Source organism: Coffea arabica, chromosome 5c, assembly GCF_036785885.1.
Source record: "Coffea arabica cultivar ET-39 chromosome 5c, Coffea Arabica ET-39 HiFi, whole genome shotgun sequence".
Classification (NCBI taxonomy): Eukaryota; Viridiplantae; Streptophyta; class Magnoliopsida; order Gentianales; family Rubiaceae; genus Coffea; species Coffea arabica.
In genome coordinates, this window is record NC_092319.1 from 40,602,593 (window position 1) to 40,746,771 (window position 144,179).

General features: G+C 34.1%; 2 protein-coding genes and 1 pseudogene across 2 annotated transcripts; 1 reads left to right on the top strand and 2 right to left on the bottom strand.

The window, feature by feature from the left end:
- The first annotated feature begins 2,827 nt into the window (after positions 1–2,827).
- LOC113689457 (probable caffeine synthase MTL3) lies at positions 2,828–117,601 on the top strand (annotated as a pseudogene).
- A 955-nt stretch (positions 117,602–118,556) lies between these two features.
- LOC113723281 (aspartic proteinase CDR1) lies at positions 118,557–120,114 on the bottom strand. Its single transcript, XM_027246447.2, has one exon. It carries the CDS (start codon positions 120,048–120,050, stop codon positions 118,686–118,688), a length of 1,365 nt encoding a protein of 454 aa, XP_027102248.2. The 5' UTR covers positions 120,051–120,114; the 3' UTR covers positions 118,557–118,685.
- Positions 120,115–126,324: 6,210 nt separating this feature from the next.
- LOC140007348 (aspartic proteinase CDR1-like) lies at positions 126,325–127,701 on the bottom strand. The gene has a single exon (XM_072050084.1). The coding sequence runs from the start codon at positions 127,699–127,701 to the stop codon at positions 126,325–126,327; it is 1,377 nt and encodes a 458-aa protein (XP_071906185.1).
- Positions 127,702–144,179: the final 16,478 nt, after the last annotated feature.

Sequence of the window (144,179 nt, forward strand, 5' to 3'; positions counted from 1 at the left end):
TGGAGAAGAGATAACCCATGTCATTTGAGCTTCAACTCCTCCTTCTTCATCTCCATCTTCATTCTAATCTAGCTAACATTCAAGAATGAATGAACTATACTAGTCTACACTAATGCTAACCTAACACTCAGAAGAAGAAAGAGCTACATTTCTGCACTCTCCAAGTTCTCCCGTATGTCTCTCTATTCCCTTTTCAATATTTGCTAGCTAGAGAGAATTTGCTATCAGAAAATCTGGCTACGTATGGATGTCCAGACGTCTCCCAATGTCTCTGCATAAAAACTGCTCAAGAGCTCTATTTTTCCAAGTCAAATTTCACCTTTTGATTCTCAAATCTTAGATTTGTTAAAATAGTCAATAACCAAGGTTTTTGACTTGAAAATAAGCCATATTGTCTGCCCTTTTGTCTTCTGAACCATGTGCATTGAATTCCCTTGCAACTTATAGCTGGAAAGTAGTCTGAACACAAGAGAAATGGCTGAGAAAATTGCAGAATTTCGGCTACAAAACGCGCCTACACAAAACGCGTCTTGGAGTCGCGTTTTGTCAACTAGCGTTTTCAACTTGGCCTTGTTTCAACTGTGATTTTATCTATGATGAAGGCCGAACTAGATTTTGTCCAAAACACAAAAGTTGTAGGCCTTTGAGTCAGCTTTACAATGCTTCAAGAATCATCCAAATCGGAGTTTTGTAACCTAAGATATGGTCGAAATACTATCACCTGGTCAAACCCCTGTTTCGATTTTCGACCACAGAATGCAGCTTCTGTATTCCGACTTTTTGTCCATGAAAACAGCAGAATTGGATTTCGATGTCTCATGACAATTGTAGGTCTCTTTCTTAGCTTTAAAATGGTATAAAGATCACCTCAATCCGATAAGTGTAGCTCCAGATATAGTCAAAATACCGAAAAGTGTTAAAACCGTCTTGAATTGCATTTCCTCACTTTGAACGTTTTTCACTTCATTTCTCTTTTAACCACTTGAATTCATCACCAATTATCTATTTTTCACCTCACTTGACATCCTTTGGTGATTGAATCATTAGACCTGCATAAAAATGAAGTTTTTATCACTAAAATCAATAGCAATGCAATAATAGCCACTTTTACCAAACAATGTATATTTTTACCAAAACCTATTTATTTTAGTTATAAAACTAAATAATCAAACCAAAATCAACTAATAAAATGCACTTAAAAATACGTAAAATAAACCCTTATCACAAGTACTTTGAAATCGACCATTCAAACATTTTATGTGATAACATGGAAATGAAAGCGATGAATATATTGCAGGTGCAGGGTCGGTTCTTCCTCCCTTATAACTTCTCACACTAATTTACATATTATCATAAACTTTTGCCATGAATCTTGCTTCCATTTAGCTTTCATCTTAACCTAATTATAACCAAGGTTTTAAAAATGTGGAGACATTGAGTGGAGCATTTTTAATTATTATGTCGAGGCAAAAGCCCTAAGGTGTGAGGATCAATCCCATGAATTTCAATTTTTAATGATTTAAAAATTAACAAGATGATAGAAATATGTAATTTGTTATATAAATAAGATCATTTTATTAAATTATTTGAAAATAGTCGCATAATGGCTTCCCTCCTAATCCTAAGGAGCTACAAGCATAACATACTTAATGTGAAATCTAAATGGACACTCTGCATCTGGCATTCTCAAGATTGATGGTAGCGCAATGTTAAGAGTCCTGTCGAGTTTCAACTGTTTTGCTAGTAGTCCTTCTGCCTTCTAGACTTCTTTGAAACAACCTAGATATTTTTTGATCATCCTCATGTTTATTGTCTTTATTGCTTCCTTGGTCACCTGCAAAGTTGGTTTCACCAGAAATTTTGTTAAATTTGGACTCAAAAGACTCTTGAAAATCCTTAAAAAATTGTATCATCTTTTCTCAATCACCCGTCTCATAGATATGACTATTTTGCGATTTGAAGTGTTTAATTTTGTTGCCGGGGTGCGCCAATATTAGAGGCTAACAAACTTTATTAGTTTAGACTTGTTTTTATTTTTGTTAAATTTTCTTTAATATATATCAAGTGGTTTGGTATGAATTTTCGAAGTTAATATATATAGTGCATGCATAGAACTTTAAAAGTTGTTGTTCCTTTTGATCCAACACGGCAAATTTTTTGGTTAGTCCTCAAACTATTAAGTTAGTACACTTTTAGCCCTCTAACTTTTATTTATTTATTTTTAGCCTTCCAACTCCTGAAAGTGTATATTTCTTGTCCTTTCATCTATTTGAGTCGTTAAAACTAACGGGAACTGCACCATGGACAATATACAAGCACAGATCTACTTATAACTAGCAAGATTCATAGAAATTTGAGTTCAGGTTTAGAATCTAAAAAGACAGAGTCTATTATATAATTTCGTCTAAATTTGACAACACTAAATGACTAGAATAGTGGTCAACTATTGGTCAACAATAATCAATGGCTATTGATTAGCAACTCATAGTTGCAAGGGTGATTGTACATGATTGGAGGATTAAAGATGTACAAAATTATGTCATTTTGAAGTGGATTCCATTAGGAATAGTGATTGAAATTTATAGAAGAACTTGAAATATATGCTTTTAGAAGTAAGAGGACTAAAAGAATACCAATAATAGTTGAAAGGTTAAAAGTGTACAAGATTAATATTTCGAGGACCGACTAGATTTTTTGCCCTATAAACAAATAGTCAAAAACGAAGATGCGCATATGGTTGGAATTTCCGAACTTTCTTGTATATAACATAGCAACACAATCAATAAATAAAGGATATGCTCAAATTCTTTCGCCAATAACAGGAAAGATGGATGTTAGAACAGTTCTTCACATGAAAGAAGGGGAAGACAATGCAAGCTATGCCATGAATTCATCAATTCAGGTAAGTGTCCAAGCGGGAGATTATTTCTCTACTCTACATCTGGTATGAATCGAAGTCTCTAATTTCTCCAAAATTCAATCTTTCAGAGTCTAGTATCAAAGAAGGCAAAGCATGCACTTGAAAAAAGCATACAACAGTTTTGTCGACTGAATTTGCCCTCAAAAGAGTGCATAATAGTAGGAGATTTGGGATGTGCATCAGGGCCAAATACTTTGGCTTCCGTCAAGGAGATTATAGAGCTCATTGACAGTGAATCCCGTAAAATGAATTATGGGCTACCCTACATTCAAGTTTTCTTGAATGATCTCGAGTCCAATGATTTCAACTCTATTTTCAAGTCATTGCCACTGTTTTATGATAATCTTGAGAAATATGGGCGTTAATCAGGATCATGCTTCATTGCTGCTATGCCTGGCTCCTTCTATGGTAGACTTTTTCCAGACCATTCCATCCATTTTATACATTCATCTTTTAGTCTCCACTGGCTCTCTCAGGTGCGTAGTTTTCAAACTTCAGGACTCAATTTTTATACAGCTATAATAAAAAAGTGCAGTATTAACATAAAGGTTATGTATATAATTAAACTGGCACACATAATTGGAATACTTTTGCAATTTTATTTTGAGGATAGTCGATAAAATTTAAAAAAAAAGATTCCTATCTTATACAATCTTTAGAAATTGTACCCTCTACAGAAAGTTGATCCTCTACAGTTTGTGTTTACATGTCATGCAGTCCTAGTAGATATTGATATCTGTCGACTTTGTAATACTGGCTTAGAATGATAAAAAGTACTTGCGACCAATATTTTGGAAACCTGCTCTGTGAGTGGACTGGTTAACCATTAACCCGATAAATAGGTTGATTGGTTCAGCCAGTTGGACCGCTTGGGTTAACTAGTTTTCTTTCGTTTTTTTTTTGTTAGTTTAAAAAATTTTCAAAGTTGAACACTCATACAAAGGGTTAATTGCAAAATACCCCCTCAACTATTATTAGTTTATGACTTGCCTCGTATACAATTGAGTTTTAGCATTTGACCACCTTAATGGATCAAGTTTTGGCACCTTACTCTAATCAAATATAAGCCAACATAAAAAAATGTTGTGATGACATTTTTATCCTGCTAGGAACTGTTTAAAACCCAAAATTCCATCTTATTTTCTTTCATATTTTGTCTCTCCTCTCTCCACTAGTTTTCTCAAATCCTATTTCTACAAATTTCATCAATCCCCAAATTCCCATATCAAATGCACTGTCGCAATTTTCTCTTTATTCCTTTTGCCCCCTTCATCAGAAATTACCAAGTGTCTAGAAAATTAAAACATCTTATCTTTCCTTTATCCTCTTGGCTTCTTAACAAGTTGATAAGTCAAAACAAGAGTTTACGTTCATCAAATTTTAACTAACCAGCGGGACTAGAATGGAGTCGCAGATCGCCCATTGGAGCTAGAACTTGAGGAGAGCATCCATGTGGCTGTAATGTTCTCTCAACCCTTTATCAACAGATCCTTCTATTCCTCATTTTCTTTCATGCAATGCCTTATTTTTTTAGATGTTTTATTTTTTTCTCCAGGAAAAAAATTGGAATTTGTGTGACTATTGCTGATACTTTTTTCCAAAGGGAAAACTAAATAGAAAAAGGTTTCTTACAGTAGCTGTTCTTTTTGAGAGAAAAAAGAGGAATAAAAGAAAAGTGATGCAAATTGGCAGCAAGTAAAAGACTGATAAACATAAACCATAGTTTTGACTTTAGGATGCAACTTACACATTAAAGATAGTTCAAGGGTACATTTTGCCATTAACCCTTTTTCAATATATCACAAGTATTATTCTGATTTCACCCACAAAAAGAACTCAAAACGAGCAAAATGAATCCAAACCCGGTCCTACTCAACCGTCTAGCCTGTCCAGAATTGTAGCATTGGTTGACTTGAGTTTGAACCAGATTGAAACGTTAGAAGTTTCCCATCGACAATCAATAACATTCCTGGTAGGAGACCTCCCATGGTATAGGGGCATTGGAAGTTGCAAAATGATTAAAGCATTAATAATCAGAAGAAAATGAGATAAAACTAAGTCATTGTTATTGGATAAAGCATGGACGACAGAAAATGGTTATCTCTACAATTAACCAAGAACAATAAAAGCTGAACAGTGCAAGGCTGATGATTATAAAAAGGGTAAAATGCACTTTTCATCCCTAATGTTTAAGGTGTTAACCAATTTCATCTCTAAAATTTCATGCAAAACACATTTCATTCTTATAATTTTATAATTTTGATTAATTTCATGTTTAAAGTTTTATGCAAACACATATCATCCTCATAGTTTCATAAATTTGGTTAATTGAGGACAATTGGTAGATTGTCAAATAATTTGAACGAAATAGCGTCACTTGACCATGGCATGCCTATTAGTTAAAAAAAAATTTATTGGATCAACAAAAACTCAAAAATCTTTTCTTAATTCACTTTCTCATTTTCGTACAAAAAAGACTAAGAAATTTTTAGCCACCATTACTCCTTTCTTAATCACAATCAAACTTGAAGATCCAAAAAAAATGAAATCAGTGGAAAAGAAACAACCCCTGCTATAGCCAATTGGAGAAAAATGTCAAAGAAACCCATTCCAACTAATTGGAGAAAAATATTACTGCGAAAGAACAAATGGTTTGGATTGTCATTTATTTGCAAAATTTTGTTTGTTGTATCATATACATGTTTTTCAATCATCTATTTATCTTTCAATCTATTTATTTTGTCTCAAATACATCATATCACAATTTAAAAGGAAAAAAAAAAGAGATAGTCTCCTATCCAAAAACACTTGTTGTTATTTCTATAATTTAATCAATAATTGAATTAAGTATCCATAATACAATTATTAATAGGACATGTAACGTTATTATGTCTAAATTGGTTAACAATCATTTAATTGTCCTTAATTGGTAGGAATTATAAAATTATGAGGATGAAATTGTTATATACAAACTTTAGACAAAATTGGTCAAAATTACAAAATAATGAGGATGAAATATGTTTTGCATGAAACTTTAGGGACGAAATTGATTAACACCTTAAACATTGGGGATGAAATGTGTATTTTTCCCTCATAGAAAAGCATCTAGATTCACAGGGTTTTTGATATGCAAATCAAGGCTTCTCCAAAATAGGTTTGTCTCATAAGCTATTCGTTAGAATGACTCAAACTTTAATTGGTTTTCAATTTGTCGACTGCAAAAATTGCTTGAGCAGATGTGCAGGAAAAAGAATTCTCTCTCTCTCTCTCTATTGAAGGATCATATATGGTGAATTTCTACTTGCTCATTTGATGACTTAAATCAACAAATTCAGAACTTATAGATCCAAGTAATTTATTGACTAAATTGCATTGCATACCAGAATTAGTATGTACTATTGAGGACCCATTGGTAAGGGGAGGAGTTTTCCCCACTATCAGGTTCACGCTTCGAATCTTAAATCTGAGTTGAGAGTAAGAAGAGTGTGAGAAAAGGAGGGAGGGACAAAAAAGAAAAGAAAAGAAATAGTAGGCATTATCAAGGTTAGTGTTAATGCTATAGAAAATGATGTAGAACATAGTACACCAGCCCAGGACTAGTAATAAGCTGTGAAAAAGATAGTTAAGAATGAACTGTATTTACATAAGAAAACAACTCCTCTTGTTGTCCTGCTCACATAAGATACAATTATATATACAGAAAGACATGAACCCCTCACAATTAATACCAACTAACAACTAAATGGCATTAGTAAACCAAAAGATAATTCTAGACTCTACAAAAAAGTAACAGTGGTAAATGACAAACTAATTGCTCTTTATTAGTCTAAAAAAAATCAACTTTAATATTCAACACTCCCTCTTAAAGTGATTTTTTGGAAACTAATCCAAGTTTGGCCTTAAGCACCTCAAAAGCTGCCCTAGAAAGTGCCTTCGTTAAAATATTTGCAACATTCTTATCACTTTGTATGTGTAGAACTTTGATAATACCATCAAGAATTTTCTCTCCAATGAAATGGTGCTTTAATTCAATATGTTTGGTTCTTGCACGACAAACTAGTTTGGAAGCAAGCTTGATAGCACTTTGATTGTCACCAAAAACTTTAGTGGGTCCAGAAATAGGAAGATAAATATCTTTAACAAGCCTTCTAGGCCATACACATTCTTTAGCAGCAAGAGCAGCGGCTTTGTATTCCGTCCTTGTTGTTGATAGCGAAATAGAATCTTGTTTCCTACTACATCATGACACTGCTATTGAACCACACAGATATACATATGCTGAAGTAGAATTACGATCATCCAAACGTCCTTCCAAATCAACATTTGTGTATCTATGTAGTGAAAAATCAGCTCCACTCTTGTACAGTAATCCCATATCAAATATGGTGCTTATATACTTCAAAATTTTCCTTGCCGTTTCTAAATGTAGCTTCCGTGGTGGTTGCATGAACTAACTTATAAAGTTGACTGAAAACATGATATTTGGCTTTGATATAGTCAAATAAAGAAGATTTCCAACCAATGCACGAAAAGGACGCGGATCCAAAAGAAGTGAGCCCTTCTTGCTCTTAATCTTTGCATTTGCATCAAGATAGGTAGAAAATTTCTTGCTAGTCTTCATTCCAAATCTGTCAACAAGCTTCTTAGCAGATTTCAAATCTTGTTGAAAGTTTAGCTCTTAGATTTGCAACTTCTTTTCCATCATTTCCTGTTATTATCATGCCATCCACATACAACAATACCACTATATGCAGATCTCCAGAATTTTAAATAAATAAACTAGAATCAGAATGGCTAGCAATATAACCATAAAAATGCAAATATTCAACAATCTTTCTATACTAGGCTCTTAGAGTTTGTTTTAGTCCGTAAAATGCCTTGTTGATTTTGCAAACAAAGTCAAAATAGGTCTTAGAGATGTAATCTGTTGGTTGTTCCATGTAAATGTGTTTATCTAGCTCACCATATAGAAATGCATTTTTCACATCAAGTTGCCATAGTTTCCTCCCTTGAGATGTTGCCAAGGAGATTAGAAGTCGAAATGATGTCATTTTTGCCATAGGACTAAAGGTTTCTTCAAAATCTTCACCGTGTTTTTGAGAAAAGCCACGAGCAACCAGCCTTGCTTTGAACCTGTCTATGCTGCCATCTGCTCTCCTTTTCAGCTTATAAACCCATTTACATATGATAGGGTGTACATTTCCAGTCCTTGGGACAAGATCCCAAGTTTCGTTTTTCATTAATGCTTTCATTTCTTCATCCATAGCAAGCTCCCTATCCTTTGAATCGTTGGCCTCTTCATTGCCTGATGGTTCATCTTTATCCATTGGTCCTACAAAATAACACGAGTAAGTAGTAATTAAGTTTTCATCTTGATAACGGGCTGGTTTAATGATACTTCTCCTTGGCCTTTGATTTACTAATTATGATGATTGCTTTGAAGAAGCATCTTGAAGAGATTGCTCAGTCTCATTTTAATAACTTATGCTCCCCCTTTCACATGACATGGAACCTTGAAAACTATAATAACCATTTGAAGCTTCAACTAACATAGGCTGGATAGTTGTATCTGGTACATGAAGATTCTAATTTGAAGTGGTCCCTTTTAGAGTGTAGTAGCTCGATATCTCATCAAACACAACATCTATGGAAACGGTAAACTTGTGATTTTTAGGATCTATGCATTTCCAACCTTTCTTTCTATCATCATACCCTATAAAAATGCACTTCTTTGTTTTGGAATCAAGTTTGCTCCTTTTGGAATCTAGAACATGAACATAGCAGATTGAACCAAACATTTGAAAGTGTTTGATGCTAGGCTTCTCTCCGTATATCAACTCATATTGGTTGGACTGAGAGGCATGATTAATGACATATGTTGCACATATCATACCTTTGGTCCATAAAAATTTCGGCAAATTCTTAGCATGTAACCAGTTCTTGCAAGTCTTAGTAATATGTTGAATTTTTCTTTCAATGACCCCATTTTGTTAGGGGGTTTCTACACAAGAGAGCTACCTTCTTATTCCAAGTTGCCGACAGAAAGAAAGAAATCATTAGAAGTGAATTCTATACCATTGTTAGTTCTCCAACTCTTCCAAAGATGGTTGCTGTGCCCATCCTTGAATAGATGTAATAAAAGGAGTGTATTTGGTTTCAAGCCTCGAACAATGTGGCGTTTTAACCGTGCTTCAGAGATCGGCTCATCTGGATCTAGTAATGATATCTCTGAACACAGGTTTTTTATCTTGACAAAGAACTGAGAAATTGAGACTTCACCTTGTGTTGCATTTGCCAACTCATTCTTTAGCATTTGCAGCTGATTTACATCCTTTTTGTTGTATAGCTGATTGAGAGTTTCCCAAATCTCTTTTGCAGACTTGCCCTTGATAATATACTCAAAGAGACCACGAGAGTTAGATCTTTTTAGAGCAAACTCAGCCTTGCCATTCAAACTTCTCCATTTCTTAATCGCTTCAACATTTTGTTCATTAGATTCTGGTGGCTTAGTTTTATCACCACCAACCACATCCCACATATCTTCACCAACCAAATAGGATTCCATGCAAGACCTCTATATCTTGTAATTGAATTGATTCAGCAACTCCATTCCCAGTCCATTAAAACGTCATGTAGAGTCCATCGTCCCAGCTGATCTTCTTCACCAAGGGACAAGACAGAGATAGCAATCACCCTTGAAGCTCTGATACCATGTAGAAAATGATGTAGAACAAAGTACACTAGCCCAGGGCCAGTAATAAGCTGTGAAAAAGATAGTTTAGAATGAACTGTATTCACACAAGAAAACAACTCCTCTTATTGTCTTACTCATATCAGATACGATTATGTGTACACAAGAATAGGAACCTCTCATAATTAATATCAACTAACAACTAAATGACATCAATAAACTAAAAGATAATTCTAGACTCTACAAGAAAGTAACAATGATAAATGATAAACTAATTGCTCTTCATTAGTCTCAAAAAAATCAACTTTAATATTCAACAAATGCCATTGCCACAATCTTATTTACGCAACAATTTTTTGATAACATATTGTTAGGTCTAATCCTAGAAAATTGACCAAGGAGAATTAGTAAGGTTCTTGGTAACTCAATAATGACAATAGCAAAACAAATAAATCAAACAGAGACACCAAAAATTTTACGTGGTTTGGTCAAATTGACCTATGTCCACGGGCGAAGGGGTAATAGATTTACTATAACAAAAAAAAAGTATAAAAGAGAAAGTACAAAATCTTTGGAAATAATTGCTAGACCCAAAAGGCACCTAAAACTGAAAATACAAAAGAGTCTAAATAATACTAAATGTTTAATGGCCCAAAGAGCCATGACTTGCTCTTTTAATTTGATGCCAAACCAAAACCACTCTTAGACTGGGGTGTGGGCCTTCTAAAACTCTCTTGGACTGGTGCATATGGCACTTAGGCTGATACCCTTAGCACAATTAAACTCACTTAAGTCCATGATAGTGAGACAATTGTGCATTTTATTTGATGGTATTTGGTCTCAATTTTGACCACTTATTATGCAAAGTAATAGGCTTCTACTCATAATTGGTATTTGTGTTAGTTGTAGGCGGTTGGTATCAAAAGTAGTGAAAAGAGGCCAAATTCCATAAGACTATTCATTCCAGAGCGTGCCCATGTCAAAGACCGCAGAGTTACGTCCAAAAAGACGGACGCCAGACTTATCCCTGGTAGCCGCCACTATTTTTGGGAGATGTGTTTTGAAGTTGCATGGAATTAGGAAACATCTTCAGAGAATCCTTTTGGCACCAACTCAAGGAGAACAAAAAGGGAAGCTATCATTTATAGAAACAAACACTCGATTGGCTAAAAGGAGGGCGGCGGAGAAACATTAAGAGAAGACAGCAATAGACTAGTGACGGGTATTTTACATACGTACAAGTTAAAAAACCGAATTACACCCGTTCACTGCAAGTATACAGGTCAACTGGTAGTTTAGGGTATATATCGGGTCGATCCCACAGGGAAGAGTGAACAATTACCGGTATTACTAAAGCTTCTCTATTATTTAGACTATCAATGAATTATAAGAAATTTAACCTACTGAAATTATACAAAATAACAAATAAAAGCTCCTTAGGTTGTGGTATCCCTAACTACTCATGCAAGTGCTACATTTGGATCATTGAATACTACATTTAGGCTAATTATGGTGTAATTTCCTTAAACATGTGAAACCTACTTTCGTAGTGAATCAACTATACTCATAACTAATCCATACCTATTTTCATGGTTATGAAATTAGCTACAAGTTCATTTCTTCAATGAAATTACATGATATGAATCACTAAAAACCACATAAGTGCACCTCTACTTTCGTGAGTGTACTCCCTATGTTTAGCACTTCTTGAACTAGTGTTAAATCTCAATATTCATTGCAGAAACAACACCTTAGATAATCACAATTAATGGTACCAGATTAATCATGATTTAAGAAGCCAAAGTGCTAAATAACTTGCTCAAATCATAGCAATCAAATAACCAAATAATAAACACTAACAATCATAGAAAGTTCAACCAAACCCAAGGTATAAACTTTAAAAACACATATTAAACACAAAATCCAGAACTTGTATATTAACTAAACTTGGAATCAAATACAAAAGATAAAGAGTTTGGAAGGAATACAACCCTTGTCACATGAGCTTTCTTCCTTGCCTTCTTCATCCTCCATCTTCATCCTAATCTAGATAATAAACAAGAATGGATGAACTATACTACTCTATACTAAGCTAAACTAATACTAGGAAGATGAAAGAGCTACATTTCTGCAGACTCCAAGCTTCTCCCGTATGTCTCTCTATCTCTTACTCTATCATCCCCTTTTTTTGCTCTATCTCCTCTCTCTCTCTTTTGCAATGAATTTGGCTCTTTTTATGATGAAAGATTGGTCAAGAAATGAGGATTACATCTCCCTTTTACAGCTGGGAATGTTTCTCACATGTATAGCATCCCATGTGAGTTGGTGGAGGTGAAATTGAGTTTTCCGCGTAAAAAGCAGACTTCTCTGACCACAATCCGGCCAGGAATCCGGCCACAAATCCGGCCAAATTCCGGCCGGATTGCTACAGTAAATCTGGGCTGCTACAGTGATCCGAGCTGCTACAGTACCTCGGATCCGTATGGATCCGAGCTCGGATCCACTAACCCAGAAACAGCCGAGGGTTCGGATGAATAGTGGATCCGAGTGTGGATCACTTGCTCTGTTTTTGGCTCAACTTCAACCGATCTTTTCTTGATGTTAGAGGCTGAACCAGCTCATGTCTAAAACATGAAAGTTGTAGCCTTTTGAGTTATCTTTCCAATGCATCAAGAATCACCTCATTTGGATCTGTGTAGGCTGAGATATGACCGAAATACCCTTGCCTGCTCCATGCCTTGTTCTAGTTTCGACCAATAGCAATTGACTCTGTACTTCGGCTTTTTGACCTGGAAAACCTTCAAACTGGATTCAGATGTCTTCACCAAAGTTGTAGATCTATCTCTTATCTTCAAATGGGTTCAAGAATCATCCCAATCCGATCATTGTAGCTCAAGTTATAGCCGAAATATGAAAATGTGTCAAAACTGTCAAAATACACAAAATCCAAGTAAAAAGTGATATAAACCTCATTTAATTGAACAAAAGCATTTTATACCAATTATAGCCAAAATGAATCATTTTCTTCCAATAATATACCCAAAGTGACTAAAAATAATATAAAATGTCATACAATTATTACGTAAATTAGTCACTTATCAAACTCCCCCACACTTAAATCATTGCTTGTCCTCAAGCAATTCACACATAATCAGATGCAATGATTCAAGAGGTGAAACAATATATGCACTTTGTCCAATTTAATTCCTCAAGACTTGGAAAATAATCATTATACAATTATTCAATTTACACTAAATACTCATAATATCAAGTAAAGGAAAGATAATTATACCCTAAATTCAACAAGTTAAACTTAATCTCTTACCCTAACTTAATTTTACAAATAAGCAAATCACATAATCAATTTATAGCTTTCCTCCTCCTATAATCATCTTTTTCTCAACATTCTATAACTAAGAGGGATTTATTCACACAAATTTTACTTAAATAGTGAGAATGCCTTTTTACGCGAAAATCGACACTTTTAGGTGAAGATCCCCGGTTATTCAACATTTCACTTATTCAAGTTGCTAATGCATACTCTTAATTCAAGTACCTTTTTACGCGAATGTCGACATTTGTAGATGCCAACCCCCGGTTACTTGGTACGAGAATCATTGGAGTAGAACAATTTTTATTTACTTTCTTTTCTTCTTTTTTTTTATTTTTATTATTTTTTTTTATTTTTCCCTCATAAAAAAATATATATATAGGAATAATCAAAGGAGGAGTATAACCTTTATCGACTATATCAATCACTTACTTGCAAAATTAAGTAAAGAGAAGAAATCTCATTAAACATGTAAAATTATAGGCATAATTTTCCTCACTTTACCAAATATACTTTCTAAAATGTAAAAATTCTAATTGCGTAATAAACATTTCCAAGTTAAATGAGGACTAAACCTTCCAAAATACATATAACATTTCAACAATTGGAAGAATAAGGTTGGAACAATTAGCCCTTTTTGAATGAAAATGCAAGAATTTGAAGAACTTTTGGGCCATAGTGAAATATTGGAAAAGATTTTAGAAAAAATTTTACAGAGTTTCTCCTTATAAATGGATGAAAACTCCCTGCCAACAAACCCAATTTCAAGCAAATTATCCACATGGCAAACATTTCAAACACAATTCCAACATTTCTAAGCATTTAAATCCACAAAATATCATCACATAGGCTTAAAATGCAAGTTCAAATATTTCCTCCCCCACACTTAAACTTCACATTGTCCTCAATGTGAGAAAAGGAAAATAAATAAAGAGTAAAAGAAAATACTGCTCAATTGAACTTGCGTAATCAGAATCCATGGCCAAGTGACGAATTTCCAACCGTATTTGAGAAAGAATGGAGAGTTCACTTATTGCACCCTGAAAAAGACAAAATCAAAACAAATAAATTTCTTAAAAATAAAAGGTTGCAATCAACAAAAAGAAAACATGCAAGTCAAGGAAAAAGGAAAGATGATCAACCATGTGGAACCATACAATGTTCAAGGGATAAAAACATGAAATGAGCTAATCCTTGCTAATCAAATATATGCATTAGTATCCAAAGCAAAGGGAAGCTAATTTCACACAAAAAATCCACAATCATGAACAAAATAAGTTCCATTTATACATTTTGTCATCAATGATCAAATCCCCACAAGTACAAAAGCAATCTCAAAATGGAGACAAACACACCAAGCCAAAATATAAATGACCTTCTTGAGAATTCATGAAATACTAAAAACCATTGAACCACAAGGATTATAAGTGCATTTATGAATTTCAACAATTAAGGCCATTTTCTCTTCTTTTAGAATTACCTAAGAATTCAAGAAATTATTCAACCAAGCACCTTTTCATTCATTAGGTAATCTAAATTACTCACATGAATATCATAAACTCCCACAAAACTAATTAAAATGCTACATTGGCCACTTAATATGCAACTTGGTCATCAAGCCAAATTAAGCATAAAACTAGCAAGAATTCACCAAATAAGTACAATAAATGCAAATCACAAAATATAGTTATCACTAACAATCACCAATAGCATCAATAAGCTCAAATAAATGCACCTAACTTCACATATTAAAAATTGCCTAAAAATAGAAAATATTCATTCATGGCAAAATTCAAATAACAAAGTTAGGTGAAGAATTGTTACCTCAAGGTAGTTTGGTGATGTTTAGAGATGAATATGATGTGAAAACCCCCAAGAAACTTACTCCAATTTGACCTCAATTGAGTGATTTCAAGAAGGTAGAACCCTAACTAATGGTAAGCTTGAAACCACTTTAGAGTTGTTTTTGAAAGAATATGAACTATGAAATTCACTCTAGAGGATGGGAGAAAGTGATTTGGTGAAGGTTATTTGAAGACTAAATGGTGAAAAATGGTGTTTTAGTGAGTGGTGTGTGTTTGAGGTGTTAGTGTGTGAGTTGGGTTGAAGAAGAAGGGAGAAAAATTGTGAGAAATCCGTGAAACGGATTCATCTTACACTGGTTACTGTTCACAATCCGGCCAGAAATTGGAGGGATTCGTGGAGGGATTCTGGGCAGAATTTTTTTTTTTTTTTGTTTTTTTTTTTTACAATCCGGCCAGTTTTTGGCCGGATTTCAGGCCGGATTCTATCCAGAATGGTCGAAAAAATTTTCTTTTCTCCCCTGACTATCCGGCCTTCAATCCGGCCAACATTTGGCCGGATTTATGGCCGGATTTGCTGCAGAAAAAGCTGTTTTCTGCAGTTTTTCCTCCAAATTTGCTTGGCCAACCTTCCACATTCAACCTACTTCATGTTCTTTGAATAAAATTCAAATTTAACATGATCATGCATGAATATAACTTAAACATGAAACACTTTAAATGCATGAAATGCAGCAATTGAACATGAAAACTCCCTTTTTGCCTTAATATAAACACCTTTACAATTGAGATCATTTGCATGAACTCTTGCCATTGCCACCTACAAAACACACAAAAATATTAATCGAACAACTAAAACTTACTAAAAACAAGCCAACATGAAGAAAAGTGGAGTTGAAAAGTGATCCAAGCCTTCGTTTTTAAAAGGATCCGAGGTCGTTTTTGAAAGGATCCGAGGTCGGATCATGATGATTGAGCTCGGATCAAGAAACTCGAATTTTTTCTGATTGCAGAAGTGGATCCGAGGTCTTGGATCCATATGGATCCGAGCTTGGATCCAGAAGCTCGAAGTTTTCTCTGATTGCAGAAGTGGATCCGAGGCCTTGGATCCATTGAATCTGCACTTATTGCAGAATTTTTGCAATTTTCAGTTTGACCTCAATTCTTCAAAATACACCCTGGATCATTTCTATGTCAAAATAAATCGTTCACGCACATGTAAAATGATCTAAACATGCATTCTAAACCTCTTTAATGCATCAAAAACCATAATTACTGAATTTGAGGTATTGAGATTTTTGATCAAACTTCGTCTTTTCACCTCATTTGGTCACTTTTGTATCTTTTTCCAAAACCTACAAATGAAAAACAACAAAATTACTCAAACTTATACTTTAAACATAAAATCACTCCAAAGTAACACCAACTTAAACAAGCATTGGGTTGCCTCCCAATAAGCGCTTCTTTAAAGTCAATAGCTTGACTATTTCACCTCATTTTTCAAGGAGGCTTAGTTAACGAATAATCCACCATTTTAGGCCTTGGTGGATCATTGTAAGGTGACTTAATAGAAAAAGCCACATGATCTAATGATCTGAGAGATGGAAGTGACTTACATATTCCAAGTGTTTCATAGATATTACCTTGAATATACACCACTTGAGAACTTATCAAAGGAGATGCAATGAGAGTATCTTGGGCAGGAATACCTTTAGAACCTATACTTTCAATGCACTCCTCAAGAGGGGTGAAAAATGAGTTATTAAAACTCACCTCTTGAGGCTCAAAGTTAGTTCCAAAGATATTATCATGTGAAATGGATATTTGCTCATTAAAACACTCTTGAGATTCATCATTTTCATCAAAATGCAACCCATTTTCACATACAACATTCCCACCATTCATACTAGGATCATTTTGCTCATTATTAGAGGAAATAACTTCACACAATGCACTCAATTGCTCATGTATTCTACCAAAGTGAGAAGCTAATTCATCTATTCTTTCCTCAATCCTGTCAAAACGGTCAGAAGTTGCATTAGCTAATTTTTCTAAAGCTAACTCCCAAGATGGCTTAGAATCATTAGCTACCATTTTAATTGCCAACTCCCAAGATGATTTTGATTCATATTGGACATATTCAGGTTGGTAATCGTTAAAATATGAGGAATTATTATAAGTACATTGATTATCCCAACCATAAGAAGGAGAATTGCTCCAATTAGCACTATATTGATCAAAACAAGGATTGTAATGCTCTAATTCATCATAATAATCCACATTTTGTGCTTGCATACATGTATTAGTAGCATGATAACCTCCACACAAGTCACAAATCACATGATAAGAATTAAAAGTATTAACATTCCTCCCTTGCTCAATTTCATGCATAATTGTGTCCATTTGAACTTGTAACATCATAACATCAAATTTAGCCTTTAAGCACCTTAAACCATCTTCAAAAGACATACATTCAGTAAATTCTTGGTTACCTCTATTGAAGGAACTTTGCACTTGGTAACCATCCATTTCCAATCTTTCACTTCTCAAGCATTGTCCTCCAAATTGACCTACCCTTCTCATTACCTAAAATTGCTTTTAAACAACCTCAAAAGCAAAATTAGTAAGAAAAATAGGTAATGAAACACATACACATAAAATACAAAAATAACAGAAAATAACATTCACATTATAACTAATATTATGTCTAAACTAATAAAGTTGCTCTTCACACCGATATTGCCAAATCTTCCCCGGCAACGACGCCAAAAACTTGACGGGTATTTTACATACGTACAAGTTAAAAAACCGAATTACACCCGTTCACTGCAAGTATACAGGTCAACTGGTAGTTTAGGGTATATATCGGGTCGATCCCACAGGAAAGAGTGAACAATTACCGGTATTACTAAAGCTTCTCTATTATTTAGACTATCAATGAATTATAAGAAATTTAACCTACTGAAATTATACAAAATAACAAATAAAAGCTCCTTAGGTTGTGGTATCCCTACTCATGCAAGTGCTACATTTGGATCATTGAATACTACATTTAGGCTAATTATGGTGTAATTTCCTTAAACATGTGAAACCTACTTTCGTAGTGAATCAACTATACTCATAACTAATCCATACCTATTTTCATGGTTATGAAATTAGCTACAAGTTCATTTCTTCAATGAAATTACATGATATGAATCACTAAAAATCACATAAGTGCACCTCTACTTTCGTGAGTGTACTCCCTATGTTTAGCACTTCTTGAACTAGTGTTAAATCTCAATATTCATTGCAGAAACAACACCTTAGATAATCACAATTAATGGTACCAGATTAATCATGATTTAAGAAGCCAAAGTGCTAAATAACTTGCTCAAATCATAGCAATCAAATAACCAAATAATAAACACTAACAATCATAGAAAGTTCAACCAAACCCAAGGTATAAACTTTAAAAACACATATTAAACACAAAATCCAGAACTTGTATATTAACTAAACTTGGAATCAAATACAAAAGATAAAGAGTTTGGAAGGAATACAACCCTTGTCACATGAGCTTTCTTCCTTGCCTTCTTCATCCTCCATCTTCATCCTAATCTAGATAATAAACAAGAATGGATGAACTATACTACTCTATACTAAGCTAAACTAATACTAGGAAGATGAAAGAGCTACATTTCTGCAGACTCCAAGCTTCTCCCGTATGTCTCTCTATCTCTTACTCTATCATCCCCTTTTTTTGCTCTATCTCCTCTCTCTCTCTTTTGCAATGAATTTGGCTCTTTTTATGATGAAAGGTTGGTCAAGAAATGAGGATTACATCTCCCTTTTACAGCTGGGAATGTTTCTCACATGTATAGCATCCCATGTGAGTTGGTGGAGGTGAAATTGAGTTTTTCGCGTAAAAAGCAGACTTCTCTGACCACAATCCGGCCAGGAATCCGGCCACAAATCCGGCCAAATTCCGGCCGGATTGCTACAGTAAATCTGGGCTGCTACAGTGATCCGAGCTGCTACAGTACCTCGGATCCGTATGGATCCGAGCTCGGATCCACTAACCCAGAAACAGCCGAGGGTTCGGATGAATAGTGGATCCGAGTGTGGATCACTTGCTCTGTTTTTGGCTCAACTTCAACCGATCTTTTCTTGATGTTAGAGGCTGAACCAGCTCATGTCTAAAACATGAAAGTTGTAGCCTTTTGAGTTATCTTTCCAATGCATCAAGAATCACCTCATTTGGATCTGTGTAGGCTGAGATATGACCGAAATACCCTTGCCTGCTCCATGCCTTGTTCTAGTTTCGACCAATAGCAATTGACTCTGTACTTCGGCTTTTTGACCTGGAAAACCTTCAAACTGGATTCAGATGTCTTCACCAAAGTTGTAGATCTATCTCTTATCTTCAAATGGGTTCAAGAATCATCCCAATCCGATCATTGTAGCTCAAGTTATAGCCGAAATACGAAAATGTGTCAAAACTGTCAAAATACACAAAATCCAAGTAAAAAGTGATATAAACCTCATTTAATTGAACAAAAGCATTTTATACCAATTATAGCCAAAATGAATCATTTTCTTCAAATAATATACCCAAAGTGACTAAAAATAATATAAAATGTCATACAATTATTACGTAAATTAGTCACTTATCAAACTCCCCCACACTTAAATCATTGCTTGTCCTCAAGCAATTCACACATAATCAGATGCAATGATTCAAGAGGTGAAACAATATATGCACTTTGTCCAATTTAATTCCTCAAGACTTGGAAAATAATCATTATACAATTATTCAATTTACACTAAATACTCATAATATCAAGTAAAGGAAAGATAATTATACCCTAAATTCAACAAGTTAAACTTAATCTCTTACCCTAACTTAATTTTACAAATAAGCAAATCACATAATCAATTTATAGCTTTCCTCCTCCTATAATCATCTTTTTCTCAACATTCTATAACTAAGAGGGATTTATTCACACAAATTTTACTTAAATAGTGAGAATGCCTTTTTACGCGAAAATCGACACTTTTAGGTGAAGATCCCCGGTTATTCAACATTTCACTTATTCAAGTTGCTAATGCATACTCTTAATTCAAGTACCTTTTTACGCGAATGTCGACATTTGTAGATGCCAACCCCCGGTTACTTGGTACGAGAATCATTGGAGTAGAACAATTTTTATTTACTTTCTTTTCTTCTTTTTTTTTATTTTTATTATTTTTTTTTATTTTTCCCTCATAAAAAAATATATATATAGGAATAATCAAAGGAGGAGTATAACCTTTATCGACTATATCAATCACTTACTTGCAAAATTAAGTAAAGAGAAGAAATCTCATTAAACATGTAAAATTATAGGCATAATTTTCCTCACTTTACCAAATATACTTTCTAAAATGTAAAAATTCTAATTGCGTAATAAACATTTCCAAGTTAAATGAGGACTAAACCTTCCAAAATACATATAACATTTCAACAATTGGAAGAATAAGGTTGGAACAATTAGCCCTTTTTGAATGAAAATGCAAGAATTTGAAGAACTTTTGGGCCATAGTGAAATATTGGAAAAGATTTTAGAAAAAATTTTACAGAGTTTCTCCTTATAAATGGATGAAAACTCCCTGCCAACAAACCCAATTTCAAGCAAATTATCCACATGGCAAACATTTCAAACACAATTCCAACATTTCTAAGCATTTAAATCCACAAAATATCATCACATAGGCTTAAAATGCAAGTTCAAATATTTCCTCCCCCACACTTAAACTTCACATTGTCCTCAATGTGAGAAAAGGAAAATAAATAAAGAGTAAAAGAAAATACTGCTCAATTGAACTTGCGTAATCAGAATCCATGGCCAAGTGACGAATTTCCAACCGTATTTGAGAAAGAATGGAGAGTTCACTTATTGCACCCTGAAAAAGACAAAATCAAAACAAATAAATTTCTTAAAAATAAAAGGTTGCAATCAACAAAAAGAAAACATGCAAGTCAAGGAAAAAGGAAAGATGATCAACCATGTGGAACCATACAATGTTCAAGGGATAAAAACATGAAATGAGCTAATCCTTGCTAATCAAATATATGCATTAGTATCCAAAGCAAAGGGAAGCTAATTTCACACAAAAAATCCACAATCATGAACAAAATAAGTTCCATTTATACATTTTGTCATCAATGATCAAATCCCCACAAGTACAAAAGCAATCTCAAAATGGAGACAAACACACCAAGCCAAAATATAAATGACCTTCTTGAGAATTCATGAAATACTAAAAACCATTGAACCACAAGGATTATAAGTGCATTTATGAATTTCAACAATTAAGGCCATTTTCTCTTCTTTTAGAATTACCTAAGAATTCAAGAAATTATTCAACCAAGCACCTTTTCATTCATTAGGTAATCTAAATTACTCACATGAATATCATAAACTCCCACAAAGCTAATTAAAATGCTACATTGGCCACTTAATATGCAACTTGGTCATCAAGCCAAATTAAGCATAAAACTAGCAAGAATTCACCAAATAAGTACAATAAATGCAAATCACAAAATATAGTTATCACTAACAATCACCAATAGCATCAATAAGCTCAAATAAATGCACCTAACTTCACATATTAAAAATTGCCTAAAAATAGAAAATATTCATTCATGGCAAAATTCAAATAACAAAGTTAGGTGAAGAATTGTTACCTCAAGGTAGTTTGGTGATGTTTAGAGATGAATATGATGTGAAAACCCCCAAGAAACTTACTCCAATTTGACCTCAATTGAGTGATTTCAAGAAGGTAGAACCCTAACTAATGGTAAGCTTGAAACCACTTTAGAGTTGTTTTTGAAAGAATATGAACTATGAAATTCACTCTAGAGGATGGGAGAAAGTGATTTGGTGAAGGTTATTTGAAGACTAAATGGTGAAAAATGGTGTTTTAGTGAGTGGTGTGTGTTTGAGGTGTTAGTGTGTGAGTTGGGTTGAAGAAGAAGGGAGAAAAATTGTGAGAAATCCGTGAAACGGATTCATCTTACACTGGTTACTGTTCACAATCCGGCCAGAAATTGGAGGGATTCGTGGAGGGATTCTGGGCAGAATTTTTTTTTTTTTTTGTTTTTTTTTTTTACAATCCGGCCAGTTTTTGGCCGGATTTCAGGCCGGATTCTATCCAGAATGGTCGAAAAAATTTTCTTTTCTCCCCTGACTATCCGGCCTTCAATCCGGCCAACATTTGGCCGGATTTATGGCCGGATTTGCTGCAGAAAAAGCTGTTTTCTGCAGTTTTTCCTCCAAATTTGCTTGGCCAACCTTCCACATTCAACCTACTTCATGTTCTTTGAATAAAATTCAAATTTAACATGATCATGCATGAATATAACTTAAACATGAAACACTTTAAATGCATGAAATGCAGCAATTGAACATGAAAACTCCCTTTTTGCCTTAATATAAACACCTTTACAATTGAGATCATTTGCATGAACTCTTGCCATTGCCACCTACAAAACACACAAAAATATTAATCGAACAACTAAAACTTACTAAAAACAAGCCAGCATGAAGAAAAGTGGAGTTGAAAAGTGATCCAAGCCTTCGTTTTTAAAAGGATCCGAGGTCGTTTTTGAAAGGATCCGAGGTCGGATCATGATGATTGAGCTCGGATCAAGAAACTCGAATTTTTTCTGATTGCAGAAGTGGATCCGAGGTCTTGGATCCATATGGATCCGAGCTTGGATCCAGAAGCTCGAAGTTTTCTCTGATTGCAGAAGTGGATCCGAGGCCTTGGATCCATTGAATCTGCACTTATTGCAGAATTTTTGCAATTTTCAGTTTGACCTCAATTCTTCAAAATACACCCTGGATCATTTCTATGTCAAAATAAATCGTTCACGCACATGTAAAATGATCTAAACATGCATTCTAAACCTCTTTAATGCATCAAAAACCATAATTACTGAATTTGAGGTATTGAGATTTTTGATCAAACTTCGTCTTTTCACCTCATTTGGTCACTTTTGTATCTTTTTCCAAAACCTACAAATGAAAAACAACAAAATTACTCAAACTTATACTTTAAACATAAAATCACTCCAAAGTAACACCAACTTAAACAAGCATTGGGTTGCCTCCCAATAAGCGCTTCTTTAAAGTCAATAGCTTGACTATTTCACCTCATTTTTCAAGGAGGCTTAGTTAACGAATAATCCACCATTTTAGGCCTTGGTGGATCATTGTAAGGTGACTTAATAGAAAAAGCCACATGATCTAATGATCTGAGAGATGGAAGTGACTTACATATTCCAAGTGTTTCATAGATATTACCTTGAATATACACCACTTGAGAACTTATCAAAGGAGATGCAATGAGAGTATCTTGGGCAGGAATACCTTTAGAACCTATACTTTCAATGCACTCCTCAAGAGGGGTGAAAAATGAGTTATTAAAACTCACCTCTTGAGGCTCAAAGTTAGTTCCAAAGATATTATCATGTGAAATGGATATTTGCTCATTAAAACACTCTTGAGATTCATCATTTTCATCAAAATGCAACCCATTTTCACATACAACATTCCCACCATTCATACTAGGATCATTTTGCTCATTATTAGAGGAAATAACTTCACACAATGCACTCAATTGCTCATGTATTCTACCAAAGTGAGAAGCTAATTCATCTATTCTTTCCTCAATCCTGTCAAAACGGTCAGAAGTTGCATTAGCTAATTTTTCTAAAGCTAACTCCCAAGATGGCTTAGAATCATTAGCTACCATTTTAATTGCCAACTCCCAAGATGATTTTGATTCATATTGGACATATTCAGGTTGGTAATCGTTAAAATATGAGGAATTATTATAAGTACATTGATTATCCCAACCATAAGAAGGAGAATTGCTCCAATTAGCACTATATTGATCAAAACAAGGATTGTAATGCTCTAATTCATCATAATAATCCACATTTTGTGCTTGCATACATGTATTAGTAGCATGATAACCTCCACACAAGTCACAAATCACATGATAAGAATTAAAAGTATTAACATTCCTCCCTTGCTCAATTTCATGCATAATTGTGTCCATTTGAACTTGTAACATCATAACATCAAATTTAGCCTTTAAGCACCTTAAACCATCTTCAAAAGACATACATTCAGTAAATTCTTGGTTACCTCTATTGAAGGAACTTTGCACTTGGTAACCATCCATTTCCAATCTTTCACTTCTCAAGCATTGTCCTCCAAATTGACCTACCCTTCTCATTACCTAAAATTGCTTTTAAACAACCTCAAAAGCAAAATTAGTAAGAAAAATAGGTAATGAAACACATACACATAAAATACAAAAATAACAGAAAATAACATTCACATTATAACTAATATTATGTCTAAACTAATAAAGTTGCTCTTCACACCGATATTGCCAAATCTTCCCCGGCAACGGCGCCAAAAACTTGACGGGTATTTTACATACGTACAAGTTAAAAAACCGAATTACACCCGTTCACTGCAAGTATACAGGTCAACTGGTAGTTTAGGGTATATATCGGGTCGATCCCACAGGAAAGAGTGAACAATTACCGGTATTACTAAAGCTTCTCTATTATTTAGACTATCAATGAATTATAAGAAATTTAACCTACTGAAATTATACAAAATAACAAATAAAAGCTCCTTAGGTTGTGGTATCCCTACTCATGCAAGTGCTACATTTGGATCATTGAATACTACATTTAGGCTAATTATGGTGTAATTTCCTTAAACATGTGAAACCTACTTTCGTAGTGAATCAACTATACTCATAACTAATCCATACCTATTTTCATGGTTATGAAATTAGCTACAAGTTCATTTCTTCAATGAAATTACATGATATGAATCACTAAAAATCACATAAGTGCACCTCTACTTTCGTGAGTGTACTCCCTATGTTTAGCACTTCTTGAACTAGTGTTAAATCTCAATATTCATTGCAGAAACAACACCTTAGATAATCACAATTAATGGTACCAGATTAATCATGATTTAAGAAGCCAAAGTGCTAAATAACTTGCTCAAATCATAGCAATCAAATAACCAAATAATAAACACTAACAATCATAGAAAGTTCAACCAAACCCAAGGTATAAACTTTAAAAACACATATTAAACACAAAATCCAGAACTTGTATATTAACTAAACTTGGAATCAAATACAAAAGATAAAGAGTTTGGAAGGAATACAACCCTTGTCACATGAGCTTTCTTCCTTGCCTTCTTCATCCTCCATCTTCATCCTAATCTAGATAATAAACAAGAATGGATGAACTATACTACTCTATACTAAGCTAAACTAATACTAGGAAGATGAAAGAGCTACATTTCTGCAGACTCCAAGCTTCTCCCGTATGTCTCTCTATCTCTTACTCTATCATCCCCTTTTTTTGCTCTATCTCCTCTCTCTCTCTTTTGCAATGAATTTGGCTCTTTTTATGATGAAAGGTTGGTCAAGAAATGAGGATTACATCTCCCTTTTACAGCTGGGAATGTTTCTCACATGTATAGCATCCCATGTGAGTTGGTGGAGGTGAAATTGAGTTTTTCGCGTAAAAAGCAGACTTCTCTGACCACAATCCGGCCAGGAATCCGGCCACAAATCCGGCCAAATTCCGGCCGGATTGCTACAGTAAATCTGGGCTGCTACAGTGATCCGAGCTGCTACAGTACCTCGGATCCGTATGGATCCGAGCTCGGATCCACTAACCCAGAAACAGCCGAGGGTTCGGATGAATAGTGGATCCGAGTGTGGATCACTTGCTCTGTTTTTGGCTCAACTTCAACCGATCTTTTCTTGATGTTAGAGGCTGAACCAGCTCATGTCTAAAACATGAAAGTTGTAGCCTTTTGAGTTATCTTTCCAATGCATCAAGAATCACCTCATTTGGATCTGTGTAGGCTGAGATATGACCGAAATACCCTTGCCTGCTCCATGCCTTGTTCTAGTTTCGACCAATAGCAATTGACTCTGTACTTCGGCTTTTTGACCTGGAAAACCTTCAAACTGGATTCAGATGTCTTCACCAAAGTTGTAGATCTATCTCTTATCTTCAAATGGGTTCAAGAATCATCCCAATCCGATCATTGTAGCTCAAGTTATAGCCGAAATACGAAAATGTGTCAAAACTGTCAAAATACACAAAATCCAAGTAAAAAGTGATATAAACCTCATTTAATTGAACAAAAGCATTTTATACCAATTATAGCCAAAATGAATCATTTTCTTCCAATAATATACCCAAAGTGACTAAAAATAATATAAAATGTCATACAATTATTACGTAAATTAGTCACTTATCAAACTCCCCCACACTTAAATCATTGCTTGTCCTCAAGCAATTCACACATAATCAGATGCAATGATTCAAGAGGTGAAACAATATATGCACTTTGTCCAATTTAATTCCTCAAGACTTGGAAAATAATCATTATACAATTATTCAATTTACACTAAATACTCATAATATCAAGTAAAGGAAAGATAATTATACCCTAAATTCAACAAGTTAAACTTAATCTCTTACCCTAACTTAATTTTACAAATAAGCAAATCACATAATCAATTTATAGCTTTCCTCCTCCTATAATCATCTTTTTCTCAACATTCTATAACTAAGAGGGATTTATTCACACAAATTTTACTTAAATAGTGAGAATGCCTTTTTACGCGAAAATCGACACTTTTAGGTGAAGATCCCCGGTTATTCAACATTTCACTTATTCAAGTTGCTAATGCATACTCTTAATTCAAGTACCTTTTTACGCGAATGTCGACATTTGTAGATGCCAACCCCCGGTTACTTGGTACGAGAATCATTGGAGTAGAACAATTTTTATTTACTTTCTTTTCTTCTTTTTTTTTATTTTTATTATTTTTTTTTATTTTTCCCTCATAAAAAAATATATATATAGGAATAATCAAAGGAGGAGTATAACCTTTATCGACTATATCAATCACTTACTTGCAAAATTAAGTAAAGAGAAGAAATCTCATTAAACATGTAAAATTATAGGCATAATTTTCCTCACTTTACCAAATATACTTTCTAAAATGTAAAAATTCTAATTGCGTAATAAACATTTCCAAGTTAAATGAGGACTAAACCTTCCAAAATACATATAACATTTCAACAATTGGAAGAATAAGGTTGGAACAATTAGCCCTTTTTGAATGAAAATGCAAGAATTTGAAGAACTTTTGGGCCATAGTGAAATATTGGAAAAGATTTTAGAAAAAATTTTACAGAGTTTCTCCTTATAAATGGATGAAAACTCCCTGCCAACAAACCCAATTTCAAGCAAATTATCCACATGGCAAACATTTCAAACACAATTCCAACATTTCTAAGCATTTAAATCCACAAAATATCATCACATAGGCTTAAAATGCAAGTTCAAATATTTCCTCCCCCACACTTAAACTTCACATTGTCCTCAATGTGAGAAAAGGAAAATAAATAAAGAGTAAAAGAAAATACTGCTCAATTGAACTTGCGTAATCAGAATCCATGGCCAAGTGACGAATTTCCAACCGTATTTGAGAAAGAATGGAGAGTTCACTTATTGCACCCTGAAAAAGACAAAATCAAAACAAATAAATTTCTTAAAAATAAAAGGTTGCAATCAACAAAAAGAAAACATGCAAGTCAAGGAAAAAGGAAAGATGATCAACCATGTGGAACCATACAATGTTCAAGGGATAAAAACATGAAATGAGCTAATCCTTGCTAATCAAATATATGCATTAGTATCCAAAGCAAAGGGAAGCTAATTTCACACAAAAAATCCACAATCATGAACAAAATAAGTTCCATTTATACATTTTGTCATCAATGATCAAATCCCCACAAGTACAAAAGCAATCTCAAAATGGAGACAAACACACCAAGCCAAAATATAAATGACCTTCTTGAGAATTCATGAAATACTAAAAACCATTGAACCACAAGGATTATAAGTGCATTTATGAATTTCAACAATTAAGGCCATTTTCTCTTCTTTTAGAATTACCTAAGAATTCAAGAAATTATTCAACCAAGCACCTTTTCATTCATTAGGTAATCTAAATTACTCACATGAATATCATAAACTCCCACAAAGCTAATTAAAATGCTACATTGGCCACTTAATATGCAACTTGGTCATCAAGCCAAATTAAGCATAAAACTAGCAAGAATTCACCAAATAAGTACAATAAATGCAAATCACAAAATATAGTTATCACTAACAATCACCAATAGCATCAATAAGCTCAAATAAATGCACCTAACTTCACATATTAAAAATTGCCTAAAAATAGAAAATATTCATTCATGGCAAAATTCAAATAACAAAGTTAGGTGAAGAATTGTTACCTCAAGGTAGTTTGGTGATGTTTAGAGATGAATATGATGTGAAAACCCCCAAGAAACTTACTCCAATTTGACCTCAATTGAGTGATTTCAAGAAGGTAGAACCCTAACTAATGGTAAGCTTGAAACCACTTTAGAGTTGTTTTTGAAAGAATATGAACTATGAAATTCACTCTAGAGGATGGGAGAAAGTGATTTGGTGAAGGTTATTTGAAGACTAAATGGTGAAAAATGGTGTTTTAGTGAGTGGTGTGTGTTTGAGGTGTTAGTGTGTGAGTTGGGTTGAAGAAGAAGGGAGAAAAATTGTGAGAAATCCGTGAAACGGATTCATCTTACACTGGTTACTGTTCACAATCCGGCCAGAAATTGGAGGGATTCGTGGAGGGATTCTGGGCAGAATTTTTTTTTTTTTTTGTTTTTTTTTTTTACAATCCGGCCAGTTTTTGGCCGGATTTCAGGCCGGATTCTATCCAGAATGGTCGAAAAAATTTTCTTTTCTCCCCTGACTATCCGGCCTTCAATCCGGCCAACATTTGGCCGGATTTATGGCCGGATTTGCTGCAGAAAAAGCTGTTTTCTGCAGTTTTTCCTCCAAATTTGCTTGGCCAACCTTCCACATTCAACCTACTTCATGTTCTTTGAATAAAATTCAAATTTAACATGATCATGCATGAATATAACTTAAACATGAAACACTTTAAATGCATGAAATGCAGCAATTGAACATGAAAACTCCCTTTTTGCCTTAATATAAACACCTTTACAATTGAGATCATTTGCATGAACTCTTGCCATTGCCACCTACAAAACACACAAAAATATTAATCGAACAACTAAAACTTACTAAAAACAAGCCAACATGAAGAAAAGTGGAGTTGAAAAGTGATCCAAGCCTTCGTTTTTAAAAGGATCCGAGGTCGTTTTTGAAAGGATCCGAGGTCGGATCATGATGATTGAGCTCGGATCAAGAAACTCGAATTTTTTCTGATTGCAGAAGTGGATCCGAGGTCTTGGATCCATATGGATCCGAGCTTGGATCCAGAAGCTCGAAGTTTTCTCTGATTGCAGAAGTGGATCCGAGGCCTTGGATCCATTGAATCTGCACTTATTGCAGAATTTTTGCAATTTTCAGTTTGACCTCAATTCTTCAAAATACACCCTGGATCATTTCTATGTCAAAATAAATCGTTCACGCACATGTAAAATGATCTAAACATGCATTCTAAACCTCTTTAATGCATCAAAAACCATAATTACTGAATTTGAGGTATTGAGATCTTTGATCAAACTTCGTCTTTTCACCTCATTTGGTCACTTTTGTATCTTTTTCCAAAACCTACAAATGAAAAACAACAAAATTACTCAAACTTATACTTTAAACATAAAATCACTCCAAAGTAACACCAACTTAAACAAGCATTGGGTTGCCTCCCAATAAGCGCTTCTTTAAAGTCAATAGCTTGACTATTTCACCTCATTTTTCAAGGAGGCTTAGTTAACGAATAATCCACCATTTTAGGCCTTGGTGGATCATTGTAAGGTGACTCAATAGAAAAAGCCACATGATCTAATGATCTGAGAGATGGAAGTGACTTACATATTCCAAGTGTTTCATAGATATTACCTTGAATATACACCACTTGAGAACTTATCAAAGGAGATGCAATGAGAGTATCTTGGGCAGGAATACCTTTAGAACCTATACTTTCAATGCACTCCTCAAGAGGGGTGAAAAATGAGTTATTAAAACTCACCTCTTGAGGCTCAAAGTTAGTTCCAAAGATATTATCATGTGAAATGGATATTTGCTCATTAAAACACTCTTGAGATTCATCATTTTCATCAAAATGCAACCCATTTTCACATACAACATTCCCACCATTCATACTAGGATCATTTTGCTCATTATTAGAGGAAATAACTTCACACAATGCACTCAATTGCTCATGTATTCTACCAAAGTGAGAAGCTAATTCATCTATTCTTTCCTCAATCCTGTCAAAACGGTCAGAAGTTGCATTAGCTAATTTTTCTAAAGCTAACTCCCAAGATGGCTTAGAATCATTAGCTACCATTTTAATTGCCAACTCCCAAGATGATTTTGATTCATATTGGACATATTCAGGTTGGTAATCGTTAAAATATGAGGAATTATTATAAGTACATTGATTATCCCAACCATAAGAAGGAGAATTGCTCCAATTAGCACTATATTGATCAAAACAAGGATTGTAATGCTCTAATTCATCATAATAATCCACATTTTGTGCTTGCATACATGTATTAGTAGCATGATAACCTCCACACAAGTCACAAATCACATGATAAGAATTAAAAGTATTAACATTCCTCCCTTGCTCAATTTCATGCATAATTGTGTCCATTTGAACTTGTAACATCATAACATCAAATTTAGCCTTTAAGCACCTTAAACCATCTTCAAAAGACATACATTCAGTAAATTCTTGGTTACCTCTATTGAAGGAACTTTGCACTTGGTAACCATCCATTTCCAATCTTTCACTTCTCAAGCATTGTCCTCCAAATTGACCTACCCTTCTCATTACCTAAAATTGCTTTTAAACAACCTCAAAAGCAAAATTAGTAAGAAAAATAGGTAATGAAACACATACACATAAAATACAAAAATAACAGAAAATAACATTCACATTATAACTAATATTATGTCTAAACTAATAAAGTTGCTCTTCACACCGATATTGCCAAATCTTCCCCGGCAACGGCGCCAAAAACTTGACGGGTATTTTACATACGTACAAGTTAAAAAACCGAATTACACCCGTTCACTGCAAGTATACAGGTCAACTGGTAGTTTAGGGTATATATCGGGTCGATCCCACAGGAAAGAGTGAACAATTACCGGTATTACTAAAGCTTCTCTATTATTTAGACTATCAATGAATTATAAGAAATTTAACCTACTGAAATTATACAAAATAACAAATAAAAGCTCCTTAGGTTGTGGTATCCCTACTCATGCAAGTGCTACATTTGGATCATTGAATACTACATTTAGGCTAATTATGGTGTAATTTCCTTAAACATGTGAAACCTACTTTCGTAGTGAATCAACTATACTCATAACTAATCCATACCTATTTTCATGGTTATGAAATTAGATACAAGTTCATTTCTTCAATGAAATTACATGATATGAATCACTAAAAATCACATAAGTGCACCTCTACTTTCGTGAGTGTACTCCCTATGTTTAGCACTTCTTGAACTAGTGTTAAATCTCAATATTCATTGCAGAAACAACACCTTAGATAATCACAATTAATGGTACCAGATTAATCATGATTTAAGAAGCCAAAGTGCTAAATAACTTGCTCAAATCATAGCAATCAAATAACCAAATAATAAACACTAACAATCATAGAAAGTTCAACCAAACCCAAGGTATAAACTTTAAAAACACATATTAAACACAAAATCCAGAACTTGTATATTAACTAAACTTGGAATCAAATACAAAAGATAAAGAGTTTGGAAGGAATACAACCCTTGTCACATGAGCTTTCTTCCTTGCCTTCTTCATCCTCCATCTTCATCCTAATCTAGATAATAAACAAGAATGGATGAACTATACTACTCTATACTAAGCTAAACTAATACTAGGAAGATGAAAGAGCTACATTTCTGCAGACTCCAAGCTTCTCCCGTATGTCTCTCTATCTCTTACTCTATCATCCCCTTTTTTTGCTCTATCTCCTCTCTCTCTCTTTTGCAATGAATTTGGCTCTTTTTATGATGAAAGGTTGGTCAAGAAATGAGGATTACATCTCCCTTTTACAGCTGGGAATGTTTCTCACATGTATAGCATCCCATGTGAGTTGGTGGAGGTGAAATTGAGTTTTTCGCGTAAAAAGCAGACTTCTCTGACCACAATCCGGCCAGGAATCCGGCCACAAATCCGGCCAAATTCCGGCCGGATTGCTACAGTAAATCTGGGCTGCTACAGTGATCCGAGCTGCTACAGTACCTCGGATCCGTATGGATCCGAGCTCGGATCCACTAACCCAGAAACAGCCGAGGGTTCGGATGAATAGTGGATCCGAGTGTGGATCACTTGCTCTGTTTTTGGCTCAACTTCAACCGATCTTTTCTTGATGTTAGAGGCTGAACCAGCTCATGTCTAAAACATGAAAGTTGTAGCCTTTTGAGTTATCTTTCCAATGCATCAAGAATCACCTCATTTGGATCTGTGTAGGCTGAGATATGACCGAAATACCCTTGCCTGCTCCATGCCTTGTTCTAGTTTCGACCAATAGCAATTGACTCTGTACTTCGGCTTTTTGACCTGGAAAACCTTCAAACTGGATTCAGATGTCTTCACCAAAGTTGTAGATCTATCTCTTATCTTCAAATGGGTTCAAGAATCATCCCAATCCGATCATTGTAGCTCAAGTTATAGCCGAAATACGAAAATGTGTCAAAACTGTCAAAATACACAAAATCCAAGTAAAAAGTGATATAAACCTCATTTAATTGAACAAAAGCATTTTATACCAATTATAGCCAAAATGAATCATTTTCTTCCAATAATATACCCAAAGTGACTAAAAATAATATAAAATGTCATACAATTATTACGTAAATTAGTCACTTATCAAACTCCCCCACACTTAAATCATTGCTTGTCCTCAAGCAATTCACACATAATCAGATGCAATGATTCAAGAGGTGAAACAATATATGCACTTTGTCCAATTTAATTCCTCAAGACTTGGAAAATAATCATTATACAATTATTCAATTTACACTAAATACTCATAATATCAAGTAAAGGAAAGATAATTATACCCTAAATTCAACAAGTTAAACTTAATCTCTTACCCTAACTTAATTTTACAAATAAGCAAATCACATAATCAATTTATAGCTTTCCTCCTCCTATAATCATCTTTTTCTCAACATTCTATAACTAAGAGGGATTTATTCACACAAATTTTACTTAAATAGTGAGAATGCCTTTTTACGCGAAAATCGACACTTTTAGGTGAAGATCCCCGGTTATTCAACATTTCACTTATTCAAGTTGCTAATGCATACTCTTAATTCAAGTACCTTTTTACGCGAATGTCGACATTTGTAGATGCCAACCCCCGGTTACTTGGTACGAGAATCATTGGAGTAGAACAATTTTTATTTACTTTCTTTTCTTCTTTTTTTTTATTTTTATTATTTTTTTTTATTTTTCCCTCATAAAAAAATATATATATAGGAATAATCAAAGGAGGAGTATAACCTTTATCGACTATATCAATCACTTACTTGCAAAATTAAGTAAAGAGAAGAAATCTCATTAAACATGTAAAATTATAGGCATAATTTTCCTCACTTTACCAAATATACTTTCTAAAATGTAAAAATTCTAATTGCGTAATAAACATTTCCAAGTTAAATGAGGACTAAACCTTCCAAAATACATATAACATTTCAACAATTGGAAGAATAAGGTTGGAACAATTAGCCCTTTTTGAATGAAAATGCAAGAATTTGAAGAACTTTTGGGCCATAGTGAAATATTGGAAAAGATTTTAGAAAAAATTTTACAGAGTTTCTCCTTATAAATGGATGAAAACTCCCTGCCAACAAACCCAATTTCAAGCAAATTATCCACATGGCAAACATTTCAAACACAATTCCAACATTTCTAAGCATTTAAATCCACAAAATATCATCACATAGGCTTAAAATGCAAGTTCAAATATTTCCTCCCCCACACTTAAACTTCACATTGTCCTCAATGTGAGAAAAGGAAAATAAATAAAGAGTAAAAGAAAATACTGCTCAATTGAACTTGCGTAATCAGAATCCATGGCCAAGTGACGAATTTCCAACCGTATTTGAGAAAGAATGGAGAGTTCACTTATTGCACCCTGAAAAAGACAAAATCAAAACAAATAAATTTCTTAAAAATAAAAGGTTGCAATCAACAAAAAGAAAACATGCAAGTCAAGGAAAAAGGAAAGATGATCAACCATGTGGAACCATACAATGTTCAAGGGATAAAAACATGAAATGAGCTAATCCTTGCTAATCAAATATATGCATTAGTATCCAAAGCAAAGGGAAGCTAATTTCACACAAAAAATCCACAATCATGAACAAAATAAGTTCCATTTATACATTTTGTCATCAATGATCAAATCCCCACAAGTACAAAAGCAATCTCAAAATGGAGACAAACACACCAAGCCAAAATATAAATGACCTTCTTGAGAATTCATGAAATACTAAAAACCATTGAACCACAAGGATTATAAGTGCATTTATGAATTTCAACAATTAAGGCCATTTTCTCTTCTTTTAGAATTACCTAAGAATTCAAGAAATTATTCAACCAAGCACCTTTTCATTCATTAGGTAATCTAAATTACTCACATGAATATCATAAACTCCCACAAAGCTAATTAAAATGCTACATTGGCCACTTAATATGCAACTTGGTCATCAAGCCAAATTAAGCATAAAACTAGCAAGAATTCACCAAATAAGTACAATAAATGCAAATCACAAAATATAGTTATCACTAACAATCACCAATAGCATCAATAAGCTCAAATAAATGCACCTAACTTCACATATTAAAAATTGCCTAAAAATAGAAAATATTCATTCATGGCAAAATTCAAATAACAAAGTTAGGTGAAGAATTGTTACCTCAAGGTAGTTTGGTGATGTTTAGAGATGAATATGATGTGAAAACCCCCAAGAAACTTACTCCAATTTGACCTCAATTGAGTGATTTCAAGAAGGTAGAACCCTAACTAATGGTAAGCTTGAAACCACTTTAGAGTTGTTTTTGAAAGAATATGAACTATGAAATTCACTCTAGAGGATGGGAGAAAGTGATTTGGTGAAGGTTATTTGAAGACTAAATGGTGAAAAATGGTGTTTTAGTGAGTGGTGTGTGTTTGAGGTGTTAGTGTGTGAGTTGGGTTGAAGAAGAAGGGAGAAAAATTGTGAGAAATCCGTGAAACGGATTCATCTTACACTGGTTACTGTTCACAATCCGGCCAGAAATTGGAGGGATTCGTGGAGGGATTCTGGGCAGAATTTTTTTTTTTTTTTGTTTTTTTTTTTTACAATCCGGCCAGTTTTTGGCCGGATTTCAGGCCGGATTCTATCCAGAATGGTCGAAAAAATTTTCTTTTCTCCCCTGACTATCCGGCCTTCAATCCGGCCAACATTTGGCCGGATTTATGGCCGGATTTGCTGCAGAAAAAGCTGTTTTCTGCAGTTTTTCCTCCAAATTTGCTTGGCCAACCTTCCACATTCAACCTACTTCATGTTCTTTGAATAAAATTCAAATTTAACATGATCATGCATGAATATAACTTAAACATGAAACACTTTAAATGCATGAAATGCAGCAATTGAACATGAAAACTCCCTTTTTGCCTTAATATAAACACCTTTACAATTGAGATCATTTGCATGAACTCTTGCCATTGCCACCTACAAAACACACAAAAATATTAATCGAACAACTAAAACTTACTAAAAACAAGCCAACATGAAGAAAAGTGGAGTTGAAAAGTGATCCAAGCCTTCGTTTTTAAAAGGATCCGAGGTCGTTTTTGAAAGGATCCGAGGTCGGATCATGATGATTGAGCTCGGATCAAGAAACTCGAATTTTTTCTGATTGCAGAAGTGGATCCGAGGTCTTGGATCCATATGGATCCGAGCTTGGATCCAGAAGCTCGAAGTTTTCTCTGATTGCAGAAGTGGATCCGAGGCCTTGGATCCATTGAATCTGCACTTATTGCAGAATTTTTGCAATTTTCAGTTTGACCTCAATTCTTCAAAATACACCCTGGATCATTTCTATGTCAAAATAAATCGTTCACGCACATGTAAAATGATCTAAACATGCATTCTAAACCTCTTTAATGCATCAAAAACCATAATTACTGAATTTGAGGTATTGAGATCTTTGATCAAACTTCGTCTTTTCACCTCATTTGGTCACTTTTGTATCTTTTTCCAAAACCTACAAATGAAAAACAACAAAATTACTCAAACTTATACTTTAAACATAAAATCACTCCAAAGTAACACCAACTTAAACAAGCATTGGGTTGCCTCCCAATAAGCGCTTCTTTAAAGTCAATAGCTTGACTATTTCACCTCATTTTTCAAGGAGGCTTAGTTAACGAATAATCCACCATTTTAGGCCTTGGTGGATCATTGTAAGGTGACTTAATAGAAAAAGCCACATGATCTAATGATCTGAGAGATGGAAGTGACTTACATATTCCAAGTGTTTCATAGATATTACCTTGAATATACACCACTTGAGAACTTATCAAAGGAGATGCAATGAGAGTATCTTGGGCAGGAATACCTTTAGAACCTATACTTTCAATGCACTCCTCAAGAGGGGTGAAAAATGAGTTATTAAAACTCACCTCTTGAGGCTCAAAGTTAGTTCCAAAGATATTATCATGTGAAATGGATATTTGCTCATTAAAACACTCTTGAGATTCATCATTTTCATCAAAATGCAACCCATTTTCACATACAACATTCCCACCATTCATACTAGGATCATTTTGCTCATTATTAGAGGAAATAACTTCACACAATGCACTCAATTGCTCATGTATTCTACCAAAGTGAGAAGCTAATTCATCTATTCTTTCCTCAATCCTGTCAAAACGGTCAGAAGTTGCATTAGCTAATTTTTCTAAAGCTAACTCCCAAGATGGCTTAGAATCATTAGCTACCATTTTAATTGCCAACTCCCAAGATGATTTTGATTCATATTGGACATATTCAGGTTGGTAATCGTTAAAATATGAGGAATTATTATAAGTACATTGATTATCCCAACCATAAGAAGGAGAATTGCTCCAATTAGCACTATATTGATCAAAACAAGGATTGTAATGCTCTAATTCATCATAATAATCCACATTTTGTGCTTGCATACATGTATTAGTAGCATGATAACCTCCACACAAGTCACAAATCACATGATAAGAATTAAAAGTATTAACATTCCTCCCTTGCTCAATTTCATGCATAATTGTGTCCATTTGAACTTGTAACATCATAACATCAAATTTAGCCTTTAAGCACCTTAAACCATCTTCAAAAGACATACATTCAGTAAATTCTTGGTTACCTCTATTGAAGGAACTTTGCACTTGGTAACCATCCATTTCCAATCTTTCACTTCTCAAGCATTGTCCTCCAAATTGACCTACCCTTCTCATTACCTAAAATTGCTTTTAAACAACCTCAAAAGCAAAATTAGTAAGAAAAATAGGTAATGAAACACATACACATAAAATACAAAAATAACAGAAAATAACATTCACATTATAACTAATATTATGTCTAAACTAATAAAGTTGCTCTTCACACCGATATTGCCAAATCTTCCCCGGCAACGGCGCCAAAAACTTGACGGGTATTTTACATACGTACAAGTTAAAAAACCGAATTACACCCGTTCACTGCAAGTATACAGGTCAACTGGTAGTTTAGGGTATATATCGGGTCGATCCCACAGGAAAGAGTGAACAATTACCGGTATTACTAAAGCTTCTCTATTATTTAGACTATCAATGAATTATAAGAAATTTAACCTACTGAAATTATACAAAATAACAAATAAAAGCTCCTTAGGTTGTGGTATCCCTACTCATGCAAGTGCTACATTTGGATCATTGAATACTACATTTAGGCTAATTATGGTGTAATTTCCTTAAACATGTGAAACCTACTTTCGTAGTGAATCAACTATACTCATAACTAATCCATACCTATTTTCATGGTTATGAAATTAGCTACAAGTTCATTTCTTCAATGAAATTACATGATATGAATCACTAAAAATCACATAAGTGCACCTCTACTTTCGTGAGTGTACTCCCTATGTTTAGCACTTCTTGAACTAGTGTTAAATCTCAATATTCATTGCAGAAACAACACCTTAGATAATCACAATTAATGGTACCAGATTAATCATGATTTAAGAAGCCAAAGTGCTAAATAACTTGCTCAAATCATAGCAATCAAATAACCAAATAATAAACACTAACAATCATAGAAAGTTCAACCAAACCCAAGGTATAAACTTTAAAAACACATATTAAACACAAAATCCAGAACTTGTATATTAACTAAACTTGGAATCAAATACAAAAGATAAAGAGTTTGGAAGGAATACAACCCTTGTCACATGAGCTTTCTTCCTTGCCTTCTTCATCCTCCATCTTCATCCTAATCTAGATAATAAACAAGAATGGATGAACTATACTACTCTATACTAAGCTAAACTAATACTAGGAAGATGAAAGAGCTACATTTCTGCAGACTCCAAGCTTCTCCCGTATGTCTCTCTATCTCTTACTCTATCATCCCCTTTTTTTGCTCTATCTCCTCTCTCTCTCTTTTGCAATGAATTTGGCTCTTTTTATGATGAAAGGTTGGTCAAGAAATGAGGATTACATCTCCCTTTTACAGCTGGGAATGTTTCTCACATGTATAGCATCCCATGTGAGTTGGTGGAGGTGAAATTGAGTTTTTCGCGTAAAAAGCAGACTTCTCTGACCACAATCCGGCCAGGAATCCGGCCACAAATCCGGCCAAATTCCGGCCGGATTGCTACAGTAAATCTGGGCTGCTACAGTGATCCGAGCTGCTACAGTACCTCGGATCCGTATGGATCCGAGCTCGGATCCACTAACCCAGAAACAGCCGAGGGTTCGGATGAATAGTGGATCCGAGTGTGGATCACTTGCTCTGTTTTTGGCTCAACTTCAACCGATCTTTTCTTGATGTTAGAGGCTGAACCAGCTCATGTCTAAAACATGAAAGTTGTAGCCTTTTGAGTTATCTTTCCAATGCATCAAGAATCACCTCATTTGGATCTGTGTAGGCTGAGATATGACCGAAATACCCTTGCCTGCTCCATGCCTTGTTCTAGTTTCGACCAATAGCAATTGACTCTGTACTTCGGCTTTTTGACCTGGAAAACCTTCAAACTGGATTCAGATGTCTTCACCAAAGTTGTAGATCTATCTCTTATCTTCAAATGGGTTCAAGAATCATCCCAATCCGATCATTGTAGCTCAAGTTATAGCCGAAATACGAAAATGTGTCAAAACTGTCAAAATACACAAAATCCAAGTAAAAAGTGATATAAACCTCATTTAATTGAACAAAAGCATTTTATACCAATTATAGCCAAAATGAATCATTTTCTTCCAATAATATACCCAAAGTGACTAAAAATAATATAAAATGTCATACAATTATTACGTAAATTAGTCACTTATCAAACTCCCCCACACTTAAATCATTGCTTGTCCTCAAGCAATTCACACATAATCAGATGCAATGATTCAAGAGGTGAAACAATATATGCACTTTGTCCAATTTAATTCCTCAAGACTTGGAAAATAATCATTATACAATTATTCAATTTACACTAAATACTCATAATATCAAGTAAAGGAAAGATAATTATACCCTAAATTCAACAAGTTAAACTTAATCTCTTACCCTAACTTAATTTTACAAATAAGCAAATCACATAATCAATTTATAGCTTTCCTCCTCCTATAATCATCTTTTTCTCAACATTCTATAACTAAGAGGGATTTATTCACACAAATTTTACTTAAATAGTGAGAATGCCTTTTTACGCGAAAATCGACACTTTTAGGTGAAGATCCCCGGTTATTCAACATTTCACTTATTCAAGTTGCTAATGCATACTCTTAATTCAAGTACCTTTTTACGCGAATGTCGACATTTGTAGATGCCAACCCCCGGTTACTTGGTACGAGAATCATTGGAGTAGAACAATTTTTATTTACTTTCTTTTCTTCTTTTTTTTTATTTTTATTATTTTTTTTTATTTTTCCCTCATAAAAAAATATATATATAGGAATAATCAAAGGAGGAGTATAACCTTTATCGACTATATCAATCACTTACTTGCAAAATTAAGTAAAGAGAAGAAATCTCATTAAACATGTAAAATTATAGGCATAATTTTCCTCACTTTACCAAATATACTTTCTAAAATGTAAAAATTCTAATTGCGTAATAAACATTTCCAAGTTAAATGAGGACTAAACCTTCCAAAATACATATAACATTTCAACAATTGGAAGAATAAGGTTGGAACAATTAGCCCTTTTTGAATGAAAATGCAAGAATTTGAAGAACTTTTGGGCCATAGTGAAATATTGGAAAAGATTTTAGAAAAAATTTTACAGAGTTTCTCCTTATAAATGGATGAAAACTCCCTGCCAACAAACCCAATTTCAAGCAAATTATCCACATGGCAAACATTTCAAACACAATTCCAACATTTCTAAGCATTTAAATCCACAAAATATCATCACATAGGCTTAAAATGCAAGTTCAAATATTTCCTCCCCCACACTTAAACTTCACATTGTCCTCAATGTGAGAAAAGGAAAATAAATAAAGAGTAAAAGAAAATACTGCTCAATTGAACTTGCGTAATCAGAATCCATGGCCAAGTGACGAATTTCCAACCGTATTTGAGAAAGAATGGAGAGTTCACTTATTGCACCCTGAAAAAGACAAAATCAAAACAAATAAATTTCTTAAAAATAAAAGGTTGCAATCAACAAAAAGAAAACATGCAAGTCAAGGAAAAAGGAAAGATGATCAACCATGTGGAACCATACAATGTTCAAGGGATAAAAACATGAAATGAGCTAATCCTTGCTAATCAAATATATGCATTAGTATCCAAAGCAAAGGGAAGCTAATTTCACACAAAAAATCCACAATCATGAACAAAATAAGTTCCATTTATACATTTTGTCATCAATGATCAAATCCCCACAAGTACAAAAGCAATCTCAAAATGGAGACAAACACACCAAGCCAAAATATAAATGACCTTCTTGAGAATTCATGAAATACTAAAAACCATTGAACCACAAGGATTATAAGTGCATTTATGAATTTCAACAATTAAGGCCATTTTCTCTTCTTTTAGAATTACCTAAGAATTCAAGAAATTATTCAACCAAGCACCTTTTCATTCATTAGGTAATCTAAATTACTCACATGAATATCATAAACTCCCACAAAGCTAATTAAAATGCTACATTGGCCACTTAATATGCAACTTGGTCATCAAGCCAAATTAAGCATAAAACTAGCAAGAATTCACCAAATAAGTACAATAAATGCAAATCACAAAATATAGTTATCACTAACAATCACCAATAGCATCAATAAGCTCAAATAAATGCACCTAACTTCACATATTAAAAATTGCCTAAAAATAGAAAATATTCATTCATGGCAAAATTCAAATAACAAAGTTAGGTGAAGAATTGTTACCTCAAGGTAGTTTGGTGATGTTTAGAGATGAATATGATGTGAAAACCCCCAAGAAACTTACTCCAATTTGACCTCAATTGAGTGATTTCAAGAAGGTAGAACCCTAACTAATGGTAAGCTTGAAACCACTTTAGAGTTGTTTTTGAAAGAATATGAACTATGAAATTCACTCTAGAGGATGGGAGAAAGTGATTTGGTGAAGGTTATTTGAAGACTAAATGGTGAAAAATGGTGTTTTAGTGAGTGGTGTGTGTTTGAGGTGTTAGTGTGTGAGTTGGGTTGAAGAAGAAGGGAGAAAAATTGTGAGAAATCCGTGAAACGGATTCATCTTACACTGGTTACTGTTCACAATCCGGCCAGAAATTGGAGGGATTCGTGGAGGGATTCTGGGCAGAATTTTTTTTTTTTTTTGTTTTTTTTTTTTACAATCCGGCCAGTTTTTGGCCGGATTTCAGGCCGGATTCTATCCAGAATGGTCGAAAAAATTTTCTTTTCTCCCCTGACTATCCGGCCTTCAATCCGGCCAACATTTGGCCGGATTTATGGCCGGATTTGCTGCAGAAAAAGCTGTTTTCTGCAGTTTTTCCTCCAAATTTGCTTGGCCAACCTTCCACATTCAACCTACTTCATGTTCTTTGAATAAAATTCAAATTTAACATGATCATGCATGAATATAACTTAAACATGAAACACTTTAAATGCATGAAATGCAGCAATTGAACATGAAAACTCCCTTTTTGCCTTAATATAAACACCTTTACAATTGAGATCATTTGCATGAACTCTTGCCATTGCCACCTACAAAACACACAAAAATATTAATCGAACAACTAAAACTTACTAAAAACAAGCCAACATGAAGAAAAGTGGAGTTGAAAAGTGATCCAAGCCTTCGTTTTTAAAAGGATCCGAGGTCGTTTTTGAAAGGATCCGAGGTCGGATCATGATGATTGAGCTCGGATCAAGAAACTCGAATTTTTTCTGATTGCAGAAGTGGATCCGAGGTCTTGGATCCATATGGATCCGAGCTTGGATCCAGAAGCTCGAAGTTTTCTCTGATTGCAGAAGTGGATCCGAGGCCTTGGATCCATTGAATCTGCACTTATTGCAGAATTTTTGCAATTTTCAGTTTGACCTCAATTCTTCAAAATACACCCTGGATCATTTCTATGTCAAAATAAATCGTTCACGCACATGTAAAATGATCTAAACATGCATTCTAAACCTCTTTAATGCATCAAAAACCATAATTACTGAATTTGAGGTATTGAGATCTTTGATCAAACTTCGTCTTTTCACCTCATTTGGTCACTTTTGTATCTTTTTCCAAAACCTACAAATGAAAAACAACAAAATTACTCAAACTTATACTTTAAACATAAAATCACTCCAAAGTAACACCAACTTAAACAAGCATTGGGTTGCCTCCCAATAAGCGCTTCTTTAAAGTCAATAGCTTGACTATTTCACCTCATTTTTCAAGGAGGCTTAGTTAACGAATAATCCACCATTTTAGGCCTTGGTGGATCATTGTAAGGTGACTTAATAGAAAAAGCCACATGATCTAATGATCTGAGAGATGGAAGTGACTTACATATTCCAAGTGTTTCATAGATATTACCTTGAATATACACCACTTGAGAACTTATCAAAGGAGATGCAATGAGAGTATCTTGGGCAGGAATACCTTTAGAACCTATACTTTCAATGCACTCCTCAAGAGGGGTGAAAAATGAGTTATTAAAACTCACCTCTTGAGGCTCAAAGTTAGTTCCAAAGATATTATCATGTGAAATGGATATTTGCTCATTAAAACACTCTTGAGATTCATCATTTTCATCAAAATGCAACCCATTTTCACATACAACATTCCCACCATTCATACTAGGATCATTTTGCTCATTATTAGAGGAAATAACTTCACACAATGCACTCAATTGCTCATGTATTCTACCAAAGTGAGAAGCTAATTCATCTATTCTTTCCTCAATCCTGTCAAAACGGTCAGAAGTTGCATTAGCTAATTTTTCTAAAGCTAACTCCCAAGATGGCTTAGAATCATTAGCTACCATTTTAATTGCCAACTCCCAAGATGATTTTGATTCATATTGGACATATTCAGGTTGGTAATCGTTAAAATATGAGGAATTATTATAAGTACATTGATTATCCCAACCATAAGAAGGAGAATTGCTCCAATTAGCACTATATTGATCAAAACAAGGATTGTAATGCTCTAATTCATCATAATAATCCACATTTTGTGCTTGCATACATGTATTAGTAGCATGATAACCTCCACACAAGTCACAAATCACATGATAAGAATTAAAAGTATTAACATTCCTCCCTTGCTCAATTTCATGCATAATTGTGTCCATTTGAACTTGTAACATCATAACATCAAATTTAGCCTTTAAGCACCTTAAACCATCTTCAAAAGACATACATTCAGTAAATTCTTGGTTACCTCTATTGAAGGAACTTTGCACTTGGTAACCATCCATTTCCAATCTTTCACTTCTCAAGCATTGTCCTCCAAATTGACCTACCCTTCTCATTACCTAAAATTGCTTTTAAACAACCTCAAAAGCAAAATTAGTAAGAAAAATAGGTAATGAAACACATACACATAAAATACAAAAATAACAGAAAATAACATTCACATTATAACTAATATTATGTCTAAACTAATAAAGTTGCTCTTCACACCGATATTGCCAAATCTTCCCCGGCAACGGCGCCAAAAACTTGACGGGTATTTTACATACGTACAAGTTAAAAAACCGAATTACACCCGTTCACTGCAAGTATACAGGTCAACTGGTAGTTTAGGGTATATATCGGGTCGATCCCACAGGAAAGAGTGAACAATTACCGGTATTACTAAAGCTTCTCTATTATTTAGACTATCAATGAATTATAAGAAATTTAACCTACTGAAATTATACAAAATAACAAATAAAAGCTCCTTAGGTTGTGGTATCCCTACTCATGCAAGTGCTACATTTGGATCATTGAATACTACATTTAGGCTAATTATGGTGTAATTTCCTTAAACATGTGAAACCTACTTTCGTAGTGAATCAACTATACTCATAACTAATCCATACCTATTTTCATGGTTATGAAATTAGATACAAGTTCATTTCTTCAATGAAATTACATGATATGAATCACTAAAAATCACATAAGTGCACCTCTACTTTCGTGAGTGTACTCCCTATGTTTAGCACTTCTTGAACTAGTGTTAAATCTCAATATTCATTGCAGAAACAACACCTTAGATAATCACAATTAATGGTACCAGATTAATCATGATTTAAGAAGCCAAAGTGCTAAATAACTTGCTCAAATCATAGCAATCAAATAACCAAATAATAAACACTAACAATCATAGAAAGTTCAACCAAACCCAAGGTATAAACTTTAAAAACACATATTAAACACAAAATCCAGAACTTGTATATTAACTAAACTTGGAATCAAATACAAAAGATAAAGAGTTTGGAAGGAATACAACCCTTGTCACATGAGCTTTCTTCCTTGCCTTCTTCATCCTCCATCTTCATCCTAATCTAGATAATAAACAAGAATGGATGAACTATACTACTCTATACTAAGCTAAACTAATACTAGGAAGATGAAAGAGCTACATTTCTGCAGACTCCAAGCTTCTCCCGTATGTCTCTCTATCTCTTACTCTATCATCCCCTTTTTTTGCTCTATCTCCTCTCTCTCTCTTTTGCAATGAATTTGGCTCTTTTTATGATGAAAGGTTGGTCAAGAAATGAGGATTACATCTCCCTTTTACAGCTGGGAATGTTTCTCACATGTATAGCATCCCATGTGAGTTGGTGGAGGTGAAATTGAGTTTTTCGCGTAAAAAGCAGACTTCTCTGACCACAATCCGGCCAGGAATCCGGCCACAAATCCGGCCAAATTCCGGCCGGATTGCTACAGTAAATCTGGGCTGCTACAGTGATCCGAGCTGCTACAGTACCTCGGATCCGTATGGATCCGAGCTCGGATCCACTAACCCAGAAACAGCCGAGGGTTCGGATGAATAGTGGATCCGAGTGTGGATCACTTGCTCTGTTTTTGGCTCAACTTCAACCGATCTTTTCTTGATGTTAGAGGCTGAACCAGCTCATGTCTAAAACATGAAAGTTGTAGCCTTTTGAGTTATCTTTCCAATGCATCAAGAATCACCTCATTTGGATCTGTGTAGGCTGAGATATGACCGAAATACCCTTGCCTGCTCCATGCCTTGTTCTAGTTTCGACCAATAGCAATTGACTCTGTACTTCGGCTTTTTGACCTGGAAAACCTTCAAACTGGATTCAGATGTCTTCACCAAAGTTGTAGATCTATCTCTTATCTTCAAATGGGTTCAAGAATCATCCCAATCCGATCATTGTAGCTCAAGTTATAGCCGAAATACGAAAATGTGTCAAAACTGTCAAAATACACAAAATCCAAGTAAAAAGTGATATAAACCTCATTTAATTGAACAAAAGCATTTTATACCAATTATAGCCAAAATGAATCATTTTCTTCCAATAATATACCCAAAGTGACTAAAAATAATATAAAATGTCATACAATTATTACGTAAATTAGTCACTTATCAAACTCCCCCACACTTAAATCATTGCTTGTCCTCAAGCAATTCACACATAATCAGATGCAATGATTCAAGAGGTGAAACAATATATGCACTTTGTCCAATTTAATTCCTCAAGACTTGGAAAATAATCATTATACAATTATTCAATTTACACTAAATACTCATAATATCAAGTAAAGGAAAGATAATTATACCCTAAATTCAACAAGTTAAACTTAATCTCTTACCCTAACTTAATTTTACAAATAAGCAAATCACATAATCAATTTATAGCTTTCCTCCTCCTATAATCATCTTTTTCTCAACATTCTATAACTAAGAGGGATTTATTCACACAAATTTTACTTAAATAGTGAGAATGCCTTTTTACGCGAAAATCGACACTTTTAGGTGAAGATCCCCGGTTATTCAACATTTCACTTATTCAAGTTGCTAATGCATACTCTTAATTCAAGTACCTTTTTACGCGAATGTCGACATTTGTAGATGCCAACCCCCGGTTACTTGGTACGAGAATCATTGGAGTAGAACAATTTTTATTTACTTTCTTTTCTTCTTTTTTTTTATTTTTATTATTTTTTTTTATTTTTCCCTCATAAAAAAATATATATATAGGAATAATCAAAGGAGGAGTATAACCTTTATCGACTATATCAATCACTTACTTGCAAAATTAAGTAAAGAGAAGAAATCTCATTAAACATGTAAAATTATAGGCATAATTTTCCTCACTTTACCAAATATACTTTCTAAAATGTAAAAATTCTAATTGCGTAATAAACATTTCCAAGTTAAATGAGGACTAAACCTTCCAAAATACATATAACATTTCAACAATTGGAAGAATAAGGTTGGAACAATTAGCCCTTTTTGAATGAAAATGCAAGAATTTGAAGAACTTTTGGGCCATAGTGAAATATTGGAAAAGATTTTAGAAAAAATTTTACAGAGTTTCTCCTTATAAATGGATGAAAACTCCCTGCCAACAAACCCAATTTCAAGCAAATTATCCACATGGCAAACATTTCAAACACAATTCCAACATTTCTAAGCATTTAAATCCACAAAATATCATCACATAGGCTTAAAATGCAAGTTCAAATATTTCCTCCCCCACACTTAAACTTCACATTGTCCTCAATGTGAGAAAAGGAAAATAAATAAAGAGTAAAAGAAAATACTGCTCAATTGAACTTGCGTAATCAGAATCCATGGCCAAGTGACGAATTTCCAACCGTATTTGAGAAAGAATGGAGAGTTCACTTATTGCACCCTGAAAAAGACAAAATCAAAACAAATAAATTTCTTAAAAATAAAAGGTTGCAATCAACAAAAAGAAAACATGCAAGTCAAGGAAAAAGGAAAGATGATCAACCATGTGGAACCATACAATGTTCAAGGGATAAAAACATGAAATGAGCTAATCCTTGCTAATCAAATATATGCATTAGTATCCAAAGCAAAGGGAAGCTAATTTCACACAAAAAATCCACAATCATGAACAAAATAAGTTCCATTTATACATTTTGTCATCAATGATCAAATCCCCACAAGTACAAAAGCAATCTCAAAATGGAGACAAACACACCAAGCCAAAATATAAATGACCTTCTTGAGAATTCATGAAATACTAAAAACCATTGAACCACAAGGATTATAAGTGCATTTATGAATTTCAACAATTAAGGCCATTTTCTCTTCTTTTAGAATTACCTAAGAATTCAAGAAATTATTCAACCAAGCACCTTTTCATTCATTAGGTAATCTAAATTACTCACATGAATATCATAAACTCCCACAAAGCTAATTAAAATGCTACATTGGCCACTTAATATGCAACTTGGTCATCAAGCCAAATTAAGCATAAAACTAGCAAGAATTCACCAAATAAGTACAATAAATGCAAATCACAAAATATAGTTATCACTAACAATCACCAATAGCATCAATAAGCTCAAATAAATGCACCTAACTTCACATATTAAAAATTGCCTAAAAATAGAAAATATTCATTCATGGCAAAATTCAAATAACAAAGTTAGGTGAAGAATTGTTACCTCAAGGTAGTTTGGTGATGTTTAGAGATGAATATGATGTGAAAACCCCCAAGAAACTTACTCCAATTTGACCTCAATTGAGTGATTTCAAGAAGGTAGAACCCTAACTAATGGTAAGCTTGAAACCACTTTAGAGTTGTTTTTGAAAGAATATGAACTATGAAATTCACTCTAGAGGATGGGAGAAAGTGATTTGGTGAAGGTTATTTGAAGACTAAATGGTGAAAAATGGTGTTTTAGTGAGTGGTGTGTGTTTGAGGTGTTAGTGTGTGAGTTGGGTTGAAGAAGAAGGGAGAAAAATTGTGAGAAATCCGTGAAACGGATTCATCTTACACTGGTTACTGTTCACAATCCGGCCAGAAATTGGAGGGATTCGTGGAGGGATTCTGGGCAGAATTTTTTTTTTTTTTTGTTTTTTTTTTTTACAATCCGGCCAGTTTTTGGCCGGATTTCAGGCCGGATTCTATCCAGAATGGTCGAAAAAATTTTCTTTTCTCCCCTGACTATCCGGCCTTCAATCCGGCCAACATTTGGCCGGATTTATGGCCGGATTTGCTGCAGAAAAAGCTGTTTTCTGCAGTTTTTCCTCCAAATTTGCTTGGCCAACCTTCCACATTCAACCTACTTCATGTTCTTTGAATAAAATTCAAATTTAACATGATCATGCATGAATATAACTTAAACATGAAACACTTTAAATGCATGAAATGCAGCAATTGAACATGAAAACTCCCTTTTTGCCTTAATATAAACACCTTTACAATTGAGATCATTTGCATGAACTCTTGCCATTGCCACCTACAAAACACACAAAAATATTAATCGAACAACTAAAACTTACTAAAAACAAGCCAACATGAAGAAAAGTGGAGTTGAAAAGTGATCCAAGCCTTCGTTTTTAAAAGGATCCGAGGTCGTTTTTGAAAGGATCCGAGGTCGGATCATGATGATTGAGCTCGGATCAAGAAACTCGAATTTTTTCTGATTGCAGAAGTGGATCCGAGGTCTTGGATCCATATGGATCCGAGCTTGGATCCAGAAGCTCGAAGTTTTCTCTGATTGCAGAAGTGGATCCGAGGCCTTGGATCCATTGAATCTGCACTTATTGCAGAATTTTTGCAATTTTCAGTTTGACCTCAATTCTTCAAAATACACCCTGGATCATTTCTATGTCAAAATAAATCGTTCACGCACATGTAAAATGATCTAAACATGCATTCTAAACCTCTTTAATGCATCAAAAACCATAATTACTGAATTTGAGGTATTGAGATCTTTGATCAAACTTCGTCTTTTCACCTCATTTGGTCACTTTTGTATCTTTTTCCAAAACCTACAAATGAAAAACAACAAAATTACTCAAACTTATACTTTAAACATAAAATCACTCCAAAGTAACACCAACTTAAACAAGCATTGGGTTGCCTCCCAATAAGCGCTTCTTTAAAGTCAATAGCTTGACTATTTCACCTCATTTTTCAAGGAGGCTTAGTTAACGAATAATCCACCATTTTAGGCCTTGGTGGATCATTGTAAGGTGACTTAATAGAAAAAGCCACATGATCTAATGATCTGAGAGATGGAAGTGACTTACATATTCCAAGTGTTTCATAGATATTACCTTGAATATACACCACTTGAGAACTTATCAAAGGAGATGCAATGAGAGTATCTTGGGCAGGAATACCTTTAGAACCTATACTTTCAATGCACTCCTCAAGAGGGGTGAAAAATGAGTTATTAAAACTCACCTCTTGAGGCTCAAAGTTAGTTCCAAAGATATTATCATGTGAAATGGATATTTGCTCATTAAAACACTCTTGAGATTCATCATTTTCATCAAAATGCAACCCATTTTCACATACAACATTCCCACCATTCATACTAGGATCATTTTGCTCATTATTAGAGGAAATAACTTCACACAATGCACTCAATTGCTCATGTATTCTACCAAAGTGAGAAGCTAATTCATCTATTCTTTCCTCAATCCTGTCAAAACGGTCAGAAGTTGCATTAGCTAATTTTTCTAAAGCTAACTCCCAAGATGGCTTAGAATCATTAGCTACCATTTTAATTGCCAACTCCCAAGATGATTTTGATTCATATTGGACATATTCAGGTTGGTAATCGTTAAAATATGAGGAATTATTATAAGTACATTGATTATCCCAACCATAAGAAGGAGAATTGCTCCAATTAGCACTATATTGATCAAAACAAGGATTGTAATGCTCTAATTCATCATAATAATCCACATTTTGTGCTTGCATACATGTATTAGTAGCATGATAACCTCCACACAAGTCACAAATCACATGATAAGAATTAAAAGTATTAACATTCCTCCCTTGCTCAATTTCATGCATAATTGTGTCCATTTGAACTTGTAACATCATAACATCAAATTTAGCCTTTAAGCACCTTAAACCATCTTCAAAAGACATACATTCAGTAAATTCTTGGTTACCTCTATTGAAGGAACTTTGCACTTGGTAACCATCCATTTCCAATCTTTCACTTCTCAAGCATTGTCCTCCAAATTGACCTACCCTTCTCATTACCTAAAATTGCTTTTAAACAACCTCAAAAGCAAAATTAGTAAGAAAAATAGGTAATGAAACACATACACATAAAATACAAAAATAACAGAAAATAACATTCACATTATAACTAATATTATGTCTAAACTAATAAAGTTGCTCTTCACACCGATATTGCCAAATCTTCCCCGGCAACGGCGCCAAAAACTTGACGGGTATTTTACATACGTACAAGTTAAAAAACCGAATTACACCCGTTCACTGCAAGTATACAGGTCAACTGGTAGTTTAGGGTATATATCGGGTCGATCCCACAGGAAAGAGTGAACAATTACCGGTATTACTAAAGCTTCTCTATTATTTAGACTATCAATGAATTATAAGAAATTTAACCTACTGAAATTATACAAAATAACAAATAAAAGCTCCTTAGGTTGTGGTATCCCTACTCATGCAAGTGCTACATTTGGATCATTGAATACTACATTTAGGCTAATTATGGTGTAATTTCCTTAAACATGTGAAACCTACTTTCGTAGTGAATCAACTATACTCATAACTAATCCATACCTATTTTCATGGTTATGAAATTAGCTACAAGTTCATTTCTTCAATGAAATTACATGATATGAATCACTAAAAATCACATAAGTGCACCTCTACTTTCGTGAGTGTACTCCCTATGTTTAGCACTTCTTGAACTAGTGTTAAATCTCAATATTCATTGCAGAAACAACACCTTAGATAATCACAATTAATGGTACCAGATTAATCATGATTTAAGAAGCCAAAGTGCTAAATAACTTGCTCAAATCATAGCAATCAAATAACCAAATAATAAACACTAACAATCATAGAAAGTTCAACCAAACCCAAGGTATAAACTTTAAAAACACATATTAAACACAAAATCCAGAACTTGTATATTAACTAAACTTGGAATCAAATACAAAAGATAAAGAGTTTGGAAGGAATACAACCCTTGTCACATGAGCTTTCTTCCTTGCCTTCTTCATCCTCCATCTTCATCCTAATCTAGATAATAAACAAGAATGGATGAACTATACTACTCTATACTAAGCTAAACTAATACTAGGAAGATGAAAGAGCTACATTTCTGCAGACTCCAAGCTTCTCCCGTATGTCTCTCTATCTCTTACTCTATCATCCCCTTTTTTTGCTCTATCTCCTCTCTCTCTCTTTTGCAATGAATTTGGCTCTTTTTATGATGAAAGGTTGGTCAAGAAATGAGGATTACATCTCCCTTTTACAGCTGGGAATGTTTCTCACATGTATAGCATCCCATGTGAGTTGGTGGAGGTGAAATTGAGTTTTCCGCGTAAAAAGCAGACTTCTCTGACCACAATCCGGCCAGGAATCCGGCCACAAATCCGGCCAAATTCCGGCCGGATTGCTACAGTAAATCTGGGCTGCTACAGTGATCCGAGCTGCTACAGTACCTCGGATCCGTATGGATCCGAGCTCGGATCCACTAACCCAGAAACAGCCGAGGGTTCGGATGAATAGTGGATCCGAGTGTGGATCACTTGCTCTGTTTTTGGCTCAACTTCAACCGATCTTTTCTTGATGTTAGAGGCTGAACCAGCTCATGTCTAAAACATGAAAGTTGTAGCCTTTTGAGTTATCTTTCCAATGCATCAAGAATCACCTCATTTGGATCTGTGTAGGCTGAGATATGACCGAAATACCCTTGCCTGCTCCATGCCTTGTTCTAGTTTCGACCAATAGCAATTGACTCTGTACTTCGGCTTTTTGACCTGGAAAACCTTCAAACTGGATTCAGATGTCTTCACCAAAGTTGTAGATCTATCTCTTATCTTCAAATGGGTTCAAGAATCATCCCAATTCGATCATTGTAGCTCAAGTTATAGCCGAAATACGAAAATGTGTCAAAACTGTCAAAATACACAAAATCCAAGTAAAAAGTGATATAAACCTCATTTAATTGAACAAAAGCATTTTATACCAATTATAGCCAAAATGAATCATTTTCTTCCAATAATATACCCAAAGTGACTAAAAATAATATAAAATGTCATACAATTATTACGTAAATTAGTCACTTATCAAACTCCCCCACACTTAAATCATTGCTTGTCCTCAAGCAATTCACACATAATCAGATGCAATGATTCAAGAGGTGAAACAATATATGCACTTTGTCCAATTTAATTCCTCAAGACTTGGAAAATAATCATTATACAATTATTCAATTTACACTAAATACTCATAATATCAAGTAAAGGAAAGATAATTATACCCTAAATTCAACAAGTTAAACTTAATCTCTTACCCTAACTTAATTTTACAAATAAGCAAATCACATAATCAATTTATAGCTTTCCTCCTCCTATAATCATCTTTTTCTCAACATTCTATAACTAAGAGGGATTTATTCACACAAATTTTACTTAAATAGTGAGAATGCCTTTTTACGCGAAAATCGACACTTTTAGGTGAAGATCCCCGGTTATTCAACATTTCACTTATTCAAGTTGCTAATGCATACTCTTAATTCAAGTACCTTTTTACGCGAATGTCGACATTTGTAGATGCCAACCCCCGGTTACTTGGTACGAGAATCATTGGAGTAGAACAATTTTTATTTACTTTCTTTTCTTCTTTTTTTTTATTTTTATTATTTTTTTTTATTTTTCCCTCATAAAAAAATATATATATAGGAATAATCAAAGGAGGAGTATAACCTTTATCGACTATATCAATCACTTACTTGCAAAATTAAGTAAAGAGAAGAAATCTCATTAAACATGTAAAATTATAGGCATAATTTTCCTCACTTTACCAAATATACTTTCTAAAATGTAAAAATTCTAATTGCGTAATAAACATTTCCAAGTTAAATGAGGACTAAACCTTCCAAAATACATATAACATTTCAACAATTGGAAGAATAAGGTTGGAACAATTAGCCCTTTTTGAATGAAAATGCAAGAATTTGAAGAACTTTTGGGCCATAGTGAAATATTGGAAAAGATTTTAGAAAAAATTTTACAGAGTTTCTCCTTATAAATGGATGAAAACTCCCTGCCAACAAACCCAATTTCAAGCAAATTATCCACATGGCAAACATTTCAAACACAATTCCAACATTTCTAAGCATTTAAATCCACAAAATATCATCACATAGGCTTAAAATGCAAGTTCAAATATTTCCTCCCCCACACTTAAACTTCACATTGTCCTCAATGTGAGAAAAGGAAAATAAATAAAGAGTAAAAGAAAATACTGCTCAATTGAACTTGCGTAATCAGAATCCATGGCCAAGTGACGAATTTCCAACCGTATTTGAGAAAGAATGGAGAGTTCACTTATTGCACCCTGAAAAAGACAAAATCAAAACAAATAAATTTCTTAAAAATAAAAGGTTGCAATCAACAAAAAGAAAACATGCAAGTCAAGGAAAAAGGAAAGATGATCAACCATGTGGAACCATACAATGTTCAAGGGATAAAAACATGAAATGAGCTAATCCTTGCTAATCAAATATATGCATTAGTATCCAAAGCAAAGGGAAGCTAATTTCACACAAAAAATCCACAATCATGAACAAAATAAGTTCCATTTATACATTTTGTCATCAATGATCAAATCCCCACAAGTACAAAAGCAATCTCAAAATGGAGACAAACACACCAAGCCAAAATATAAATGACCTTCTTGAGAATTCATGAAATACTAAAAACCATTGAACCACAAGGATTATAAGTGCATTTATGAATTTCAACAATTAAGGCCATTTTCTCTTCTTTTAGAATTACCTAAGAATTCAAGAAATTATTCAACCAAGCACCTTTTCATTCATTAGGTAATCTAAATTACTCACATGAATATCATAAACTCCCACAAAGCTAATTAAAATGCTACATTGGCCACTTAATATGCAACTTGGTCATCAAGCCAAATTAAGCATAAAACTAGCAAGAATTCACCAAATAAGTACAATAAATGCAAATCACAAAATATAGTTATCACTAACAATCACCAATAGCATCAATAAGCTCAAATAAATGCACCTAACTTCACATATTAAAAATTGCCTAAAAATAGAAAATATTCATTCATGGCAAAATTCAAATAACAAAGTTAGGTGAAGAATTGTTACCTCAAGGTAGTTTGGTGATGTTTAGAGATGAATATGATGTGAAAACCCCCAAGAAACTTACTCCAATTTGACCTCAATTGAGTGATTTCAAGAAGGTAGAACCCTAACTAATGGTAAGCTTGAAACCACTTTAGAGTTGTTTTTGAAAGAATATGAACTATGAAATTCACTCTAGAGGATGGGAGAAAGTGATTTGGTGAAGGTTATTTGAAGACTAAATGGTGAAAAATGGTGTTTTAGTGAGTGGTGTGTGTTTGAGGTGTTAGTGTGTGAGTTGGGTTGAAGAAGAAGGGAGAAAAATTGTGAGAAATCCGTGAAACGGATTCATCTTACACTGGTTACTGTTCACAATCCGGCCAGAAATTGGAGGGATTCTGGGCAGAATTTTTTTTTTTTTTTGTTTTTTTTTTTTACAATCCGGCCAGTTTTTGGCCGGATTTCAGGCCGGATTCTATCCAGAATGGTCGAAAAAATTTTCTTTTCTCCCCTGACTATCCGGCCTTCAATCCGGCCAACATTTGGCCGGATTTATGGCCGGATTTGCTGCAGAAAAAGCTGTTTTCTGCAGTTTTTCCTCCAAATTTGCTTGGCCAACCTTCCACATTCAACCTACTTCATGTTCTTTGAATAAAATTCAAATTTAACATGATCATGCATGAATATAACTTAAACATGAAACACTTTAAATGCATGAAATGCAGCAATTGAACATGAAAACTCCCTTTTTGCCTTAATATAAACACCTTTACAATTGAGATCATTTGCATGAACTCTTGCCATTGCCACCTACAAAACACACAAAAATATTAATCGAACAACTAAAACTTACTAAAAACAAGCCAACATGAAGAAAAGTGGAGTTGAAAAGTGATCCAAGCCTTCGTTTTTAAAAGGATCCGAGGTCGTTTTTGAAAGGATCCGAGGTCGGATCATGATGATTGAGCTCGGATCAAGAAACTCGAATTTTTTCTGATTGCAGAAGTGGATCCGAGGTCTTGGATCCATATGGATCCGAGCTTGGATCCAGAAGCTCGAAGTTTTCTCTGATTGCAGAAGTGGATCCGAGGCCTTGGATCCATTGAATCTGCACTTATTGCAGAATTTTTGCAATTTTCAGTTTGACCTCAATTCTTCAAAATACACCCTGGATCATTTCTATGTCAAAATAAATCGTTCACGCACATGTAAAATGATCTAAACATGCATTCTAAACCTCTTTAATGCATCAAAAACCATAATTACTGAATTTGAGGTATTGAGATCTTTGATCAAACTTCGTCTTTTCACCTCATTTGGTCACTTTTGTATCTTTTTCCAAAACCTACAAATGAAAAACAACAAAATTACTCAAACTTATACTTTAAACATAAAATCACTCCAAAGTAACACCAACTTAAACAAGCATTGGGTTGCCTCCCAATAAGCGCTTCTTTAAAGTCAATAGCTTGACTATTTCACCTCATTTTTCAAGGAGGCTTAGTTAACGAATAATCCACCATTTTAGGCCTTGGTGGATCATTGTAAGGTGACTTAATAGAAAAAGCCACATGATCTAATGATCTGAGAGATGGAAGTGACTTACATATTCCAAGTGTTTCATAGATATTACCTTGAATATACACCACTTGAGAACTTATCAAAGGAGATGCAATGAGAGTATCTTGGGCAGGAATACCTTTAGAACCTATACTTTCAATGCACTCCTCAAGAGGGGTGAAAAATGAGTTATTAAAACTCACCTCTTGAGGCTCAAAGTTAGTTCCAAAGATATTATCATGTGAAATGGATATTTGCTCATTAAAACACTCTTGAGATTCATCATTTTCATCAAAATGCAACCCATTTTCACATACAACATTCCCACCATTCATACTAGGATCATTTTGCTCATTATTAGAGGAAATAACTTCACACAATGCACTCAATTGCTCATGTATTCTACCAAAGTGAGAAGCTAATTCATCTATTCTTTCCTCAATCCTGTCAAAACGGTCAGAAGTTGCATTAGCTAATTTTTCTAAAGCTAACTCCCAAGATGGCTTAGAATCATTAGCTACCATTTTAATTGCCAACTCCCAAGATGATTTTGATTCATATTGGACATATTCAGGTTGGTAATCGTTAAAATATGAGGAATTATTATAAGTACATTGATTATCCCAACCATAAGAAGGAGAATTGCTCCAATTAGCACTATATTGATCAAAACAAGGATTGTAATGCTCTAATTCATCATAATAATCCACATTTTGTGCTTGCATACATGTATTAGTAGCATGATAACCTCCACACAAGTCACAAATCACATGATAAGAATTAAAAGTATTAACATTCCTCCCTTGCTCAATTTCATGCATAATTGTGTCCATTTGAACTTGTAACATCATAACATCAAATTTAGCCTTTAAGCACCTTAAACCATCTTCAAAAGACATACATTCAGTAAATTCTTGGTTACCTCTATTGAAGGAACTTTGCACTTGGTAACCATCCATTTCCAATCTTTCACTTCTCAAGCATTGTCCTCCAAATTGACCTACCCTTCTCATTACCTAAAATTGCTTTTAAACAACCTCAAAAGCAAAATTAGTAAGAAAAATAGGTAATGAAACACATACACATAAAATACAAAAATAACAGAAAATAACATTCACATTATAACTAATATTATGTCTAAACTAATAAAGTTGCTCTTCACACCGATATTGCCAAATCTTCCCCGGCAACGGCGCCAAAAACTTGACGGGTATTTTACATACGTACAAGTTAAAAAACCGAATTACACCCGTTCACTGCAAGTATACAGGTCAACTGGTAGTTTAGGGTATATATCGGGTCGATCCCACAGGAAAGAGTGAACAATTACCGGTATTACTAAAGCTTCTCTATTATTTAGACTATCAATGAATTATAAGAAATTTAACCTACTGAAATTATACAAAATAACAAATAAAAGCTCCTTAGGTTGTGGTATCCCTACTCATGCAAGTGCTACATTTGGATCATTGAATACTACATTTAGGCTAATTATGGTGTAATTTCCTTAAACATGTGAAACCTACTTTCGTAGTGAATCAACTATACTCATAACTAATCCATACCTATTTTCATGGTTATGAAATTAGCTACAAGTTCATTTCTTCAATGAAATTACATGATATGAATCACTAAAAATCACATAAGTGCACCTCTACTTTCGTGAGTGTACTCCCTATGTTTAGCACTTCTTGAACTAGTGTTAAATCTCAATATTCATTGCAGAAACAACACCTTAGATAATCACAATTAATGGTACCAGATTAATCATGATTTAAGAAGCCAAAGTGCTAAATAACTTGCTCAAATCATAGCAATCAAATAACCAAATAATAAACACTAACAATCATAGAAAGTTCAACCAAACCCAAGGTATAAACTTTAAAAACACATATTAAACACAAAATCCAGAACTTGTATATTAACTAAACTTGGAATCAAATACAAAAGATAAAGAGTTTGGAAGGAATACAACCCTTGTCACATGAGCTTTCTTCCTTGCCTTCTTCATCCTCCATCTTCATCCTAATCTAGATAATAAACAAGAATGGATGAACTATACTACTCTATACTAAGCTAAACTAATACTAGGAAGATGAAAGAGCTACATTTCTGCAGACTCCAAGCTTCTCCCGTATGTCTCTCTATCTCTTACTCTATCATCCCCTTTTTTTGCTCTATCTCCTCTCTCTCTCTTTTGCAATGAATTTGGCTCTTTTTATGATGAAAGGTTGGTCAAGAAATGAGGATTACATCTCCCTTTTACAGCTGGGAATGTTTCTCACATGTATAGCATCCCATGTGAGTTGGTGGAGGTGAAATTGAGTTTTCCGCGTAAAAAGCAGACTTCTCTGACCACAATCCGGCCAGGAATCCGGCCACAAATCCGGCCAAATTCCGGCCGGATTGCTACAGTAAATCTGGGCTGCTACAGTGATCCGAGCTGCTACAGTACCTCGGATCCGTATGGATCCGAGCTCGGATCCACTAACCCAGAAACAGCCGAGGGTTCGGATGAATAGTGGATCCGAGTGTGGATCACTTGCTCTGTTTTTGGCTCAACTTCAACCGATCTTTTCTTGATGTTAGAGGCTGAACCAGCTCATGTCTAAAACATGAAAGTTGTAGCCTTTTGAGTTATCTTTCCAATGCATCAAGAATCACCTCATTTGGATCTGTGTAGGCTGAGATATGACCGAAATACCCTTGCCTGCTCCATGCCTTGTTCTAGTTTCGACCAATAGCAATTGACTCTGTACTTCGGCTTTTTGACCTGGAAAACCTTCAAACTGGATTCAGATGTCTTCACCAAAGTTGTAGATCTATCTCTTATCTTCAAATGGGTTCAAGAATCATCCCAATTCGATCATTGTAGCTCAAGTTATAGCCGAAATACGAAAATGTGTCAAAACTGTCAAAATACACAAAATCCAAGTAAAAAGTGATATAAACCTCATTTAATTGAACAAAAGCATTTTATACCAATTATAGCCAAAATGAATCATTTTCTTCCAATAATATACCCAAAGTGACTAAAAATAATATAAAATGTCATACAATTATTACGTAAATTAGTCACTTATCAAACTCCCCCACACTTAAATCATTGCTTGTCCTCAAGCAATTCACACATAATCAGATGCAATGATTCAAGAGGTGAAACAATATATGCACTTTGTCCAATTTAATTCCTCAAGACTTGGAAAATAATCATTATACAATTATTCAATTTACACTAAATACTCATAATATCAAGTAAAGGAAAGATAATTATACCCTAAATTCAACAAGTTAAACTTAATCTCTTACCCTAACTTAATTTTACAAATAAGCAAATCACATAATCAATTTATAGCTTTCCTCCTCCTATAATCATCTTTTTCTCAACATTCTATAACTAAGAGGGATTTATTCACACAAATTTTACTTAAATAGTGAGAATGCCTTTTTACGCGAAAATCGACACTTTTAGGTGAAGATCCCCGGTTATTCAACATTTCACTTATTCAAGTTGCTAATGCATACTCTTAATTCAAGTACCTTTTTACGCGAATGTCGACATTTGTAGATGCCAACCCCCGGTTACTTGGTACGAGAATCATTGGAGTAGAACAATTTTTATTTACTTTCTTTTCTTCTTTTTTTTTTATTTTTATTATTTTTTTTTATTTTTCCCTCATAAAAAAATATATATATAGGAATAATCAAAGGAGGAGTATAACCTTTATCGACTATATCAATCACTTACTTGCAAAATTAAGTAAAGAGAAGAAATCTCATTAAACATGTAAAATTATAGGCATAATTTTCCTCACTTTACCAAATATACTTTCTAAAATGTAAAAATTCTAATTGCGTAATAAACATTTCCAAGTTAAATGAGGACTAAACCTTCCAAAATACATATAACATTTCAACAATTGGAAGAATAAGGTTGGAACAATTAGCCCTTTTTGAATGAAAATGCAAGAATTTGAAGAACTTTTGGGCCATAGTGAAATATTGGAAAAGATTTTAGAAAAAATTTTACAGAGTTTCTCCTTATAAATGGATGAAAACTCCCTGCCAACAAACCCAATTTCAAGCAAATTATCCACATGGCAAACATTTCAAACACAATTCCAACATTTCTAAGCATTTAAATCCACAAAATATCATCACATAGGCTTAAAATGCAAGTTCAAATATTTCCTCCCCCACACTTAAACTTCACATTGTCCTCAATGTGAGAAAAGGAAAATAAATAAAGAGTAAAAGAAAATACTGCTCAATTGAACTTGCGTAATCAGAATCCATGGCCAAGTGACGAATTTCCAACCGTATTTGAGAAAGAATGGAGAGTTCACTTATTGCACCCTGAAAAAGACAAAATCAAAACAAATAAATTTCTTAAAAATAAAAGGTTGCAATCAACAAAAAGAAAACATGCAAGTCAAGGAAAAAGGAAAGATGATCAACCATGTGGAACCATACAATGTTCAAGGGATAAAAACATGAAATGAGCTAATCCTTGCTAATCAAATATATGCATTAGTATCCAAAGCAAAGGGAAGCTAATTTCACACAAAAAATCCACAATCATGAACAAAATAAGTTCCATTTATACATTTTGTCATCAATGATCAAATCCCCACAAGTACAAAAGCAATCTCAAAATGGAGACAAACACACCAAGCCAAAATATAAATGACCTTCTTGAGAATTCATGAAATACTAAAAACCATTGAACCACAAGGATTATAAGTGCATTTATGAATTTCAACAATTAAGGCCATTTTCTCTTCTTTTAGAATTACCTAAGAATTCAAGAAATTATTCAACCAAGCACCTTTTCATTCATTAGGTAATCTAAATTACTCACATGAATATCATAAACTCCCACAAAGCTAATTAAAATGCTACATTGGCCACTTAATATGCAACTTGGTCATCAAGCCAAATTAAGCATAAAACTAGCAAGAATTCACCAAATAAGTACAATAAATGCAAATCACAAAATATAGTTATCACTAACAATCACCAATAGCATCAATAAGCTCAAATAAATGCACCTAACTTCACATATTAAAAATTGCCTAAAAATAGAAAATATTCATTCATGGCAAAATTCAAATAACAAAGTTAGGTGAAGAATTGTTACCTCAAGGTAGTTTGGTGATGTTTAGAGATGAATATGATGTGAAAACCCCCAAGAAACTTACTCCAATTTGACCTCAATTGAGTGATTTCAAGAAGGTAGAACCCTAACTAATGGTAAGCTTGAAACCACTTTAGAGTTGTTTTTGAAAGAATATGAACTATGAAATTCACTCTAGAGGATGGGAGAAAGTGATTTGGTGAAGGTTATTTGAAGACTAAATGGTGAAAAATGGTGTTTTAGTGAGTGGTGTGTGTTTGAGGTGTTAGTGTGTGAGTTGGGTTGAAGAAGAAGGGAGAAAAATTGTGAGAAATCCGTGAAACGGATTCATCTTACACTGGTTACTGTTCACAATCCGGCCAGAAATTGGAGGGATTCTGGGCAGAATTTTTTTTTTTTTTTGTTTTTTTTTTTTACAATCCGGCCAGTTTTTGGCCGGATTTCAGGCCGGATTCTATCCAGAATGGTCGAAAAAATTTTCTTTTCTCCCCTGACTATCCGGCCTTCAATCCGGCCAACATTTGGCCGGATTTATGGCCGGATTTGCTGCAGAAAAAGCTGTTTTCTGCAGTTTTTCCTCCAAATTTGCTTGGCCAACCTTCCACATTCAACCTACTTCATGTTCTTTGAATAAAATTCAAATTTAACATGATCATGCATGAATATAACTTAAACATGAAACACTTTAAATGCATGAAATGCAGCAATTGAACATGAAAACTCCCTTTTTGCCTTAATATAAACACCTTTACAATTGAGATCATTTGCATGAACTCTTGCCATTGCCACCTACAAAACACACAAAAATATTAATCGAACAACTAAAACTTACTAAAAACAAGCCAACATGAAGAAAAGTGGAGTTGAAAAGTGATCCAAGCCTTCGTTTTTAAAAGGATCCGAGGTCGTTTTTGAAAGGATCCGAGGTCGGATCATGATGATTGAGCTCGGATCAAGAAACTCGAATTTTTTCTGATTGCAGAAGTGGATCCGAGGTCTTGGATCCATATGGATCCGAGCTTGGATCCAGAAGCTCGAAGTTTTCTCTGATTGCAGAAGTGGATCCGAGGCCTTGGATCCATTGAATCTGCACTTATTGCAGAATTTTTGCAATTTTCAGTTTGACCTCAATTCTTCAAAATACACCCTGGATCATTTCTATGTCAAAATAAATCGTTCACGCACATGTAAAATGATCTAAACATGCATTCTAAACCTCTTTAATGCATCAAAAACCATAATTACTGAATTTGAGGTATTGAGATCTTTGATCAAACTTCGTCTTTTCACCTCATTTGGTCACTTTTGTATCTTTTTCCAAAACCTACAAATGAAAAACAACAAAATTACTCAAACTTATACTTTAAACATAAAATCACTCCAAAGTAACACCAACTTAAACAAGCATTGGGTTGCCTCCCAATAAGCGCTTCTTTAAAGTCAATAGCTTGACTATTTCACCTCATTTTTCAAGGAGGCTTAGTTAACGAATAATCCACCATTTTAGGCCTTGGTGGATCATTGTAAGGTGACTTAATAGAAAAAGCCACATGATCTAATGATCTGAGAGATGGAAGTGACTTACATATTCCAAGTGTTTCATAGATATTACCTTGAATATACACCACTTGAGAACTTATCAAAGGAGATGCAATGAGAGTATCTTGGGCAGGAATACCTTTAGAACCTATACTTTCAATGCACTCCTCAAGAGGGGTGAAAAATGAGTTATTAAAACTCACCTCTTGAGGCTCAAAGTTAGTTCCAAAGATATTATCATGTGAAATGGATATTTGCTCATTAAAACACTCTTGAGATTCATCATTTTCATCAAAATGCAACCCATTTTCACATACAACATTCCCACCATTCATACTAGGATCATTTTGCTCATTATTAGAGGAAATAACTTCACACAATGCACTCAATTGCTCATGTATTCTACCAAAGTGAGAAGCTAATTCATCTATTCTTTCCTCAATCCTGTCAAAACGGTCAGAAGTTGCATTAGCTAATTTTTCTAAAGCTAACTCCCAAGATGGCTTAGAATCATTAGCTACCATTTTAATTGCCAACTCCCAAGATGATTTTGATTCATATTGGACATATTCAGGTTGGTAATCGTTAAAATATGAGGAATTATTATAAGTACATTGATTATCCCAACCATAAGAAGGAGAATTGCTCCAATTAGCACTATATTGATCAAAACAAGGATTGTAATGCTCTAATTCATCATAATAATCCACATTTTGTGCTTGCATACATGTATTAGTAGCATGATAACCTCCACACAAGTCACAAATCACATGATAAGAATTAAAAGTATTAACATTCCTCCCTTGCTCAATTTCATGCATAATTGTGTCCATTTGAACTTGTAACATCATAACATCAAATTTAGCCTTTAAGCACCTTAAACCATCTTCAAAAGACATACATTCAGTAAATTCTTGGTTACCTCTATTGAAGGAACTTTGCACTTGGTAACCATCCATTTCCAATCTTTCACTTCTCAAGCATTGTCCTCCAAATTGACCTACCCTTCTCATTACCTAAAATTGCTTTTAAACAACCTCAAAAGCAAAATTAGTAAGAAAAATAGGTAATGAAACACATACACATAAAATACAAAAATAACAGAAAATAACATTCACATTATAACTAATATTATGTCTAAACTAATAAAGTTGCTCTTCACACCGATATTGCCAAATCTTCCCCGGCAACGGCGCCAAAAACTTGACGGGTATTTTACATACGTACAAGTTAAAAAACCGAATTACACCCGTTCACTGCAAGTATACAGGTCAACTGGTAGTTTAGGGTATATATCGGGTCGATCCCACAGGAAAGAGTGAACAATTACCGGTATTACTAAAGCTTCTCTATTATTTAGACTATCAATGAATTATAAGAAATTTAACCTACTGAAATTATACAAAATAACAAATAAAAGCTCCTTAGGTTGTGGTATCCCTACTCATGCAAGTGCTACATTTGGATCATTGAATACTACATTTAGGCTAATTATGGTGTAATTTCCTTAAACATGTGAAACCTACTTTCGTAGTGAATCAACTATACTCATAACTAATCCATACCTATTTTCATGGTTATGAAATTAGCTACAAGTTCATTTCTTCAATGAAATTACATGATATGAATCACTAAAAATCACATAAGTGCACCTCTACTTTCGTGAGTGTACTCCCTATGTTTAGCACTTCTTGAACTAGTGTTAAATCTCAATATTCATTGCAGAAACAACACCTTAGATAATCACAATTAATGGTACCAGATTAATCATGATTTAAGAAGCCAAAGTGCTAAATAACTTGCTCAAATCATAGCAATCAAATAACCAAATAATAAACACTAACAATCATAGAAAGTTCAACCAAACCCAAGGTATAAACTTTAAAAACACATATTAAACACAAAATCCAGAACTTGTATATTAACTAAACTTGGAATCAAATACAAAAGATAAAGAGTTTGGAAGGAATACAACCCTTGTCACATGAGCTTTCTTCCTTGCCTTCTTCATCCTCCATCTTCATCATAATCTAGATAATAAACAAGAATGGATGAACTATACTACTCTATACTAAGCTAAACTAATACTAGGAAGATGAAAGAGCTACATTTCTGCAGACTCCAAGCTTCTCCCGTATGTCTCTCTATCTCTTACTCTATCATCCCCTTTTTTTGCTCTATCTCCTCTCTCTCTCTTTTGCAATGAATTTGGCTCTTTTTATGATGAAAGGTTGGTCAAGAAATGAGGATTACATCTCCCTTTTACAGCTGGGAATGTTTCTCACATGTATAGCATCCCATGTGAGTTGGTGGAGGTGAAATTGAGTTTTCCGCGTAAAAAGCAGACTTCTCTGACCACAATCCGGCCAGGAATCCGGCCACAAATCCGGCCAAATTCCGGCCGGATTGCTACAGTAAATCTGGGCTGCTACAGTGATCCGAGCTGCTACAGTACCTCGGATCCGTATGGATCCGAGCTCGGATCCACTAACCCAGAAACAGCCGAGGGTTCGGATGAATAGTGGATCCGAGTGTGGATCACTTGCTCTGTTTTTGGCTCAACTTCAACCGATCTTTTCTTGATGTTAGAGGCTGAACCAGCTCATGTCTAAAACATGAAAGTTGTAGCCTTTTGAGTTATCTTTCCAATGCATCAAGAATCACCTCATTTGGATCTGTGTAGGCTGAGATATGACCGAAATACCCTTGCCTGCTCCATGCCTTGTTCTAGTTTCGACCAATAGCAATTGACTCTGTACTTCGGCTTTTTGACCTGGAAAACCTTCAAACTGGATTCAGATGTCTTCACCAAAGTTGTAGATCTATCTCTTATCTTCAAATGGGTTCAAGAATCATCCCAATTCGATCATTGTAGCTCAAGTTATAGCCGAAATACGAAAATGTGTCAAAACTGTCAAAATACACAAAATCCAAGTAAAAAGTGATATAAACCTCATTTAATTGAACAAAAGCATTTTATACCAATTATAGCCAAAATGAATCATTTTCTTCCAATAATATACCCAAAGTGACTAAAAATAATATAAAATGTCATACAATTATTACGTAAATTAGTCACTTATCAAACTCCCCCACACTTAAATCATTGCTTGTCCTCAAGCAATTCACACATAATCAGATGCAATGATTCAAGAGGTGAAACAATATATGCACTTTGTCCAATTTAATTCCTCAAGACTTGGAAAATAATCATTATACAATTATTCAATTTACACTAAATACTCATAATATCAAGTAAAGGAAAGATAATTATACCCTAAATTCAACAAGTTAAACTTAATCTCTTACCCTAACTTAATTTTACAAATAAGCAAATCACATAATCAATTTATAGCTTTCCTCCTCCTATAATCATCTTTTTCTCAACATTCTATAACTAAGAGGGATTTATTCACACAAATTTTACTTAAATAGTGAGAATGCCTTTTTACGCGAAAATCGACACTTTTAGGTGAAGATCCCCGGTTATTCAACATTTCACTTATTCAAGTTGCTAATGCATACTCTTAATTCAAGTACCTTTTTACGCGAATGTCGACATTTGTAGATGCCAACCCCCGGTTACTTGGTACGAGAATCATTGGAGTAGAACAATTTTTATTTACTTTCTTTTCTTCTTTTTTTTTTATTTTTATTATTTTTTTTTATTTTTCCCTCATAAAAAAATATATATATAGGAATAATCAAAGGAGGAGTATAACCTTTATCGACTATATCAATCACTTACTTGCAAAATTAAGTAAAGAGAAGAAATCTCATTAAACATGTAAAATTATAGGCATAATTTTCCTCACTTTACCAAATATACTTTCTAAAATGTAAAAATTCTAATTGCGTAATAAACATTTCCAAGTTAAATGAGGACTAAACCTTCCAAAATACATATAACATTTCAACAATTGGAAGAATAAGGTTGGAACAATTAGCCCTTTTTGAATGAAAATGCAAGAATTTGAAGAACTTTTGGGCCATAGTGAAATATTGGAAAAGATTTTAGAAAAAATTTTACAGAGTTTCTCCTTATAAATGGATGAAAACTCCCTGCCAACAAACCCAATTTCAAGCAAATTATCCACATGGCAAACATTTCAAACACAATTCCAACATTTCTAAGCATTTAAATCCACAAAATATCATCACATAGGCTTAAAATGCAAGTTCAAATATTTCCTCCCCCACACTTAAACTTCACATTGTCCTCAATGTGAGAAAAGGAAAATAAATAAAGAGTAAAAGAAAATACTGCTCAATTGAACTTGCGTAATCAGAATCCATGGCCAAGTGACAAATTTCCAACCGTATTTGAGAAAGAATGGAGAGTTCACTTATTGCACCCTGAAAAAGACAAAATCAAAACAAATAAATTTCTTAAAAATAAAAGGTTGCAATCAACAAAAAGAAAACATGCAAGTCAAGGAAAAAGGAAAGATGATCAACCATGTGGAACCATACAATGTTCAAGGGATAAAAACATGAAATGAGCTAATCCTTGCTAATCAAATATATGCATTAGTATCCAAAGCAAAGGGAAGCTAATTTCACACAAAAAATCCACAATCATGAACAAAATAAGTTCCATTTATACATTTTGTCATCAATGATCAAATCCCCACAAGTACAAAAGCAATCTCAAAATGGAGACAAACACACCAAGCCAAAATATAAATGACCTTCTTGAGAATTCATGAAATACTAAAAACCATTGAACCACAAGGATTATAAGTGCATTTATGAATTTCAACAATTAAGGCCATTTTCTCTTCTTTTAGAATTACCTAAGAATTCAAGAAATTATTCAACCAAGCACCTTTTCATTCATTAGGTAATCTAAATTACTCACATGAATATCATAAACTCCCACAAAGCTAATTAAAATGCTACATTGGCCACTTAATATGCAACTTGGTCATCAAGCCAAATTAAGCATAAAACTAGCAAGAATTCACCAAATAAGTACAATAAATGCAAATCACAAAATATAGTTATCACTAACAATCACCAATAGCATCAATAAGCTCAAATAAATGCACCTAACTTCACATATTAAAAATTGCCTAAAAATAGAAAATATTCATTCATGGCAAAATTCAAATAACAAAGTTAGGTGAAGAATTGTTACCTCAAGGTAGTTTGGTGATGTTTAGAGATGAATATGATGTGAAAACCCCCAAGAAACTTACTCCAATTTGACCTCAATTGAGTGATTTCAAGAAGGTAGAACCCTAACTAATGGTAAGCTTGAAACCACTTTAGAGTTGTTTTTGAAAGAATATGAACTATGAAATTCACTCTAGAGGATGGGAGAAAGTGATTTGGTGAAGGTTATTTGAAGACTAAATGGTGAAAAATGGTGTTTTAGTGAGTGGTGTGTGTTTGAGGTGTTAGTGTGTGAGTTGGGTTGAAGAAGAAGGGAGAAAAATTGTGAGAAATCCGTGAAACGGATTCATCTTACACTGGTTACTGTTCACAATCCGGCCAGAAATTGGAGGGATTCTGGGCAGAATTTTTTTTTTTTTTTGTTTTTTTTTTTTACAATCCGGCCAGTTTTTGGCCGGATTTCAGGCCGGATTCTATCCAGAATGGTCGAAAAAATTTTCTTTTCTCCCCTGACTATCCGGCCTTCAATCCGGCCAACATTTGGCCGGATTTATGGCCGGATTTGCTGCAGAAAAAGCTGTTTTCTGCAGTTTTTCCTCCAAATTTGCTTGGCCAACCTTCCACATTCAACCTACTTCATGTTCTTTGAATAAAATTCAAATTTAACATGATCATGCATGAATATAACTTAAACATGAAACACTTTAAATGCATGAAATGCAGCAATTGAACATGAAAACTCCCTTTTTGCCTTAATATAAACACCTTTACAATTGAGATCATTTGCATGAACTCTTGCCATTGCCACCTACAAAACACACAAAAATATTAATCGAACAACTAAAACTTACTAAAAACAAGCCAACATGAAGAAAAGTGGAGTTGAAAAGTGATCCAAGCCTTCGTTTTTAAAAGGATCCGAGGTCGTTTTTGAAAGGATCCGAGGTCGGATCATGATGATTGAGCTCGGATCAAGAAACTCGAATTTTTTCTGATTGCAGAAGTGGATCCGAGGTCTTGGATCCATATGGATCCGAGCTTGGATCCAGAAGCTCGAAGTTTTCTCTGATTGCAGAAGTGGATCCGAGGCCTTGGATCCATTGAATCTGCACTTATTGCAGAATTTTTGCAATTTTCAGTTTGACCTCAATTCTTCAAAATACACCCTGGATCATTTCTATGTCAAAATAAATCGTTCACGCACATGTAAAATGATCTAAACATGCATTCTAAACCTCTTTAATGCATCAAAAACCATAATTACTGAATTTGAGGTATTGAGATCTTTGATCAAACTTCGTCTTTTCACCTCATTTGGTCACTTTTGTATCTTTTTCCAAAACCTACAAATGAAAAACAACAAAATTACTCAAACTTATACTTTAAACATAAAATCACTCCAAAGTAACACCAACTTAAACAAGCATTGGGTTGCCTCCCAATAAGCGCTTCTTTAAAGTCAATAGCTTGACTATTTCACCTCATTTTTCAAGGAGGCTTAGTTAACGAATAATCCACCATTTTAGGCCTTGGTGGATCATTGTAAGGTGACTTAATAGAAAAAGCCACATGATCTAATGATCTGAGAGATGGAAGTGACTTACATATTCCAAGTGTTTCATAGATATTACCTTGAATATACACCACTTGAGAACTTATCAAAGGAGATGCAATGAGAGTATCTTGGGCAGGAATACCTTTAGAACCTATACTTTCAATGCACTCCTCAAGAGGGGTGAAAAATGAGTTATTAAAACTCACCTCTTGAGGCTCAAAGTTAGTTCCAAAGATATTATCATGTGAAATGGATATTTGCTCATTAAAACACTCTTGAGATTCATCATTTTCATCAAAATGCAACCCATTTTCACATACAACATTCCCACCATTCATACTAGGATCATTTTGCTCATTATTAGAGGAAATAACTTCACACAATGCACTCAATTGCTCATGTATTCTACCAAAGTGAGAAGCTAATTCATCTATTCTTTCCTCAATCCTGTCAAAACGGTCAGAAGTTGCATTAGCTAATTTTTCTAAAGCTAACTCCCAAGATGGCTTAGAATCATTAGCTACCATTTTAATTGCCAACTCCCAAGATGATTTTGATTCATATTGGACATATTCAGGTTGGTAATCGTTAAAATATGAGGAATTATTATAAGTACATTGATTATCCCAACCATAAGAAGGAGAATTGCTCCAATTAGCACTATATTGATCAAAACAAGGATTGTAATGCTCTAATTCATCATAATAATCCACATTTTGTGCTTGCATACATGTATTAGTAGCATGATAACCTCCACACAAGTCACAAATCACATGATAAGAATTAAAAGTATTAACATTCCTCCCTTGCTCAATTTCATGCATAATTGTGTCCATTTGAACTTGTAACATCATAACATCAAATTTAGCCTTTAAGCACCTTAAACCATCTTCAAAAGACATACATTCAGTAAATTCTTGGTTACCTCTATTGAAGGAACTTTGCACTTGGTAACCATCCATTTCCAATCTTTCACTTCTCAAGCATTGTCCTCCAAATTGACCTACCCTTCTCATTACCTAAAATTGCTTTTAAACAACCTCAAAAGCAAAATTAGTAAGAAAAATAGGTAATGAAACACATACACATAAAATACAAAAATAACAGAAAATAACATTCACATTATAACTAATATTATGTCTAAACTAATAAAGTTGCTCTTCACACCGATATTGCCAAATCTTCCCCGGCAACGGCGCCAAAAACTTGACGGGTATTTTACATACGTACAAGTTAAAAAACCGAATTACACCCGTTCACTGCAAGTATACAGGTCAACTGGTAGTTTAGGGTATATATCGGGTCGATCCCACAGGAAAGAGTGAACAATTACCGGTATTACTAAAGCTTCTCTATTATTTAGACTATCAATGAATTATAAGAAATTTAACCTACTGAAATTATACAAAATAACAAATAAAAGCTCCTTAGGTTGTGGTATCCCTACTCATGCAAGTGCTACATTTGGATCATTGAATACTACATTTAGGCTAATTATGGTGTAATTTCCTTAAACATGTGAAACCTACTTTCGTAGTGAATCAACTATACTCATAACTAATCCATACCTATTTTCATGGTTATGAAATTAGCTACAAGTTCATTTCTTCAATGAAATTACATGATATGAATCACTAAAAATCACATAAGTGCACCTCTACTTTCGTGAGTGTACTCCCTATGTTTAGCACTTCTTGAACTAGTGTTAAATCTCAATATTCATTGCAGAAACAACACCTTAGATAATCACAATTAATGGTACCAGATTAATCATGATTTAAGAAGCCAAAGTGCTAAATAACTTGCTCAAATCATAGCAATCAAATAACCAAATAATAAACACTAACAATCATAGAAAGTTCAACCAAACCCAAGGTATAAACTTTAAAAACACATATTAAACACAAAATCCAGAACTTGTATATTAACTAAACTTGGAATCAAATACAAAAGATAAAGAGTTTGGAAGGAATACAACCCTTGTCACATGAGCTTTCTTCCTTGCCTTCTTCATCCTCCATCTTCATCATAATCTAGATAATAAACAAGAATGGATGAACTATACTACTCTATACTAAGCTAAACTAATACTAGGAAGATGAAAGAGCTACATTTCTGCAGACTCCAAGCTTCTCCCGTATGTCTCTCTATCTCTTACTCTATCATCCCCTTTTTTTGCTCTATCTCCTCTCTCTCTCTTTTGCAATGAATTTGGCTCTTTTTATGATGAAAGGTTGGTCAAGAAATGAGGATTACATCTCCCTTTTACAGCTGGGAATGTTTCTCACATGTATAGCATCCCATGTGAGTTGGTGGAGGTGAAATTGAGTTTTCCGCGTAAAAAGCAGACTTCTCTGACCACAATCCGGCCAGGAATCCGGCCACAAATCCGGCCAAATTCCGGCCGGATTGCTACAGTAAATCTGGGCTGCTACAGTGATCCGAGCTGCTACAGTACCTCGGATCCGTATGGATCCGAGCTCGGATCCACTAACCCAGAAACAGCCGAGGGTTCGGATGAATAGTGGATCCGAGTGTGGATCACTTGCTCTGTTTTTGGCTCAACTTCAACCGATCTTTTCTTGATGTTAGAGGCTGAACCAGCTCATGTCTAAAACATGAAAGTTGTAGCCTTTTGAGTTATCTTTCCAATGCATCAAGAATCACCTCATTTGGATCTGTGTAGGCTGAGATATGACCGAAATACCCTTGCCTGCTCCATGCCTTGTTCTAGTTTCGACCAATAGCAATTGACTCTGTACTTCGGCTTTTTGACCTGGAAAACCTTCAAACTGGATTCAGATGTCTTCACCAAAGTTGTAGATCTATCTCTTATCTTCAAATGGGTTCAAGAATCATCCCAATTCGATCATTGTAGCTCAAGTTATAGCCGAAATACGAAAATGTGTCAAAACTGTCAAAATACACAAAATCCAAGTAAAAAGTGATATAAACCTCATTTAATTGAACAAAAGCATTTTATACCAATTATAGCCAAAATGAATCATTTTCTTCCAATAATATACCCAAAGTGACTAAAAATAATATAAAATGTCATACAATTATTACGTAAATTAGTCACTTATCAAACTCCCCCACACTTAAATCATTGCTTGTCCTCAAGCAATTCACACATAATCAGATGCAATGATTCAAGAGGTGAAACAATATATGCACTTTGTCCAATTTAATTCCTCAAGACTTGGAAAATAATCATTATACAATTATTCAATTTACACTAAATACTCATAATATCAAGTAAAGGAAAGATAATTATACCCTAAATTCAACAAGTTAAACTTAATCTCTTACCCTAACTTAATTTTACAAATAAGCAAATCACATAATCAATTTATAGCTTTCCTCCTCCTATAATCATCTTTTTCTCAACATTCTATAACTAAGAGGGATTTATTCACACAAATTTTACTTAAATAGTGAGAATGCCTTTTTACGCGAAAATCGACACTTTTAGGTGAAGATCCCCGGTTATTCAACATTTCACTTATTCAAGTTGCTAATGCATACTCTTAATTCAAGTACCTTTTTACGCGAATGTCGACATTTGTAGATGCCAACCCCCGGTTACTTGGTACGAGAATCATTGGAGTAGAACAATTTTTATTTACTTTCTTTTCTTCTTTTTTTTTTATTTTTATTATTTTTTTTTATTTTTCCCTCATAAAAAAATATATATATAGGAATAATCAAAGGAGGAGTATAACCTTTATCGACTATATCAATCACTTACTTGCAAAATTAAGTAAAGAGAAGAAATCTCATTAAACATGTAAAATTATAGGCATAATTTTCCTCACTTTACCAAATATACTTTCTAAAATGTAAAAATTCTAATTGCGTAATAAACATTTCCAAGTTAAATGAGGACTAAACCTTCCAAAATACATATAACATTTCAACAATTGGAAGAATAAGGTTGGAACAATTAGCCCTTTTTGAATGAAAATGCAAGAATTTGAAGAACTTTTGGGCCATAGTGAAATATTGGAAAAGATTTTAGAAAAAATTTTACAGAGTTTCTCCTTATAAATGGATGAAAACTCCCTGCCAACAAACCCAATTTCAAGCAAATTATCCACATGGCAAACATTTCAAACACAATTCCAACATTTCTAAGCATTTAAATCCACAAAATATCATCACATAGGCTTAAAATGCAAGTTCAAATATTTCCTCCCCCACACTTAAACTTCACATTGTCCTCAATGTGAGAAAAGGAAAATAAATAAAGAGTAAAAGAAAATACTGCTCAATTGAACTTGCGTAATCAGAATCCATGGCCAAGTGACAAATTTCCAACCGTATTTGAGAAAGAATGGAGAGTTCACTTATTGCACCCTGAAAAAGACAAAATCAAAACAAATAAATTTCTTAAAAATAAAAGGTTGCAATCAACAAAAAGAAAACATGCAAGTCAAGGAAAAAGGAAAGATGATCAACCATGTGGAACCATACAATGTTCAAGGGATAAAAACATGAAATGAGCTAATCCTTGCTAATCAAATATATGCATTAGTATCCAAAGCAAAGGGAAGCTAATTTCACACAAAAAATCCACAATCATGAACAAAATAAGTTCCATTTATACATTTTGTCATCAATGATCAAATCCCCACAAGTACAAAAGCAATCTCAAAATGGAGACAAACACACCAAGCCAAAATATAAATGACCTTCTTGAGAATTCATGAAATACTAAAAACCATTGAACCACAAGGATTATAAGTGCATTTATGAATTTCAACAATTAAGGCCATTTTCTCTTCTTTTAGAATTACCTAAGAATTCAAGAAATTATTCAACCAAGCACCTTTTCATTCATTAGGTAATCTAAATTACTCACATGAATATCATAAACTCCCACAAAGCTAATTAAAATGCTACATTGGCCACTTAATATGCAACTTGGTCATCAAGCCAAATTAAGCATAAAACTAGCAAGAATTCACCAAATAAGTACAATAAATGCAAATCACAAAATATAGTTATCACTAACAATCACCAATAGCATCAATAAGCTCAAATAAATGCACCTAACTTCACATATTAAAAATTGCCTAAAAATAGAAAATATTCATTCATGGCAAAATTCAAATAACAAAGTTAGGTGAAGAATTGTTACCTCAAGGTAGTTTGGTGATGTTTAGAGATGAATATGATGTGAAAACCCCCAAGAAACTTACTCCAATTTGACCTCAATTGAGTGATTTCAAGAAGGTAGAACCCTAACTAATGGTAAGCTTGAAACCACTTTAGAGTTGTTTTTGAAAGAATATGAACTATGAAATTCACTCTAGAGGATGGGAGAAAGTGATTTGGTGAAGGTTATTTGAAGACTAAATGGTGAAAAATGGTGTTTTAGTGAGTGGTGTGTGTTTGAGGTGTTAGTGTGTGAGTTGGGTTGAAGAAGAAGGGAGAAAAATTGTGAGAAATCCGTGAAACGGATTCATCTTACACTGGTTACTGTTCACAATCCGGCCAGAAATTGGAGGGATTCTGGGCAGAATTTTTTTTTTTTTTTGTTTTTTTTTTTTACAATCCGGCCAGTTTTTGGCCGGATTTCAGGCCGGATTCTATCCAGAATGGTCGAAAAAATTTTCTTTTCTCCCCTGACTATCCGGCCTTCAATCCGGCCAACATTTGGCCGGATTTATGGCCGGATTTGCTGCAGAAAAAGCTGTTTTCTGCAGTTTTTCCTCCAAATTTGCTTGGCCAACCTTCCACATTCAACCTACTTCATGTTCTTTGAATAAAATTCAAATTTAACATGATCATGCATGAATATAACTTAAACATGAAACACTTTAAATGCATGAAATGCAGCAATTGAACATGAAAACTCCCTTTTTGCCTTAATATAAACACCTTTACAATTGAGATCATTTGCATGAACTCTTGCCATTGCCACCTACAAAACACACAAAAATATTAATCGAACAACTAAAACTTACTAAAAACAAGCCAACATGAAGAAAAGTGGAGTTGAAAAGTGATCCAAGCCTTCGTTTTTAAAAGGATCCGAGGTCGTTTTTGAAAGGATCCGAGGTCGGATCATGATGATTGAGCTCGGATCAAGAAACTCGAATTTTTTCTGATTGCAGAAGTGGATCCGAGGTCTTGGATCCATATGGATCCGAGCTTGGATCCAGAAGCTCGAAGTTTTCTCTGATTGCAGAAGTGGATCCGAGGCCTTGGATCCATTGAATCTGCACTTATTGCAGAATTTTTGCAATTTTCAGTTTGACCTCAATTCTTCAAAATACACCCTGGATCATTTCTATGTCAAAATAAATCGTTCACGCACATGTAAAATGATCTAAACATGCATTCTAAACCTCTTTAATGCATCAAAAACCATAATTACTGAATTTGAGGTATTGAGATCTTTGATCAAACTTCGTCTTTTCACCTCATTTGGTCACTTTTGTATCTTTTTCCAAAACCTACAAATGAAAAACAACAAAATTACTCAAACTTATACTTTAAACATAAAATCACTCCAAAGTAACACCAACTTAAACAAGCATTGGGTTGCCTCCCAATAAGCGCTTCTTTAAAGTCAATAGCTTGACTATTTCACCTCATTTTTCAAGGAGGCTTAGTTAACGAATAATCCACCATTTTAGGCCTTGGTGGATCATTGTAAGGTGACTTAATAGAAAAAGCCACATGATCTAATGATCTGAGAGATGGAAGTGACTTACATATTCCAAGTGTTTCATAGATATTACCTTGAATATACACCACTTGAGAACTTATCAAAGGAGATGCAATGAGAGTATCTTGGGCAGGAATACCTTTAGAACCTATACTTTCAATGCACTCCTCAAGAGGGGTGAAAAATGAGTTATTAAAACTCACCTCTTGAGGCTCAAAGTTAGTTCCAAAGATATTATCATGTGAAATGGATATTTGCTCATTAAAACACTCTTGAGATTCATCATTTTCATCAAAATGCAACCCATTTTCACATACAACATTCCCACCATTCATACTAGGATCATTTTGCTCATTATTAGAGGAAATAACTTCACACAATGCACTCAATTGCTCATGTATTCTACCAAAGTGAGAAGCTAATTCATCTATTCTTTCCTCAATCCTGTCAAAACGGTCAGAAGTTGCATTAGCTAATTTTTCTAAAGCTAACTCCCAAGATGGCTTAGAATCATTAGCTACCATTTTAATTGCCAACTCCCAAGATGATTTTGATTCATATTGGACATATTCAGGTTGGTAATCGTTAAAATATGAGGAATTATTATAAGTACATTGATTATCCCAACCATAAGAAGGAGAATTGCTCCAATTAGCACTATATTGATCAAAACAAGGATTGTAATGCTCTAATTCATCATAATAATCCACATTTTGTGCTTGCATACATGTATTAGTAGCATGATAACCTCCACACAAGTCACAAATCACATGATAAGAATTAAAAGTATTAACATTCCTCCCTTGCTCAATTTCATGCATAATTGTGTCCATTTGAACATGTAACATCATAACATCAAATTTAGCCTTTAAGCACCTTAAACCATCTTCAAAAGACATACATTCAGTAAATTCTTGGTTACCTCTATTGAAGGAACTTTGCACTTGGTAACCATCCATTTCCAATCTTTCACTTCTCAAGCATTGTCCTCCAAATTGACCTACCCTTCTCATTACCTAAAATTGCTTTTAAACAACCTCAAAAGCAAAATTAGTAAGAAAAATAGGTAATGAAACACATACACATAAAATACAAAAATAACAGAAAATAACATTCACATTATAACTAATATTATGTCTAAACTAATAAAGTTGCTCTTCACACCGATATTGCCAAATCTTCCCCGGCAACGGCGCCAAAAACTTGACGGGTATTTTACATACGTACAAGTTAAAAAACCGAATTACACCCGTTCACTGCAAGTATACAGGTCAACTGGTAGTTTAGGGTATATATCGGGTCGATCCCACAGGAAAGAGTGAACAATTACCGGTATTACTAAAGCTTCTCTATTATTTAGACTATCAATGAATTATAAGAAATTTAACCTACTGAAATTATACAAAATAACAAATAAAAGCTCCTTAGGTTGTGGTATCCCTACTCATGCAAGTGCTACATTTGGATCATTGAATACTACATTTAGGCTAATTATGGTGTAATTTCCTTAAACATGTGAAACCTACTTTCGTAGTGAATCAACTATACTCATAACTAATCCATACCTATTTTCATGGTTATGAAATTAGCTACAAGTTCATTTCTTCAATGAAATTACATGATATGAATCACTAAAAATCACATAAGTGCACCTCTACTTTCGTGAGTGTACTCCCTATGTTTAGCACTTCTTGAACTAGTGTTAAATCTCAATATTCATTGCAGAAACAACACCTTAGATAATCACAATTAATGGTACCAGATTAATCATGATTTAAGAAGCCAAAGTGCTAAATAACTTGCTCAAATCATAGCAATCAAATAACCAAATAATAAACACTAACAATCATAGAAAGTTCAACCAAACCCAAGGTATAAACTTTAAAAACACATATTAAACACAAAATCCAGAACTTGTATATTAACTAAACTTGGAATCAAATACAAAAGATAAAGAGTTTGGAAGGAATACAACCCTTGTCACATGAGCTTTCTTCCTTGCCTTCTTCATCCTCCATCTTCATCATAATCTAGATAATAAACAAGAATGGATGAACTATACTACTCTATACTAAGCTAAACTAATACTAGGAAGATGAAAGAGCTACATTTCTGCAGACTCCAAGCTTCTCCCGTATGTCTCTCTATCTCTTACTCTATCATCCCCTTTTTTTGCTCTATCTCCTCTCTCTCTCTTTTGCAATGAATTTGGCTCTTTTTATGATGAAAGGTTGGTCAAGAAATGAGGATTACATCTCCCTTTTACAGCTGGGAATGTTTCTCACATGTATAGCATCCCATGTGAGTTGGTGGAGGTGAAATTGAGTTTTCCGCGTAAAAAGCAGACTTCTCTGACCACAATCCGGCCAGGAATCCGGCCACAAATCCGGCCAAATTCCGGCCGGATTGCTACAGTAAATCTGGGCTGCTACAGTGATCCGAGCTGCTACAGTACCTCGGATCCGTATGGATCCGAGCTCGGATCCACTAACCCAGAAACAGCCGAGGGTTCGGATGAATAGTGGATCCGAGTGTGGATCACTTGCTCTGTTTTTGGCTCAACTTCAACCGATCTTTTCTTGATGTTAGAGGCTGAACCAGCTCATGTCTAAAACATGAAAGTTGTAGCCTTTTGAGTTATCTTTCCAATGCATCAAGAATCACCTCATTTGGATCTGTGTAGGCTGAGATATGACCGAAATACCCTTGCCTGCTCCATGCCTTGTTCTAGTTTCGACCAATAGCAATTGACTCTGTACTTCGGCTTTTTGACCTGGAAAACCTTCAAACTGGATTCAGATGTCTTCACCAAAGTTGTAGATCTATCTCTTATCTTCAAATGGGTTCAAGAATCATCCCAATTCGATCATTGTAGCTCAAGTTATAGCCGAAATACGAAAATGTGTCAAAACTGTCAAAATACACAAAATCCAAGTAAAAAGTGATATAAACCTCATTTAATTGAACAAAAGCATTTTATACCAATTATAGCCAAAATGAATCATTTTCTTCCAATAATATACCCAAAGTGACTAAAAATAATATAAAATGTCATACAATTATTACGTAAATTAGTCACTTATCAAACTCCCCCACACTTAAATCATTGCTTGTCCTCAAGCAATTCACACATAATCAGATGCAATGATTCAAGAGGTGAAACAATATATGCACTTTGTCCAATTTAATTCCTCAAGACTTGGAAAATAATCATTATACAATTATTCAATTTACACTAAATACTCATAATATCAAGTAAAGGAAAGATAATTATACCCTAAATTCAACAAGTTAAACTTAATCTCTTACCCTAACTTAATTTTACAAATAAGCAAATCACATAATCAATTTATAGCTTTCCTCCTCCTATAATCATCTTTTTCTCAACATTCTATAACTAAGAGGGATTTATTCACACAAATTTTACTTAAATAGTGAGAATGCCTTTTTACGCGAAAATCGACACTTTTAGGTGAAGATCCCCGGTTATTCAACATTTCACTTATTCAAGTTGCTAATGCATACTCTTAATTCAAGTACCTTTTTACGCGAATGTCGACATTTGTAGATGCCAACCCCCGGTTACTTGGTACGAGAATCATTGGAGTAGAACAATTTTTATTTACTTTCTTTTCTTCTTTTTTTTTTATTTTTATTATTTTTTTTTATTTTTCCCTCATAAAAAAATATATATATAGGAATAATCAAAGGAGGAGTATAACCTTTATCGACTATATCAATCACTTACTTGCAAAATTAAGTAAAGAGAAGAAATCTCATTAAACATGTAAAATTATAGGCATAATTTTCCTCACTTTACCAAATATACTTTCTAAAATGTAAAAATTCTAATTGCGTAATAAACATTTCCAAGTTAAATGAGGACTAAACCTTCCAAAATACATATAACATTTCAACAATTGGAAGAATAAGGTTGGAACAATTAGCCCTTTTTGAATGAAAATGCAAGAATTTGAAGAACTTTTGGGCCATAGTGAAATATTGGAAAAGATTTTAGAAAAAATTTTACAGAGTTTCTCCTTATAAATGGATGAAAACTCCCTGCCAACAAACCCAATTTCAAGCAAATTATCCACATGGCAAACATTTCAAACACAATTCCAACATTTCTAAGCATTTAAATCCACAAAATATCATCACATAGGCTTAAAATGCAAGTTCAAATATTTCCTCCCCCACACTTAAACTTCACATTGTCCTCAATGTGAGAAAAGGAAAATAAATAAAGAGTAAAAGAAAATACTGCTCAATTGAACTTGCGTAATCAGAATCCATGGCCAAGTGACAAATTTCCAACCGTATTTGAGAAAGAATGGAGAGTTCACTTATTGCACCCTGAAAAAGACAAAATCAAAACAAATAAATTTCTTAAAAATAAAAGGTTGCAATCAACAAAAAGAAAACATGCAAGTCAAGGAAAAAGGAAAGATGATCAACCATGTGGAACCATACAATGTTCAAGGGATAAAAACATGAAATGAGCTAATCCTTGCTAATCAAATATATGCATTAGTATCCAAAGCAAAGGGAAGCTAATTTCACACAAAAAATCCACAATCATGAACAAAATAAGTTCCATTTATACATTTTGTCATCAATGATCAAATCCCCACAAGTACAAAAGCAATCTCAAAATGGAGACAAACACACCAAGCCAAAATATAAATGACCTTCTTGAGAATTCATGAAATACTAAAAACCATTGAACCACAAGGATTATAAGTGCATTTATGAATTTCAACAATTAAGGCCATTTTCTCTTCTTTTAGAATTACCTAAGAATTCAAGAAATTATTCAACCAAGCACCTTTTCATTCATTAGGTAATCTAAATTACTCACATGAATATCATAAACTCCCACAAAGCTAATTAAAATGCTACATTGGCCACTTAATATGCAACTTGGTCATCAAGCCAAATTAAGCATAAAACTAGCAAGAATTCACCAAATAAGTACAATAAATGCAAATCACAAAATATAGTTATCACTAACAATCACCAATAGCATCAATAAGCTCAAATAAATGCACCTAACTTCACATATTAAAAATTGCCTAAAAATAGAAAATATTCATTCATGGCAAAATTCAAATAACAAAGTTAGGTGAAGAATTGTTACCTCAAGGTAGTTTGGTGATGTTTAGAGATGAATATGATGTGAAAACCCCCAAGAAACTTACTCCAATTTGACCTCAATTGAGTGATTTCAAGAAGGTAGAACCCTAACTAATGGTAAGCTTGAAACCACTTTAGAGTTGTTTTTGAAAGAATATGAACTATGAAATTCACTCTAGAGGATGGGAGAAAGTGATTTGGTGAAGGTTATTTGAAGACTAAATGGTGAAAAATGGTGTTTTAGTGAGTGGTGTGTGTTTGAGGTGTTAGTGTGTGAGTTAGGTTGAAGAAGAAGGGAGAAAAATTGTGAGAAATCCGTGAAACGGATTCATCTTACACTGGTTACTGTTCACAATCCGGCCAGAAATTGGAGGGATTCTGGGCAGAATTTTTTTTTTTTTTTGTTTTTTTTTTTTACAATCCGGCCAGTTTTTGGCCGGATTTCAGGCCGGATTCTATCCAGAATGGTCGAAAAAATTTTCTTTTCTCCCCTGACTATCCGGCCTTCAATCCGGCCAACATTTGGCCGGATTTATGGCCGGATTTGCTGCAGAAAAAGCTGTTTTCTGCAGTTTTTCCTCCAAATTTGCTTGGCCAACCTTCCACATTCAACCTACTTCATGTTCTTTGAATAAAATTCAAATTTAACATGATCATGCATGAATATAACTTAAACATGAAACACTTTAAATGCATGAAATGCAGCAATTGAACATGAAAACTCCCTTTTTGCCTTAATATAAACACCTTTACAATTGAGATCATTTGCATGAACTCTTGCCATTGCCACCTACAAAACACACAAAAATATTAATCGAACAACTAAAACTTACTAAAAACAAGCCAACATGAAGAAAAGTGGAGTTGAAAAGTGATCCAAGCCTTCGTTTTTAAAAGGATCCGAGGTCGTTTTTGAAAGGATCCGAGGTCGGATCATGATGATTGAGCTCGGATCAAGAAACTCGAATTTTTTCTGATTGCAGAAGTGGATCCGAGGTCTTGGATCCATATGGATCCGAGCTTGGATCCAGAAGCTCGAAGTTTTCTCTGATTGCAGAAGTGGATCCGAGGCCTTGGATCCATTGAATCTGCACTTATTGCAGAATTTTTGCAATTTTCAGTTTGACCTCAATTCTTCAAAATACACCCTGGATCATTTCTATGTCAAAATAAATCGTTCACGCACATGTAAAATGATCTAAACATGCATTCTAAACCTCTTTAATGCATCAAAAACCATAATTACTGAATTTGAGGTATTGAGATCTTTGATCAAACTTCGTCTTTTCACCTCATTTGGTCACTTTTGTATCTTTTTCCAAAACCTACAAATGAAAAACAACAAAATTACTCAAACTTATACTTTAAACATAAAATCACTCCAAAGTAACACCAACTTAAACAAGCATTGGGTTGCCTCCCAATAAGCGCTTCTTTAAAGTCAATAGCTTGACTATTTCACCTCATTTTTCAAGGAGGCTTAGTTAACGAATAATCCACCATTTTAGGCCTTGGTGGATCATTGTAAGGTGACTTAATAGAAAAAGCCACATGATCTAATGATCTGAGAGATGGAAGTGACTTACATATTCCAAGTGTTTCATAGATATTACCTTGAATATACACCACTTGAGAACTTATCAAAGGAGATGCAATGAGAGTATCTTGGGCAGGAATACCTTTAGAACCTATACTTTCAATGCACTCCTCAAGAGGGGTGAAAAATGAGTTATTAAAACTCACCTCTTGAGGCTCAAAGTTAGTTCCAAAGATATTATCATGTGAAATGGATATTTGCTCATTAAAACACTCTTGAGATTCATCATTTTCATCAAAATGCAACCCATTTTCACATACAACATTCCCACCATTCATACTAGGATCATTTTGCTCATTATTAGAGGAAATAACTTCACACAATGCACTCAATTGCTCATGTATTCTACCAAAGTGAGAAGCTAATTCATCTATTCTTTCCTCAATCCTGTCAAAACGGTCAGAAGTTGCATTAGCTAATTTTTCTAAAGCTAACTCCCAAGATGGCTTAGAATCATTAGCTACCATTTTAATTGCCAACTCCCAAGATGATTTTGATTCATATTGGACATATTCAGGTTGGTAATCGTTAAAATATGAGGAATTATTATAAGTACATTGATTATCCCAACCATAAGAAGGAGAATTGCTCCAATTAGCACTATATTGATCAAAACAAGGATTGTAATGCTCTAATTCATCATAATAATCCACATTTTGTGCTTGCATACATGTATTAGTAGCATGATAACCTCCACACAAGTCACAAATCACATGATAAGAATTAAAAGTATTAACATTCCTCCCTTGCTCAATTTCATGCATAATTGTGTCCATTTGAACATGTAACATCATAACATCAAATTTAGCCTTTAAGCACCTTAAACCATCTTCAAAAGACATACATTCAGTAAATTCTTGGTTACCTCTATTGAAGGAACTTTGCACTTGGTAACCATCCATTTCCAATCTTTCACTTCTCAAGCATTGTCCTCCAAATTGACCTACCCTTCTCATTACCTAAAATTGCTTTTAAACAACCTCAAAAGCAAAATTAGTAAGAAAAATAGGTAATGAAACACATACACATAAAATACAAAAATAACAGAAAATAACATTCACATTATAACTAATATTATGTCTAAACTAATAAAGTTGCTCTTCACACCGATATTGCCAAATCTTCCCCGGCAACGGCGCCAAAAACTTGACGGGTATTTTACATACGTACAAGTTAAAAAACCGAATTACACCCGTTCACTGCAAGTATACAGGTCAACTGGTAGTTTAGGGTATATATCGGGTCGATCCCACAGGAAAGAGTGAACAATTACCGGTATTACTAAAGCTTCTCTATTATTTAGACTATCAATGAATTATAAGAAATTTAACCTACTGAAATTATACAAAATAACAAATAAAAGCTCCTTAGGTTGTGGTATCCCTACTCATGCAAGTGCTACATTTGGATCATTGAATACTACATTTAGGCTAATTATGGTGTAATTTCCTTAAACATGTGAAACCTACTTTCGTAGTGAATCAACTATACTCATAACTAATCCATACCTATTTTCATGGTTATGAAATTAGCTACAAGTTCATTTCTTCAATGAAATTACATGATATGAATCACTAAAAATCACATAAGTGCACCTCTACTTTCGTGAGTGTACTCCCTATGTTTAGCACTTCTTGAACTAGTGTTAAATCTCAATATTCATTGCAGAAACAACACCTTAGATAATCACAATTAATGGTACCAGATTAATCATGATTTAAGAAGCCAAAGTGCTAAATAACTTGCTCAAATCATAGCAATCAAATAACCAAATAATAAACACTAACAATCATAGAAAGTTCAACCAAACCCAAGGTATAAACTTTAAAAACACATATTAAACACAAAATCCAGAACTTGTATATTAACTAAACTTGGAATCAAATACAAAAGATAAAGAGTTTGGAAGGAATACAACCCTTGTCACATGAGCTTTCTTCCTTGCCTTCTTCATCCTCCATCTTCATCATAATCTAGATAATAAACAAGAATGGATGAACTATACTACTCTATACTAAGCTAAACTAATACTAGGAAGATGAAAGAGCTACATTTCTGCAGACTCCAAGCTTCTCCCGTATGTCTCTCTATCTCTTACTCTATCATCCCCTTTTTTTGCTCTATCTCCTCTCTCTCTCTTTTGCAATGAATTTGGCTCTTTTTATGATGAAAGGTTGGTCAAGAAATGAGGATTACATCTCCCTTTTACAGCTGGGAATGTTTCTCACATGTATAGCATCCCATGTGAGTTGGTGGAGGTGAAATTGAGTTTTCCGCGTAAAAAGCAGACTTCTCTGACCACAATCCGGCCAGGAATCCGGCCACAAATCCGGCCAAATTCCGGCCGGATTGCTACAGTAAATCTGGGCTGCTACAGTGATCCGAGCTGCTACAGTACCTCGGATCCGTATGGATCCGAGCTCGGATCCACTAACCCAGAAACAGCCGAGGGTTCGGATGAATAGTGGATCCGAGTGTGGATCACTTGCTCTGTTTTTGGCTCAACTTCAACCGATCTTTTCTTGATGTTAGAGGCTGAACCAGCTCATGTCTAAAACATGAAAGTTGTAGCCTTTTGAGTTATCTTTCCAATGCATCAAGAATCACCTCATTTGGATCTGTGTAGGCTGAGATATGACCGAAATACCCTTGCCTGCTCCATGCCTTGTTCTAGTTTCGACCAATAGCAATTGACTCTGTACTTCGGCTTTTTGACCTGGAAAACCTTCAAACTGGATTCAGATGTCTTCACCAAAGTTGTAGATCTATCTCTTATCTTCAAATGGGTTCAAGAATCATCCCAATTCGATCATTGTAGCTCAAGTTATAGCCGAAATACGAAAATGTGTCAAAACTGTCAAAATACACAAAATCCAAGTAAAAAGTGATATAAACCTCATTTAATTGAACAAAAGCATTTTATACCAATTATAGCCAAAATGAATCATTTTCTTCCAATAATATACCCAAAGTGACTAAAAATAATATAAAATGTCATACAATTATTACGTAAATTAGTCACTTATCAAACTCCCCCACACTTAAATCATTGCTTGTCCTCAAGCAATTCACACATAATCAGATGCAATGATTCAAGAGGTGAAACAATATATGCACTTTGTCCAATTTAATTCCTCAAGACTTGGAAAATAATCATTATACAATTATTCAATTTACACTAAATACTCATAATATCAAGTAAAGGAAAGATAATTATACCCTAAATTCAACAAGTTAAACTTAATCTCTTACCCTAACTTAATTTTACAAATAAGCAAATCACATAATCAATTTATAGCTTTCCTCCTCCTATAATCATCTTTTTCTCAACATTCTATAACTAAGAGGGATTTATTCACACAAATTTTACTTAAATAGTGAGAATGCCTTTTTACGCGAAAATCGACACTTTTAGGTGAAGATCCCCGGTTATTCAACATTTCACTTATTCAAGTTGCTAATGCATACTCTTAATTCAAGTACCTTTTTACGCGAATGTCGACATTTGTAGATGCCAACCCCCGGTTACTTGGTACGAGAATCATTGGAGTAGAACAATTTTTATTTACTTTCTTTTCTTCTTTTTTTTTTATTTTTATTATTTTTTTTTATTTTTCCCTCATAAAAAAATATATATATAGGAATAATCAAAGGAGGAGTATAACCTTTATCGACTATATCAATCACTTACTTGCAAAATTAAGTAAAGAGAAGAAATCTCATTAAACATGTAAAATTATAGGCATAATTTTCCTCACTTTACCAAATATACTTTCTAAAATGTAAAAATTCTAATTGCGTAATAAACATTTCCAAGTTAAATGAGGACTAAACCTTCCAAAATACATATAACATTTCAACAATTGGAAGAATAAGGTTGGAACAATTAGCCCTTTTTGAATGAAAATGCAAGAATTTGAAGAACTTTTGGGCCATAGTGAAATATTGGAAAAGATTTTAGAAAAAATTTTACAGAGTTTCTCCTTATAAATGGATGAAAACTCCCTGCCAACAAACCCAATTTCAAGCAAATTATCCACATGGCAAACATTTCAAACACAATTCCAACATTTCTAAGCATTTAAATCCACAAAATATCATCACATAGGCTTAAAATGCAAGTTCAAATATTTCCTCCCCCACACTTAAACTTCACATTGTCCTCAATGTGAGAAAAGGAAAATAAATAAAGAGTAAAAGAAAATACTGCTCAATTGAACTTGCGTAATCAGAATCCATGGCCAAGTGACAAATTTCCAACCGTATTTGAGAAAGAATGGAGAGTTCACTTATTGCACCCTGAAAAAGACAAAATCAAAACAAATAAATTTCTTAAAAATAAAAGGTTGCAATCAACAAAAAGAAAACATGCAAGTCAAGGAAAAAGGAAAGATGATCAACCATGTGGAACCATACAATGTTCAAGGGATAAAAACATGAAATGAGCTAATCCTTGCTAATCAAATATATGCATTAGTATCCAAAGCAAAGGGAAGCTAATTTCACACAAAAAATCCACAATCATGAACAAAATAAGTTCCATTTATACATTTTGTCATCAATGATCAAATCCCCACAAGTACAAAAGCAATCTCAAAATGGAGACAAACACACCAAGCCAAAATATAAATGACCTTCTTGAGAATTCATGAAATACTAAAAACCATTGAACCACAAGGATTATAAGTGCATTTATGAATTTCAACAATTAAGGCCATTTTCTCTTCTTTTAGAATTACCTAAGAATTCAAGAAATTATTCAACCAAGCACCTTTTCATTCATTAGGTAATCTAAATTACTCACATGAATATCATAAACTCCCACAAAGCTAATTAAAATGCTACATTGGCCACTTAATATGCAACTTGGTCATCAAGCCAAATTAAGCATAAAACTAGCAAGAATTCACCAAATAAGTACAATAAATGCAAATCACAAAATATAGTTATCACTAACAATCACCAATAGCATCAATAAGCTCAAATAAATGCACCTAACTTCACATATTAAAAATTGCCTAAAAATAGAAAATATTCATTCATGGCAAAATTCAAATAACAAAGTTAGGTGAAGAATTGTTACCTCAAGGTAGTTTGGTGATGTTTAGAGATGAATATGATGTGAAAACCCCCAAGAAACTTACTCCAATTTGACCTCAATTGAGTGATTTCAAGAAGGTAGAACCCTAACTAATGGTAAGCTTGAAACCACTTTAGAGTTGTTTTTGAAAGAATATGAACTATGAAATTCACTCTAGAGGATGGGAGAAAGTGATTTGGTGAAGGTTATTTGAAGACTAAATGGTGAAAAATGGTGTTTTAGTGAGTGGTGTGTGTTTGAGGTGTTAGTGTGTGAGTTAGGTTGAAGAAGAAGGGAGAAAAATTGTGAGAAATCCGTGAAACGGATTCATCTTACACTGGTTACTGTTCACAATCCGGCCAGAAATTGGAGGGATTCTGGGCAGAATTTTTTTTTTTTTTTGTTTTTTTTTTTTACAATCCGGCCAGTTTTTGGCCGGATTTCAGGCCGGATTCTATCCAGAATGGTCGAAAAAATTTTCTTTTCTCCCCTGACTATCCGGCCTTCAATCCGGCCAACATTTGGCCGGATTTATGGCCGGATTTGCTGCAGAAAAAGCTGTTTTCTGCAGTTTTTCCTCCAAATTTGCTTGGCCAACCTTCCACATTCAACCTACTTCATGTTCTTTGAATAAAATTCAAATTTAACATGATCATGCATGAATATAACTTAAACATGAAACACTTTAAATGCATGAAATGCAGCAATTGAACATGAAAACTCCCTTTTTGCCTTAATATAAACACCTTTACAATTGAGATCATTTGCATGAACTCTTGCCATTGCCACCTACAAAACACACAAAAATATTAATCGAACAACTAAAACTTACTAAAAACAAGCCAACATGAAGAAAAGTGGAGTTGAAAAGTGATCCAAGCCTTCGTTTTTAAAAGGATCCGAGGTCGTTTTTGAAAGGATCCGAGGTCGGATCATGATGATTGAGCTCGGATCAAGAAACTCGAATTTTTTCTGATTGCAGAAGTGGATCCGAGGTCTTGGATCCATATGGATCCGAGCTTGGATCCAGAAGCTCGAAGTTTTCTCTGATTGCAGAAGTGGATCCGAGGCCTTGGATCCATTGAATCTGCACTTATTGCAGAATTTTTGCAATTTTCAGTTTGACCTCAATTCTTCAAAATACACCCTGGATCATTTCTATGTCAAAATAAATCGTTCACGCACATGTAAAATGATCTAAACATGCATTCTAAACCTCTTTAATGCATCAAAAACCATAATTACTGAATTTGAGGTATTGAGATCTTTGATCAAACTTCGTCTTTTCACCTCATTTGGTCACTTTTGTATCTTTTTCCAAAACCTACAAATGAAAAACAACAAAATTACTCAAACTTATACTTTAAACATAAAATCACTCCAAAGTAACACCAACTTAAACAAGCATTGGGTTGCCTCCCAATAAGCGCTTCTTTAAAGTCAATAGCTTGACTATTTCACCTCATTTTTCAAGGAGGCTTAGTTAACGAATAATCCACCATTTTAGGCCTTGGTGGATCATTGTAAGGTGACTTAATAGAAAAAGCCACATGATCTAATGATCTGAGAGATGGAAGTGACTTACATATTCCAAGTGTTTCATAGATATTACCTTGAATATACACCACTTGAGAACTTATCAAAGGAGATGCAATGAGAGTATCTTGGGCAGGAATACCTTTAGAACCTATACTTTCAATGCACTCCTCAAGAGGGGTGAAAAATGAGTTATTAAAACTCACCTCTTGAGGCTCAAAGTTAGTTCCAAAGATATTATCATGTGAAATGGATATTTGCTCATTAAAACACTCTTGAGATTCATCATTTTCATCAAAATGCAACCCATTTTCACATACAACATTCCCACCATTCATACTAGGATCATTTTGCTCATTATTAGAGGAAATAACTTCACACAATGCACTCAATTGCTCATGTATTCTACCAAAGTGAGAAGCTAATTCATCTATTCTTTCCTCAATCCTGTCAAAACGGTCAGAAGTTGCATTAGCTAATTTTTCTAAAGCTAACTCCCAAGATGGCTTAGAATCATTAGCTACCATTTTAATTGCCAACTCCCAAGATGATTTTGATTCATATTGGACATATTCAGGTTGGTAATCGTTAAAATATGAGGAATTATTATAAGTACATTGATTATCCCAACCATAAGAAGGAGAATTGCTCCAATTAGCACTATATTGATCAAAACAAGGATTGTAATGCTCTAATTCATCATAATAATCCACATTTTGTGCTTGCATACATGTATTAGTAGCATGATAACCTCCACACAAGTCACAAATCACATGATAAGAATTAAAAGTATTAACATTCCTCCCTTGCTCAATTTCATGCATAATTGTGTCCATTTGAACTTGTAACATCATAACATCAAATTTAGCCTTTAAGCACCTTAAACCATCTTCAAAAGACATACATTCAGTAAATTCTTGGTTACCTCTATTGAAGGAACTTTGCACTTGGTAACCATCCATTTCCAATCTTTCACTTCTCAAGCATTGTCCTCCAAATTGACCTACCCTTCTCATTACCTAAAATTGCTTTTAAACAACCTCAAAAGCAAAATTAGTAAGAAAAATAGGTAATGAAACACATACACATAAAATACAAAAATAACAGAAAATAACATTCACATTATAACTAATATTATGTCTAAACTAATAAAGTTGCTCTTCACACCGATATTGCCAAATCTTCCCCGGCAACGGCGCCAAAAACTTGACGGGTATTTTACATACGTACAAGTTAAAAAACCGAATTACACCCGTTCACTGCAAGTATACAGGTCAACTGGTAGTTTAGGGTATATATCGGGTCGATCCCACAGGAAAGAGTGAACAATTACCGGTATTACTAAAGCTTCTCTATTATTTAGACTATCAATGAATTATAAGAAATTTAACCTACTGAAATTATACAAAATAACAAATAAAAGCTCCTTAGGTTGTGGTATCCCTACTCATGCAAGTGCTACATTTGGATCATTGAATACTACATTTAGGCTAATTATGGTGTAATTTCCTTAAACATGTGAAACCTACTTTCGTAGTGAATCAACTATACTCATAACTAATCCATACCTATTTTCATGGTTATGAAATTAGCTACAAGTTCATTTCTTCAATGAAATTACATGATATGAATCACTAAAAATCACATAAGTGCACCTCTACTTTCGTGAGTGTACTCCCTATGTTTAGCACTTCTTGAACTAGTGTTAAATCTCAATATTCATTGCAGAAACAACACCTTAGATAATCACAATTAATGGTACCAGATTAATCATGATTTAAGAAGCCAAAGTGCTAAATAACTTGCTCAAATCATAGCAATCAAATAACCAAATAATAAACACTAACAATCATAGAAAGTTCAACCAAACCCAAGGTATAAACTTTAAAAACACATATTAAACACAAAATCCAGAACTTGTATATTAACTAAACTTGGAATCAAATACAAAAGATAAAGAGTTTGGAAGGAATACAACCCTTGTCACATGAGCTTTCTTCCTTGCCTTCTTCATCCTCCATCTTCATCATAATCTAGATAATAAACAAGAATGGATGAACTATACTACTCTATACTAAGCTAAACTAATACTAGGAAGATGAAAGAGCTACATTTCTGCAGACTCCAAGCTTCTCCCGTATGTCTCTCTATCTCTTACTCTATCATCCCCTTTTTTTGCTCTATCTCCTCTCTCTCTCTTTTGCAATGAATTTGGCTCTTTTTATGATGAAAGGTTGGTCAAGAAATGAGGATTACATCTCCCTTTTACAGCTGGGAATGTTTCTCACATGTATAGCATCCCATGTGAGTTGGTGGAGGTGAAATTGAGTTTTCCGCGTAAAAAGCAGACTTCTCTGACCACAATCCGGCCAGGAATCCGGCCACAAATCCGGCCAAATTCCGGCCGGATTGCTACAGTAAATCTGGGCTGCTACAGTGATCCGAGCTGCTACAGTACCTCGGATCCGTATGGATCCGAGCTCGGATCCACTAACCCAGAAACAGCCGAGGGTTCGGATGAATAGTGGATCCGAGTGTGGATCACTTGCTCTGTTTTTGGCTCAACTTCAACCGATCTTTTCTTGATGTTAGAGGCTGAACCAGCTCATGTCTAAAACATGAAAGTTGTAGCCTTTTGAGTTATCTTTCCAATGCATCAAGAATCACCTCATTTGGATCTGTGTAGGCTGAGATATGACCGAAATACCCTTGCCTGCTCCATGCCTTGTTCTAGTTTCGACCAATAGCAATTGACTCTGTACTTCGGCTTTTTGACCTGGAAAACCTTCAAACTGGATTCAGATGTCTTCACCAAAGTTGTAGATCTATCTCTTATCTTCAAATGGGTTCAAGAATCATCCCAATTCGATCATTGTAGCTCAAGTTATAGCCGAAATACGAAAATGTGTCAAAACTGTCAAAATACACAAAATCCAAGTAAAAAGTGATATAAACCTCATTTAATTGAACAAAAGCATTTTATACCAATTATAGCCAAAATGAATCATTTTCTTCCAATAATATACCCAAAGTGACTAAAAATAATATAAAATGTCATACAATTATTACGTAAATTAGTCACTTATCAAACTCCCCCACACTTAAATCATTGCTTGTCCTCAAGCAATTCACACATAATCAGATGCAATGATTCAAGAGGTGAAACAATATATGCACTTTGTCCAATTTAATTCCTCAAGACTTGGAAAATAATCATTATACAATTATTCAATTTACACTAAATACTCATAATATCAAGTAAAGGAAAGATAATTATACCCTAAATTCAACAAGTTAAACTTAATCTCTTACCCTAACTTAATTTTACAAATAAGCAAATCACATAATCAATTTATAGCTTTCCTCCTCCTATAATCATCTTTTTCTCAACATTCTATAACTAAGAGGGATTTATTCACACAAATTTTACTTAAATAGTGAGAATGCCTTTTTACGCGAAAATCGACACTTTTAGGTGAAGATCCCCGGTTATTCAACATTTCACTTATTCAAGTTGCTAATGCATACTCTTAATTCAAGTACCTTTTTACGCGAATGTCGACATTTGTAGATGCCAACCCCCGGTTACTTGGTACGAGAATCATTGGAGTAGAACAATTTTTATTTACTTTCTTTTCTTCTTTTTTTTTTATTTTTATTATTTTTTTTTATTTTTCCCTCATAAAAAAATATATATATAGGAATAATCAAAGGAGGAGTATAACCTTTATCGACTATATCAATCACTTACTTGCAAAATTAAGTAAAGAGAAGAAATCTCATTAAACATGTAAAATTATAGGCATAATTTTCCTCACTTTACCAAATATACTTTCTAAAATGTAAAAATTCTAATTGCGTAATAAACATTTCCAAGTTAAATGAGGACTAAACCTTCCAAAATACATATAACATTTCAACAATTGGAAGAATAAGGTTGGAACAATTAGCCCTTTTTGAATGAAAATGCAAGAATTTGAAGAACTTTTGGGCCATAGTGAAATATTGGAAAAGATTTTAGAAAAAATTTTACAGAGTTTCTCCTTATAAATGGATGAAAACTCCCTGCCAACAAACCCAATTTCAAGCAAATTATCCACATGGCAAACATTTCAAACACAATTCCAACATTTCTAAGCATTTAAATCCACAAAATATCATCACATAGGCTTAAAATGCAAGTTCAAATATTTCCTCCCCCACACTTAAACTTCACATTGTCCTCAATGTGAGAAAAGGAAAATAAATAAAGAGTAAAAGAAAATACTGCTCAATTGAACTTGCGTAATCAGAATCCATGGCCAAGTGACAAATTTCCAACCGTATTTGAGAAAGAATGGAGAGTTCACTTATTGCACCCTGAAAAAGACAAAATCAAAACAAATAAATTTCTTAAAAATAAAAGGTTGCAATCAACAAAAAGAAAACATGCAAGTCAAGGAAAAAGGAAAGATGATCAACCATGTGGAACCATACAATGTTCAAGGGATAAAAACATGAAATGAGCTAATCCTTGCTAATCAAATATATGCATTAGTATCCAAAGCAAAGGGAAGCTAATTTCACACAAAAAATCCACAATCATGAACAAAATAAGTTCCATTTATACATTTTGTCATCAATGATCAAATCCCCACAAGTACAAAAGCAATCTCAAAATGGAGACAAACACACCAAGCCAAAATATAAATGACCTTCTTGAGAATTCATGAAATACTAAAAACCATTGAACCACAAGGATTATAAGTGCATTTATGAATTTCAACAATTAAGGCCATTTTCTCTTCTTTTAGAATTACCTAAGAATTCAAGAAATTATTCAACCAAGCACCTTTTCATTCATTAGGTAATCTAAATTACTCACATGAATATCATAAACTCCCACAAAGCTAATTAAAATGCTACATTGGCCACTTAATATGCAACTTGGTCATCAAGCCAAATTAAGCATAAAACTAGCAAGAATTCACCAAATAAGTACAATAAATGCAAATCACAAAATATAGTTATCACTAACAATCACCAATAGCATCAATAAGCTCAAATAAATGCACCTAACTTCACATATTAAAAATTGCCTAAAAATAGAAAATATTCATTCATGGCAAAATTCAAATAACAAAGTTAGGTGAAGAATTGTTACCTCAAGGTAGTTTGGTGATGTTTAGAGATGAATATGATGTGAAAACCCCCAAGAAACTTACTCCAATTTGACCTCAATTGAGTGATTTCAAGAAGGTAGAACCCTAACTAATGGTAAGCTTGAAACCACTTTAGAGTTGTTTTTGAAAGAATATGAACTATGAAATTCACTCTAGAGGATGGGAGAAAGTGATTTGGTGAAGGTTATTTGAAGACTAAATGGTGAAAAATGGTGTTTTAGTGAGTGGTGTGTGTTTGAGGTGTTAGTGTGTGAGTTAGGTTGAAGAAGAAGGGAGAAAAATTGTGAGAAATCCGTGAAACGGATTCATCTTACACTGGTTACTGTTCACAATCCGGCCAGAAATTGGAGGGATTCTGGGCAGAATTTTTTTTTTTTTTTGTTTTTTTTTTTTACAATCCGGCCAGTTTTTGGCCGGATTTCAGGCCGGATTCTATCCAGAATGGTCGAAAAAATTTTCTTTTCTCCCCTGACTATCCGGCCTTCAATCCGGCCAACATTTGGCCGGATTTATGGCCGGATTTGCTGCAGAAAAAGCTGTTTTCTGCAGTTTTTCCTCCAAATTTGCTTGGCCAACCTTCCACATTCAACCTACTTCATGTTCTTTGAATAAAATTCAAATTTAACATGATCATGCATGAATATAACTTAAACATGAAACACTTTAAATGCATGAAATGCAGCAATTGAACATGAAAACTCCCTTTTTGCCTTAATATAAACACCTTTACAATTGAGATCATTTGCATGAACTCTTGCCATTGCCACCTACAAAACACACAAAAATATTAATCGAACAACTAAAACTTACTAAAAACAAGCCAACATGAAGAAAAGTGGAGTTGAAAAGTGATCCAAGCCTTCGTTTTTAAAAGGATCCGAGGTCGTTTTTGAAAGGATCCGAGGTCGGATCATGATGATTGAGCTCGGATCAAGAAACTCGAATTTTTTCTGATTGCAGAAGTGGATCCGAGGTCTTGGATCCATATGGATCCGAGCTTGGATCCAGAAGCTCGAAGTTTTCTCTGATTGCAGAAGTGGATCCGAGGCCTTGGATCCATTGAATCTGCACTTATTGCAGAATTTTTGCAATTTTCAGTTTGACCTCAATTCTTCAAAATACACCCTGGATCATTTCTATGTCAAAATAAATCGTTCACGCACATGTAAAATGATCTAAACATGCATTCTAAACCTCTTTAATGCATCAAAAACCATAATTACTGAATTTGAGGTATTGAGATCTTTGATCAAACTTCGTCTTTTCACCTCATTTGGTCACTTTTGTATCTTTTTCCAAAACCTACAAATGAAAAACAACAAAATTACTCAAACTTATACTTTAAACATAAAATCACTCCAAAGTAACACCAACTTAAACAAGCATTGGGTTGCCTCCCAATAAGCGCTTCTTTAAAGTCAATAGCTTGACTATTTCACCTCATTTTTCAAGGAGGCTTAGTTAACGAATAATCCACCATTTTAGGCCTTGGTGGATCATTGTAAGGTGACTTAATAGAAAAAGCCACATGATCTAATGATCTGAGAGATGGAAGTGACTTACATATTCCAAGTGTTTCATAGATATTACCTTGAATATACACCACTTGAGAACTTATCAAAGGAGATGCAATGAGAGTATCTTGGGCAGGAATACCTTTAGAACCTATACTTTCAATGCACTCCTCAAGAGGGGTGAAAAATGAGTTATTAAAACTCACCTCTTGAGGCTCAAAGTTAGTTCCAAAGATATTATCATGTGAAATGGATATTTGCTCATTAAAACACTCTTGAGATTCATCATTTTCATCAAAATGCAACCCATTTTCACATACAACATTCCCACCATTCATACTAGGATCATTTTGCTCATTATTAGAGGAAATAACTTCACACAATGCACTCAATTGCTCATGTATTCTACCAAAGTGAGAAGCTAATTCATCTATTCTTTCCTCAATCCTGTCAAAACGGTCAGAAGTTGCATTAGCTAATTTTTCTAAAGCTAACTCCCAAGATGGCTTAGAATCATTAGCTACCATTTTAATTGCCAACTCCCAAGATGATTTTGATTCATATTGGACATATTCAGGTTGGTAATCGTTAAAATATGAGGAATTATTATAAGTACATTGATTATCCCAACCATAAGAAGGAGAATTGCTCCAATTAGCACTATATTGATCAAAACAAGGATTGTAATGCTCTAATTCATCATAATAATCCACATTTTGTGCTTGCATACATGTATTAGTAGCATGATAACCTCCACACAAGTCACAAATCACATGATAAGAATTAAAAGTATTAACATTCCTCCCTTGCTCAATTTCATGCATAATTGTGTCCATTTGAACATGTAACATCATAACATCAAATTTAGCCTTTAAGCACCTTAAACCATCTTCAAAAGACATACATTCAGTAAATTCTTGGTTACCTCTATTGAAGGAACTTTGCACTTGGTAACCATCCATTTCCAATCTTTCACTTCTCAAGCATTGTCCTCCAAATTGACCTACCCTTCTCATTACCTAAAATTGCTTTTAAACAACCTCAAAAGCAAAATTAGTAAGAAAAATAGGTAATGAAACACATACACATAAAATACAAAAATAACAGAAAATAACATTCACATTATAACTAATATTATGTCTAAACTAATAAAGTTGCTCTTCACACCGATATTGCCAAATCTTCCCCGGCAACGGCGCCAAAAACTTGACGGGTATTTTACATACGTACAAGTTAAAAAACCGAATTACACCCGTTCACTGCAAGTATACAGGTCAACTGGTAGTTTAGGGTATATATCGGGTCGATCCCACAGGAAAGAGTGAACAATTACCGGTATTACTAAAGCTTCTCTATTATTTAGACTATCAATGAATTATAAGAAATTTAACCTACTGAAATTATACAAAATAACAAATAAAAGCTCCTTAGGTTGTGGTATCCCTACTCATGCAAGTGCTACATTTGGATCATTGAATACTACATTTAGGCTAATTATGGTGTAATTTCCTTAAACATGTGAAACCTACTTTCGTAGTGAATCAACTATACTCATAACTAATCCATACCTATTTTCATGGTTATGAAATTAGCTACAAGTTCATTTCTTCAATGAAATTACATGATATGAATCACTAAAAATCACATAAGTGCACCTCTACTTTCGTGAGTGTACTCCCTATGTTTAGCACTTCTTGAACTAGTGTTAAATCTCAATATTCATTGCAGAAACAACACCTTAGATAATCACAATTAATGGTACCAGATTAATCATGATTTAAGAAGCCAAAGTGCTAAATAACTTGCTCAAATCATAGCAATCAAATAACCAAATAATAAACACTAACAATCATAGAAAGTTCAACCAAACCCAAGGTATAAACTTTAAAAACACATATTAAACACAAAATCCAGAACTTGTATATTAACTAAACTTGGAATCAAATACAAAAGATAAAGAGTTTGGAAGGAATACAACCCTTGTCACATGAGCTTTCTTCCTTGCCTTCTTCATCCTCCATCTTCATCATAATCTAGATAATAAACAAGAATGGATGAACTATACTACTCTATACTAAGCTAAACTAATACTAGGAAGATGAAAGAGCTACATTTCTGCAGACTCCAAGCTTCTCCCGTATGTCTCTCTATCTCTTACTCTATCATCCCCTTTTTTTGCTCTATCTCCTCTCTCTCTCTTTTGCAATGAATTTGGCTCTTTTTATGATGAAAGGTTGGTCAAGAAATGAGGATTACATCTCCCTTTTACAGCTGGGAATGTTTCTCACATGTATAGCATCCCATGTGAGTTGGTGGAGGTGAAATTGAGTTTTCCGCGTAAAAAGCAGACTTCTCTGACCACAATCCGGCCAGGAATCCGGCCACAAATCCGGCCAAATTCCGGCCGGATTGCTACAGTAAATCTGGGCTGCTACAGTGATCCGAGCTGCTACAGTACCTCGGATCCGTATGGATCCGAGCTCGGATCCACTAACCCAGAAACAGCCGAGGGTTCGGATGAATAGTGGATCCGAGTGTGGATCACTTGCTCTGTTTTTGGCTCAACTTCAACCGATCTTTTCTTGATGTTAGAGGCTGAACCAGCTCATGTCTAAAACATGAAAGTTGTAGCCTTTTGAGTTATCTTTCCAATGCATCAAGAATCACCTCATTTGGATCTGTGTAGGCTGAGATATGACCGAAATACCCTTGCCTGCTCCATGCCTTGTTCTAGTTTCGACCAATAGCAATTGACTCTGTACTTCGGCTTTTTGACCTGGAAAACCTTCAAACTGGATTCAGATGTCTTCACCAAAGTTGTAGATCTATCTCTTATCTTCAAATGGGTTCAAGAATCATCCCAATTCGATCATTGTAGCTCAAGTTATAGCCGAAATACGAAAATGTGTCAAAACTGTCAAAATACACAAAATCCAAGTAAAAAGTGATATAAACCTCATTTAATTGAACAAAAGCATTTTATACCAATTATAGCCAAAATGAATCATTTTCTTCCAATAATATACCCAAAGTGACTAAAAATAATATAAAATGTCATACAATTATTACGTAAATTAGTCACTTATCAAACTCCCCCACACTTAAATCATTGCTTGTCCTCAAGCAATTCACACATAATCAGATGCAATGATTCAAGAGGTGAAACAATATATGCACTTTGTCCAATTTAATTCCTCAAGACTTGGAAAATAATCATTATACAATTATTCAATTTACACTAAATACTCATAATATCAAGTAAAGGAAAGATAATTATACCCTAAATTCAACAAGTTAAACTTAATCTCTTACCCTAACTTAATTTTACAAATAAGCAAATCACATAATCAATTTATAGCTTTCCTCCTCCTATAATCATCTTTTTCTCAACATTCTATAACTAAGAGGGATTTATTCACACAAATTTTACTTAAATAGTGAGAATGCCTTTTTACGCGAAAATCGACACTTTTAGGTGAAGATCCCCGGTTATTCAACATTTCACTTATTCAAGTTGCTAATGCATACTCTTAATTCAAGTACCTTTTTACGCGAATGTCGACATTTGTAGATGCCAACCCCCGGTTACTTGGTACGAGAATCATTGGAGTAGAACAATTTTTATTTACTTTCTTTTCTTCTTTTTTTTTTATTTTTATTATTTTTTTTTATTTTTCCCTCATAAAAAAATATATATATAGGAATAATCAAAGGAGGAGTATAACCTTTATCGACTATATCAATCACTTACTTGCAAAATTAAGTAAAGAGAAGAAATCTCATTAAACATGTAAAATTATAGGCATAATTTTCCTCACTTTACCAAATATACTTTCTAAAATGTAAAAATTCTAATTGCGTAATAAACATTTCCAAGTTAAATGAGGACTAAACCTTCCAAAATACATATAACATTTCAACAATTGGAAGAATAAGGTTGGAACAATTAGCCCTTTTTGAATGAAAATGCAAGAATTTGAAGAACTTTTGGGCCATAGTGAAATATTGGAAAAGATTTTAGAAAAAATTTTACAGAGTTTCTCCTTATAAATGGATGAAAACTCCCTGCCAACAAACCCAATTTCAAGCAAATTATCCACATGGCAAACATTTCAAACACAATTCCAACATTTCTAAGCATTTAAATCCACAAAATATCATCACATAGGCTTAAAATGCAAGTTCAAATATTTCCTCCCCCACACTTAAACTTCACATTGTCCTCAATGTGAGAAAAGGAAAATAAATAAAGAGTAAAAGAAAATACTGCTCAATTGAACTTGCGTAATCAGAATCCATGGCCAAGTGACAAATTTCCAACCGTATTTGAGAAAGAATGGAGAGTTCACTTATTGCACCCTGAAAAAGACAAAATCAAAACAAATAAATTTCTTAAAAATAAAAGGTTGCAATCAACAAAAAGAAAACATGCAAGTCAAGGAAAAAGGAAAGATGATCAACCATGTGGAACCATACAATGTTCAAGGGATAAAAACATGAAATGAGCTAATCCTTGCTAATCAAATATATGCATTAGTATCCAAAGCAAAGGGAAGCTAATTTCACACAAAAAATCCACAATCATGAACAAAATAAGTTCCATTTATACATTTTGTCATCAATGATCAAATCCCCACAAGTACAAAAGCAATCTCAAAATGGAGACAAACACACCAAGCCAAAATATAAATGACCTTCTTGAGAATTCATGAAATACTAAAAACCATTGAACCACAAGGATTATAAGTGCATTTATGAATTTCAACAATTAAGGCCATTTTCTCTTCTTTTAGAATTACCTAAGAATTCAAGAAATTATTCAACCAAGCACCTTTTCATTCATTAGGTAATCTAAATTACTCACATGAATATCATAAACTCCCACAAAGCTAATTAAAATGCTACATTGGCCACTTAATATGCAACTTGGTCATCAAGCCAAATTAAGCATAAAACTAGCAAGAATTCACCAAATAAGTACAATAAATGCAAATCACAAAATATAGTTATCACTAACAATCACCAATAGCATCAATAAGCTCAAATAAATGCACCTAACTTCACATATTAAAAATTGCCTAAAAATAGAAAATATTCATTCATGGCAAAATTCAAATAACAAAGTTAGGTGAAGAATTGTTACCTCAAGGTAGTTTGGTGATGTTTAGAGATGAATATGATGTGAAAACCCCCAAGAAACTTACTCCAATTTGACCTCAATTGAGTGATTTCAAGAAGGTAGAACCCTAACTAATGGTAAGCTTGAAACCACTTTAGAGTTGTTTTTGAAAGAATATGAACTATGAAATTCACTCTAGAGGATGGGAGAAAGTGATTTGGTGAAGGTTATTTGAAGACTAAATGGTGAAAAATGGTGTTTTAGTGAGTGGTGTGTGTTTGAGGTGTTAGTGTGTGAGTTAGGTTGAAGAAGAAGGGAGAAAAATTGTGAGAAATCCGTGAAACGGATTCATCTTACACTGGTTACTGTTCACAATCCGGCCAGAAATTGGAGGGATTCTGGGCAGAATTTTTTTTTTTTTGTTTTTTTTTTTTACAATCCGGCCAGTTTTTGGCCGGATTTCAGGCCGGATTCTATCCAGAATGGTCGAAAAAATTTTCTTTTCTCCCCTGACTATCCGGCCTTCAATCCGGCCAACATTTGGCCGGATTTATGGCCGGATTTGCTGCAGAAAAAGCTGTTTTCTGCAGTTTTTCCTCCAAATTTGCTTGGCCAACCTTCCACATTCAACCTACTTCATGTTCTTTGAATAAAATTCAAATTTAACATGATCATGCATGAATATAACTTAAACATGAAACACTTTAAATGCATGAAATGCAGCAATTGAACATGAAAACTCCCTTTTTGCCTTAATATAAACACCTTTACAATTGAGATCATTTGCATGAACTCTTGCCATTGCCACCTACAAAACACACAAAAATATTAATCGAACAACTAAAACTTACTAAAAACAAGCCAACATGAAGAAAAGTGGAGTTGAAAAGTGATCCAAGCCTTCGTTTTTAAAAGGATCCGAGGTCGTTTTTGAAAGGATCCGAGGTCGGATCATGATGATTGAGCTCGGATCAAGAAACTCGAATTTTTTCTGATTGCAGAAGTGGATCCGAGGTCTTGGATCCATATGGATCCGAGCTTGGATCCAGAAGCTCGAAGTTTTCTCTGATTGCAGAAGTGGATCCGAGGCCTTGGATCCATTGAATCTGCACTTATTGCAGAATTTTTGCAATTTTCAGTTTGACCTCAATTCTTCAAAATACACCCTGGATCATTTCTATGTCAAAATAAATCGTTCACGCACATGTAAAATGATCTAAACATGCATTCTAAACCTCTTTAATGCATCAAAAACCATAATTACTGAATTTGAGGTATTGAGATCTTTGATCAAACTTCGTCTTTTCACCTCATTTGGTCACTTTTGTATCTTTTTCCAAAACCTACAAATGAAAAACAACAAAATTACTCAAACTTATACTTTAAACATAAAATCACTCCAAAGTAACACCAACTTAAACAAGCATTGGGTTGCCTCCCAATAAGCGCTTCTTTAAAGTCAATAGCTTGACTATTTCACCTCATTTTTCAAGGAGGCTTAGTTAACGAATAATCCACCATTTTAGGCCTTGGTGGATCATTGTAAGGTGACTTAATAGAAAAAGCCACATGATCTAATGATCTGAGAGATGGAAGTGACTTACATATTCCAAGTGTTTCATAGATATTACCTTGAATATACACCACTTGAGAACTTATCAAAGGAGATGCAATGAGAGTATCTTGGGCAGGAATACCTTTAGAACCTATACTTTCAATGCACTCCTCAAGAGGGGTGAAAAATGAGTTATTAAAACTCACCTCTTGAGGCTCAAAGTTAGTTCCAAAGATATTATCATGTGAAATGGATATTTGCTCATTAAAACACTCTTGAGATTCATCATTTTCATCAAAATGCAACCCATTTTCACATACAACATTCCCACCATTCATACTAGGATCATTTTGCTCATTATTAGAGGAAATAACTTCACACAATGCACTCAATTGCTCATGTATTCTACCAAAGTGAGAAGCTAATTCATCTATTCTTTCCTCAATCCTGTCAAAACGGTCAGAAGTTGCATTAGCTAATTTTTCTAAAGCTAACTCCCAAGATGGCTTAGAATCATTAGCTACCATTTTAATTGCCAACTCCCAAGATGATTTTGATTCATATTGGACATATTCAGGTTGGTAATCGTTAAAATATGAGGAATTATTATAAGTACATTGATTATCCCAACCATAAGAAGGAGAATTGCTCCAATTAGCACTATATTGATCAAAACAAGGATTGTAATGCTCTAATTCATCATAATAATCCACATTTTGTGCTTGCATACATGTATTAGTAGCATGATAACCTCCACACAAGTCACAAATCACATGATAAGAATTAAAAGTATTAACATTCCTCCCTTGCTCAATTTCATGCATAATTGTGTCCATTTGAACTTGTAACATCATAACATCAAATTTAGCCTTTAAGCACCTTAAACCATCTTCAAAAGACATACATTCAGTAAATTCTTGGTTACCTCTATTGAAGGAATTTTGCACTTGGTAACCATCCATTTCCAATCTTTAACTTCTCAAGCATTGTCCTCCAAATTGACCTACCCTTCTCATTACCTAAAATTGCTTTTAAACAACCTCAAAAGCAAAATTAGTAAGAAAAATAGGTAATGAAACACATACACATAAAATACAAAAATAACAGAAAATAACATTCACATTATAACTAATATTATGTCTAAACTAATAAAGTTGCTCTTCACACCGATATTGCCAAATCTTCCCCGGCAACGGCGCCAAAAACTTGACGGGTATTTTACATACGTACAAGTTAAAAAACCGAATTACACCCGTTCACTGCAAGTATACAGGTCAACTGGTAGTTTAGGGTATATATCGGGTCGATCCCACAGGAAAGAGTGAACAATTACCGGTATTACTAAAGCTTCTCTATTATTTAGACTATCAATGAATTATAAGAAATTTAACCTACTGAAATTATACAAAATAACAAATAAAAGCTCCTTAGGTTGTGGTATCCCTACTCATGCAAGTGCTACATTTGGATCATTGAATACTACATTTAGGCTAATTATGGTGTAATTTCCTTAAACATGTGAAACCTACTTTCGTAGTGAATCAACTATACTCATAACTAATCCATACCTATTTTCATGGTTATGAAATTAGCTACAAGTTCATTTCTTCAATGAAATTACATGATATGAATCACTAAAAATCACATAAGTGCACCTCTACTTTCGTGAGTGTACTCCCTATGTTTAGCACTTCTTGAACTAGTGTTAAATCTCAATATTCATTGCAGAAACAACACCTTAGATAATCACAATTAATGGTACCAGATTAATCATGATTTAAGAAGCCAAAGTGCTAAATAACTTGCTCAAATCATAGCAATCAAATAACCAAATAATAAACACTAACAATCATAGAAAGTTCAACCAAACCCAAGGTATAAACTTTAAAAACACATATTAAACACAAAATCCAGAACTTGTATATTAACTAAACTTGGAATCAAATACAAAAGATAAAGAGTTTGGAAGGAATACAACCCTTGTCACATGAGCTTTCTTCCTTGCCTTCTTCATCCTCCATCTTCATCCTAATCTAGATAATAAACAAGAATGGATGAACTATACTACTCTATACTAAGCTAAACTAATACTAGGAAGATGAAAGAGCTACATTTCTGCAGACTCCAAGCTTCTCCCGTATGTCTCTCTATCTCTTACTCTATCATCCCCTTTTTTTGCTCTATCTCCTCTCTCTCTCTTTTGCAATGAATTTGGCTCTTTTTATGATGAAAGGTTGGTCAAGAAATGAGGATTACATCTCCCTTTTACAGCTGGGAATGTTTCTCACATGTATAGCATCCCATGTGAGTTGGTGGAGGTGAAATTGAGTTTTCCGCGTAAAAAGCAGACTTCTCTGACCACAATCCGGCCAGGAATCCGGCCACAAATCCGGCCAAATTCCGGCCGGATTGCTACAGTAAATCTGGGCTGCTACAGTGATCCGAGCTGCTACAGTACCTCGGATCCATATGGATCCGAGCTCGGATCCACTAACCCAGAAACAGCCGAGGGTTCGGATGAATAGTGGATCCGAGTGTGGATCACTTGCTCTGTTTTTGGCTCAACTTCAACCGATCTTTTCTTGATGTTAGAGGCTGAACCAGCTCATGTCTAAAACATGAAAGTTGTAGCCTTTTGAGTTATCTTTCCAATGCATCAAGAATCACCTCATTTGGATCTGTGTAGGCTGAGATATGACCGAAATACCCTTGCCTGCTCCATGCCTTGTTCTAGTTTCGACCAATAGCAATTGACTCTGTACTTCGGCTTTTTGACCTGGAAAACCTTCAAACTGGATTCAGATGTCTTCACCAAAGTTGTAGATCTATCTCTTATCTTCAAATGGGTTCAAGAATCATCCCAATCCGATCATTGTAGCTCAAGTTATAGCCGAAATACGAAAATGTGTCAAAACTGTCAAAATACACAAAATCCAAGTAAAAAGTGATATAAACCTCATTTAATTGAACAAAAGCATTTTATACCAATTATAGCCAAAATGAATCATTTTCTTCCAATAATATACCCAAAGTGACTAAAAATAATATAAAATGTCATACAATTATTACGTAAATTAGTCACTTATCAAACTCCCCCACACTTAAATCATTGCTTGTCCTCAAGCAATTCACACATAATCAGATGCAATGATTCAAGAGGTGAAACAATATATGCACTTTGTCCAATTTAATTCCTCAAGACTTGGAAAATAATCATTATACAATTATTCAATTTACACTAAATACTCATAATATCAAGTAAAGGAAAGATAATTATACCCTAAATTCAACAAGTTAAACTTAATCTCTTACCCTAACTTAATTTTACAAATAAGCAAATCACATAATCAATTTATAGCTTTCCTCCTCCTATAATCATCTTTTTCTCAACATTCTATAACTAAGAGGGATTTATTCACACAAATTTTACTTAAATAGTGAGAATGCCTTTTTACGCGAAAATCGACACTTTTAGGTGAAGATCCCCGGTTACTCAACATTTCACTTATTCAAGTTGCTAATGCATACTCTTAATTCAAGTACCTTTTTACGCGAATGTCGACATTTGTAGATGCCAACCCCCGGTTACTTGGTACGAGAATCATTGGAGTAGAACAATTTTTATTTACTTTCTTTTCTTTTTTTTTTTATTTTTATTATTATTTTTTTATTTTTCCCTCATAAAAAAATATATATATAGGAATAATCAAAGGAGGAGTATAACCTTTATCGACTATATCAATCACTTACTTGCAAAATTAAGTAAAGAGAAGAAATCTCATTAAACATGTAAAATTATAGGCATAATTTTCCTCACTTTACCAAATATACTTTCTAAAATGTAAAAATTCTAATTGCGTAATAAACATTTCCAAGTTAAATGAGGACTAAACCTTCCAAAATACATATAACATTTCAACAATTGGAAGAATAAGGTTGGAACAATTAGCCCTTTTTGAATGAAAATGCAAGAATTTGAAGAACTTTTGGGCCATAGTGAAATATTGGAAAAGATTTTAGAAAAAATTTTACAGAGTTTCTCCTTATAAATGGATGAAAACTCCCTGCCAACAAACCCAATTTCAAGCAAATTATCCACATGGCAAACATTTCAAACACAATTCCAACATTTCTAAGCATTTAAATCCACAAAATATCATCACATAGGCTTAAAATGCAAGTTCAAATATTTCCTCCCCCACACTTAAACTTCACATTGTCCTCAATGTGAGAAAAGGAAAATAAATAAAGAGTAAAAGAAAATACTGCTCAATTGAACTTGCGTAATCAGAATCCATGGCCAAGTGACGAATTTCCAACCGTATTTGAGAAAGAATGGAGAGTTCACTTATTGCACCCTGAAAAAGACAAAATCAAAACAAATAAATTTCTTAAAAATAAAAGGTTGCAATCAACAAAAAGAAAACATGCAAGTCAAGGAAAAAGGAAAGATGATCAACCATGTGGAACCATACAATGTTCAAGGGATAAAAACATGAAATGAGCTAATCCTTGCTAATCAAATATATGCATTAGTATCCAAAGCAAAGGGAAGCTAATTTCACACAAAAAATCCACAATCATGAACAAAATAAGTTCCATTTATACATTTTGTCATCAATGATCAAATCCCCACAAGTACAAAAGCAATCTCAAAATGGAGACAAACACACCAAGCCAAAATATAAATGACCTTCTTGAGAATTCATGAAATACTAAAAACCATTGAACCACAAGGATTATAAGTGCATTTATGAATTTCAACAATTAAGGCCATTTTCTCTTCTTTTAGAATTACCTAAGAATTCAAGAAATTATTCAACCAAGCACCTTTTCATTCATTAGGTAATCTAAATTACTCACATGAATATCATAAACTCCCACAAAGCTAATTAAAATGCTACATTGGCCACTTAATATGCAACTTGGTCATCAAGCCAAATTAAGCATAAAACTAGCAAGAATTCACCAAATAAGTACAATAAATGCAAATCACAAAATATAGTTATCACTAACAATCACCAATAGCATCAATAAGCTCAAATAAATGCACCTAACTTCACATATTAAAAATTGCCTAAAAATAGAAAATATTCATTCATGGCAAAATTCAAATAACAAAGTTAGGTGAAGAATTGTTACCTCAAGGTAGTTTGGTGATGTTTAGAGATGAATATGATGTGAAAACCCCCAAGAAACTTACTCCAATTTCACCTCAATTGAGTGATTTCAAGAAGGTAGAACCCTAACTAATGGTAAGCTTGAAACCACTTTAGAGTTGTTTTTGAAAGAATATGAACTATGAAATTCACTCTAGAGGATGGGAGAAAGTGATTTGGTGAAGGTTATTTGAAGACTAAATGGTGAAAAATGGTGTTTTAGTGAGTGGTGTGTGTTTGAGGTGTTAGTGTGTGAGTTGGGTTGAAGAAGAAGGGAGAAAAATTGTGAGAAATCCGTGAAACGGATTCATCTTACACTGGTTACTGTTCACAATCCGGCCAGAAATTGGAGGGATTCGTGGAGGGATTCTGGGCAGAATTTTTTTTTTTTGTTTTTTTTTTTTACAATCCGGCCAGTTTTTGGCAGGATTTCAGGCCGGATTCTATCCAGAATGGTCGAAAAAATTTTCTTTTCTCCCCTGACTATCCGGCCTTCAATCCGGCCAACATTTGGCCGGATTTGTGACCGGATTTGCTACAGAAAAAGCTGTTTTCTGCAGTTTTTCCTCCAAATTTGCTTGGCCAACCTTCCACATTCAACCTACTTCATGTTCTTTGAATAAAATTCAAATTTAACATGATCATGCATGAATATAACTTAAACATGAAACACTTTAAATGCATGAAATGCAGCAATTGAACATGAAAACTCCCTTTTTGCCTTAATATAAACACCTTTACAATTGAGATCATTTGCATGAACTCTTGCCATTGCCACCTACAAAACACACAAAAATATTAATCGAACAACTAAAACTTACTAAAAACAAGCCAACATGAAGAAAAGTGGAGTTGAAAAGTGATCCAAGCCTTCGTTTTTAAAAGGATCCGAGGTCGTTTTTGAAAGGATCCGAGGTCGGATCATGATGATTGAGCTCGGATCAAGAAACTCGAATTTTTTCTGATTGCAGAAGTGGATCCGAGGTCTTGGATCCATATGGATCCGAGCTTGGATCCAGAAGCTCGAAGTTTTCTCTGATTGCAGAAGTGGATCCGAGGCCTTGGATCCATTGAATCTGCACTTATTGCAGAATTTTTGCAATTTTCAGTTTGACCTCAATTCTTCAAAATACACCCTGGATCATTTCTATGTCAAAATAAATCGTTCACGCACATGTAAAATGATCTAAACATGCATTCTAAACCTCTTTAATGCATCAAAAACCATAATTACTGAATTTGAGGTATTGAGATCTTTGATCAAACTTCGTCTTTTCACCTCATTTGGTCACTTTTGTATCTTTTTCCAAAACCTACAAATGAAAAACAACAAAATTACTCAAACTTATACTTTAAACATAAAATCACTCCAAAGTAACACCAACTTAAACAAGCATTGGGTTGCCTCCCAATAAGCGCTTCTTTAAAGTCAATAGCTTGACTATTTCACCTCATTTTTCAAGGAGGCTTAGTTAACGAATAATCCACCATTTTAGGCCTTGGTGGATCATTGTAAGGTGACTTAATAGAAAAAGCCACATGATCTAATGATCTGAGAGATGGAAGTGACTTACATATTCCAAGTGTTTCATAGATATTACCTTGAATATACACCACTTGAGAACTTATCAAAGGAGATGCAATGAGAGTATCTTGGGCAGGAATACCTTTAGAACCTATACTTTCAATGCACTCCTCAAGAGGGGTGAAAAATGAGTTATTAAAACTCACCTCTTGAGGCTCAAAGTTAGTTCCAAAGATATTATCATGTGAAATGGATATTTGCTCATTAAAACACTCTTGAGATTCATCATTTTCATCAAAATGCAACCCATTTTCACATACAACATTCCCACCATTCATACTAGGATCATTTTGCTCATTATTAGAGGAAATAACTTCGCACAATGCACTCAATTGCTCATGTATTCTACCAAAGTGAGAAGCTAATTCATCTATTCTTTCCTCAATCCTGTCAAAACGGTCAGAAGTTGCATTAGCTAATTTTTCTTAAGCTAACTCCCAAGATGGCTTAGAATCATTAGCTACCATTTTAATTGCCAACTCCCAAGATGATTTTGATTCATATTGGACATATTCAGGTTGGTAATCGTTAAAATATGAGGAATTATTATAAGTACATTGATTATCCCAACCATAAGAAGGAGAATTGCTCCAATTAGCACTATATTGATCAAAACAAGGATTGTAATGCTCTAATTCATCATAATAATCCACATTTTGTGCTTGCATACATGTATTAGTAGCATGATAACCTCCACACAAGTCACAAATCACATGATAAGAATTAAAAGTATTAACATTCCTCCCTTGCTCAATTTCATGCATAATTGTGTCCATTTGAACTTGTAACATCATAACATCAAATTTAGCCTTTAAGCACCTTAAACCATCTTCAAAAGACATACATTCAGTAAATTCTTGGTTACCTCTATTGAAGGAACTTTGCACTTGGTAACCATCCATTTCCAATCTTTCACTTCTCAAGCATTGTCCTCCAAATTGACCTACCCTTCTCATTACCTAAAATTGCTTTTAAACAACCTCAAAAGCAAAATTAGTAAGAAAAATAGGTAATGAAACACATACACATAAAATACAAAAATAACAGAAAATAACATTCACATTATAACTAATATTATGTCTAAACTAATAAAGTTGCTCTTCACACCGATATTGGCAAATCTTCCCCGGCAACGGCGCCAAAAACTTGACGGGTATTTTACATACGTACAAGTTAAAAAACCGAATTACACCCGTTCACTGCAAGTATACAGGTCAACTGGTAGTTTAGGGTATATATCGGGTCGATCCCACAGGAAAGAGTGAACAATTACCGGTATTACTAAAGCTTCTCTATTATTTAGACTATCAATGAATTATAAGAAATTTAACCTACTGAAATTATACAAAATAACAAATAAAAGCTCCTTAGGTTGTGGTATCCCTACTCATGCAAGTGCTACATTTGGATCATTGAATACTACATTTAGGCTAATTATGGTGTAATTTCCTTAAACATGTGAAACCTACTTTCGTAGTGAATCAACTATACTCATAACTAATCCATACCTATTTTCATGGTTATGAAATTAGCTACAAGTTTATTTTTTCAATGAAATTACATGATATGAATCACTAAAAACCACATAAGTGCACCTCTACTTTCGTGAGTGTACTCCCTATGTTTAGCACTTCTTGAACTAGTGTTAAATCTCAATATTCATTGCAGAAACAACACCTTAGATAATCACAATTAATGGTACCAGATTAATCATGATTTAAGAAGCCAAAGTGCTAAATAACTTGCTCAAATCATAGCAATCAAATAACCAAATAATAAACACTAACAATCATAGAAAGTTCAACCAAACCCAAGGTATAAACTTTAAAAACACATATTAAACACAAAATCCAGAACTTGTATATTAACTAAACTTGGAATCAAATACAAAAGATAAAGAGTTTGGAAGGAATACAACCCTTGTCACATGAGCTTTCTTCCTTGCCTTCTTCATCCTCCATCTTCATCCTAATCTAGATAATAAACAAGAATGGATGAACTATACTACTCTATACTAAGCTAAACTAATACTAGGAAGATGAAAGAGCTACATTTCTGCAGACTCCAAGCTTCTCCCGTATGTCTCTCTATCTCTTACTCTATCATCCCCTTTTTTTGCTCTATCTCCTCTCTCTCTCTTTTGCAATGAATTTGGCTCTTTTTATGATGAAAGGTTGGTCAAGAAATGAGGATTACATCTCCCTTTTACAGCTGGGAATGTTTCTCACATGTATAGCATCCCATGTGAGTTGGTGGAGGTGAAATTGAGTTTTCCGCGTAAAAAGCAGACTTCTCTGACCACAATCCGGCCAGGAATCCGGCCACAAATCCGGCCAAATTCCGGCCGGATTGCTACAGTAAATCTGGGCTGCTACAGTGATCCGAGCTGCTACAGTACCTCGGATCCACTAACCCAGAAACAGCCGAGGGTTCGGATGAATAGTGGATCCGAGTGTGGATCACTTGCTCTGTTTTTGGCTCAACTTCAACCGATCTTTTCTTGATGTTAGAGGCTGAACCAGCTCATGTCTAAAACATGAAAGTTGTAGCCTTTTGAGTTATCTTTCCAATGCATCAAGAATCACCTCATTTGGATCTGTGTAGGCTGAGATATGACCGAAATACCCTTACCTGCTCCATGCCTTGTTCTAGTTTCGACCAATAGCAATTGACTCTGTACTTCGGCTTTTTGACCTGGAAAACCTTCAAACTGGATTCAGATGTCTTCACCAAAGTTGTAGATCTATCTCTTATCTTCAAATGGGTTCAAGAATCATCCCAATCCGATCATTGTAGCTCAAGTTATAGCCGAAATACGAAAATGTGTCAAAACTGTCAAAATACACAAAATCCAAGTAAAAAGTGATATAAACCTCATTTAATTGAACAAAAGCATTTTATACCAATTATAGCCAAAATGAATCATTTTCTTCCAATAATATACCCAAAGTGACTAAAAATAATATAAAATGTCATACAATTATTACGTAAATTAGTCACTTATCAACTAGGATCTTTGATCTTTTTTACCTTTCTCTTCCCTTCTCAAACGTGAGTTAGAGAATAGTCGCTGTACCTTTTACTTCTTCATAAACAAAATTACTTTGAAGCCTGGGATTGTGTCATCGTTATGAGACAAGGCTAGATTCCTTTATCTAGTTGAGAAGTAATCAAGGCTCGGTGCACGGACAATTGTGAGATCTTTTTAATTGTTCTGCGCTATTTTAAATTCTGCGTTCATAGGTATTTAATTATTCTTTGTTTCAATAGGCTATTATTGTTTGGATTTATTGGATTAATGTGGCAAGTTGTTCAATTGTCCGAATAGTATACTGCCAACTAGAACAGGGGTGCGAATCACTTGATTGTCTTAAAATTAGTGGCAAACGGCACAATTTGATTGCCTCGCAAGTAATTTAATATGTGTCATAGGAATAGTTAATCTAGTTTAAATGAACTCGCATGTGTGTTTGTTAACTAGAATTGGGTCTCTCTAATTTCTAAAAATGTGAATAGATTAAATCTTTCGATTGTCTCTGGTGTTATCTATTTTACAAGGGGTAGTTTAAGAGCGTCTCTGGACCACCATATAATTAAGGAGAGATTGGTAGTTTGGCGGTTGCTGAATTGCTAGAACCAATTTACTTACAAACATGTGAATTATTCCAGGGATCTGTGATCAATTGCGTGAGCCGATGCCGAAATTATCTCCTTGATTAGGTTGTGTCAATTAATTATTTATTATATTCTTTAGCTACTGCACTCTTGCGAATTAGAAATTCAGTACCTATACATCTCTAATTTGTTCCTTTTATCTTCCTTTCAAAAATTCCCCAAATTCTCTGTGTGTAATAAATCTACCAATTCCCCGAGGAAACGATCTTACTCACCACTATACTCGTTCAGTTTTGGAAGTAGGTTTTGATATAAATTTTATTTTTTGTAGTTTGACAGCCACCAGTCCACTATATTTATAATTATCAAGAGGAGATACTTTTTTATAAAAATTCTAATGTGGGATACAAAGACACATTTAATAAATCTCCACCTTGACGTGTATCTAATATTGGTAAATAATAGACAAATAGTAAACAAACTCTACCTTCTCCATAAAAGTCCTAATAGATCTCAACGAACCACAAAAATTCCAACGAACCACAACGAGCCACCAACGAACCAAGATGCAAAAAGCTCAACAGGTCAAAACTCACAAAAGGTTCAACAGATTCCAACGGACAAAAAAATCATGAACATAGTAATCTTGCTCCATTTTCTTCTCAAAACCTTTAATGAGTTTCCAACGAGTCAAATAACTCTTCTCTAAAACCCAACTGAACTCCAACGAAATTTTTTTTCTTCATTCTCTATAACACCCAAAAACAGTTATTGTCATCAAGAACCCAAAATCTGACCATGACCCAAAATCTAAAGTTCTGATACCAATTTGTTAGATCTAGTTCCCAAAATTGATCAAAGAGAATAATAGGGTTTTTGACAATTCAATAATGACAATAACAAAACAAATAAATCAAACAAAGACACCTAGAATTTTATGTTGTTCGGTCAAATTAACCTACGTTCATGGGTGAAGGGGTAGCAAATTTACTATGACAGAAAAAAATACAAAATCTTAGAAAATAATTTATAAACCCAAAAGGCACCTAAAATTAAAAACACAAAAGAGTTTAAATAGTACTAAATGCTTAATAGTCCAAAAATTCATGACTTGCTCTTTTAATTTGATGCTAAACCAAAATCTCTCTTAGATTGGGACGTGGGCCCCCCTAAAACTCTCTTGGATTAGTGCATATGGCACTTGGGCTGGTATCCTTAGCACAATTACATTCATTTAAATCTACTATATTTATAACTATCAAGAGTAGATACTTCTTTATAAAAATCCCGATGTAGGATACAAAGGCACATTCAATAAATCTCCATCTTGACGTGTATCCAACATCGGTAAATAATAGACAAATATCAAACAAATTCCACCTTCTCCATAAAAATTCCAATGGATCTCAACGAACCACAAAAGTCCCAACGAGCCACAACGAGTCACTAACGAACCAAAATGCAAAAGACTCAACAGGTCCCAACAGCCAAACTCACAAAAGGTTCAATAGATCCCAACGGGCAAAAAACCACGAACATAGTAATCTTGCTCCACCTTCTTCTCAAAACTCACAACGAGTTCCAACGGGTCAAATAACTCTTCTCCAAAATCCAATTGAACTCCAACAAAAATTTTTTCTTCATTCTCTGTAGTACCCAAAAACTATTATTGTTATCAAGAATCCAAAATTTGACCATGACCCAAAATCTAAAGTTCTGATACTAATTTGTTAGGTTTGGTCCTAGGAAATTAACAAACGAGGATAATAGGATTCTTGGCAACTCAATAATGATAATAACAAAATAAATAAATCAAACCAAGACATCCAGAACTTTACGTGATTCGGTCAAATTGATCTACGTTCACGGGTGAAGGGGTAACAAATTTACAATAACAGAAAAAGAGTACAAAAGAGAAAGTACAAAATTTTAAGAAATGATTCCTAAACTCAAAAGGCACCTAAAACTGAAAATATAAAAGAGTCTAAATAACACTAAATGTTTAATGGCTCAAAGGCCAATGACTTGCTCTTTTAATTTGATGCCAAACCAAAACCTCCTTAGATTGGGGCGTGGACCCCCTAAAACTCTCTTAGATTGGTACATATGTCACTTGGACTGGTACCCTTAGCATAATTAAACTCAAATTAGTCCACTATATTTATTACTATCAAGAGGAGATGCTTCTTTATAAAAATCCTGATATGAGATACAAAAACACACTCAACACATGTCAAATTAACTTTTCTCAAGTCCATTTGTGATCTAGACCTTAAAAGGATAACTTTATCATTTTAATAAAAATTTTTGTGACAATAAAACTAAAACTCTCACAATATAATTTGCCAACTATCAAACATGAATCAACCACATATGAATGCTGACAACAATCCACTAAGTAGCATTCTCCCCAGTCATAACTTTCCTCCGATAATTCCGCTCAAGAAATAATGAAAAGGTAATTTATTTATGCATCACATTCATCAATTTCAGGTTCCTTGGGGATTAGTGAATGAGAAGGGCTTGCCAATCAACAAAGGAAATATTCACATAGGGAAGACGAGTCCTCCCGAAGTCCGTCGTGCATATCTGGACCAATTCGCCAATGATTTTACCAACTTTCTGAGGAGGCGTTCCATAGAACTGATGCCAAATGGACAGTTATTTCTTACCATGCTATCAGATAGTCATCATCGGCATGATGCTTACAACGCCTTTGACTTACTTGCAATGACTCTGAATGACATGGTTATAGAGGTAACTCCATTTATTTCTCTCTAAATCAATGATCTATAGAGAAAATTCAGATGATCAATCTCATATTACTCGATCAACTACTGTTTCTTTTTTTTTTTTTGGGGGGGGGGGGGGGGAATCAATAAATGACTATGTCTGAGCTTGGATTATGCCTAAGTCTGAAAATTTAGCTTTAGACTTCGAAATGTCAAGTCTTTGGTTAAATTTAGGTGATACCTGGTTTATTCATGACTTTTCTAATTAAATTTACTTTTGCTCCCAGTGTATAAAATAATTATTTAATTAATGGACTGACTGATGAAGAGTGCATATATTCCAAACCATCTCACCAAAAAATATCCTGCACAACATCAATGATTGAATCAAAAACAGGCAAATTTTCTAATTTGTTTACTACTAAAGTCACAGTTAAAATGCTCTTTAATTTTATTTATTATCATTTTCTTCTCCTAGAATAATTGTTCTGGGATATTGTTAGAAAATATTTATTGTAGTGCTCTCCATGGCAAGACCATATATGAGATAAAAAATTGATTAGAGAACGTGTTCAAAATATTTACGGGTAGAGTTCTTATAAAAAACTGTCCATCCAAACACTTTTGAATTGTGGTTGGTACAGGGACTCATTGAGGAAACCAAGTTCGATAGTTTCAACGTTCCACTGTATGAACCTTCAGAGCAAGAATTAAGGCACATAATCGAGAAAGAAGGTTCCTTTAAAATAAGCCATCTCGAAACCATCAAAGTACTGGTGGGTGATGCGTTCGGGAATCATGCATGGTCATTATCAAGGGGCTTTAGAGCTGTGTATGAATCCATGATTGTAACTTATTTTGGCGATTCCATTGTGGGCGATTTCTTCAACAGGTTGGCCAAAAAGATCTTAGAAAATAGGGAAAAGATCATGAAAGGATCCGGAACGAACTTGGTGGTTTCCCTAACTAAATTTACAATCCCAAAGGATGAAAAATGTATTTAGTGAATCCATCGTTTCCTTTGGCAACGTATTCACAAAATGCATTTAAAAAAAAAAAGATGAATGAATCCTACTCCCTCTACTATCCCATTACTGCATATATATATATATATATATATATATATATATATATATATATATATATATATATATATATAACAATTTAGAGGATGAATAATAATTTATCAAGTTTAGTAGTGGGTCCATTTCCCTTTTTTTATGCTTATTAGGGCACTACATAGGAAAAAAAAAATCCTTGAACTTAATGGAGTATTTTCTTTCTTCCTGGAACAGAATTCATGCATTTTACACTGTGGAGAAGTCATTTCTAGACAATATCAAGCAGCCTAAGGATTAAAATTACTTCATTTGCTGATTTCATTTTACCTTACCTTTTGGCAAAATGCTGCAAATCATCCATCAGTGCAAATAACATCTTTTTAATCCTTTACACATTTCAATTAAACTATTTCAGTCACTCTATAGATTTGATTTTACCACTTAGGTGCAAGGTCCTGTTTTCAATTAACTTTGTGGAACCAAATATTCGCCAATTTCTAACTTGTACAAATCGAAACCTTGATTAGCTATAGGGTAAATATGACAAAGCAATAATTGTCGAATATAGAGAATCATGTCGATGCCATCTAGAACTTGTCCAATCAACATTAAAAAGTTATATGTCTATTCTGAAAGGCGATCAATGTTATGTCACCGAGATAAGTGAGATACCTTTAGCTGTTCTCATTATATTTTGGAAAGTTTTTGTAAGATTTCTTAATTGAGTTCTTCCCAAGATATATAACGATCCCTCTTTTCAGTTGTATGTCCTCAATTTTGAATGCAAGAAAATACATTCTTTGTAGAAAAAGGAAATCTCTTACCAAAATAAAAAGGAAATCTTCAAGACAAAACAGAAATCTTCAAGATACTTTCCAAGACAAAAAATGAAATTTCTTACCAAAACAAAAAGCAAATCTTTTACTCATTTACGAAAAGTAAATGTTCTAGACGATGCTTAAGAGCAGAAGACGAGGTACAGGGAAATAATAAGTAAGCACGTGATGAGAGAAACGCATTTGATGCAAGTAGAAGTTTCTATTCTCAGTTGATCTTCCGAGTTCTAAATGTTAAAGATTCACCGTCTTACTGCAAATAAATACCTTTTCAATTAAAGGTTGATAAAGTTTTCATTTTTTTTCTGGTAAAAGATAAATCGTGGCATGGTAAAACTAGTCACAAATGATTATTGTGCTCCTACATAAAAAAGAAAAAAATTCATGCTGAAGGAGCACCGACGTAAGATATATGTGTAGCATCGAAGGAAGTTTAGTTTTTTGGAATATCAATTACAAAATGGGGACAATATCAAAAGAGAAACACCAATCCCTGATAAACCTATCTCAATACCTATAATTGCATCAACAGCATAACATTCCCTACTAATTTTTGGTGCAATCAGCAGGCAAGAAGGAGACCTTCCCGTTTACAAGATCATACCCGATAAGATAATTTATCTGCAGAAGGTTCCCAAAAATTGCAAGTTCATCTGATGGAACTATAGTCAAACAAATCATGCCTTCGGAGACTTCAAGAAATGTACTGGTTGGAGCCAATACTATATCTGCATTAGTAAAGTGAGCAACAAGTTTGGGAAACTCGATATTTATTTCAGACTTATAGCAAAGGCCAAAGATACTTAGTGGATCAGAAACCCGTGTGCCCCTTATTATTTTGCTAAGTTGCGATTCCAAATCTTGGTAAAATTCCTGAGGGACATAAGTTAGAGTTGTTCCAGAGTCAATTATGATGTTGCCCTCTTCTACAGCAGTAGCGGAAATATTATGCAACTTGGAGAAACCCTTGTTTGAAATCCTTGTATTTCCAATGCTGAAGCCTTCTAGATTGAGATAGTAAAATGTATCTGGATTTTTCTTTATCAGTGGAGTTGAAACAGCTGTTGGGCCTGAAACAATAGCATTTGTACCAAAATTGATCTTACTTGAAGCATCTGATGCTGAATCTTTAGGCACTAAGCAATAGGAAAATCTGCCACCGATTGATCCACTCAGTTGCTTGATAATAGACAATGATCCTCCCCCAAGTCCAACTATGCCGGACGCACTTTCATTGAAGGTGCCTTCATTTTCGTGCCCGCAACCGAAAACAACTTTCGGAATTGATACACTTCCGCCAGAGCTTGATTCAAAGGTAAAAGTTTCGGCAGAAAGATCACCAATACTATAAGAATGATCTCCATAAGAAACTCTATATCCACAATTGTTTTCAGAATCACAAGTTTGAGTTCCAACTTCAGTACACAACAGAGAGTCGCATGATAACTTTCGATAACTCGAAGTTTTCCTTGGATCAAAAAGAGGGGCACTTTGCTCATAGCATTGTTTGCAGGGATTGCATTGTGTCCAAGTAAGATCGCTGCCCGTGTCAGCAATGGCTAGGATATCAACAGGTGGGGTTCCGATGGATACTTTGATAAGGTACTCCCCAGTGATGGATGTGATGTGGGACTGGATTCCATCAATAGAATCTGATAAACTCTTGGAATGCGACTGGGAGATTCTTTTCTTGAAATACTCGGCTCGAGAGAACGATCGATGAAAAGCTTTGTTAAGCGTTTCAAAGTAGGAGTTGGAAGGATTGTAAAGGGGGGATTTTGGGGTGTCACGATGTATGAGATGAGTAGAAAAACCATGTTTTCCCTCAATGAGTGGAGAAAGAAACAAATTGATGAAGAATAAAAGGGATAACTTGGAAAACAAAGAGAGAACTGTAAAATTTCCAGCCATGGTTGAGAAAAAATGAGATCAATTGACGGCTAGAGGTATCTAACATATCAGGCATGAATTTTGTGAAAAGGGTTGCCTTATATAGTCCATAATGTATCTTGCAATGGTCGGGACTAAATACAAATGCATTCATACTCCTAAGATTACTCCTATTTCATCTATCACGGTGACTCATAATTTTCCTATTGTCTTTGGTTACGCGGATTTGTATCCAAAATATTGTCCATCATTAGTGCAATCAATTTAAGTTATTACTTACCATTCCTTTTGTTCATTCACTGTCTCCTTCCATTTTATTGATTCAAATCAATTTCCACAAATTTCCGTATCTGTATATCAATCTGCATTTATGCCTACCTCTTTTTCTTTTTATTTTGGACAATTGTGCTTTTTTTGGACATTTTTTTCCCATTTCGAGTAGATGACAGTGTAGAAAGAATATGATTAGCTTTTTTTTTAGTAGTTGATTAGCTATATTTTTTGTGGAGATAACCGTACTATATCTTGTGGTGTAAATGCCCACTATTTGGCATTTTCTGGCATTGGATTGGAGGTGAAGAAAGGGGCAAGTTACGGGACTACTACTGAATTTGAGATTTTGCTGCCTATGCTTTTCTATAATTCCATCTAACAAATGCCTTACTTTATCACATTTATTAGGGCAAAATAGACTTTACCCCTTGTAATTTAGCAATTTTTTATATAAGCGCTTATAGTTTCAAAAACTATATATAACCCCCTCATAATTTGTATTAAAGTGTCAAAATGATCAAAATAATTATTTGTAACGAAACCCGAGAAAATGTCGAAATTATCCTTGTTTAAAAATTAAAATGGCTAAAATGATCAAAATATATAAACATAAATGATAAAATGCATGCTCTAACCCCATATGGTTTTATGTTTTAATGGTTTAGTATTTTACCATATAACCTCCTTATGATTTTTAAAATATATAAATAACCCTCTATGGTTAATAAATAATTTTCAACTTTATATAGGGGTACTTTTGATATTTTAGTTGACTCCATTATCGAATGCAAATTTCGTTATTTTGATACTCCCTCCGTCCCACTTTGATAGTCTTGTTTTTCTTTTTCGTCTGTCCCAAATTATAGTCCACTTTCCTATTAAGAAATGTAGTAATCTTTTAAATTGTCTAAAATACCCTTATTAAATATCTTGTTATTAATACATTGTTATTAAATACTAACCCACTACATTAAATACATTGAGTTTTTCCAATACTAACCCATTAGCTGTAACTGATATTAATTGGCACTCTTTGTGATTAGCATAAGGGTATTTTAGGAAATTATTAATCTAAATTTATGTTTCCAACCAAATTAATTACACTTTCTTAATCTGTGTGAAAAAAAAAACTAAGACTAACAAAACGGGACGGAGGGAGTACTTTAATCCAAATTATGAGGGGATTATGTATAACTTTTGAAATTATAGAAGGAATATATGTAAACGTGCTAAATTACGGGGATAAAGTGTATTTTGCCCATTTATTACATCTCAGAAAACGTGTTATAGTTATTTTCTTCAAAAACTCTCAAAAAAATACAGGTCTAAACGGTTCCTAGATTTCTGGGTGGAGTCCACATTTAATAAGATAGTCTCCAATCTTGCACGATAACTTGGAACGTGGGTCAAATTTTATTACAGAATATGCATTGGACTTTTCTAGCTGGCGCACACGGCCGACCCATTAGCTAAACCCATGATATTTTCAGAGTCAAAATTTAATGTTTTAGCAAATATGACAGGAGTAATCTACTGAAGTGAATTTGTAATGATGTCTGATCTTATTTGAAAAAAAAGATGATTTTGGTATTTTAAGTGCATTTATTTTCTAACATATCTCCTTTACTCATATATTGTCATACCAGCATAAATTAGAGTACACATAATTGAATCATAGGATAAGATTTGATTAAAACTAATTATTAAGTTATTATGAATTAACTATTTTAATATATTTAATTTAAATGTTTATTTTGCACTTAATCTATTAATCATGTTTATTTTTAATCTATTAAGTTCCTACTTTATAGGCATTTACATCGAATATATCTTTATTTTTTTTGTCAATCAATGCATAATTTTTCTTGTCTTAATACTCTTCAATTACATTCACTGTATCTCTATTATTATACTTGATTATTGATTTGTGATTCTACAGTTTTGAGAATTTTTATTTTTTTTAATGAATCTATATTACATATTTTTAGTCTATTACTCATACAAGCCCATTTAAAATTTTAAAAAAAGTACATTTAAATTGTATAAACCATCATTCTTTCCTAAAATATTCTATTAATTATTATACTCTCTCCATTCAAATTCAATTTAGACTAAAGTAGTATTCATATAAACACGGGATTGTAAAAGTTCTCCCAAATTACTTTTCTTAGTTTTAAATAATTTGAGCAAATAATAAGTGCATCATCAATTAGTATGCATTTAAAATTTTTATTAATCATGAAAGAAACAAATATTTAGTTGCACTTATTTCTCAATATTTCTCATTCACTCATATGTTGACTTGTCACCATGAATTTGAGATTTAGAGCAAACATATATAGTTGAATTATGGGATAAAATTTGATTGAAACTAATTATTAAGTTATTATAAATTAACCATTTTTAATATGTTTAACTTTAATGTTTGTCCCACAATTAGTACATTGAATTTTATAAAATAGTATTTTAAGTTTTTTATAACAATTTTTGTTCAAAAAAATTATAGAATATAAAAAGTGCCGGTGCAAAAAAAGTAGTTTAATTATATAATGTACCCAATCATGCACGTTGACATTGCCAATATTATAATATCCAATGGCAACATGACAAGACTACCCCTCTCAGATCAATTTGTGATCATATGTGAATTTACTCTAAAAGGGTAATTTTGGTATTTTAACAAAAATTTGTTGGGCCCTTAAAATTTGAATTTTAACTACAATAACAGCCTTCTATCAAAACAAAGCTTTTCCTTTTTAACATATGCCTTTCTAATTTTTATGAAAAATATGATTTTAGTTTCTTAAATAAAGGGAATTTCAGGTTAATGTGGCTAACGAATTATTTGAACATATGGAAAGTGAATTTTTATATACACCAGAAAATTTAGGTTTTTTGCTAGTTAGATGATAATGGTTAAATTTGCTTCTTTTTTAATATGTTTCACATTAATTTTGAGTCCATTTGTAACATCAATTGGTATAAATTGTCCATTTTGTGCCACTAACTTGCACTCTAAGCTAATAAAGGGAATAGTTGTGATTTTAGTCATTTACACGCAAAATCTCTTTTGTTTTGTAGGTAAAATGATCCACCTTAATTGGAACTGAAATGAGCCAGGATTCAAAGCTAGAAAAGTCACAACATTGGCTAACAGAAGTGGTGCAAGGAAGGATTGAGCATCTAAGGAAGCAACAAAGAAAAAAAAGGACTGGGGAGAAACCGCGGGAGAATCCGTCCGCGATTGCTCTTGTGGTTTGTGGCCAAAATTTCAATTCGTGTTGCTTTGCCCAATCCCTTGAGAATCCCTAGAAAATCGCTGCAGGGATTCATGGTGGCTTGTCAACTTGTATGGATTCTTTCTTTTTCTTCATCTTGACAAGACACAAAAAGGATAATTATACACCACCTTTTGAGAGATCTAGGAGCTTCATTTTCTTGACTTTTAACAAGGAAGAAAGATATAACTGAGGAGAGAGAAGATTGAAAAAAAAAGAGGAGGAGAACTTTTTCTTCTCTTTTCTCTCTAGCTTAGCTTTGACATAGTTTTACATCTTGTTTTCATCTTTTCTTGGAGAACTTGGAGAACTCTTGTTGTACTATGTATTTTTGGTGGCAATAAAGATGAATGAAACTTGAAGATCTCGTTTCTTCATTTGAATAAGCATTTCTCACTCTCTACTCTCTTTATTGTGTCAACAATGCTTAGTTACCTTTAAGACATGAGTTTTGTTATTGAATCTATTATGTCTAGCTAAATCTTCTTATTCTAGGGGTAGATGAAGCTATTTGTGCCTTAATATAGTTAGATCTAGTTGATTATTGCTATCTCTTGTACTTCCTAGTTCTCTTATTCTTGTTTTAACACTTGTGAAGCTTGATCACCATTTACCAGTCATTTTAGTTGTTGTTAACCTATGAGAGTAGTTAATAATGATGGAAATGGAATAAGTGGAGCTTAAGGAGTAGGCACATGAAAGTAGTGGTACACTTAGGTGGATGTTTATGACATTTCTTGTGTTTGATCTAGTTTATACTTGAGATTTCACCACAAAAGTAGGAAAACTCTAGCATAAGTTAAATTCAGTTCATTGATGAGAGCGAGTTCCGATGGTTTGAGTGAAATGCATTCTTAGCAAGACGAGAATATTAGTAGTAATTGGCTATTTCATTTCTAGTTAGACACATTTGATGGATTCTACACCCTAGAACACTTGTATTTAGTTGAGTTACTTCAAGTTGTTAACCTGTTTTGTTTTACTTTAGTATTTTGATTGATTAAACTAGTTAAAATTCTTAATAAGTTTAGATAATAGAGTGAGCTAAAAGTCTTAGTAATTCAAAAGGGATTCTCTAGGGATTCGACCCTATTTCTTGGTACTACAATTCATGACCCATGCTCTTGTGGTCAATGAGGAGATTAGGATTAAAATTAGAACGCAGGTATAATCCTCGTCATGAGACGATAAAAAAAAAAACAAACTTTTGCGTGTCATTGTAGAATACGGCATCATATGTATTTTATTTTTAAAATCTACTGCTTAATATCGTTTAAAAAGAATTTTACAAAACTATCATCCAAAATCATTGTCTCAAGTCCACATTATAAATTTAATACCCACATGACATCATACGTAGCTATCTTAAAAATAAAATGTAGTTCATCAAATTTTCTTATTTTATTGATTTTTTCCACGTTTACGAGAGCCAGATAAGAGATTTACTTTCAAAAATTGTCCAAAATTCAATTCTTGAAACACATAAACCATGCGAACCGTCCAAAATCAACGCACATAGGTCCTGTTTATATAACGATTATGCTTCTAGCACCTTTTTTACCATAACAAAATTAAAACACTTTTTTTTTTTCCTTTTCTGGGCTGAGAATCATACTTTGTGTCCTATAGATCCACCCTTCCCCAAATTTCTCCTAATCACTTCATAGAAATGCGTTTACCTATTATTGAGGACAGCAAAAGCCTACAATAAAGCTATTTAATTTCGCTGATTACTTACCAAAATTATTCTATCTATATCTCTTCATTTTTTTGGGTAAGTATCTTCATCTCTTTTGTTATTACTCATTGACCAGGACCATTATTTTGAACAGGGGGTAGGGATGGTTTTAAATCTTTTCTTCAAATATACAAACACTTTCAATACAATGTAAATACAAAATAATTTCTTTAAATTCCACACATGATGTTGAAAATGATGTACAGTATGTAATTTAAATTTTATGTATACATACATATATATATATATGTATATATATGTGTGTGTGTGTATACGCACGCGCAGCAGCCCTCAACCTTCCTGGATGGTTGCAACCCTGCCCCTTATTTCTTTTTATTCTTTATAATAGTCCTTGTACCTATACCCTTCTGAATTTCATGACACTTACTATTGTAAATGCCAAATCCAAAAACTTTTCCCATTTAACAGTATTTATACTTTCTGAACGTACGTAGGGGTTGAGAGCATTTGCAAAATTTTTCGCCAAAAATAGCCTCCTAGTAGTGTTTAGGCCATAAACATTTTTATAAGCATTTCTCGTTTAGATCATGTGTAAACAACACAACGGATCACACCATTGAAAGTAACTAATACCAATTTCTTTCCAAAGACATTGCTTCACTTGGTTCATTAAACTTGAGCTGCTCAAAATAGTGAACACGTCATTCCCTCATAGTCTCCTGTCCTAAAATGACTCTAAACACTTGATTATCTCTTTAATTTAAAAAGTCTCTTTTTATTTCCTCTTTTAATTAATTGCATTTCAAAACCTAATTATCGCTTGTAGGTGATTTTAAGTACATGAGATAAAAATATTTGAATTTGAATCCAGCTAACAATGTGCTTCCAGATACTTAAAAGGAGGAACAAAAGGAAAAAAGATACAGCTGAAGACCATCCAAGAAAGATGAGTTTTTGAATTATTAATCCCAAAATAGGAGCAGTAGCACAATACAAATACCAAAACTTGAGAACCCATATCATCACATCAAAAGCATAGCAGTCTTTAATCATTTTTTGTGCAATCAGTAGGCAAGAAGGAGACCGTCCCGTTAACAAGATCATAACCAATAAGAAAATTTATCTGCAACAGGTTTCCAAGAATTGGAGTACCATCAGTTGGAACTATAGTCGAACAGACCACCCCCTTAGAGACTTCAACGAATATATTGTTTGGAGGTATTATTAGGTCAGCATCAGAAAAGACAGCAACAATTTCGGGGAATTGGAGGTTGTTATACTTATTATAGCAAACTCTGAAGTTGGCACCAGTACCTGGATCAGGAACCCGTGTACCCGTTGTTAAATCAATTACTCCTGATTCAAAATTTTGGTACATTTGCCTGGGGACATACGTTAGTGTTGCTCCAGAATCAAGTACGACATTACCCCCATCATTAGGGGAAGAATTATCCAACTTGGTGAAACCCTGGTTTCGAATCGTTATATTTCCAACACTGAAGCCAATTAAATCGAGATAGTAGAATTTATCTCCAGCTTTCTTGAACAACGTATTTGAAACTACTCCAGGGCCTGAAACAACAGCGTTTGTTCCGAAATGGATCTTACTTGAAATGTACGAGTTTCTAGGAGTCAAACAATAGGAAAATTTACCAGCAATTGATGCATTCAATTGCCTTACAATTGACAATGCTCCACGTGATAGTCCAACTATCCCAGAGGAAGTTACCCCGAAGATGCCACCATTTTCGTGCCCACAACCAAAAGCAACATTTGCAATTGATATATTTCCGCCAGAACTTGATTCAAACGTAAAAGTGTCCGTAGCAAGATCCCCATCACTAAAAGAATTATCTCCATATGCAACTCCATACCCACATATATTTCCAGGATAACAAACTGTAATTCCAGGATCCAAACGACACAACGGAGCGCGGCATGATAATACTTGCTTATAAGTCGTTGATTTACTAGGATCAAAAAGAGGGGCATCTTGCTTAAAACATCGAATGCAGGGCCGGCATTGTGTCCACGTAAGATCGCTACCTGTGTCAGCAATGGCCAGGACATCAATAGCTGGGGTTCCGATAGATACCTTAATGAGGTACTCCCCATTGACGGATGTAATGTTGGATTGGATTGAATCAGAAGAAAAATGTGACAGAAGCTTGGAACGAGAGTGGGAGATTCTTTTGTTGAAATACTGGGCTCGAGCAAAGGAACGATGAAAAGCTTCATGAAGCCTTTCAAAGTTGGACTCGGAGGGGTTATACAATGGGGATTTTGGAGAGTCACGATGTATGAGATGAGTAGAAAAGCCACTAGTTTGTCCTTCAGTGAAGGGATAAAGAATTAAATTGATGAAGACTAAAAGGGATAACTTAGAAAATGAAGAAAAAGGTACTGGACAATTTCCGGCCATCGCTGAGAAATTCTGAGACTGATAGATAGCTAGAGGTATCTAATATATCAGGTACATATGAATTATGTAAAAAAAGTCGTCTTATATAGCCCATAATGCACTAGAAATGGCCAGCATTACATATAAATGCATATATTCATTTTCCTCAAGTGACTCCTGTTTCATCTATCACTATGAATCTTAATCTAGTCACGTCCTTACGCAAGAAACTGTATCCAAATATTTTATACAGTTAATACATTCAATAATTTACTACTTACCATTATTTTTGTTCATTCATCTTATCTGCCCTTTTTGATTGATTCAAACCAAGTCCCAGAGAATTTGAGACTGCAAAAGAATCCGCATTCAAGGCTGCCCTTTTTTTTTTTTTATTTACAGTCTTATTTTGGACAATAATGCTTTTTTGTTTTCCATTTCAAGTATATATATACACATAAGGAATTCCGGTTCATTGCTTCACCGTATTACAAAATTTTAATTTTGGATAATCAATTGTTATAATGTTCTCGTTTGTTTATGCACTTAGCTGTTAGATTTCTTTAATAGCAAACAAATTAAAGTTTAGAATTTATTAAATAGTCGCTTTTGCTCTTTATTATTTTCCACATACATCTTTGTATAAAAATTTGAAACAAATGAGAACAAGCCCAATAAAAATAATACTATTCGTATATTGTGATGTGTAAATATGTAGCATTGCACTTTTCCGGCAGGAAAGATAGTTATTTGAAGAGGTTATTTGCCTTCACTTTTTGAATTCGGTGTATGTCACCTATGCTTTTCTAGAATAGAAAGCTAACGATTGTCTTTTCCTAGTTAAGGTTTGATTCATCAAAACGCTGCTAATCAACCTTCTTTTTGGCAAAACTGAACCAAATTTAGGAGTTTCTCTCTATTTATTTGTATTTTTATTGGAGTACGTTTTTTAGGCGATTTCATATTTAGTAATTGCCATTTAAGTATGATATTTCTTATGTGGTTGTTTTTATTGTGGTGTAAACTTTCTCCCATTGTTTAAAATTTCAATAATAGTGTGATTATTTTAAGTGATTATTTTATCCCTTCAATTCTATAATCCTATGGATTAACATCTTTAAATCCTAATTTTGGATATTAGGATTAGTATCAAAGTCAAACTACGAGTTTAGTACTATGTATTTTCCTCTGTCAAAGCGATAGGGTACAAGATTTGCCTGAAAGTACTCAGTTGATCAAGGCCACGTGATTGGAGAATTCAGTTAGTAAAAATTGGCTTATAGAATTGATCCAAAAGATATAAATCATAAAAGAATCATAAACCATAAAAGAATCGTAACAAACATGTTAATTACTACAGGTTATGAGATTGAAAGATTTGATTAGTTCATCAACCAGGACGGCTAGTAAAACTTGATACAAAGGAAAGAAAAATTTTTTAGGTATATAAATTATTGAATCAATGGCAGAGTTTAGAAACTTGATTGAAGGTGAACAGCTTTTCATATTGACTCTTATAAATACTTTTACACATTAGTTAGATTTTAAAAGTCGAAAATATCTTAAACAATGTAATTTGAATGATTTTCTTTATTGGGTTGTTGCAAACAAGAATATCATAACAAGTGATTAGCCAAAATTTTTTTTTATTTTGTAATTGGTTTTTTTCGTTCAACATTAGAAAATTTATGTTTTTGCTAGTTGTACTTAAACAAACTTTTGCATATCTTTGTGGAGTAAGCATCTAGCATCCTAGACCAGTAAATCTAATTAAAGAACCTAATTCGTACTTATTCTATCTTTAAAACAAAATCAAGTTCTTAATGTCATTTAAAACCTAAAAAATTTTGCCAAACCATTATCCATAATCATTGTCTCAAGTCCACATTAAAAATTAAATACCCATATGACATTTTATGCAGCTATCTTAAAAGCAGAATATAGTTCATCAAAATTTTTCTTATTATATGGATTTTTGCTGCATTTACCAGAGCACAAAGCCAGGTAAGAGATCTTCTTTCAAACGTTTACCAAAATTCAATTCTTGAAACAAATAACCCATGCGAACTAACTAACCGTCCAAAACCAACGCACATAGGTCTTGTTTATATAATGACTAGTTTTGTACCCGTTCGTTGAACAGGAATTTTCGAAAAATAATAAATTATTTAGTCAATTTTATAAAAATGTCGATATGAAATACAAACTTAATATATATTTTACTACAATCTTTCTTAAGTATATTACTATATGCGCATTGTAATATAAGGTATTCTTATAATATAAATTTGAACATCTAAATCAGTAAATAATAATTTAAAAATGGGAAAAATACCATTCAACAATACCATAACATTCAAAAACTTGAAAATAAATAAAAAGTGCAGTAAATAGTATCAAATAACATTCTACTCTTGAGAAACTTGTTTTTGTTTTTCTTCTGTTTGAACATTCTCCTCGATTTGTCCGTGCAAATCAGCATTTATTAATTTTCCATTATCACTGCATGATAGCAAAACAGGATAACTAAGTGTAAAAAAATAAATAATTTATCGCATTCAATATTGTATATAACAACATGTAAAGATTATAATTTAAGAAAGTAAAATAGTATATTAAATCTACCTTCTCATGCAAATCTTTTTATGAGGATTTCCTTCCTCTGTGGTTTTTGTTAAACCTTCTGATGAATGATTCATATGAAGTGTATTGAAGTGTTGTTGATTAGAATCATCTGCTATACTAATTGAGATCTGGGAAGAAGATGCTTCAAGTTGGTATTGGTTGTCGGTTCCACCAATCTGATAATAATTTATCAAAATTAAAGGCAAAAATATTATGTGAGATATAATATATGAAATATAAGATAAATTTATTACTAATTCAAGATATATTACTAATCCTATGTGTTCATAAAAAAAAACAGAAAATAAAAACAAAAAAAACAAAATTCAAGACTTATTACTAAACTTTTACAATTGAAGATCAACACACCCTTTTAAAAAAAATATGCATTGAAAGAAGATGTACCTGATAATCAAGAGGAGTGGAAACCCAAAATCGATGTTTTAGTGTGCCAACCGCTTGCACTGAAAATACTTAACCATGAATTTGATGCTTGAAATCAATATATTAGAAGCTATATGTAGTGTAGGCATAAGAAATAAGAATTGATAAGAATATAAAAAGATATTGATAAGAACATTAAATGTAGGTTTATCTTGATTTAAATTGTTTAAAGTACGTAACTTTGGGTAAGAAATAAGAATCTTATAATATTAAGAATTCTTATAGGAAATAAAAGTGCGCTCTCAAGACAGATTTTACTTACTTTGAAAGACCACCTCAACTATATCGAGTCCTTTAAGCGCATGGACTCCTATGGTGTGGGCTCACACACTAAACACTCCCCATCATCTGAATAGAGATGTATTGTGAATCCTATAACCTAACAATGAGTATAACCTGCATGTTTTGATTAATAACGAATGGGTTTATAGGAATTTACAAACCCGTGCTCAAATAGGAATTTATATTTGACCGTACAGGTCAAATACATATAGTTAATTGGATTCAATTAACTTTTTCTTTTTTAAAAATTTCGTGCTATGCACTATGTCTTGATAACGCACTTAATAATAAAATTTATTAAGAATCTTATTTCCAACATCAGATATTGACTTCTGTTATTAATGGTTCCTTTTGAAATTAGTTACTTTTCTATTTCTTCTAGTGATAACAATTCTTATTTACTTCGGTTCCCTATGCAGTACACAAATTATTGGCATGAATTTGGAGATATATCTAATAGAGATATTTATGTCTCTTTTATTTATATCGCATCACTTTCCAGTTCCATTTTTGGGTAGGAAATAAGAATCATATAATATTAAGAATTCTTATAGGAAATAAAAATTGATACATATCTAAACAAAGAAGGAGCAAGTCACATAGGAAACTACTTGCCGTTTCGTTAAGCCACGTAGGAAAGAGAAAACATGAAGGGATAAGAATGAGAATACGACTTTATTATATATATATATATATATATATATATATATATATATATGATTACGCTTCTTAGCATCTTTTTTACCCTTTGGGAATTTCTTAATAACATGTAAGGATGTTTGGTCCTTGAGGTTGTAGTGCGGAAAGGGAGGGAGGAGGGCGGCGGCGGATATGGGGTGAGTGGGCGACCATTTTTTCATTATGTTTGTTTTTGTAAATTTTTTCACAATTTTATCCGTGAATCTTACCGTACACCTAAATTTGACACAAAAATCTTAAATTTTACCCAAATTTTTGTCCAAAAAAATCAATTAAAATTTCACACTTATAGAGTTGAGTGATTTCTTTGATTAAATAAACAAGATTTTTAGTGATTTAAATTATTTAGTGACCTTTCGAGCCATTAACTCTAATCTAGTTATGATAGTGAGCACGTGCATCTTGTCATCATTCCTCTCTTAAAAAGAAAAAATCTCGTGTTCTGAAATAATTTGTAAACACCTATTTTAGCTTTAATCTTAAAAATATTTTTCTGTTTTAATTGTTTTTTCAAATCCAACTTTTAGCTTGCGAGTGATTTTGAATTCTAATTATGATTCTAAAAATATATGAGGCAATTGAGAACAATTTGATTTGGCTGCAACCGATAACATGAAACAACACCACTAGTAAAGCACCTCGGTTTGGTGGTGTTTCTTGCAGTAACATTGCACACTTAAATTGCTACCAGATAAACTAACCTAGAAATAGATGCAACGACAATTCTGATTTTTCTTGCAGTATTTTGGACCAAACTCATTATTATCAAAGGTGCATAGTGAAAACATTAACTCAGGCACTTAAAACATCTTTTTTGGAAAAATAAATTACTCTGTTCTGCATCAGAGGAGGCACAGTACGTGAATATTTGAATTCGCTCCAAGAAAGATGACAAGAATACTTGAATTAGCTCCAACAAAGATGAGGTTTTTGGATAATTAATCACAAAAATAGGGACGGTAGCAAATAATAATTATGAATACTTGAAAATCCTATCGCGATACAATCATTGCATCTAAAGCACAGCAATCCCTACTTATATTTGGTGCAGTCAATTGGCAAGAAGGAGACCTTATTGTTTACAAGATCATATTCAATAAGATGATTTACCTGCAACAGGTTCCCAAAAATTGCAAGGTTATCAGCTGGATCCACTGGAACTATAGCCAAACAAACCACCCCATCATAGACTTCAAGAAATGTACCATTTGGAGGTAAAAGTATATCAGCACCAGCAAAGCGAGCAACAATTTTGGGAATCTGTAGACGTTTTTCAACCTTATAGCAGAGGCCATAGAAGCCTGACGGATCAGTAACCCGTGTACCCCTTGCTGTTTTGATAATATCTGATTCCAATTTTTGGTAAAACTCCAGAGGGACATACGTTAGCATTGTTCCAGAATCAATGAAAATGTTACCGGTCACAGTATCATTGGGGAAAGAATTGTCTAGGTTGGATATCTCCTTGTAGGGAATCCTCATATTTGCAACGCTGAAGCCTATTAAATTTACATAGTAGTACGTATCTGGAAACTGCCGGATCAATGGAGTTGAAACTACTCCATTGCCTGAAAGAGCAGCATTGCTACCGAAAGTGATCGTACTCGACGAGTTTGAATCTCTGGGAACAACACAGTAGGAAAATTTACCACCAATTGATTCAGTCCATTGCCTGATAATCGACAATGCTCCACCTCCTAGTCCAACAATCCCGGACGCAGTTTCCCCGAAGCCGCCACCAGTCTTGTGCGTGCAACCGAAAACAACATTTGGGATTTTTAACTTTCTTCCAGAGCTTGATTCGAATGTAAAAGTTTCCGTAGAAAGATCCCCATCACTAGAAGAACCATCTGCATACAATTCTGAATACCCACATTTATTTTCAGGTTCACAAGTAACTCCAGGTCCCCAACACAACGAGGAGTTGCATAATAAATGTCGATAAGATTTTGTTTTATTAGGATCGAAAAGAGGGAAGTGTTGGTTGAAACATCCATTGCAGGGCTTGCATTCTATCCACGTCATATCGCTTCCTGTGTCAGCAATGGCCAGGAGATCAACCGGAGGGGTTCCGATGGATACTTTCATGAGATACTCGCCATCAGCAGGTATGGTGGTGGACTGGAATGGATTGGAAGAAGAACGTGAGAAACGGTTGTTGGAACGAGAATGGGAGATTCTTTTCTTGAAATACTCGGCTCGAGCAGAGGAACGATGAAAAGCTTCATGAAGCCTTTCAAAGTGGGAGTTGGAGGGATTATACAAGGGCGATTTTGGAGAGTCGCGATGTATGAGATGAGTAGAAAAACCACCAGTTTTTCCTTCAATCAAGGAATAAAGACACAAATTGATGAAGACTAAAAGGGATAATTTAGAAAACAAAGAAAAAACTGGACAATTTCTAGCCATGGTTGAGAAATTTCGAGACTAATAGATAGGTAGAGGTATCTTATTAGGTCAAGTGCGAGTTATGTGAAAAAGATCGTCTTAAATAGCCGATAATGCACTAGTTGTAGAATTATAAACCAAGTCCTTTTGGTACTAGTTGTATTAGTTTAGGAAACCAAGTCTTCTCGGTATTAGTTTTATCAAGTCAGGAAATTACTTATCTTACTAATATTTTAACCCGTGCAATATAGGAGAGAGGGAAAAATATGGCCAAACACAACATTATTATCTATTTCTCTCATATTCTCCTCCTTCATGCCACTTTTTCTACCTCTCAATCTCATTTCTCCTCAATATTCCCCCTACTCTCTACTACTATTTTTTTTACTTTCTGAATCTAACTTTCTCGCATTCCTACGACCTTTTTTTCGTTCCTTCATTTCCTACCCAATTTTCTTGTATCTCTACAACCCTTTCTCGTTTCACCAAATCCTATTTTCTCTTTACTCTACGTCGTTCCTACCCAGTTACCCTATCTCTTATCCAATTTTACAACCCACTTGTCTCCTATTCTACTATTATTTTCATGTATTTATAAATGTAAATAGTAACCTATTTACTTGGCTTACCTATTAACAAATGAGTTTGCGTATGTAATTTAATTGGATTCAAATGGATGACCAAATTAACCCATTAATTAGTGGGTATGAAATTGACAGATTTGGATTACTTATTTTGACTTATTTTTTTTTTTTTACTTTTTTTTTATAACAACTTTTTATTTTATTGATGAGAGAAAATTACAAAGCATAAATTCGTGTTACATACGTCTTATTTTCCGAATTGACGGTAAACCTAATTTGTCAAGGCGAATTGCCCCACGAGCTTCCCTTGGGAACATAGTAAAGCTGTCATATACCTTGACCTTTTGATGTGGGTGAGAAACGCCCACATTAGACAACGCATCAGCAACTGTGTTAGCCTCTCGATAGCAGTGTGAAAAATGAATAGGTTCCTGCAGGAGCTTCCAAATCTGCTTGATCTCCCTTCGAATCTGCCACGGACATTGAGTGCTTCGTTGAATGATCCCAGCTAAGAGCAGCGAATCTGATTGCACACTTATATTTTCGAATCCCCTATGTTTACACGTTTGAAGACCGATAAGGAGAGCCCAAGCTTCTGCACGGAGAGATGTAGTTTCTCCAAAATAAGCCGAAAAGGCAATCAGTGGTGAACCAGTTGGATCCCGAAGAACTCCTCCACCTCCACCCACTCCTGGATTACCCTTAGAACATCCATCCGTATTAAGTATGAGCCGTCCTATCTCCTTTGTCTCCCATCGAACAAATTTGTATGCAACCGTACCGACAGACACATCCGATCGATCATACAAATGACAAAAGGATTGGAATCGAAAAACTTGTTTGAAGTGGATCCCCACGATAGACTGAATTTCCGAGAAAATGAGATGACAAATAACAGACGATCGCATCTGGACACCCTCAAACATTGCTTTATTCCTTGCCTTCCAAATCTGCCAGCAAACTATAATAGGTAGAATGCGGTCAATAAGCTGTCGTGTCTCAGTATCATGTAACCGCAACCACCACCCTACTATGCAGGACCGCAGAGAAGACCCTGAACAGCTAAATCCACATAAACCTCGAAAATAGTTCCAAACTTCCGATGCTATTTGTCCATTGGCAAATAAATGCTCGATAGACTCTGCAGATGCCGAAGAACAACACAAGCACTTTGACGGTAAATGAAAACCAAGTTTACATAACCTATCTGGTAGCGGTAGTCTTCCTAGAAATAGTCGCAACATGAAGAATGAGACTTTCCAAGGAATCCGAGGATGCCAAATCGAAGCAAAAACCATCGACTTGTTGCGGGCCTGCCTAATGTCTTCGAAAGCCGATTGTAGAGAGAATCTACCAGATGTGGTGGGCATCCAAATGACTTCAACTTCACTCCCTTCTTCCGGTGGTATGTGTTTCACAATGGAGGACATTTTCTCCTTTGGTATTGTAAGACCTAAGGAATTCAAATCCCAGTGACCATTGATGACGAAATTGCGGAAAGTCAAATTTGGGATAACTTGTGCTTGTAGGAACAACGCACCACTTCCCAACCAGTTGTCGTACCAAAAGTGACACGACCCGTCCCATAACATTGAGAGCTCGACTTGTCGACTGACGTTGACCATCCTCCGCCAGATTGCCGAGTCCATTGATTTGAGTTCTACCTGACAAGGATGGAGGGTTTTGCAATATTTTGCTTTCAAGAACATTGTCCACAACGATGATCCTGTTCGGAAATTCCACCAAAGCTTGCATGAAAAAGCTTTGTATACGTCCCATAGTCTCCGAAATCCAACTCCTCCCTCATCAACTGGATAACACAAATGAGACCATCGTATCCAATGGTACTTCGAGTCCGCGGGTGAGGACCCCCACAGGAAGGCTGAGCAGGTCTTTTCTATAGTTTTGAACAACTTACCCGGGAGCACTGCAGCCGACATCAAATGCAATGGCATTGATGCCAACACATGTTTGATTAGAACTATTTTGCCTCCAAAGGAAAGTAATCTTGATTTCCACGACAAAATCCTCCCTAGAATAGACTGACAAACTTCTCCAAAGTATGATGATTTACATCTTCCAAAGTATAGCGGGAACCCTAAATAACGTATCGGAAATGAGTGCCAGGTAAACCTGGTGATACGTTCAATTTGCCTTCTTCTCGCCAGTGGCATCGATGGATGTACCAAGTAGCAGCTTTTTTGCACATTTATCAGCTGCCCCGAACACCTTTGATATGCCTCTAACACCTGCATAATAGCCTTCAGAGAAAAGGAAGAGCCATTTGCAAATATGAGAACATCATCCGCGAACGCCAAATGAGTTATAGAAGGACACCCATAAGGAACTTTGAATCCCACGAAGCCCGACTGCATGATGAGATTGTTTAATCCTCTAGACAACACCTCGGCCCCGATAATGAATAATGCAGGTGATAATGGGTCACCTTGACGAAGCCCTCTCGAAGATTTAAAGAAGCCGTAGGAGGAGCCATTTATAATGATTGAAAACCAGACATTAGAAAGCAATCACCATACTAGGTCAATAAAAATTTCCCCGAATCCAAACTTCCTCAGAACATTAATAATATGACCCCATGACACCCGGTCATACGCCTTGGACATGTCGAGTTTCATTAAAACATTCCCACCTCTATTCTTTTTTCCCATACTCGATACAACCTCTTGAGCTAGGAGAAAATTTTCAGTTATATTGCGGCCCTTCACAAAACCTGTCTGCTGGGGGGAAATAATTTTTGGCAATAAAACAGCCACCCTGTCCGCCAAAATCCGGGATAATAATTTATTGAAAAAATTACATAGACTGATGGGCCTAAAATGAGAAAATTCCTGAGGATTTGGCTTCTTTGGAATTAGAACGATTGAAGTAGAGGTGATGAAACGGGGCAAATCCGCCCCACAGAAAAAACTGAGTACCGCATTGTAGACATCTTGGCCGATCACCTCCCAAGCAAATGTAAAAAATTTTCCTGTGAAACCATCTGGACCAGCAGCACTTTCTCCATCCATTAACTTGACGACTTCGTACACTTCCTTGATCGTAGGCACTGCTTGCAGCCTCTTATTATCGTCTCCCGAAATCATCGGCGGAATTAGGTGTAGCATATCAGAAGATGACTCCAAAGAACCTGTGAAGAGATTATTGAAATATTCTGTTGCCTCAGTTGATATATCATCATCCGTGTCTACCCAAACGCCGTTGGATTTTTTTATACGGTGTATCATTCCTTGAACACGTCTCTGCCTTACTACCGCATGAAAGTACCTTGAATTTCTATCTCCATGACGAAGCCATTTAACCCTTGCCTTTTGCCTCCAAAATTGCTCTTCAATTGACATTGCATGCCGAAACTCTGCTTGTGCCTTATTGAGTTCAATCTGACACTCTTCTGAATAGTCTTGATCCGCAACCTCCTCTGCTCTATGGACCGCCATTTCCGCATAACGAACAGCATCAATAACATTCCCAAAGTGTTGCTTGTTCCATGTTTGAATAGCCCTTCTCGTGGCCAATAATTTGGAGCATAAAACGCGCAATGGAGATCCCTCTACATCTTGATTCCAAGCCTGGCGAATCACCTCCAGGAATTGTGGTTTTGTAGTCCAGACATTTAAGAAGCGGAATGGCCGAGGTTTAATATCCGATCGGGTCGCAAACGTAATCTTCAATGGTGCATGATCCGAGGGATGTCTTGCCAAGTGAAGCACAGAGATTTTGTTAGAGAGATCCAAGAAAGATCCATTGATTAAAAATCTGTCCAACCTTTTTGAAATTCGAGCTCTACCCCGCCGATTATTAGACCATGTAAAACTAGCTCCTGAGAAGCCTAAATCGAAGACCTCAGCCTCCTCCATGAAAGACATGAAATCCGCCCCCTCAGCTATAGCAAATGGACGGCCTCCCCGTTTTTCATGAGGTGCCAAAATTACGTTAAAATCACCCCCAATGCACCAAGGTAGTAAACTAGGCTTATCATGTAATAATGAACACCATAAATCTTTGCGCTCCTCTACTGAACACTTTGCATGAACAAAGGACATGACAAATTTACTAGGAAGCAATGGACTTTGAATATCTAGAGAAATATGCTGATCCGAACTACCAACGATAGAGCAAACAAAAGGACTACTGTAGAATATCCAAATATCACTTGAGCAATTAACAAACACATAATCAAAGAGTAGACGTAAGCGAATAGACTCAATTTTAGATACGTCTAGTTTTGGCTCACAAATGACAACAAATTGAGGGTGATGTATCCGTATTAATTTAATCAATCTTCTTAGATTAGGAAGTTTAGCTATCCCTCTAATATTCCAAAATAATCCATTAATCATGAGAAAGAACCTGGAATGAGTTTTTGGATGATATATTTGACCGTAATTGTCTGTCAGATGGGAAAGGAGCCCGCACACCCTTCTTCCGCATTTGTTGAAAATCACAATGAAGCTCCTCGGATTGATCAATATTTAGAGCGTGCATTGACGATTCCTGCATTTTTTCTTGTGGGACCCCTATTCGTGGAGACAAATTTCCTGCAATATTAGTCGAGCTAGGCAAATTTTCCCCATGTTGTGTGGAAGATACATCTTCTACCCCATGTAATTCAACATAGAGGTGCTGCAAATCTTTTTTGACGGCCAGCAGTTCATTTCCATCGATATCATTGTTGTCGGACAGATTCTGTTGTTCAATGTTTAAAGCATTAATTTCGGCCAGCTGCTCTTGTTCACTAGTCAAAGATTTCTGCTTAAGATGCTGGGTCCCTTCACTTTGAAGACCAAGGTGCTCCTCCAGCTGGTTTCCCATTTCCGCTTGTCCCCCATGCATTGCCGCATTCTCCATGTATCCATTTACATTAGAAGATTCAGGCTGGGTTTCTTCTTCAACTACAGTAGTGTGAACACCGAAGTCTTGCTGAACGTCCCCTTCATCATCTTGCAAAACAGATCCAGAAGCCTTGTCCGTTGCACCTGGGAAATTTTTCCTTCCATCCAGCGTAGCAGTAATACGCTTTTCATGAGAAGAAACCACAGTATCTGTTGTTTCATTCGCATTACCAGCTGAGTTATTAACAGGTTGAAGAATAATAACCTGATTTCCAGCTAACTGTGAGTCCTGCTGCATCTTCATGGGCTGTTGCCAAGACCCAACCTTATCCAAATTCTTTTTGCACTCCACATGAGAATGTCCTAAACGCGAGCAAATGGAACAATATGGAGGGATGTTTTCTGGCACAATACGTTGCCAGAAACCAGATTCCCCTTCGACAGCAATCCAAATTCTTGGCACTACAAGCTTCGCTACATCTATCTCCACACACACCCTGGCCATACTAGGACGAGTCCCAGCAGCAGTTGCCGAATCTAGGAACAAAGGTCTTCCTACTGGAGATAGAATGGAAAACAAAGAGTGTTTATCAAAATAATGAATAGGCAGAGACGGAAGAGTTACCCAAACCGGTACTAGAGATGACTCTCTTTGCACATGAAATTCCCTGGTCCATCGAAACACACGCATTGGATAGTTACCCAATTGCCAAATTCCTCTAGTCCAAATTCGGTTGAAATCTACTTCAGCGGAGCACTTAATAAGAACATGCCTATAATCCAATAAACCAATGGAAACTTGGTCTTTGAGGTTTAAAGAAGCAAAAAACTTTCGAGTATCCAAGGAAGGTCGTCCGTGAGAAAATTTGCCAACCAATGTCCATCTAAATGGCACTGCAAGTCTGTCCGCATCTACTTTGGAAAAAACAACCGCAGCTTCACCCTTGTAAACTGAAGCCTGTCGAATCTGGATTGGAGATGTAACCGGCTGTGAAAAGAGCTGGGAAAAGGATTTTTTTTTTGTAGGAGAAAGTTTTTGCCCCTCAGCCGACGGCTGAAGGGCTGCCATGAACGCTTACGTACACTGGTGCAGGTTTCTGGTCCTTATGGCCGAGAGAAAACCCAATAGAAAGACTAGTGAGGATACTTATTTTGACTTAATTAAATTAGACATAGATTCAAACTCAATCATTAGTGGGTAAATCTAAATTACTCTAATGATTATATTCTAAATTTTGCAAAGATGTATTCATCGTTTTTTCTCTTCTTTAATTTATATTATTTTATTTTTTAAAATTTATCTTACTTCCTCCATTCCTTTCATAAAAGTTTAATAAATTTCGTGAATGTGAATTGATTGGTTGCATTAATACCTAAATTATTTTTAGATTTTAGTAAAGTGGCAAAATTTGAAACTCACTATGATAACCATTTTAGGCTCCTCTATGTAATTTTTTTGTTTTTTCTCTTTCTTTAGGTAAAAATTGATTTATTAACTTGATATGTTGATATGATTTACTATTTTGTTGCTAAACAAAATGCGGATGAAAAAGTAAATAAAATTTAGCAGTGGACCATGAATGGGTGATTGGATAATCCAAACCCATATAAAACTATATGCATTGACACTCGTCTATTTTGAACCATTAACTAAGTAGGAATGTATATATGTTAACCTAATTATAACTTGTTCTAATTTGATAATTCTCCCCTTATCTTTACCTTCTCTAATGCTACAGCCCTATCTTTTTAATCCTTTCACTATTTAGGATTCATCATCTCACTTTTTAAGTGCTTTTGGACACATAAAAAGTTAGAATTATTTCTCCAAGTTGCTGCCTCATTTTTAGGTGTTTTTAATCAAATAAAAAGCTAGAATTGCAATCATCGAGAAAAAGTAGACTTTCGGATGTAAATTTGGTGAAATACAACCTTTTTATCAAAATTTTGCTAAAATACCACCAAAAGCAACTTCTAGATACACCTTTATTAATTTAAAATTCATACATAAATTTTTCTTTACATGCACTTTTTGGTGTACATGTGCTAAGTAAAAAGTGATATAGATGCTTGCACGATATTAATATTGAGTTTATTCTAAGTGCATATAAAATTTCATAATTGTTATTTACATACTCCAATTTAATGTTAGACTATAATTTCAACATTCAAATTTTAAAACTTTAAAAAAAACAACCTACTGAATAAAATCCAACATAAAAATTATAAAAAGCAAACCTATTAAAGTGCCCTAAGCTTGTTGAATACAAAAGAAAAAGCATAAGTTTAAGATTGCAAGAAAATTGATTTAGTAATTGCAACATAAATTATTAAAAAAATAAGAGTAATCGAGTATATCATTAGAAGATGTTGACAAATTATTATTGTACCCAAAAGGAAAGCGATAAAAAATAATTGGGTGAATAACTAAAAAATAGGGCTAATCACATTATCTCAAGGATTTGGCTAGATAAATTAATCCTCTTTCATGAAGGAATAAAAAAGGCTAAAGTGATAAAGATATAATAGGGAGAATAATTTTAAAATGAGACTAATCAATTATCCCTGAGAATTTTAGGCTTGACAAATATGTTTTATTTAATTAAGGAGTAAATAGGACCTAAATTATAAATAACAAACTATAAACGGTTTATGAAGGAGATAGTGGGAAAGTTTTAAATTTTAAATTTGACTAGTGATAGAATTAGTTATAACCCACTAGTTTAAAGTTTTTAATTAGATTTTATGTATTAAAATAAATACAAAAATTTAGAAAAAAGAATGGGAAGTTTGGAAGTCATTGAAAGAATCTCTGCTAAAAACCTCTCTGCAATACATAGATATAGATTCTTGTTGGTATTAGTTGTGGTTTCTGTGTGTTGTTTGGTAATTTAGTCCTCATGGATTGTGTTGTTGACATATTAAATCAAGTCTCAAAGTAGAGGTTTCTATGTTATCATTTAGTAGTAATATTTTAGTTGAATCAAGTAGTTTTTAGTAATTAATTAGAGTCAAATTATGGTAGTTTTTATTATTTAGAAATTAGTATTTAATTAAAAATTTTCTTGTGTGGTTGTAACTTATTTACCAAGCCATGTAGTTTATAGGCAGTGATGTTATTGGTTGAGAAGAATAAAATTTGATAAACTTATTATTTTAGTGTGTGATTGATATATTATTGGTTGTATTATTTCTCTTTTTCCATATATACTTTGCATGTGTGTAAAATTGTCTCCCATATATCTCATTTTACATCTTGTATCAAAACTCTAGATTCAAGAAATTAATCCTAGGATGCCTGTGAATATTGATGAATTGTCTCAACTGCAAGATTAGTTTTGGATATTTTTTGCTCTCAGAATTAGAGCATAAATTGCTAGGAAGAAATCAGTTGATTGAGTTGGACCACGAGTTGGACCACAAGACCAGTCATGGAGTATCCAGTAAGTGAAAGTTGGTAAAATAAACCAAGTCTAGAAGTTTCTATTTATTTATTTACTAGTTTTATTGGCGTCAGATTTTTAGTAGCCGTGTGATTTACAAATTTGATTTTTATTTGGTAATTTCTTATATAAATGATTTCTTTCCCACTAAATCTGGTAGATTATAAAGAGAACATTATTTAGAGTGTTTTCTTAATAGAGTTCAAAATAGTTTGTAAGGCTATATAGTGGAGTGACTTTCTTTCATTGTCTGATATTTCAATAGTGTTCTGAGTTGAATTTATTATTTTTTTCTACGTATATAGATTATTTCTCCCTTTAATTTTATAGCCCTACACACATCAATCATTATTACAAGTTTACAACCCTAAATTTGGGTTCTACATGGGTTGTATTAGTAAATGATGTATCTAAAGATCTCTTTCTCTGGTTCGTTGGTGTCAGAACAAAACAAAAAAAAAAATAGTCAGATTGTGATTAAAAGTCCTCGAAGTTACGTCCCTTCATTTCTTAGTTACTGGTCTCGGAAACTCTGTCTTTTCTTGCATAATTGATTGGGATAATATCAGAAACGTTCCTTAAGTTTCTCCTAATATTACTTAGTACCCCCAAGTTTTTAAAAATATCATTTATCTACAAAAGTCACTTTCTTCTCTTTCTCCTTTTTTCAACATTCTCTCTTACTCATTTTTTTTGAATGACTATATGATTTTTTATTTGTAAATTATAGAAAATTGAATGTTGTTCATCTTTTACTTTTTGTGATTGTGATAGAGTGGGGTATGATTTCTTTATTTATTTTGAGTTGATTTTCACAATGATTAGTATAATTTAAAGGTTTGGATACCGGTTGAGAAGAAGTTGGAAAAAAATATAAGGTTCATAAAAAATTAGTGTTGAGCACATAGAGTTAAATTAGTGCTAGTATATTTCTTTAGAAATGTCTTTTTATTTTTTAAATATATGTTTTATGAACTATAGCACTGTAACGTGGTAGTACTACTGCAGATTGTTTTTTAGGCTTGGTTTAAATTTTCAAATCCAAACTCTATGAAGGAATCACCAGTTTAGGTTGATCCTATATTTTGTATGATCCATGCTCAATTCGAGAACTAGTCCCAAAACGTATCCAAACCCATGTACTATGCATGGGAATTATGAATGGTTAAAAATAATTTAAATTT

Excerpts from the sequence above, each read along its gene's own strand:
- LOC113723281 (XM_027246447.2), bottom strand. The coding sequence starts at position 120,050 with ATGGCTGGAAATTTTACAGTTCTCTCTTTGTTTTCCAAGTTATCCCTT.
- LOC140007348 (XM_072050084.1), bottom strand. The coding sequence starts at position 127,701 with ATGGCCGGAAATTGTCCAGTACCTTTTTCTTCATTTTCTAAGTTATCC.